This window comes from Eurytemora carolleeae, unplaced genomic scaffold, assembly GCF_000591075.1.
Source record: "Eurytemora carolleeae unplaced genomic scaffold, Eaff_2.0 scaffold316, whole genome shotgun sequence".
Classification (NCBI taxonomy): domain Eukaryota; kingdom Metazoa; phylum Arthropoda; class Copepoda; order Calanoida; family Temoridae; genus Eurytemora; species Eurytemora carolleeae.
Window position 1 is genome coordinate 56,567 of NW_019396350.1, and position 144,179 is coordinate 200,745.

A 144,179-nucleotide genomic window follows, 5' to 3' on the forward strand; every position below is an offset into this window, starting at 1 on the left:
CAATCATTTTTGTCCTTTTTTAAATTTTCAATACAACTGTTCTCTAGAATACTGCACTGTCAGCTCAACTACTATGTCTAGCCGGTCTATCCCTTTACTATTTGAACAAGTCTAAATCTCCCCTCCCTCCCATCCTCCCCCTTTCCTCCTTTTTATGCCTACGCTAAGACAAAGAAAACTCCATTAATTCATCAAAAGTGCAACTGCAGAGGATACACATGTATTCCAAAAAAATCCAAACCAAAAATGCTTTTTTATTCAAAATATCAAGAAAAGATTAAAAAATTGTCTAGAACAAGATAATACAGATAATAAGTGTTTGCAAATTGCAGAGCAGATTATGTCTCTACCCAATCCTTTAAATGTTCAACATTCTAGACATTTTTTGTTTCTCGTCAAAAGAAAGTTTTCTTTTATAAAATGTTTTGGAAAACAAGACAAAACATGATTACTCCAAAAATTGTCAGAAATTTATAAAGTTATTTTCTAATTGGAAATTACTAAATTCTCCTCCTACCCCCTCCCCCTTCATCTAATAATTTTAAACATTATAACATACCAGCCATATGTTTGCAATCATAAGGGTGTTATCCTTAGATATTTTAAACTTTAACTATTTGAAATATCAACATATACAACATAAGGTTTCAAATTTATAAGTGTTCAGAGCTGGAAACTTAAATTAAATACTCAATTCCGATTGCTTAATCGGAATATCCATAATTAGTTTTCTCTTTTTTTTGGATATTCCTACCAGAATTGGACCAATGAGAGTTTTCTCATTAAAAAGCGCGCAAAATCTTTTATCTCCTGGCTTCTGATTGGCTGTTTGGGATTCTGCATACCTCACTCTGCAGCGTTGAATTTTATCCCCTTTTCTGAATACAAACTAAAGATCAAATTAATCTTCAGATTAATCATTTGTGAGTAACCCTGTATCTAAAGTAAAACATAATTTTACGAACAATATATATTTCTTACATACATAAATATATTAGATTTCGGATTGTGAACAATACATTGATTTTTTTTTGAAGATTTTTAATAAAAAAAATTTGTAGGAATTAATGAATAAGCGTAATAAATTACTAATAACATATTCAATAACTTTTTCACTTTCACCCTGTAAGTTAAACACTGAATATAAACAACAGTAGTTAAACATTTAAATAGTTTTCTGACAACATTCGTTTATAAATTCTTGAAGAAAAGCAATTCTTATGTATTAAGTTATGTTTTTTTCCTCTGAAAAATCGAGAAAAAATTTGTAACTTTTTTATATCTTTTGGCATTCAATATATTTAAAGTATTTTAAGTAAAGGAAATGAAAAATTTCTTATTTTTTTCTCAATAATTTTTAAATTTTTTTTTGAAGTTTAACGTTTATAAATAAACATCGATTAAACATTGATCAGATTTGATGATCAGCAAAAAGTGGGTAAACCGATTAGGTTAAACCACGTCTCTTGTTCACCGGGTCAAGTTGAAGAGAAGTGGTTCAGCTTAGTCTTCGCAGTTCAACTATGTTTCGCTATTCATTAAATTTGGTCTCAACATATGTGACATTTTATAAACAACTGGTTAATTTTTTATATAAATAACATTAACGTAAATGTATCTTTTCAACAATAAGCAATATATATATAGACATAAAAGTACAATCATGAGACAATCTGCTTATATATGTATATCAAATAGGTTATAAAGTACAATAGGTGGCAACGGAGAAATTGACTAATCATACACGACGTCACAAGTGTCATATATAACAAGGAAAACGAAATTTTCTTATATTAGTTGACAGGTTTTCAAAGATTAAATAAAAAAGTGTAAAAACAGAAAATAAAGAATACATAAAATTGCACTTATTTTACTGCAAGATAAACAATTTTTTTCTAAATTTATCACTATTATTAATAATTTTGTTGGACACAAAAACTGAATTGACACTTGTGACGTCAGAATACAGCTGTACTGAGAAAGATCTCAAGCTTCTAAATGATCCAGGATAATATCTCACTTACACATGTACAACAAAATAATCAAACATTCGATTTTACATACAATTTTAAAGATTCGGTTTATGAAAATAATATTCATAATTGTCAATACTATGATGAAGATGAGATTAACAAAAAATTTAATAGTATTTCATCAGAGCAGTTTAGTATTTTGTCTTTGAATATCCAATCTCTCCCTGGAAAATTTAATGAGTTTCAAACATTTTTAGCCTCAACCCTGGGAAAATTTAAACCAAATCTATTGTACAAGAACCTATTTGATATATATAATAGTTTTCAGTTCACGTGTATAGGATTATAGACGAGCATATTTCAAACAAATATTTTGCTGAAAACAAAATATTTTCTGGAAAAGTTTAATTCTGGCAAACATGAAACAACAACAATGATCCAATTTTCATTATTGGCCGGATGAAAAAAATGCAATAGTAAATTTAATTTTGTGATTGTGAGGAAAATAATTTCTGAAGCTCAACATCAAACAACTTCATAGTATACGCCATTAAATATTAAAGGTTTTTTGTTACAAATATAATCAAATTTCTTCAAAAGAAAAAAGATACAAACTCTTAACCCCAAAAGACTGGGCGGTTTTAATCCTTTAACCTATACATAAAACCTGGGAAGAGGGCTGTGGATTTGGAGGGGCAAAACAGTTTAATGTTTATAGCCAACAGAAACCCCACCTCCGGGTTTCCAGGCCAGCAGGTTTACTGAATGACATGAAAATTTTATTGTCGAAATTGAATTCATAATTATGATTTTAACATTAAGCGCCTAAACTAGAAGAAGCGGGCACATTAGTTATAATATTAACAGATTCTCCTAAAAATAAGCGAAATAACCGGCCGAGATCAATCTTGAGGACGAGGTTCAGCAATTATTTGTGTCTGATAGGAAAGAAAACGGTTACTATCGTGAATACTCAAATTTTCTTTATCCTTTAATCTTTACACTGATGTCGTAAACCTTGGTTTGTATTTAAGCTATTAAGCCTACTAGATCAAAGAGCCAAAGTTTGAATTATTAAGGGTTTAAACCATCAGGTTGCAAAAGTTTTAAGTGAGATTGGAATGTTACTGATTAATCAGGAAAGAATTTAAAATATTTTAGTCGCGTAGAGGGAAGCTGGGGAGAATTTAGAACTTTGTAGTTACGTGAAGGGTAGCAGGGTTGAATTTAGAACTTTGTAGTCGTGTGAAGGGTAGCGGGGGAGAATTAAGAACTTTGCAGTCAAGTGAAGTGTAGCGGGGAAGAATTTAGAACAATTTTGCAGTCGCGTGAAGGGTAGCGGGGGAGAATTAAGAACTTTGCAGTCAAGTGAAGTGTAGCGGGGAAGAATTTAGAACAACTTTGCAGTCGCGTGAAGGGTAGCAGGGGAAAATTAAGAACTTTGCAGTCGCGTAGAGGGTAGCGGGGGAGAATTTAGAACAACTTTGTAGTCGCGTAAAGGGTAGAAGGGGAGAATTTAGAACTTTGTAGTCGCGTGGAGGGTAGCGGGGGAGAATTTAGAACTTTGTAGTCGCAAAGAGGGTAGCGGGGGAGACTTTATAATTTTGTAGTCACATAGATGGTAGCAGAGGAGAATTAAGAACTTTGTAGTTGCGTAGAGGGTAGCGGGGGAGAATTCAGAATTTTGTAGTCACGTAGAGGGTAGCGGGGGAGAATTAAGAACTTTGTAGTTGCGTAGAGGGTAGTAGGGGAGAATTTAGAACTTTGTAGTTGCGTAGAGGGTAGCAGGGGAGAATTTAGAACTTTGTAGTCGCGTATAGGGTATCAGGGGAGAATTTAGAACTTTGTAGTTGCGTAGAGGGTAGTAGGGGAGAATTTAGAACTTTGTAGTTGCGTAGAGGGTAGCAGGGGAGAATTTAAAACTTTGTAGACGCGTATAGGGTAGCAGGGGAGAATTTAGAACTTTGTAGTCGCGTATAGGGTAGCGGGGTAGAAGTTAGAACTTTGTAGTTGCGTAGAGGGTAGTAGGGGAGAATTTAGAACTTTGTAGTCGCGTATAGGGTAGCGGGGGAGAATTTAGAACTTTGTTAGTGCGTAGAGGGTAGCAGGGGAGAATTTATAACTTTGTAGTCGCGTATAGGGTAGCAGGGGAGAATTTAGAACTTTGTAGTCGCGTATAGGGTAGCGGGGGAGAATTTAGAAATTTGTAGTTGCGTAGAGGGTAGTAGGGGAGACTTTAGAACTTTGTAGTCGCGTATAGGGTAGCGGGGGAGAACTTAGAACTTTGTAGTTGCGTAGAGGGTAGCGGGGGAGAGTTTAGAACTTTGTAGTTGCGTAGAGGGTAGCGGGGGAGAATTTAGAACTTTGTAGTCGCGTAGAGGGTAGCGGGGGAGAATTGAGGAGTTTTTCTGCAGGGGAGAATAATCTTCCAGAACTCTTCACGGAATCCCTAAAAATAAATAAATTAAGGTAGTTTCAAAGTAACAACAATTAAATCTTAATTAAACAAAATACCCGGTAAATTATTATTATGATCTACGAGACTAACGTCCGTAATTTTCTCGTTATTTTAATTGAGGAATTGCCACAAACTCTTATTTTCAAATCACTTTATCTTTGCAACCAAATGATGAAGACCTGAAGTATTTTAAACTATGAATTCTTTTATATTAATTAATCTTAGTTTTAAATGTTATCGGTTTACACCGTCCGGTTGCAAAGATATAGGGGAAAAGATAATTTGAGTTTGTGGCAGAGACTCAATTTCTTTGATCAAATCTTGCTGCCTAGAAAGGTCGAGGTCTAAAACCATTTCACACACATAAATTAAGTTTGAAGGCTACTGTTGACAATCTTTTTTGGTCGCTTTAATTACGCTGACTTTCCCTTTTATATAATCTATCAAGTCCTATTTATAACGCTTTTCTATTTATTGATATTCCAGCCAATAATATGGTGCTAAATTTAATTTTTTTAATGTTTTTAAATGTTTGTGTTGATGCAATGGTTATTTCTAGTTAAAATAAAGCTTTATAACCAAGCAGAAATAAAAAGTTAGTTTCAGTTTTATTTTCATTTAAATTGGAAATGATATTCTGGAATAATTCTAAAGGAGTTGAGTCTTGGTCACAATCTCTGATTTTCTCATCCCCTATATCTTTGCAACACAAAGTCGTAAACCTTAGATATTTCAAACTAAAAATGTTTTAGACAAAACAATCTTAGTTTGAAATATCAAAGGTTTACACCATTAGGTTGCTAAAATATTGGCATTAGAACATTTGATTTTGTGGCAAAGACTCAATTCCTTTATCATTATAACACGATGATTATACTTCATAATTAAACTTATCATAAAGTTAGCATGAATGATAATGTACACAATGGTTTCACAAAACTAGTTTTATCTGAAGCAATCAAGATTGAAACTAATAATATCAAACCAATAACCTAGGGGAGTAAATTTTTTAGAATATTTTAGGAAATCCCGAAAATTAAAGTTCTTTTAAACAAAATGGTCCAGATAGCAGAAAACTCTAATTAAACTGCAGCAAACGATATATTAGTATTCTAGCAAAATGTTAGATTTCTCTTATCATTTTAAATTAACTTTTTGCGCAGAAATTGTTTAATAAAGCTCAATGATTGTTTTTTCTGCAGCTTGCTACTTGAGACATCACTGTCATAATTGTCCAGCTCTGACTATTTAAAGAGACTGTTAACGTATTTACACGTGATCCTACGATAGCTGCCAGATTCACAACGCTACCCTTTATCAGAAGTTTGTATGATGTGCCTGTAACATCTCTAGAAGATGAATAGTGTTTATACACAGGATATCTCATCTTACCAAGTACAACAGTATGCATTCAAAACAAATTTTTATCAAATTTTAGAAGACGAAAACTCTACGAGTTACAGCTTTCCTATGCATACTACGGGGTATTTAACAACATCATATTGGATCGTTTATATCTCTTATATTCGGGACTTATCAACAAATTATAAACGAATGAATCATTTTAAAAAGTTGTATGTTTTTCTAGAACTATGTGTGTTTGGTGTTAAAGCTTGGATATACTACAATATTTTATGGGACGCTCTGTATGTAAATCAAAAAATCATTTACAAAGACGATATCAAAATCTACACTAAACTATATCCATATTATTGGGACACCCTGTACACCTTGATGCAGAAAACAATTTCAGAGAGCAGTACAATATATTAGAGAACAGTACAGTATATCAGAGAGCAGTACAGTATAACAGAGAGCAGTACAGTATATCAGAGAGCAGTACAGTATATCAAAGAGCAGTACAGTATATCAGAGAGCAGTTTAGTATATCAGAGAGCAGTACAGTATACCAGTGGGCAGTACAGTATATCAGAGTGCAGTACAGTATATCAGTGGGCAGTACGTTATAACAAAAGGCCGGATTGCGTGTAGATTGCAAATATTTGATGTTTTGTTATAATAAATCCTAAATGTCAATATTGTCTTGATAGAGTAGGTTTAAATCCTAGCGACTTACAGTATGAATATCCCATTCCAGACTCAGTATACCGTAGAAAAACTCTATATTCAGGATATAAACATATATTCCAGACTCAGTATACCGTAGAATAACTCGATATTAAGGATATAATCATAGATTCCAGACTCAGTATACCGTAGAATACCTCGATATTCAGGATATACACATATGATCCAGACTCTGTATACAGTAAAATACCTCGATATTCAGGATATAAACATATATTCCAGACTCAGTATACCGTAGAATACCTCGATATTCAAGATATAAACATATATTCCAGACTCAGTATACAGTAGAATACCATGATATTCAGGATATAAACATATATTCCAGACTCAGTATACCGTAGAATACCTGTATATTCAGGATATAAACATATATTCCAGACTCTGTATACAGTAGAATATCTCTATATTCAGGATATAGACATATATTACAGACTCTGTCTGTATACCGTAGAATAACTCGATATTCAGGATATAAACATATATTCCAGACTCAGTATACCGTAGAATACCTCGATATTCAGGATATAAACATATATTCCAGGCTCTGTATACCGTAGAATAACACGATATTCAGGATATAAACATATATTCCAGACTCTGTATACCGTAGAATAACACGATATTCAGGATATAAACATACATTCCAGGCTCTGTATACCGTAGAATACCTCGATATTCAGGAGATATAAACATATATTCCTGGCTCTGTATACCGTAGAATAACACGATATTCAGGATATAAACATTTATTCCAGACTCTGTATACCGTAGAATAACTCTATATTCAGGATATAAACATATATTCCAGCCAGCGTGGATGCTATGTTTCTACCCGTTACCGGCCGGTCTAGTGTACCCAGTGTGCGTGGACCAAGTACGTTTTGTGCATTGGATGAGTGTAAGCCAGGGAATTATAGGTCGTCACTTAAGTCTCATCCTTTTTGGGTAACACTGTATGTTTTCACAGGTGTTAGGTACTTTCCCAAAGGCATTTTCCCAAGGGCGACTTCTCAAGTGACAATTTCCCAATCGGCAACTTCACAAAGGTTTGGTTAGGCCCTCTGAGGCGCCGCAAGTTAGGTTGGGATAGGGGGCCGAGCGCTGCGGCTTGAATATGCCGGGGGCCGAGCTCTGCGGCTAAGAAAGACTTGGGAAGTTGCTGCTTGGGAAATTGACATTTGGGAAGTTGCAACTTGGGAAAAATCCTTTGGGAAAGTACCTACATTTTGTCACATTATTGACTGCATTACAACTCGATATGTATTGGTCTAATGGTTCCATGGGAGGGAGTGTGGCTAGAACTTAGTAATCATGGAATAGCAAATATTTTCTTTCTTTAAGTCCATTGTGCATTTTTGCATTTTTGCATGAACGTTGCGGCTGTGAACTTCTTCAAACGTAATTGTTGACGCCAGGTACGCGACAAAACTACATGTAGCTTATCTATGGTCAAATTTCAAATTTGTTAAATAGATCATTAAGTTTATCAGTGTTTTTCAATCGTCAGTATATTTTTTGGGATTTCGTGTTGTGTTTTTTGAATTGGTATTTTCAATATATTTAATTTTTTACTCAATTTTCAATGAATTTGAATTTTTAATAGGAAAGATATTTCAATATTTTCCTTTGTAGATTTTGTGTTTTACATTTTGGATTCCCTTTGGAATCTAAACCAGAATTGCAGAATAGTAAACCCCTCTTTTTTTAATGTGAAATTAAGTCAAAAATTTACATTTGGCCGAAATTAAAAATGAAAGTTGATCCCAGCAAATACATGCACAAAACAAATACAAGGATAGTGTAAAGTTAAATAGTTTTAATTACATCTAATTTTTTTTTGTCCCAATTAGAAAATATTTCTTTAAATGGCTCATTTGCAAAAACAGTTCCATCCACAAAAGATAAGACTTTAGGAACGACTGCAACAAAATAAGTCTCTTCTTATTCTTATATTTGTGGGTCTCTTTAGCTGTATACTTGTTGTTTAGTTTAATAAAAACAATGAGAGTAGTATGACATTTATAATATTTTCAAAGCAGAATTTGCCTTTTTCAAAGATTTCAGATCGTCATTAAAATCTCATCCTTTTTAGGTAATTTATTTAATTTGCGTGGTTATTATATCTTGAAGAAATCATTCTAATTAAGTGATCAATTTATCCTCAGATTTAAAAGTGCCCACATGGGATATCGGCGAGTTGAAGGGGTTCAAGATTAACAATACTCCACTCAAAATTCAAACGTAATAGATTATTCACTTACGCAATATTACGTGATACAGTTACGCAAAATAATTTTCATTTCGTGTAATTTCGCAGGATTACGCGTAATTGGCGAAACCTCAATTTCGCGAAATTATGTCATAATTTCGCGTAATTTCTACAATGTAATTTCGCGAAATTTTGTAATTATTCCGCGTAATTAGCGAAACCTCCAGACAAACCAGCCTACAGGGGAACATTTTAACCTTCTTGCAGAACATAAACTCCACCATCTAAGCGTACTAGAGAAGGTTTAGGACCTTGGGAGGGAGAGGTTTGCTTAAAGAACGAGAATCTAAATAAATCAGAGATTTTATGACTGAACTTTCAGGAATGAACAGAAAAAAAATAGTTTTTATTTAATTGTAAACTGTAATTCAGTATTTAAAAAAGAGTATTGTTTATTTTATGCCCTGGGTGGCCTGTTTTTAATCTATGGTAAACATATCCTGAAACCCATATATTCCCAGCTGAGCTGGGGTAAAATTTTCACTATTTTCTTATGGGTTTAAAAGTTAAATATCACCCCAGCTGAGTACACCTTTCAATATTAGCGCATTTTTAGCTATGAAGTTCCCGCATTCTTTTGAATGATCATCTTCCAGCATTTATATTTGGGATTTTCTTTAATATGCAATTTTTAAAAGTTTAAACTTTGTATTAGATGTTATATAATTGGCGTGCCATTTTTGTGTATTTATTTATTTTGATACTGTTAACATTTGAATTCATACTTCTTTCTTTCCAGGGCATAAAATTATCTAAAACCCTACTGATTGAAGGGGGCTCGTAAGGTATTTTCGCCAAAAACATTTCTTTTTCTAGAGGGTTCTCGACTTTTTTGATGGGATTTTGAACACTCCCTGCGCTCTGGTTAAAAATATCATCAAAAAAGTCCCTAACCCTCTCGAAAAAGAATTTATTTTTTTGGCTCAAATACTTTATTCCTCGCCTCCCTTCAACCAGTAGGGTTATAAATATAGTTATCCCTTCTTAGAAAAGTCGCCCCCCCCCCCTCATTTACGTAAAAGTTTGTTAATTATAGATCGACCCCCACCACCACTTACTATACATATAAACTGAGCAGTTAGTTTTTAATCTTCATTCGACAGATACAATCTCAAGGAATAATAATTTTCTTAAAACATTCTTTAATAATTGAATATTTGCAAATTATCTTTTTTTCATCTCATGATCTGAGTTCATTTCCCTTTTGTCCATTTTATAGCCCATTTTAAAATTCTTTTAAATAATCTTTTTTGTTGGTTTATTTTCTTGTGGTTTTTAACATCGATATTGATGGTTATAATATCGTTAGAACTAACGAGGGTCAACCTAGACCGAAATGTATTTTCAATAAAATGTGGAACTACCATCTACTTTTTTTTCTTTACAGAGGTGTGGTCCATCACAATCACCGAATTTCAAATCAATTTGAAAGTATTTAAATTATCCAATCAGATTGGACATGGTTGTAGCGCGCATATTCTTACACATATTTTCCCGCTATATTCATTTCTGACAATTAATATTTACTTTACTAATTACGGAATGGTTTCGTATTATGTTTCGCGTAATTACGCCTTAATTACGCGAAAGTAGACTTTCTTTCGGATACGTAATTAACACGTAATTTCGCGTCATGCTCCTCCGTAAGTGAAAGAAAGTGTTACGCATAATTACGACTGGAAACCCTATCTGAGATGGGAACTTTTGAATGGGATATCCTTAATCCTGATCGGATAATTAATCTGGAGATTAAAAATGAGTGGAGAACAAGCAATATTTAATCTGCAGATTAAGAAAAAGAGTGGATTAAGCCTTAATCCCGATATCCACCATTCTAAAGTTTTCAGCTCTGGTCTCCCAGAAATATTAGATGAATGAAAAACTTTATATATCGCAGAATTTTTTCAATATTGGAATTTCGAATTTTATCCTATTTATAGACGTTTTCTGTAGAATCATGTATTGCTAGAAGATCTTAGGAAAAGTCATTAAAAGAAGTGAATTTTGAAATCATGGAACTCCAGGCACATTCAAATTGGTTTAGAAAACGAAAAAGTCAAGATTCTAAATAAACTCTTTTATGAAACTATAGTGTACTTTATCATTACTACTCACTTGATCGTGAATTTCATAATATACCTGCTATAAAGTAATCATCGTGCTATAATAGTAAATTGGTAAAAAATATCATAAAACCAAGGCTAATTCTGAAACACCCTAGGGAATTCAATAAATTTAATTTTGCATTAGAGAGAGAAATTGCAACAGTTGATGTAAACACGTGTATCAGATGCATCTTCAAAAAAGGAATATTTGTAAAAAAAAATATCTCAAATCCAATGATCATACAGAAACCTCCGGAGGGAAATCAATGGATACAAATTTTGAATACAAATATATACGATTAAAGTTACAACAAAGACGATTGAAAATGTTATCAATATTTTATTCATTTTTTGTATATCTGGTATCTGTTATTTTATAAAAAAAAATATATATATAATTGCACAGTTTAAGTTTTTCTTTGACTTTTTATTCTCTCTCGATATCTAATTTCAATTTCAAACTTTCATAACTTGCATTTTTTCTTGCTATAGACCTATAATTGATGATGAGATCAAGATAAAGACACTCCTAGGGAGCCTGTGGGTGATATAGGATAAGAAAAATATTTTTTTTTAAACTTCATTTTAAGTGAGAATGTTGTATGTATTGAAACAGTATCTCAGCAGGGTGACATTTGAAAACTAGTTCTCTATCTATTAATTATTCAATGCTGCGTGACAAGTTGAGGATACTTCAGAAGCTAAATATTTTTTTCAGCGTCGATAAAAATATCTTTCTTTTTTCCTGCAGATATTTGAGCTTGAAGCATTAAACACTAGTTATTTTTTCTTTTTTTAAATGCAATTTTTAAAATGAAATAATGACATAATCAAATTTAAAAAGTTTAAAGCTCATCCCTTTTCACGACGATTCCATTTAAACCTATGTTTAATTTAGATTAAAAAGTTTTAATTGCGGTTTCTTTATGAAATTGAAGCAGTGTTACTGCAGAACAAGATGATATCTTTACTCGGATAAAAGTTTAAAGAGTACATTTAACTCTGTAAAGGTATGTTCACTTGAAAATCGTCAACAGTCCCTTTAAAAAGAGAAGTTTTCTAACCTGGTTGAAGTATCCGTAGATGAGAGGATTAGATATAGCCGAGGACATCCCTAGCAGATGACAGACAGAGAAGGCTGACCTAAACTTGACTTCAGCTGGACCTTGATCATCCCTGAAATAATAATATCAATCAGGGGAATATATTTTAAGAATAGTCCATCCCTTTTCAGAGGAAAGGATTGCTGATTCTCTAAGAGATCGGTTCAGCCGTTTTGACGTTTATTGGATACAAACAGACAGACAGACAAACAAACAAACAGACAGACAGACAAGCCAAATTTATATATAGATTATTATTTACCTGGCGTGGGCCATAATCAGTATAGCAGAGGGTAGAAGAAGCTGGATACTCAATATTACAATACTGTACAGCAACCTAGATAATAGATACTGTACATCAACCTAGATAATAGATACTGTACAGCAACCTAGATAAGAGATACTGTACAGAAACCTAGATAGGGGGGCGGAGGGGGGATAACAAGTATGTATTAATATTATAATGTAATCGTATTGGATCACTACAAACAATACAGAACAAGAAGGTAAAATTTAAGTAACACCACCAGTCTTCTAGTTACTGATTGTGTTACAAATTAGAAATTCAAAACATTTTTGTTTTTCTCAATATCTTTTCAAGTAAACATGCCATCATTGAAAACATATAAAATTTTAATCTTACGTCAATTTATGTTAGCTTGACGTGTGATATTTAGACCTGTTTTATGTACACAAGATGGTTGGATGTAAAAATGTCTTTTGTGTTAAATAATAAGACAGCCCTCTATGTATATACTTGTTGTTTTGTTCCCAAGAAAAGGTCACAAAGGGTGAACTGATCGGGCCCAAAATCTGCGAAATTCAATTTTCAAAGAAAAATGGTTGCCTGAAGAGTAAGAGTGAAAAACTAAAATGGTTTCTAGTAAGATGACGCGAAGCTCCCGGAAAGCCTAGAAGTTACAAGTAATTGTTAAAATAATAAGGGAGGTAAATAAACTGTCCTAAAATGTAAAAATGTCTTTATTTCTTACAGTCAGACATATTTCCATATAAATGATGTTGAAAGACATTTTGTTTCACATTCTATTTGTTTAATAATGCACAGAGCTTCCATTATCATAATTGGATTGTCTCAAACCTTTAATACCAAAATATGTATGAATACTTTAATACCTTTTCAACAACAAAAACACTTCAACTTTTGCAATCATCTAGATTTATTTTGTAATATGTTGTACATTTTGTTTTGCTGATTTTATTTTAAAAAGGTTGATATTGCAAAACATGACAATTAATACTTAAATTGTAAATTAAATTGTAATTTTTAGTTACTTCCAATCTAATAGAGACTTTTTAAACGTTATCTAAGCAAAATATGGATGATATTGTCTTTTTTTCTATAAGTTTAACTCTAAAATTCTCTCCATGTGTTTGTGAAACAGATTACATAAGTCCCTTTACAGATGAGCCACGATTTAACATAAACAATTTTTAAAGAGAAGGTTATTGATAACTCATGAATTCTGATTCAGACAAAGGTTTTAAGGATATGATTTTATGTCAGAGATAAAATAGAAATTACGACTACAGTTCCTTTCATTCATTTTCCCATCCTAACATTCTTAGAACTTTATACTACTGTGAGAAATACAAACCTCAATAAACTAAAACATGGTATTGCCTTACAATATTAATTCTTTGTTTCTATATAGTGTTCTAATAAATTCACTTTCACTCTATCCCCGTAGTAAATTTGAATTCGAACAGAACCTGCCCAGTTTGTACTGGCCTGCCAGATAACAGCTTGTACTGACCCGATCCTATGGTACATTACGCCACCCTAACCAGACTAACATACGACAGGGGTCAATTTTCTTGACACAGTCCCGTGAGAGGGCTAACTATGACAACTCCCATGGCGCGTTCAGACTTTTATTTGTTGTGTGATCCAAGAAATTTAATTCACAAAGTTTTTGATGCAAGTATTTTTGATGTAAAAGTAATTTTGGAATATTTAAAGTGTTTTTAAAACTTTTTTTAATTCTTGATATAATTATCTGTTAATGTTTTTGTTATTGTTATTGTTATATTAGTATTGTGAATATTTTATTATTATTGTTATTATTATTATTATTATTATTTTTGTTGTGATTATTCATTTATTGTTAAAGCTTTTTGTTTGTGTTATTGATATTGTTATTGTTGATATAACTTTGATTTTACAAAAATGTCTCCTTGAATTTGAAATAAATTTACCCAAATAAAGTCTCCTTGAAGCCGAGATCTAGGAGTAGGTTCAAGGTGTTCAAGGGCAACCAGGAGATCACGAACACGACCACGACACAGATGAGGAGATAAAGCGTCCTGCTCCCCCTCCTCCGTCCTTGGGTTCTGGTTCCCCTGGTACCCTGAGATCTATCTCCAAGTTCTATTTCCATTCGAACCTGCTGGTTCCAGAAGGGTAGAGAGGACAGTTTTCTGTAGATCCTGACAAATAGTTTAAACTTTTAAAAAACATTACATTCTTAATTACGAAATAAAAAATGTCTTATTTTGGAGCAAAAGTTGGATGGCTGCCAAATAAAAGACAAAAAAAATCGTTTATTTTCAACAAAAAATAGTTCATTTGCAGTCATTTAACTTATTCTGCCAAATAAGCGATTTTTTGTTGATTATTATTGCGTAATTTAGAGTGTAGAAAAAGAAACATGTTTCATTGATTACTCTACTCTTAAACTGTCATTTTCTGATCCATATTTCTTTACAATCTGATGGTTTTTATTAACAATAATTCTGTTTAATTGAGATAGTCAAACTTTAAATATGAAAGGTTAACACCATCAGGTTGGAGATAAATTACGGATTAGAGTTTTAGACGGTTGCTTAATCCGATATGACCTAACTCAAACTCTGATTTTCTAATCCCCATATTTTTGCAACCCAATGCAGTAGACCTTTGGATTCTGTTAGATAAAATAATCTAAGTTTGGAATATTAAAGATTTACATTACCAGGTTGTAAAGATACAGGGATTAGAGCGTTTGAGTTTGTGGCAAAGGCTCAACTCATTTGTCTTAAAAACTCGATTTTTAAGTGACCCTCCATTTTTAGAGTGGCGCAATACAGAAAATTTTGAGAATTGAGCACTTTTCAAGATAGAAAATTGACGATATCTCATTCATTGGTTGTCAGATTTAAAGGGTACGTACCGTTGGTGGGATACTTAAAAATAAAGTCTATATATTATTAAAGTCCCTTTAATAATTTAAAATCATTATAATTTATAATCACTAGAAATTCAGGGCGCTTCACGCCCTTCTTTTTAGCCTTAGAGGGCGAACTGTACAGCAACCTAGATAACAGATACTGCACAGCAACCTAGATAATAGATACTGTACAGCAACCTAGATAAGAGATACTGTACAGCAACCTAGATAATAGATACTGTACAGCAACCTAGATAATAGATACTGTACAGCAACTTAGATAAGAGATACTGTACAGCAACTTAGATAATAGATACTGTACAGCAACCTAGATAATAGATACTGTACAGTAACCTAGATAATAGATACTGTACAGCAATCTAGATAAGAGATGCTGTACAGCAACCTAGATAATAGATATTGTACTTCAACCTAGATAATATGTACTGTACTGCAACCTAGATAATAGATACTGTGCAGCAACCTAGATAATAGATACTGTACAGCAACCTAGATAAGAGATGCTGTACATCAACCTAGATAATAGATACTGTAGAGCAACCTAGATAGGATACTGTACAGCAACCTAGATAATATATACTGTACAGCAACCTAGATAATAGATACTGTAGAGCAACCTAGATAAGAGATACTGTACAGCAACCTAGATAATATATACTGTACAGTAACCTAGATAATATATACTGTACAGCAACCTAGATAATATATACTGTAGAGCAACCTAGATAAGAGATGCTGTACAGCAACTTAGATAATATATACTGTAGATCAACCTAGATATAATATACTGTACAGCAACCTAGATATTAGATACTGCACAGCCACCTAGAGATAGATACTGTACAGTAACCTAGATAATAGGTACTGTACAGAAACCTAGATATTAGATACTGTACAGTAACCTCGATAATATATACTGTACAGAAACCTAGATATTAGATACTGTACAGAAACCTAGATAATGGATAATGTACAATAACCTAGATTATAGATACTGTACTTAAACCTAGATAATAGATACTGTACTGCAACCTAGATAAGAGAAACTGTACAGTAACCTAGATAATAGATACTGTACAGTAACTTAGATAATATATACTGTGCAGCAACCTAAATAATACTTTACAGCAACCTAAATAATACTATACAGTAACCTAAATAATATTATTCAGCAACCTAAATAATACTGTACTGCAACCTATATAATTGATAATGTACAGCAGCTTAAATTTTAAATTTTCTAAGGAATGTAAAACAAAGTTGTAAAAATGTTAATATGAACCAAATCTGCCGCAAAATGTGCATAGAAGTTCATGAGCCTAAACCAGTGGTTTTTAGTTTATCCTTTTGCAAACATAAAAAGAAAATATTACAGAAAAACGGAAGGAATAAAAATTTATAGAAATAATTTCTTTCTCTGAAATTTTGGAAAGAACAAGTTTCTTAATAAAAAAAAATTACCAATAAAATTGTAAATTAAATAAACATAATTTTAACAATTCTAACACTTAACTTACAATTTTTAACAAGATCCCTTAAATACTTTTCTGATAACTCTAAATGTAATTAAGCAATTGTTAAGAATTTTTAAAAAAAAAACGAAAATAACGATGAATATGTTTTTCCAATTATACGTATCATTAAAAATATAAATATAAAAATATAATGAATTCTTTAATGGATCCAATCAATAATATTTCTCTCAAGAGGGGTAAAAATGTTTGAATATCGGCTTTAATTAATTTCTTATTCCTTCATTTTTTATCCTGTATCCTGTATCCTTTATCATGCATCCTGTATCCTTTATTCTTTATCATTTATTTTTTATCCCATATTGTTTATTCAGCATCTCTTATCCTGTAGCCTTTACCCTGTATCCTTGATACTGCATCCTTTATCCTGTATCATTTATCCTGTATCCTTTATCCTGTATCCTGTATCCTTTACCCTGTATCCTTTATCCTTTACCCTGTATCCTGTATCTTTACCCTGTATCCTTTATTCTATATCCTGTATCCTTTATCCTGTATCCTGTATCCTGTATCCTGTATCCTGTATCCTGTATCACGTATCCTGTATTCTGTATCCTTTCTACTGTATCCTGTATCCTTTATCCTGTATCCTTTATCCTGTATCCTGTATCCTGTATCCTGTATCCCGTATCCTGTGTCCTGTATCTTTTTACTGTTTCATTTATACTGTATCCTTTATCCTGTATCCTGTATACTTTATCCTGTATTCTGTATCCTTTATCCTGTATCCGTTATCCTGTATCCGTTATCCTGTATCCTGTATCCTGTATCCTTTATCCTGTATCCTGTATCCTTTATCCTGTATCCTTTCTACTGTTTCCTTTATACTGTATCCTTTATCCTGTATCCTGTATATTTTATTCTTTATCCTTTATCCTTTATCCTGTATCCTTTATCCTGTATCCTTATCCTGTATCCTTTATTCTGTATCATTTATTTTTTATCATATATCGTTTATTCAGTATCCGTTATCCTGTTTCCTTTATACTGTATCCTTTATCCTGTTTCCTGTATACTTTTTTCTTTATCATTTATACTTTATCATATATCCTTTATCCTGTATCCTGTATCCTTTATTCTGTATCCTGTATACTTTTTTCTTTATCATTTATTCTTTATCATATATCCTGTATCCTGTATCCTTTATCCTGTTTCCTGTATCCTGTTTTCTTTATCATTTATTCTTTATCATATATCCTTTATACTTTATTCTTTATCATTTATTCTTTATCATATATCCTGTATCCTGTATCCTTTATCCTGTTTCTTGTATCCTTTATCCTGTATCCTGTATACTTTTTTCTTTATCATTTATTCTTTATCATATATCCTTTATACTTTATTCTTTATCATTTATTCTTTATCATATATCCTGTATCCTGTATCCTTTATCCTGTTTCTTGTATCCTTTATCCTGTATCCTGTATACTTTTTTCTTTATCATTTATTCTTCATCATATATCCATGTTTCCATTACCATGTATTCTTTACCATGTATCCTTTACCATGTATCCTTTATCATGTATCCTTTACCATGTATCCATTATCTTTTAAAATTCAGTTTGCAAACCTCCAATGACAGTTAGAATCTGTAGAACATAGAGGAGAAATTTAAACCCTCCCAGGGGGAGTGGAAACCCTTTTCCAGTATACGCTCTAGAAATACCAATTATTTATGTTTATTGCTTTCCTTATTATTTCTAGAAACTAGATATTGTAGAACAGATTATATGGACAGTTAGGATTTGTATTAGCTCTGTTAATGTTGTGTTTATCTTTTGTTTGTTACTTCTTACATTTAAATTTGGAGACTTATTAAATCACTAAACACAATAGCCTCAGTTATAAACCCTATATTCAGGCAACCTGATATCCTAGACCTTAAATATTTCAAACTAGGAATTGATATCTTTTCTTACAAACAAAATTGGAAATATCAAAGGTTTACAACATTAGGTTGCAAAGATACGGATTAGTACATTTTGAGGAAGAGTTCTTTTCTATTCGGGGACTTATTACATTATTGACTTGTAGGACCTGTTACATTACTTCATGTTTTGGTGACCTATTTTTGAAATTTCTCCCCCCCCCCCTCTTCCTCTTCATGTTTGATTTTGTTGCATTTAATGTTTAAATTTCACCGAGTACAGGTGAACATAATGGGGGAAATAAATTCAACTTTTTTACATTTTTCAGTTAATCGAGATTTTATGTGTCAATAGGGGAGAGAAAATTGGAAGAAGTTCCAAACTTGGAAGATTTTATATAGAAGCACTATATTCACAGAATTAGTGTTAGTGTAGGATAGGATTTTATATAGAAGCACTATATTCACTGAATTACTGTTAGTGTAGGATAGGATCTTCATTAGTAATAAAGCTCTTCGATTAAATTTATATACTTAGATACAGGTATGCATAACAATCTAGCTAAATAAACGATAGAAAATGTTCTAGAATTATATTAAGAAAATATAGTTATTTATATGTTTGGCTAGATTGCTGACAAAAGGCTATTTTTGAAATTTCACTGGCAACGAGGGCAATTAAAGGGTGTTTTCGCGAAAAATGAAAGGGGGAAAGGCTTAATGCGATAAAAAAGCACTTTTGATCGCTAATAATCTTACATCTATCTTTTGCGTCTTTAAGGAGAAAATTGTTAAAGACGTCTCATACCGAATAACTTAGCGTCCATACAAATTGAGAAAATTGCAACATACGACTTAGACCGTAAAAAAAATGTTCTCCTTATAGACGCAACAGATAGAAGTAAGATTAGTAGCGATCCAAAGCGCTTTTTATCGCATTAAGCCTATACCCCCTTTCATTTTTCGCGAACACTCCCTTTAAGTACAATCATGATTTAAGACCAAGCTTGAAAAATTGGCTGGAGTAACTTTTACTATAAAATATGAACCGAAGCAGTTAGCTTTATACTTTAAAAAACAATTCTTGATAATACAGTGGTAGGCGATTATATCAATAATATGAAGACGACTTCTTTACTAAATATTTACAAGCTTTTTTTCAATTACATGTTTACAAGTAATCAAAGAGAAGCTTTTTTAATTGACAGCTTCTCTTGACATCTATGTTAATGTGTCTCCATGATGTTTAACAGCTTGATTTAAATCAAAATTAAAATTGAAAGCTGTCTTTATTGTATTGATATAAACGCTTACCACTGTATGTCTTTTTCGATACCTTCCTCATAAAGTTTATCAAGAAAGCAAAACGGAAACGATATAGAGCTGTAGAAAATAAACATATTATGCTTTAGTCCCTATCCATATTTATTTTTTAGTCTTTTTGAGCTTTAAACGGATTTATAATTATTTACGTTACTTCTTTAAAGGGAAATCAAAATTTTTTCACAAAAACTTCGCAAAGCGGGATGTTATTTTACTTAATTGTCCCAAGATACTGCAATGTAACTTAACATCCTTCTCCGGGAATATCATGGAAAGTGTACATTTCATATGTAAATGTTCAACAAATTGTAAAAATTTGGCAATCCAAAATTTTCGTTTTAAAAATCAAAAAGAATATAATATATCAAATTTGTATTATTTAATTTCGTTCTAGCATTTTTTTTCTCCTGAAACCACTAAAATATGTATGAGTTTGAATTTGGTGTTGGAAACAAAGCACGTATCATAGCAATTCATTATAGTTTTAAATTAAAGAAAAACAAAAACATCTTCTGTTTACTCAAACTTTCTAGAAACCTTTCAACTTAGATAATTTAATTCCCGCATTTGAAGGTAAGAAATACGAAGATTTTCATTATATTAGTCAAATTTTGGAGAAACTATTTGAATAGTGGGGGGGGGGGGGAAATTAGTTCCAAAACTAACACTTGGCCCATTTTTGGGATGGCCCGGCCCATATCCAGAGTAAAAGTCGATAATAAAAACTATAATCCAATTAAAAACAAAACTCACTTTCATAACTTACAAAATAAATCAATGAAAACAAAAATTATCTTATAAAGACTAAATTAATTAACTTCTGAATGTTTTCTAGAATCTAAGTTTCCACATTTTATCTGTTAAATTAGAGAATATCGATGATTTATTTTCAAACATTTAAAAAACATTTTCCCGCATTTCTAGTTAATTCTATATTGAAGTACAAATGATATTAATATTTTGATTTCTAAATGCTGTGATGATTTTTAAATTATAAAAGAGCAGTTTGTTTTTAATTTCTATTTTGTTTATATTTTATCTTATAAAAAAATCTTGTTTTGTTTTATAAGCGCGTAAATGCTTGAAAATTGACATTGATATAAATTTCGGTAATTGTCTCAAAACCAGGATATGTTTCGAAAACGCGACTGCATGAGCTGAAATCCAGTAATTGTCTCAAAACCAGGACATGTTTCGAAAACGCGACATGAGCTGAAATACGGTAATTGTTTCAAAATAGGGATATGTTCGAAAATGAAATCAAGAATCATCAAAAGCTAATTCTCACACCTTCTTATTAGTTTAAAATTAACATTCATTGTTAGAATATATAATTTAAGCCATTTTTTATAAATATTTGGTGTAATTTTGTTCTACTCGACTTGGATTTAAAGATGCATACTCTTGAAAAAGATAACTTTGCAGATTTGGCCTATTTCTAACACTCAGTGTTAGAAATGGGCCAAGAGTTAGTTTTGGAACTAATATCCCCTGTAGTGAAAAATGAAGGAAATCCGATATAACATGCATTATAGTTACGTAACTGCAACCTATCCTAATATTATATTCTTTAGATATATATTTTATTCTTTATATCAAACTATCCGATATACCATTATAGTTACATAACTGCAACTTATTCTAATATCATATTCTTTAGATATATATTTTATTCGTTATATCAAACTATCGAAAGCGTTTCTAAATTTCGAACATTCAGAAATATCTCCATGAATTTCTATATCCGTAACATTCTGCTGGTTATTTCTAACAGAATTTTTATAATTTTTTAATGCTTTTTACATGTTTAAAATTCACGGTCTTGGTTGGATGTTAGCGAGGGCATTTCTTGTATTACAATTTTAATATTTTAATTTATTATGTTTTGCTTTATTTGTAATATCAATTCTAGTACTTTTTATTATTTTGATGAATTTTAACTTGTATTTATCTGGTTAGTCTGCAGTGACTGAACAACAAAACAATTAAATATTTGTTTAGGTATCTTGATTACTCAAAACCAAAGAGAATAGAATATATATTAGAGTGGAATTTAAACAATCCCTCAGTATGAATCTTTCAGCATGAAAGGGAGTTCAAAGTGTACAAATAATGTAAATGTTCACAAATTATATGCAGTAGAGTACATTGATACAGTTTGTACCCTTGACTATCCATTTCAATTTCGAATTTTTTAAACTTTATAATGAATTAGGTAAATAAAAACCATCATTTGATTTATAGTTATAACGGAAAATCATCGTTTGTAAAGTGAAAGGCAAAGAGTCTATATAAAATGATCATTGGTCAATTATGAAACCAGTCTATTTCGTAATTTGGTTTTCTTTTAATATTAATTTTAGATTTTCCATAAAATGATATTCCAGGGCCCAAAAGGTTATATAGCGCAAATATGTGAAGTATGGAAACAGTACAACAAAATGGTCGTTTTACACTTTTTTCTAGTAAATTCCACTCTAATATGTATTCTATTTTCTTTGCTCAAAAATTTTCCTGTTATCCTAAGTTTCTTTTTCATTAGAAGAGTGAGGCGGGTTTTATCATAAATATACTTTTCATTCACGAATGTAATATATTTTAAGCTTCTATTAAATAAATAAGCAAGTGCGCTGGGTGTCAATAAGATTTTTAAAAAATTATGCATGACGTCATTGGTGTCAAATATTGTACAGTTCCAACCTGTATTTTGGTAGAAGGGACAATAAATAAAACAGAATGTAAAAAGAAAAAAAGAACAGATAAAACTGCACCAATATTACTGGAAATTTAAACACTTAATTTTACATTTATCACTTACATGCTAGAAAAAAAAAATTTTAAAAATTTAATTTCGAATTTTTTCAGCTTATAACACCCCCCAGCCCCCCATGAGTGTCCACAAAAAATGTCAGCCCAATCGGTCCAGATGTTTGGCCGGCTATACGCAACATATATACGAATGTCTTGTGTTATTATATAGATATCTGATTTACAAGGGAACCTTAACAAGCTAAGTCTGATCACGTATTAGATCCCAGGTTTATTATTTGAAGAAAATGGATTATATTTTCAATTGTGGTTTCTCTGCAAAAAGTGACTTGTGCAATTCTACCGTTACAAAACATATAGGAATTATCAGAATTCAACAATTTTAAACTTTTAAAAAACAGGACAATTTTTTCCATATTTTTGATCAGATAAAGGTTCAAGGTTACGGTTGTGAACCTGGCATTGCCTTTTTTGCATTGTGGGCCAGGAACTTGAAATTACGCTTACAGTCCCGTTAATGTTGTTTGTTTACAGTAAAACTAGTTCTTTCGTTGTCTTGTTACGTCACAAAACAAGATAAACAAACTTTCTTCTGAGTTTCATTGTTCTTTATCTACTTCACTGAAAATTCAGGTGCAATAAAGCAACAAATCGACTTTTAAGCAGCATAGTGAAAATTGCAACAGTGTACATAGTATACATAAGAGTAAGACTGGAGAGTCCGAAACTTGATACAGTTTATGAAACCCAGTATCGGAAACTTGATACAGTTTATGAAACCCAGTATCGGAAACTTGATACAGATTATGAAACCCAGTATTGGAAACTTGATACAGATTATGAAACCCAGTATTGGAAACTTGATAGAGTTTATGAAACCCAGTATCGGAAACTTGATACAGTTTATGAAACCCAGTATCGGAAACCCAGTTTTATGAATGGGGTTAGACATTTTTGTAGATACCGTAATAATAATTTATTTGGTTTCTTCATATTATCTTGTGTTTCTAGGTCATTAAATCAAAATCTACACAAATGATCAGACCCAATAAAGGAAACTCTTTCAAGGATACTTTCTTTAATTTTCGGCTCAGTGCAGACGGTAAAACAGGACAGTACACAAAATGAATCATCCCCTTCAAGTAGGATTGATCTGCCTTCCTACCTTCCTTTAGGATACCCCCAATCCTCTCTGCAGTACGCTCTCTCAGATATTCCTAGAACCTCGCTCACTGCTGGAGGTAGAGTGTGTATATCCAACCTAAAATTAAATGATGCACTTTACACCCAAAAGTTCTGACTTTACGTCAATACCAGAAAACATCTTTGCAACCTAATTTTTCACCCTATTCAGAATATTTATCCCAACAAAAAACTTATTCGAAAAATCTACATTTGAAGGGTTCTAAAGTTAAGACACACAGGACGTTAAACCAGGTCGAATTTTAGACTTTATAGAGGCATGATACATAGTAATTTAATGTCGTCTTCCTATTCCACAATTTTCTGGTTCTCACTGTATAGACAGTTGTGATACTTGTTTAAAATATCAAATGCGAGATGTACAAATGCAATTACAGTTAAGTCGGGTGTTTTGTATATAATGGTAATATTGCAAGCTATAAATGCCTATACACTACACTATATATCTGCACAGTTTTGCAATATTTACTTCAAGTTTATTTTTCTTCCAGCTTGGGGACCCAGCTTTCTCTGGAGATCTAAACTTTCTTTATTTAAGTTAACTTTAAAACCAAACTAAAAACATTACCTTAATATTCTACCGAGTTTTCAAATCAAAATATCAGGCAAATCTGCTTCCAACCATACAGATATATCAGGCAAATATACAGATATATCAGGCTAAATCTGCTTCCAACAGATATTACTCACTACTTTAGAAAAAGAGAGATTTCTCTCACTATACAGCTATAAAAGTATTTAACTCGGGGCAAATTTGAAAAATTCAATCAGGCGCGTAAAAAGAGGGCGGAGGCAAGATTTAAAAAAAATACCCCCCCCCCCCCCCCCCCATTAAAAATAAAAATAACAGAATAATAGTTAATAATTAGTAGGATAATGCTCTTTTTTTAGTTTATTTATCCCCTTGATATGGTCCACTGTTTATAGTCCCACACAGTTTTCACCTTTGCCCATGAGTCCATGCAGCGGGGCAGAGCCTCCCCTGGATTCCTAAGGGGGGAGGGGAAGTAATTTTACCCCCCCCCCCCCTTGAATCTGCCGCTGTCCAAATAGCCCAACCTTTGCAGTCTCTTGGCTGTGATGAGGATTTTTAAACTAGGAAAATCAAGAAGAGTAGAAAAATGTACAGTTTTTTGAAAAATTAACATGATTTAGCATAATTTAAGAAAATATCAAAATTCCCCCTAATCCGTGCAGATTTTTTAATCATTTAGGGAATATTAAGATTAACATGAGATTTAGATTGTCTTAAATTATAATCTATGACCATCACGGTAAACTAGAAGTCCTAATTAAAAGTTAAACAAACGAATCTTAACTGTAGAACCAATTTTCACCCATCAAATGTTTAGTTTCGAATCTTCGTTTATACTAGTTTTTGGTGGGCCATATGTATATTGTATAATGTATATGAAAAATATATGTAAAGTTTCTTACACAATTTTTGAGGGATTTTTAACTATTCCGATAGAGAATAAAAATAAAATATAAGAAATATCTAGTTTTTTGTGTAGATATTACTAATGGTGTGTATCACGTGACCATTATACTGCACTACAATTGGTCGAGTTCTGGACTTATAAATAATATTATTGATTATATCTATCAAAAATAAAAAATAAAATATAAAATTTTAAGTGGAGCAAACCTAAGTTACAAAGAGGTTTCTCTGGGATATCTTCGTTTTCAGAGTGGTTGCGTATTTGCTGAATATGTTATGTTTAAACCTACAATTTCTACACAAAATTGTACATATTTGAATTTATGCGTATAAATTTGACACAGTTTTATATCAATTTCTCGAGACAGGAAAATCAAATATAACCTTCATGGGTCGCGATCCATCCAAGACTATAGTGATTAACTTTTAGCCTATACCCCCTTTCATTTTTCCTTTACATTCCCTTTAAATGTTCACTTAGGGGGAACATAAAAAAATTTTGCGCGCTACGCCCAAAAAAATGTTCCCCCCTTAAAAATTCCATGGTAGAAAGAATTTCATTTGATCCACTTTTATAAAGAAAGGCACATCCAATTTACAACGTTTTTTGAGAAACAATGAAAATGTCATATTTTTTCTATGTTAAAATTTGAATTTTGTTAGTTTATCAATTTTCCGGCAAAAAAATACGAATACATCATTCAACTCTGACCAGAGAAGAGGTATATTTCTTTAAGAACTTGATAAGACAACTTGGATAGGATCCTTATTTTCCTTCTAACCAACTTTGTACAAAGAACTGACATTCAAACTCATTAAAACTTAAATAAATTAAAATTCAATGAAAGTATGTAAATTGCAGATGCAAAGCATTCTTGCAAGGACTTTCAGTAAAAATGTAAAATATCTCAGCATTTTAGAAGATTTACTTGCAAATTCAACACAGAACACAAAACTGGTTCTAAAATGACCACGTGGTTTAATTTTACCTGGTGTTAGGGAGGATAGGGGCAGAGCAGAGAAGCGCTCCAACCCAAACCCCGGCAAGTGTCAGTCCAGTTATTCTAGCTCTGAATACAAATAATATATGAGACAACATTTATCGCATTAGAATTTAAACTAAACCAAACCAGGGAGGGGGGGGGGGGCGTGCCGCCATGAGTCCAGCAATATCCTGTTCGAACCCAGGTAGTTAGCAGAACCCTGCCCGAAACCAACGGAATCCCAGCAAAAACCAAAAAAAAAGAATTTAACATTTCAGACAGAATAAGTGTTTCTAGATCTTAAATTCAATGCAGTATACTTAATTCTAACATATTACTGTCTGAACGACTGCACACTACTTTTAGAGTGTGCCAGCATATTGAAAACCATTTTTAAGGAAATATTTTGAGAAGTTCTTAAGAATTAATTTGTCAAATGTATTTTAATCAGACAGTGTTTGAAAGGGAAAAAACGTTAAACAATAATAAAACTTTTTATGCTTCCCGTAAATACCTAGGAACAGTTAAACATTTTATTATAAAATCCCGCCCCTCTCTACGGTTTTATAATTGAAAAGGTAGGAATTTCCCAAGGGGGCAGAAATTTCTTACATAGAAATATTTGCGAAGGCATGCGCATCGTAGGGTAAAATGTTTTTGATCTGAAAACCTTAAAAAAGTTTGATATCAACGAATCATTAAAAAATGGTTTTTTCAACTTATTACACATTATACTTCATAGATCAGTTTTGATAGATATTTTGCCTGTTTCAAGACAAGTGTTGCGGCCCAATATATTTAATGAGAAGTTTTTACATCAAATTTTTATTAAATTTGTCCATGCCAAAACCTTTTAGCTGGATTCTGATTTTAACTTTTTTTGTGTTGATCAAAACATTGATGTTAGAGGCGGGAAAAAAATAATTACTGAATAAGTTTTAACTTTTTCATTTTTTTCTGAAATGAACGTTCCTTCTTATTTAATATTTTATAGTTTTTAGCTTGTGCAAAAAGGATTCGACATTTTGGTAAAAGAGTTTCACCCTTAATAGTATGTCGATAAAAAGCCAGAAACAATAAATAAACCAGCTGAAAATCATTTTAACGTCAGGGATAGTGGCAACAAAAGAAATATAAACGCCGGTTAAAAAATCAAGATAAAGCATACAAATCTATTTTTTGTGCCCTCCCCCCCCCCCCTTTTAGGAAAAAGAGCACATTTCCTTGTGCCCCCTAGCTACTGACCTGCTTGAATGCCCCATATCTGTAGTGTTATTGGCTGGAATGAATTGAATGCAGGTATTGTAGTGGGGTTAGCTGGAATGAATTGAATACCGCGTACCTATAGAGTGGTTGGCTGGAATGAATTGAATGCTGCATACCTGTAGTGTGGTTAGCTGGAATGGATTGAATACCGCTTACCTAAAGAGTGGTTGGCTGGAATGAATTGAATGCCTCATACCTGTAGTAGGGTTGGCTGGAATGGATTGAATGCCGCATACCTCTAGTGTGGTTAGCTGGAATAGATTGAATGCCGCATACCTCTAGTGTGGTTAGCTGGAATGGACTGAATCCCGCATACCCGTAGTTTGGTTGGCTGGAATGAATTGAATGCCGCATACCTGTAATGTGGTTGGCTGGAATGAATTGAATGCCGCATACCTGTAGTGTGGTTGGCTGGAATGAATTGAATGCCGGATACCTGTAATGTGGTTAGCTGGAATGGATTGAATTCCGCATACCTGTAATGTGGTTGGCTGGAGTGAACTATCAGCTGATGTCTGTCTAAAGCTATGACCGTGATGGTGAAGGTAGAAGCGAAGGAGAAGAAGAGAGGAAGGAAGGAGGATAAAGAGCAGAGAGCAGGATGGAGAGGAAGCTGCCAACTCTGAAATTAAAAAGTTATAATATGTTGTCCTGAGTTAAGACAACAGCATTCTGATTAAATAATCTATGCATGTGGGTATGATATTAGAATGTCAATTCTTTTTATAAAAATGTTTTCCTTATTTTGTAAACAATCCTTTTATCATTCATGAAAATGTCTGCTTACAGTACTTTTGATAAATTATTTAGAATTAAAATTTTTTTCATCGATCAATGGTATTCACAAAACTACAAAAACCATGGGAACAACAGAGTGCGATGAAAAAAGTTTTTATTCTAAATACAGATATCATTTTAATTCTAAATTTTTATCGCAAGGGCATATAGGGGTGTATGAGGGGAAATAGCATCCCCCTTCCGCCAAAAAATTGTTCTCATGTTTTGTAAATTTACGAAGTATCTATTAAGATAAAAATATGAATTCTTAAACAAGAACTTTTGGAAGAAATTTTTGTTAAACATTTTTTTAAGAACGCAGTAATTTGCAGAGTTTCTCTGAAACAATCAAGAAAAGTTATCAAAGAAAACTTAAAATTAATATATTTTCTCCAAGTAAACAACAAAAAAACTCATTTCCTTCCAGAATTTTTTTTTGAAGTAATAACGTCCGCTAAACAACATCAATACCAAAATCAAATTGTTTCTCAATTTTAATGATTTTAATGACTTTTGTTGTTCTTCAGTTCATTAATCCAAAAAATTTTTAAAATCTTTTTTTAAATGGTTGAATTATGGTTAGATTTTTTTAGTCTCATCGTTTTTCTGTTTAACTATTTTTAAATAAGTTTTTAGAAATTTACTCGCATTTTGCACTTTTTTACTGTTTACTGTTTGTTTTTTATTTGAACTTTACTAATTAGTGCAGCAGCATCTTTTTCTATGATTTTAGTCGATTTTCCACTTTATGTCCGACTGTCATTTCCGTTTTATGTCCGACTGTCATTTCCGCTTTAGGTACGACTGTCATTTTCGCTTTAAGTTTGACTGTCATTTCCGCTTTATGTCCGAATGTCATTTCCGCTTTATTTCCAACTGTCATTACCATTTTAGGTAGACTTTCATTTACACTTTAGGTACGACTGTCATTTCCGCTTTATGTCTGACTGTCATTTCCGCTTTATGTCCGACTGTCATTTCCGCTTTATGTCCGACTGTCATTTCCGGTTCATGTCCGACTTTCATTTCCGCCTTATGTCCGACTGTCATTTTCGCTTTATGTCCGACTCTCATTTCTGATTTATGTCCGACTGCCATTTCCGCTTTATGTCCGACTTTCATTTCCGCCTTATATATCCCACTGTCATTTCCGCTTTATGTCCAAATGTCTTTTCCGCTTTATTTCTGACTATCATTTTCACTTTATGTTTGACTGTCCTTTCCGCTTTATGTCCAACCGTCATTGCCGTTTTAAATACGACTTTCATTTACGCTTTAAGTCCGATTGTCATTTCCGCTTTGTGTCCTACTGTCATTTCCGCTTTATGTCCAAATGTCATTTCTGCTTTAGGTCCGACTGTCATTTCCGCTTTAGGCACGACTGTGATTTCCGCTTTATGTCCGACTGTCATTTCCGCTTTATGTCCGTCTGTCATTTACGCTTTATGTCCAACTGTCATTTCCGCTTTAGGTACAACTGCCTTTTCCGCTTTAGGTATGACTGTCATTTCCGATTTATGTCTGAATGGCATTGCCACTTTAGGACCGACTGTCTTCTCCGTTTTATGTCTGACTGTTTTTTCCGCTTTATGTCTGACTGTCATTTCCACTTTATGTTTGACTGTCTTTTCCACTTTATGTCTGATTGTCTTTTCCCCGCTTTATGACCGACTGTCATTTCCGTTTTATGTCAGACTGCCATTTCCGCTTTATGTCCAACAGTAATTTCCGCTTTATGTCCGACTGTCATTTCCGCTTTATGTCCGACTGTCATTTCTGCTTTATGTCCGACTGTCATTGCTGCTTCATGTCCAATTGTAATTTCCGCTTTTTGTTTGACTGTCATTTCCGCTTCATGTCTGACTGTCTTTTTCGCTTTATGTCTGACTGTCTTTTCTGGTTTATGTCCGACTGTCATTTCCGCTTTATGACCGACTGTCATTTCCGCTTTATGTCAGACTGTCATTTCCGCTTTATGTCCAACTGTCTTTTCCGCTTTATGTCTGACTGTCATTTGTGCTTTATGTCCGACTGTCATTGCTGCTTTATGTCCTACTGTCATTTCCGCTTTATGTCTGATTGTCATTATCTATTTATGTCCAACTGTCATTTCCGCTTTATGTCTGACTGTCATTTCCGCTTTATGTCTGACTGTCTTTCCGGCTTTATGTCTGACTGTCTTTTCGGGTTTATGTCCGATTGTCATTTCCGCTTTATGTCAGACTGTCACTTCCGCTTTATGTCCGACTGTAATTTCCGCTTTATGTCCGACTGTCATTTCCGCTTTAGGTCCGACTGTCATTACTGATTTAGGTCCGATTGTCATTTCCGCTTTATGTCCAACTGTCATTTCCGCTTTATGTCCAACTGCCATTGCCGCTTTATGTTTGACTGTCATTTCCGCTTTATGTCTGACTGTCATTTCCGCTTTATGTCCGACTGTCATTGCCGTTTTAGGTACGACTTTCATTTACTCTTTAGGTATGACTTTCTTTTCTGCTTTTTGTCCGACTGTCATTTCCGCTTTCTGTCTGACTGTCATTTCCGCTTTATGTCCGACTGTCATTTCCACTTTATGTTGACTGTCATTTCTGCTTTAGGTCCAACTGTCGTTTCTGCTTTAGGTCCGACTGTCATTTCCACTTTATGTCCGACTGTCATTTCCGCTTTAGGTCCGACTTTCATTTCCGCTTTATGTCCGACTGTCATTTCCGCTTTAAGTCCGACTGGCATTGTTCAATTCAGATTTGAACTAAGTAAGAAAATCTGGTATTAAAGTGGTGACCCCGGACTAACCATAGCGAGATGCATTTGGTTTCTTAAATTTGAGTTCAATCTTGTTTTGGATTCATAAATTAAATATATATAAATTTACAGAAGGGACTTTTAATACTTTTATATTTAGAAGTATAAAAGAGAAAAAGCCAAACATTTATGGATTAATAATAGGTCAAATTTTGATCGAAAGTCACAGCTAGCTGGAAATGGATCGAACTGTAAAATCCGCGTGTGGTCCTAGTTGATAACACCCTTTCCGAAAGCTTAATGCTTTTAACAGGGTTCTTGGACAAGAAAAAACAATGTTTCTATGCAAAACAGATCTCGAATTTTACATTTTCTTAAATTTCTTAAGAAAATTGAGTCCTTGCCTCAAACTCTATTATTCTTTTCCCACATCATTGCAACCTGAAACTTTAAACCTTAGATATTCAAACTTAAATTATTTTTTAAATGGTCAAATTCTTTGTTTGAAAAATTTAAGGTTTAACAATTGTGTTGCAAAGATATAAAGATTAGAAAATTAGTGGCAAAGACTCCTTTATGCTTTGGTTTTTTTAATACATTAAAGACATTTAGGTGTTTCATTGTCTTTGTGTAAAATCCAAAACCCTATCCTATCTTGGTCTTGGAAATCCCCTTTGAATGTAAATTAGCGAAGGAAACGGCCCTGTGTATATGTTATACCATACATTAGCGTATATAGGAGCGGATTCTTGGGCAGAGGTTAAAATCAGGTGGAATTGGTAAACCATGAAGGGGTCAATGTTATTCCACCTAAAAAATGTTTTTTTTACGGACCACTTTTCTCAAGTTTTTTAACAAAGGAATTGAGTCTTTGCCATTGTAACAGACTCTGATTTTCTAATCCCTAAATCTTTTCAACCTAATGTCATAGACCTTAGATATTGCAAACTTGAATTATATTTTGAATCAAATTATTTAAGTTTAAGATATCAAATCTTTACACTATTAGGTTCCAAAGATATATGGATTAGAAAATTTGAGTTTGCGTAAAAGACTAAATTCCTTTAACCCTTATATTTTCTCTTTTTTCAATAAATTACTCCCCTAGCGTCTCTCTCAACCAGTTACTCTGTATTTGATATATTAGCTATATCATGTATTCTGCAGGCGATGGAACAAGTCTTCTTGGCAACATGAGACTGCATTAGGGGGGGAAGGGGGTACTTTGTATTTGATATATTAGCTATATCATGTATTCTGCAGGCGGTGGAACAAGTATTTGATATATTAGCTATATCAAGTATTCTGCAGGCGGTGGAACAAGTCTTCTTGGCAACATGAGACTATTATGAATGATCAAAATTTCAAATATTTGTCTCCATCAAAATTTGATCTTCATTAAATTTTTGAAAATTTTGAAAATCCACGAAATTTTTTGTGAAAATCCGCGAATTATTTTTGTTTTGTTTTACGATGTACACAAAGAGAACATGTTCTCAATTAATTTAGAAGATGGGCGAGAAGCGCCCTCTAAGGCTAGTTATATATATTTATAAAGTTGTAATTTCTGTTTTCTGTTTGTTCGGATATCAGTTCATCACTTTGAAGGATTGATACTTAATTTAAAGGGATCCTACATTAATAGAGTTACAATCTCGATTCACAACGGTGCCCTAGTACTCAGTTTCTGAGCAAAAATGTGGCTTGTGATAAGGGAAGAAAATTGACTTCGAAGGGTACCCTTTTGAATCGGACATGGAACTATTTTATTGGAGTTTCTCTTAAAATTGGATCGATGATCCCTTTTAAAATAATTGTAAAACTTTCTACCTTAAAAGTGAGTTGAACGAGCGTGATGGGGCACGCGAGTGCTGCGAGTAGAAGGTCGGAGAGGGCTAGATTCACCAAGTAGGAGTTACTACAAGTTCTCAGGCTCGGAGATCTAACAATCATATTTTTTACAAAATGTCTAAAAACTATAGTGTAACCAGTGTGAGCTCAATAGCTCATAATAGGGATAGTTCCCTTGATGTAACCCCTTCAGTCCTCCGGAGCTAAGCTCGGATTGCAAGTAGTTTGGCCTACAAACAGGACAACGTAGTAGCTCTGTTGTATATAGCTATAGGTTGGATGGAAAGTGGGGCGGATGATAAGTCACCCCGTGTATAGTGTATTCAGATTCTGTCTGTTAAAGAGAACATGCTTTTAACGCATGATTTGAAAGCATGAAAAAAAAAAACCACCAATGACCCAGGGTTCTTTTTCAAATTCAAGCCAATAGGCAAACACGGCTTGACACGAGGGAGGAGGACGAAATATTATCGGCCTGAGCTAAAACTGAAATGGAACTTAGTTATTACAAAGGGTTGGAAGACGGAAGATTATCACGTCCTACAAGGCGAATTTAAAGGCAGAGAGTCTGCCAGAGAGCTCCGGCTTTCAATGATTAAATTAGTATCAATTTATTTGTTATTACTTTACTTGTAAATACATTTTTTCCTATACTCTGTAGATTTGCTCAAATCAGTTTCAGGCTTCAGATTTCCTTTATTTCATACCATCTTTATATGGTAACAATAATTTAGAATTGATCATTGTATTTTGTGTATGAAATTTTAATATTTTCTTTGTAATTGTTGTCTTATTAAACAATTATTTTTTATGATGCAGAGATTAAACGTTTACAACCCATTGCAACTTTGCAACTTTTTTTAATAAAACTGTGCAACGAGGTTTTGTCAAACAATGATTCTTAGATGAAAAACCTGACAAGCAAAAGAATGTTTTTCAAAGCAATAAAGACAACCTTTGATGCTCAGATTGAAAATAAGAGAATTTTAAATTGTAAACAGCAGCAATGCAAAAAAGAGATTTTCGCAATGCAAGATGCAGCTTTTAACCAAGTACAGTGTTAGTCTTTACAGGTTTTCAGAAACTTAGAATTTTCTATTGTTTCTTTTGTTTGCCAACATTTGCTTCTCGTTCAATTTTAAAAACTAACTTAAATTCGCGGATTTTTGTCTTTTCATTGGCGGGGAAAATTTTTTAATTTATACAGTCAATTAACCGCTCCTTGTATAATATGAGGTATCACAAAAAAATAAATGTAATACCTAATCACGCTGAGCATGACAAGTAGAGAGCCTAGAACAGCAAGTAGAATGACCGGGATATATAGAGCTAGCAGCAGGGTCAGCATAGGTCCAGGTAGAGCTAGAGATAGGTTCGGGGGTCGGAGAAGGTTTGGAGGAGAGAGTAGATCCGTTCTAGATACGTTAAACATACTCGGAGAGGAGTTGGAGTAGAAGTGATCATCTACTAAGAATTCCATGGTTTTGGTTCCAATCCTGATTATTTAGAATTGTGCATTCATCAGGTTTCAGGGTTTCATCATCGTCATTCAGAGCAGAGCAAGGTTTAATCTATAATTAAAAGTATTAAAGGATTTACGGAAAATTTATAAATCATTCATCATTAATATTTCTCCTCAGCAACACATAGTTTAAATATATCGTGCTATACGAACGTATTTTAGTTAAATTTTGTGCAAATCTTAACTTTATTTTGTAGTTGGTAATTAAAATATCGAAGTTCTGTATTTGAAGTGGTTTTATTTAATTCACTTATCTTACTACCTCAATCAAACAATCCCTTAATCCAAAATTTGACAAATTAGAAAACGGAAAACAAGTTTTAGTTTTTTACCTTAATTGAATTTTTTTTACATTAAATGAATAATTCAAAGATTTTTAAGATTGTGAGAAAAACAGTTTAATTACATTATTAATTAATCTAAAATTTACGGCTAACTATTCGAACATTTGTACTGTCTATATTGTCTAAATAAAATTGTTCGTTGAAAAAAAACGTAATTCTAATTCGAGCAATGCATTAATTAAATTTACTTATTTTTCGCTAAATCGTAATTAAGATTCTATTTTTATTTTTTGTTTCTCTTAAATTAGTTGGTGTACCGTTTACTTATAGATAAAGAGATAAAATTATGTACATGATCCGTTTATTTATATATAAACAGATAAAATACTGTACATGTTCCGTTTACTTATATATAAACAGATAAAATTATGTACATGTTCCGTTTACTTATATATAAACAGATAAAATTATGTACATATTCCGTTTACTTATATATAAACAGATAAAATTATGTACATATTCCGTTTACTTATATATAAACAGATAAAATTATATACATATTCCGTTTCTTTATATAGAAACAGATAAAATTATGTACATGTTCCGTTTCTTTATATATAAACAAATAAGATTATGTACATGTTCCGTTTGCCTGCATTAAAAAAAGTTCGGCAAAATATTGAATTATTTTCATTTTTTTATATCTTTTTACTTAATTTTACTTAATTTCACTTTTGTTTATGATTATTATTAGAAATTGTAGAAAATTGAGAAACGTTCAATTGGTTGACAAGCTATTGTTCCTAGCATTGAAATTTTATCTTTTTTATCATTTTCATGCATTTGTTATAATTTAAAAGTTAGCCATCAATGTATTGTTTTTATTTATTACTAGCTGTCCAGTAACTATGATGTTGCACAGGTTTGGGAGAGAAAATCATTTTTTAATTTGTTTTTTTATTACGCTTACAGTCTCTTTAAACCTTTACTGGGTTTATTTCTAATCATTCCGGGCATATCTTGCGGTAAATTAGTTTAGCGTGACAACAGTTATCAACTCCAAAATACAAAATTGGTATTGATACACCTAAGACGAGATCATAAAAGGTTAAACACGAGTGAAACTCAGGGCACCAGTACAAATGTCGGACCCACAAACATCGGACGTTACAAAGGTCGGACAGTTCAAACGTCGGACTTACAAAGGTCGGACTGGTACAAACGTCGGACTGGTACAAAAGTCGGACTGGTACAAACGTTGGACTAGTACAAACGTTGAACTGAGACAAACGTCGGACTAGTACAAACGTCGGACCAGTACGAACGTCAGACAGGTACATTTATAAGGAAAAACGTTGGACTTTGATAAAAAGACCCTTGCTATAAGAAATAAGTTAAAAATCACTCAATTATTGTGATAAAAATTAAGTGAATAAAGTCTCAATCCTTAGAAGGTAGCACTGTATATAAAACAACAGACCAAAAAGGAGTTGAGTTCAATTGTCACAAACTCGGATGTTTCTACATGCCTATATCTTTGCAACCCGATATATCAAAACCTTTAATAGTTCAACCTATGAAATCTATAAGATCAAACAGTTTAAGTTTGAAAGTATCAAAGGTTATTACCATAACCAGGTTGCAAAGATTTTGGGATAAAAATATTTAAGTTAGTGACAAGAACTCAGTAACTTTTGGTAGATTTTTATTTACCAGCGACGTTTGTACTGGTCTGACGTTTGTACTGGTCTGTCGTTTGTACTGTCCTACGTTTTTACCAGTCCAACGTTTGTACTAGTCCGACGTTTGTCTTGGTCCGACGTTTTTACTGTCCGACGTTTGTAGGTCTTAGGTTTGTATCGTCCAACGTTTGTACTGGTACCAAACTCAGAGTTGGGCTCAATAAGAACCCAAGTCAGGATTGGTTCTGATTTGACCAATTAGAGACTGCTTGGAAAGCTTTCTTTCTATAGCAGACAGATTACTAGCAGATCAGCTGTGACAAGGAGATGTAAAATTCGAAAATTTGAACTTTACGGAGATACATTATTTGTATTGTATGTTTATTTCATACCTTTGATCAAATTTGACACTACAAATAATTCCCGAGATTTAAAATAGATATTAAAGTTTTTTCGAAATTTACTATCATCCGCTGTTGAAGACCAGAGACTTGAAAAGAGAAAACCCCAAGGTGGTTGGTTTTTACTAAACTCAAGACCGTCCAAAACCAGGGTCTTCACTTGAGCTTTACTTGGGTCTAAACAGACGCAAAGACTGGGGTTACTCGGGTTTAAGCTTTTAAAATCTCATCTCAGGGTTTTATTAATAATAACTAACCTGTTTTCGCTCAAATTCGTAATTTAAATACTTTTTTAATGAAAGTTCTTACTTTAAATACTTTTATTACGGAAATTCGTACTTCAAATACTTTTATTACGGAAATTCGTACTTCAAATACTTTTATTACGGAAATTCGTACTTCAAATACTTTATCATGGAAATTTGTATTTCAAATACTTTTATTATGATTGAAATCATAATATTTTGACTAATATTGTTAACAACACCTGGATTAGAAATAGATAACTTAGAATGGTTTTCTATTGAAAGATGTTTTTAAAAACAAATTCTTTGAAATTGATTTTCTGAAAAATATTGCAGTTTTTCGAAACCTGTGAGCCAATCCCAATTTAAAAAAAAAATAAAAATAAATATAGAAAATATAGAAAATGTAGAAATTATAGAAAATGTAGAAAATATAGAAAATGTAGAAAATATAGAAAATGTAGAAAACATAGAAAATATGTAGAAAACATAGAAAATGTTGTAAATATAGAAAATGTAGAAAATATAGAAAACATAGAAAATGTAGAAAATGTAGAAAATGTAGAAAATATAGAAAATGTAGAAAATATAGAAAATATAGAAAATGTAGAAAATGTAGAAAATATAGAAAATATAGAAAATGTAGAAAATATAGAAAATGTAGAAAATGTAGAAAATATATGAAAATATAGAAAATGTAGAAAACATAGAAAATGTAGATAATATAGAAAATATAGAAAATGTAGAAATAATATAAAATATAGAAAATGTAGAAAATATAGAAAATATAGAAACTGTAGAAATAATATAAAATATAGAAAATGTAGAAAATGTAGAAAATATATGAAAATATAGAAAATGTAGAAAACATAGAAAATGTAGATAATATAGAAAAAATAGAAAATGTAGAAATAATATAAAATATAGAAAATGTAGAAAATATGGAAAATAACGGTCAAACCACAAAGACTTTGTTTCTTTTAAGCAGACTTTCTAAGAAAAGGAACCTTATGGGAATTAACCAATCCTAACATTTTGTTTGTGGTATTAATACAGAAAACTTTTTCATAAACTTATTAAATTCAAATATTGAAAAGAACAACAAATATTACTTTTAAGATTCTGAATTAGTTTTCAAACTTAATAAAGAAATTTGAAAGAACCTGTTTTGGTGGGGAAAATGGTAAGATTTTGTGTCTAAAAAAATATCATATAAATGTTTTTTTCATATCTAATCATTATAATACACTTTATATATCGACAAAATTTTAGATAGCCAGATTTATGCCAAAAAATCCCAACCCCTCCCCTATAAAAAATTAAGGCTACATTGTTTGTATAACACCTTTTTAAAGTCAACTATCAAAACTTGAGGAGTTCATGAGTTATGATCAAAAAAACAAAATTCTAAATAGAGATTACCAACTTGTTTATTTAAAAGACTTTTTTTTCTAAATCTAAATTTTCTTTCGAGTGTTGAGGGTCCTTAATCCTTATGGAATAAAACTGCCAGGAAGTATCTTTACAATACATATAATTACTTTTTTTGCACCACCATAATTGCACTTTACCTTTCTATGCTCAATAATCCAATTTTGTAAGCAATCTATATTATACACCGAAACAGAGACCATTATATTTAAATAAGTTTTGTAGAATGCAATACAATGTAGATATCAACACAATGATAGAAATTTAAAAGAAGATCCACTCAGAAGTCCCAATTTAAACCATTAGTATTTCAAACGTTGACTTTCTGATTTAACAGAATTCGTAGTTTGAAATTCAAAACTCTTTAAGGTCAGGTTTCGAATATTAAAGAATTAGAAATTAGAGTTTGAGTCTAGTGTTAATTTCTTTTTTCCTCAAAATCTTAAAAATAAGAAAAGATTTATTTAACCTTGAAGATAATCATCCATATTAATATCCGTAATATTGGTGAAACCTTTAGAAAGTACTAATTGGTATCTTTATAGTTGGATAAAGCTAGTTAATTCCCTTTTATAGTTGGATAAAGCTAGTTAATTCCCTTTTATAGTTGGATAAAGCTAGTTAATTCTATTTTGATATCTCTGTACAGGTCTGACCTATCAGAAGCCACAAAAACTGTTCTTATGATCAACGTAAAAGATATTTTTCGCAAAAAAAATAACGTTTTTCCTGCAAAGAAGGTGTCAGAACTTTCCCTGTGATATTTAAAAAGATGAAAATGTCCCCTGATGATTGCAGTGTGATATTGGTGTATTAAATTTTAGTGCCAAAAATTTCTTAACCAAAGTCACTTTTTGACATTTCCATAATGTTTAAACTTCTTAATTAAGGCATTCCAACATTTTTGCCGTTTTTTGGTTATTTTCTATATGTTTACTCGAAATAAAGTAATTTTTATAAATAACTATAATTCCTCAAACTCTGGACTAAACTATTCAGAAGAAATATGTCGGTTTAAGAAAGTTAAGATGAACATTTCCATTAAATTCAAACAAAAGGTTTTGTGAAAAAAAATTTACATTTTAAGGTGAAAGATATTATGGAAAAAAAATTATTTTTGACACTCGTAGGCAAAGTTTTACGCTACAATTCACCAAAATCATACTGAAATCCTTCGTAATCATTGAGAGAAATTTTCATCTTTCTAAATATCCCAGGGAAAGTTCTAAATATCCCTGGGAAAGTTCTAAATATCCCAGGGAAAGTTCTAAATATCCCAGGGAAAATTCTAAATATCCTAGGGAAAGTTCTAAATATCCCAGGAAAAGTTCTAAATATCCCAGGGAAAGTTCTAAATATCCTAGGGAAAGTTCAAAATATCCTAGGGAAAGTTCAAAATATCCTAGGGAAAGTTCTAGATATCCCATGGGAAAGTTCTAAATATCCTAGGGAAAGTTCAAAATATCCCAGGGAAAGTTCTAAATATCCTAGGGAAAGTTCTAAATATCCCTGGGAAAAGTTCTAAATATCCCTGGGAAAGTTCTAAATATCCCTGGGAAAGTTCTAAATATCTCGGGAAAAGTTCTAACACCTTTTGTTTTAAGAAATCGCTATGATCGAATAGATTATTGTTTTATAAAAAAATCCAACCTCTGGTTTTTAAGGCTTCAATTGAAGTGAAAACCAAACTCAAACTTTATGAAAAAAAAAACTGCGTTGCTGAGGAACAAAGATAAATTCAGCGGACAGAAATAATTCTGTGATAAAAAAGTCATAAATTCCTGTTTCCCCCTATTCTATCCTATCCGAACTAAAGGTTTTTACAGCATACGTTGCATTAACTTTCTTTTATCTATTTTTTTTTGCTTAAAGGGATAATCGAGGATTTTGAAAGGAGGGTTAGAAAGTTTTGTGATCTATTTTAGACATTTTTCCATCGCGTGATTTCTGAGCTTGAGAAATCTAATCCACATTGTTTGCAACCCAATGTTGTAGATTTGTCAAACTATGAATTCTTTTAGATCAAGTTGTGGTAAGGACTAAGTTCCTTTATTGAATGCCGATTTAAAAAATGTACCCCTTGAAATCAAACATATATAAATATTAAAAGCTTTAGGTAATGAAAGCACTATAGTTATGAAAGCACTATTATAGTTAACAAAATTTCCTCTACGAATTTTTAGTCGAAATTGCAAAAATCCCCGAATGGGGAAAATGTTGGGAAAATATTGTTTGCAGCCTAATAATTCCATTTATTAGGAGAAAGCATTATTTTACAGAAAAATGCTAACGTTGTTTTCCCCGAGCTTTGTTTACGAGGAAATCTATAGGGCGTATATTAGCTTGCCTCTAGGCCATGATTTTCACTTTTAGACTTTTAGTTTTTTAATGTTTATTTGTTTTCAAATATAAACGTATTTTCAAAACAGGGAGTTTTTCTTGTTCATCGGAAAAAACAAGCTCTAGGTCATGAAGAATTATTTTCAAGTTATTTAATTATTTTTTAAATCAAACAATTATCAAATTATTGTTAAAATTGGAGTTTAGAAGGATAGATGGGGGGGGGGGGGCGGTCTAGAAGAGCTGTGAGAGCACTCTTATACTTCTTTTTTCCAGAAGAAATTCAGTAATTTTTTATTTTTTTTAAAAAACAATTTAGAGAGAGTTCGAAAGGAATGAAATAATTAATCTATTAATTGATCGGGATTAAACAGGTTCGAGAAAAAAACTTCTCACAATAAATGCAGTATTCCAAAATGTATCTTTATAGGAAATCTTTTTGTGAGAGATATAATGAGAGAGAAGAATATGAAAATTATTTAAGAGTCAAAAAAAAATTTTGTTGAAAAATTTTGAATTTAGAATATCTGTTCCTTACAAACCAAACAATTCTACGAGAGGGAGAAAAAGGTTTTATAAATCTCTTTTTGTGCAAGAAAACAATTTGATGAGAGTATCAGAGAAAGTATAAAGAATAAGTATAAAAGTTCAAAAAGCTGTTTTTGCTCAAGAAATTTTAAAATTTGCACTGAATCTTTTCATTAGAAAAAAAGAGAGGAAGAGAATATAAAGCTGTTTTGGCGCAAGAAATGCAAATTTTAAAGTCAATCTTTTTAGGAAAACAATTTCGAGAGAGGAAAGGATAGAATAAATAGTGTTTAGCTCGTGAAACAAACAAATAAAGCAGGTAGAGGTGAACACAAATTAGTGCAAACAAAAAAATCATTAGACAAGGTTTACAGAACTAAATTTTGTCTTTAAAAATATCGTTAATACTCTCTCCTTTTCCTTTCAATATATTGTCGGGACAACTTTAAAGGGACCGTTCACTTATTTGAATAATTTCATGATAATTAGCTGTTAATTGGTATTAGTCTCAGTTTTCAAAGACAACTGTGGCCGGAGAAATTTTTCGTTCAGAATTCGAGCGGAAAGGAACGGTCTCTTTGACTAGACACTATTTGATGTTTTTTGTCTATGTCATAGATTAAAAAAAATTTCGAATATAAAATTAAACTGTAGCATCTGATAGTTAATTGTAAATGTCTTACTTTTTTTTCTTCAAAATTTGTTTTTAACTTTCTATTTCCAAGTTATTTCAGAGGTGTACACATGTTTTGTACTGCAATGTACTGTCTTTGGGTGAAAAGTAAACACAAGACATGGATGTCACATTCTGAAATGGAATCCATTTTCACACAAATAATCTATGAAATATTCTGGTCATGCGAATTTTCAAAATTATTAAAATTAAATGCTTTTAACCTCCTCGGCTACTGAACGAACACTGATGGAGCTATTCTTGTTTACAAAGTCCGCCCAGAGAGAACTGGTTTCAATATGTAGGCAGAGTATACGCGGCCACAATTAACTTTCCTTGCATTATAACCTTGGTTGTGCGCATATATTGATATAATAAAGCATAATTGGGTTACGGGTTTGAAAATGAATTATAGACAACTATAAATCCTAGAAATTACAAACTTTATAATTTTTTTAAAACTCCGTGTATTTTACAAGTTTACCCCCCCCCCCCCCCCCCCCCCCAAAAATTTTTCCTAATACCCCCCCGGCCCCGCAGGGAAATAGCTGCCCCGGGGGGGGGGGGGGGGGTTGGAGGTGGATTATTCACAAATTGTGAAACAGTATATTTTATTTATATCGTACACGGAGTTGCATTTGCAAACCGAAATTGCGTAATGATTAATTGATTGTCGTTGGGAACGTCGTCTTTGTATATACATCTTAAACGTTTAAATACGAAAAGCGTAAATTGCTTTCAAACTCAAATATCAAAAGTTTTTATATTTAGTTTATACAGGCTAATACAAAATGGCATTGAAACAGGATAAATTTAATTTTTTTTTTGGCTGTTGTTGCTGAAAAACGTCTAGTAAAGTGTCCAGACAAGACCGTACCTTTGCGCTCGAATTCTGAACGAAAATTCGGCTTTTTCTCCGGCCACAGTTGTCTTTGAAAAGTAAGACTAATACAAATTAACAGCTAATAGGCTGTTTAGTTTATCATGAAATTACCCAAATAAGTGAACGGTCCCTCGAAACAACCTCTAACGATATAAGATTAATCGGCCTTTGGAAAGGTCAAATAAACATGTACTCAATGCACATAACACATTGTATTTCCATAGGCGCAACTTTGGATGTTGTGAAGGGGGGGGGATTTGGAATATTGAAAAATATATATTTCTTTTTCAAGGGTTTTCAGGATTAAAAGTTCTGATAGAGGTCACATTTCTGTCTTTCATCCATTTATTATTGAGAAATATTGGAAGCAAAAAATTCATCTTCTACAATTAAACCAAATTTTCTCTTTTTCTCTTAAATATTAAAAAGATCCATTTTCCGAGGGGAAAACAAAATTAAAAATTTATAAAAAAAAAACTACAGTTAAGTTGGTAGAAGTTAATTTGCCACAAACTATGATTTTCTGGTAATATATCCTAGAGAATGGTTTTTGGACACCCCCTCCACCACCCCCCACCCATACATCTAAAAAATGTACATCAAATGTTAAACATGTGACCGCAACGCCATACCCCCTGGTCTGTCCTAGCCGCGGCGCTCGGTCCCCTAGCCTGAAATACAGGCGCGGGGGGGGGGGGGGTTCTAATCATTTTTCTCCATGGCTAATCCGATTTTCTAATCCATATATCTTTGAAATCCAATGTTGTAGATCTTAGATATGAATTCTGTTCAATTAATCTATGTCAATAAAAAGCCTGACATTTCAGATAAAGGCTATTTGTTGTGAATGGCCTGGTATAGCCTCAATTTTTGACATTTACACAACTTAATAGCTCAGTTCTAAATTAACTTATAATTCATTTATTATATTTATTCATGTATTATGCTATAGTTTTGAGACTTTAAGTCGCCTCTTATTTGTCCTGTTTAGTGACACACCCTGTATTGACTTCTATATCATAAAATACATAAATTGTGAATTTGATCAAGAACCGGAAATTAAACGGATACAAAAAATGGAAAAATATACAAAACTGAAAAACTTTTCGGTTTTTATTTTCTTTATAAATCGTGTGATTAAAGAATGATGAGGGACAGTAATTTTAATTAACTCTTCAGTAATAAAGTGGCATGTACAATTCTCAATGGTACCCTTTAAACCTTTTTCTGATCATTGACGACGAATATGTCCATATTTTTTAGCTTAAAACAAGAAAACCCAGTGGCCAAATAACTTAACAATTCATGGCACTCTATTTTTGTCTAGAAAAGTAAGGATTTCTCAGTCTTCCTGAATTTGACATGACCCTGTACAAATGGAGGATCATTGAAATACGTGTACAGTCCCTTTAAACATTGAAACTACGTGTACAGTCCCTTTAAACATTGAAAATACGTGTACCAGTCCCTTTAAACATTGAAACTACGTGTACAGTCCCTTTAAACATTGAAACTACGTGTACAGTCCCTTTAAACACTGAAACTACGTGTACAGTCCCTTTAAACATTGCAACTACATATACAGTCCCTTTAAACATTGTAACTATGTGTACAGTCCTTTAAAACATTGAAACTACGTATACAGTCTCTTTAAACACTGAAACTACGTATTAAACGTATTAAACGTATTAAACATTGTAAAACTGCGTATACAGTTTCTTTAAACATTGAAACTACGTGTACAGTCCCTCTAAACATTGAAACTACGTGTACAGTCCCTTTAAACACTGAAACTACGTATACAGTCCCTCTAAACATTGAAACTACGTGTGTACAGTCCTTCTAAACATTGAAACTACGTGTACAGTCCCTTTAAATATAGAAACTACATGTACACTTCCTTTAAACATTGAAACTACATATACAGCCCCTTTAAACATAATTTAAATCTCCTAAGTATTAAATATTTAAAAATATTTTTTTTCAGTAGAGATGATTCTCAAATTTATTTGAGCTTTTTCTTTACTTTGCTACAATTTGGATTTATGGTGCAGTAATAAATAATGTGAAAATCTATTACACAGTTGTTTAGTTGCAAAGATAAGGTCTATTAAATAAAGAGCCGAAACTGTTATCTAAAGTGTATACTGAAGGGTTCTCCTGTAGTGGTGAATAATAATAATAATTATGGAATAACAAAATTTATATATCTTTATTTATAAAAATGATAACTATACAAGTATGCAGTATTGTAAATAGCGATGGGCAATAGCTTTTACAGAAACTTTTAAAATTGTATTCTGTGGAAGTTTGCCTTTATAAAACATGCAAATTTGTTATCCTAGGTGAAAATATCAGGCATAAACAAACCCAAAAACTATCGTTTTGAAAACCCAAAAATGATCGTTTTCAAACGATCGTTTTTGCTCTACATTTTCTGCTAGGGTAACCAATTTGCATGTTTGATAAAAGCAAACTTCTACAGAATAAAAATTTAAAATGTTGGAACCTTATCATATTGTCGTAAAACACTTAAAAGTCTAACAATTTAAAACGTTTCTGTAAAACTAAGCTTGCTATCGCCCATCTTTAGTTGTAAAATTAAATTTGATATTTATTGATATTATGTGTAATGTATCTCTAAACTGTAGAGCTGTATATTTTTTTATATTTATATTCATTTAAAACCACCAGTATTTTCTGGATTTTTTGATTAAATTTGTTTTTATATTTTTAAAACAATATTTATTTTAATTTTCTTCTGATCGGAAAATTTGGTAATGGTGGGGAAGAACACAGGAAACTACTAGTAAACAACAGATTCTTGGAAAAGAAGAGAAGGGAAAGCGTGTAGGAAAAATAAGAGAAAGGAAAGCGTGTAGGAAAAATAAGAGAAGTGAAAGCTTGTGGGAAAAATAAGAGAAGGGAAAGCGTGTAGGAAAAAGAAGAGAAGGGAAAGTGTGTAGGAAAAAGAAGAGAAGGGAAAGCGTGTAGGAAAAAGAAGAGAAGGGAAAGAGTGTAGGAAAAAGAAGAGAAGGGAAAGTGTGTAGGAAAAAGAAGAGAAGGGAAAGCGTGTAGGAAAAAGAAGAAAAGGGAAAGAGTGTACGAAAAATTGGAGAAGGGAAAGCCTGTAGGAAAAATAAGAGAAGGGAAAGCGTGTAGGAAAAATAAGAGAAGGGAAAGCGTTTAGGAAAAAAAGAGAAGGGAAAGAGTGTAGGGAAAAAAAAGAGAAGGGAAAGCGTGTAGGAAAAATAAGAGAAGGGAAAGCGTGTAGGAAAAATAAGAGAAGGGAAAGCGTTTAGGAAAAATAAGAGAAGGAAGGCGTGCAGGAAAAATAAGAGAACGGAAAGCGTTTAGGAAAAATAAGAGAAGGAAAAGAGTGTAGGAAAAATAAAAGAAGGGAAAGCGTGTAGGAAAAATAAGAGAAGCGAAAGACTGAAGGAAAAAGAAGAGAAGCGAAAGAGTGAAGGAAAAATAAGAGAAGGGAAAGAGTGTAGGAAAAATAAGAGAAGGGAAAGCGTGCAGGAAAAATAAGAAAAGGGAACGCGTGTAGGAAAAATAAGAGAAGGGAAAGCGTGTAGGAAAAATAAGAGAAGGGAAAGCGGGTAGGAAAAATGAAAAATTACGAAGAAGAAAAACCAATTCTAAAAAAAATAAGAAAAGGAAAATCAAGAAACACGCCGGGGAAAATTGAAAATAATGAAAGTTAGGATAAAAAAATTGGAAATCAGGAAAAGCGTGAATGGATGAAGAGAAATCAGGAAAAGTCTGAAGGGAAAAAGGGAAATCAGGAATGTCATAAGAAAAGAAGAGCAATCAGGAAAAGTCTGTAGAAAAAAGAGAATATTCGGAAAAGGCTGAAGGAAAAAGAGAAAATCAGGAAAAGTGTGAAGGGAAGAAAAGAAATCAGGAAAAGTTTAGTTAAATCAGTAAAATTTTGTCACATAAAAAAATACATAAATCATAAAATTGTTTTGCGAAATTGTTTTGCTTATGGCAGAGAAAAAATAACACAATAAATGTTTAAGTAAAATTCATCCAAAAAAACATTATAAACATAAAGGAAGGAGAAAACAATAAAATGCGAAAATAAAATCGACTAAAACCAAACCAAAGAATATTTCTTAAATAAAAGTGTAGTTTATGTCCAGGTTGAAGTACACCACAGGAATTCACAGAAATAAATTTTAGAAGAGAATTATTTCATTTGATCTTAAAAAGATCTTGAAACATTAAAAACTCTGAGTAAAGTAATTTACAAGAAAGGGTTTTTTCTCCAACAAACAGACAGGAATGTTTCATTGAATCAATTTCAAAAGATCAAATTAAATTAAAAGATTTAAAAGAATTGCATTTTTCTTTCAGAAAAAAAATCCCTTTATATTTGCAACCTGATGGTTCAAACTTAGATTATCCTAAACTATCCTAACCTATACTAAACTATCCTAAACTATTCTAAACTATCCTGAACTATCCTAAACTATTCTGAACTATCCTAAACTATTCTAAACAATCCTTAACAATTCTAAACTATCCTAAACTATCCTAGACTATCCTAGACTATCCTAAACTATCCTAAACTATTCTAAACTATTCTAAACTATCCTGAACTATTCTAAACTATCCTAGACTATCCTAAACTATCCTAAACTATACTAAACTATCCTAAACTATTCTAAACTATCCTGAACTATCCTAAACTATCCTGAACTATCCTAAACTATCCTAAACTATCCTTAACTATTCTAAACAACCCTTAACTATTCTAAACTATCCTAAACTATCCTAAACTATTCTAAACTATCCTAAACTATTCTAAACTATCCTAAACTATCCTAAACTATCCTAAACTATCCTAAACTATCCTAAACTACCCTAAACTATCCTAATATGTTCAAAGCTATCTTAAATTACGATTCAACTATTGTCTAAAGAAGCCAATTTTCCGTTTTTGTATATGGATGCCTGAATTCAAATTGATGAAACCATAACAATTAGCCCTAAATAGTCCTGAAGGAGAACATATATTGCTTTATATTAAGTAAAAAAGTAAATATCAAAGTTTGCGTGAAATCTGTGCATACCTGGAGACTGTAATCTAGAGAGATGATTCCTTCCCGAGACTAACTGTTGAATTGAGGCCGCTACAATATATTCTTCACGCGCTCTTAACCCACTCCTAGCCCTTCATCCTCCCTTCATCCTCCCTTCTTCCTTCCTTCATACTTTCATTCATCCTCCCATTCTTCCTTCATCCTTCCTTTATTCTCCCTATATACTTGCCTTCATACTTTACCTGGTCCTTCTTTCGTCCTCCCTTTATACTTTTCTTCCTTCATCTTCTCTTACCTGAACCTGTCCTATCAATCCCTTTCTTCTCTCTAACCTGAACACCTGTCCTATTCTTCTTTCATCCTTTCTTACCTGAACCTATCCTATACATCCTTCTCTTCTCTCTAACCTGAACCTGTCCTATCCATCTTTCTTTTCTCTCTAATCTGAACACCTGTCCTATCCTTCCTTCATCCTCTCAAAACTGAACCTGTCCTATCCATCCTTCTCTTCTCTCTAACCTAAACCTGTCCTATAGATCCTTCTCTTCTCTCTAACCTCCACATCTGTCCTACAAATCATTCTCTTCTCTCTAACCGGAACCTGTCCTTTCTTCATCCTCCCTTCATACTTTCCTTCCTTCATCCTTCATTCATCCTCCCTTCTACCTTCCTTCGTCCTTCATTTATCCTCCCTTCTCCCTTCCTTCTCTCTCCTCTTTTACTTTCTCCACCTTTTTATCACTTCACCTTCTCCTCCTTCTTCTCCTTCTCGTCCGTTTCCTTCGCCGTCGCCCTCTCCTCCTCCTTCTCCTTCTCATTTATTTTAATACCTCTCTTTCTAATAATCCTTCTCCTCCATCTCCTTGTTACCATGCAGAAAACAATTTTGTTTAAGGAAAAGACGGGGTGGCATTGCCCCCCTCCTCCTTCTCATTAAAGGGTGTGCAACTACGAATTCCCCCCCCCCGCTTTCCATTTCAATTGATTATTGAAATAATCTTCTTTTCAATGAATCAAGATATAATTGTATTTAATATCTGTTAAATATAGAATTCGCTGATCATGAATGATCATCTTTTTTATTACTGTGTGCGACGGGAGACTAAAACTACGTTTAAACATTTACTCAAGAAATAATCGTATAAATACATTTATGCTATTGAATGTAAGCGTTGCAAGAACGGATTATCTCTTCTTTCAAAAATTTTTGCTTTATCATAATGTTAAACTTAAATCAGGGGTTTTAAAAGGAATGGGAGCGTAATAATTTTACGTGACCCTTCATCCAAAAATGGCAATGCCCGAAACACAATTGTATCCTTAAAACCTTTACCTAGTCAATAATTTGTAAGATATTGTCAATTTTCTAGTTTAAAAAGTGTTTAATTCTGACCATTTCTCTATGTTTTCCTGCACAAAAAATGCGAAAGTCATCTTTGTAAAGAAACCACAATTGAAAATAATCAGTTTTAAAAAATGCAAACATTGAAGTTTAATTCATACTTGATCAGGGATACCGTTGTAAATAGAACATTGACATCTTTGCATCGAGCGTCACGAGAAATTTTTCTTTATAGTTCCTTTAAAGGGACCTTTCACTTATTTTGGTAATTTGAGGGTAAACTAAAAAGCCTATTAGTTATTCGATAGTATTAGTATTAGTTTTCAAAGACAACAGTGGCTTGAGAAAAAGCCGATTTATCAAGCATAGACACTATTTGATGCTTTTTGTCATAGTCAGGGATTTTTTTAAATTTTCAAATATTAAATTAAATTGTAGTATCTAATAGTTTACTGTAGATATCTTAAGTTATCTTTTTTCAAAATATAACTTATTTAAACATTTAACCGTTTTTTTCTACTTCCCTGGAAATCCCTGAGCCCGAAATTTAAAAGAGTATCGTTGAATGAAACTCCCGAGTTTCCATTTCGGGGTCCTAACATTTGAGTAGATTTTAATTTAAGAGATTCAAAAAAAAGGAGAATATGAAGAAAACCAAATAATACAATATTTCATAACAAAAATATTGATATCCACAAAACTGCTTAACACCATTCGTGAAACCCGGGTTTCAGAACTGGTTTTTATAACGATACCCTGTCTTAAGTTATGGGCTCTGTGATTTATTGAAGAGTTAGAATCTGGGAACCGGTTTGTCTGAGAGAGAAAGTCGTCTTTGTATCAACTTGTTAATTTGTTAAATCATTTTTGAACACGAAAAACGTTAATTTCTTGCTAATTCTAAAATCCAAAGTTTATATATTTTATTATACATTGACTGACACATGATGTCATTGAAATATGATAATTTCCGCTGGAATTCTAAACGATAAATCGGCTTTTTCTCCGGTCATAGATATATTTGAAAAGTAAGACTAATACCAAAAAATAACTAATAGGCTAATTTGTTTTACCATGAAATTACACAACAAAGTGAAATGGGGGAGGAATCATGATTTATTTAAATAATAAGATAATTAAATATTATTTAATTGGTTTGTTTAAATGGAATTTAAAGTTTGTACTAGTAAACGTGCAAATTTGAACAGACTTATACAAATGTAACTTTTTCTTAGATTCAGATTACATTAAATTTTATCTGAAATGAATTGTTGGAAAGAAAAGGATATTGTTATCCATGGGAATTGTTTTAATTTTTTCATAAATCTCTTTTCTTGCTGTTTTTTTCTTTCTCCATCCTTAATCTTTTTATGCATGTTTCCTAGTAACATGAAAATATCCTACTTAAAAGTACTAAAAGTATTAAAACAAACCTAACAAATACCCAATTTTTAATCCAATTAATCTGTGCTTATTTACTTCTGAAATCCACGTGAGGGAAAAATGATAAAAATGATTGACTTTTTCTTGTTAGTAATTTTCATTATTACTTTTATATTCATTTATCGACAGAATTTCCCGATTCTGTAATCCTTCATCTTTATACAGGGTTTAAGTGACATTCAAATGGACTGTTCAATGTTTATCTAATCGAAATTCACATCTATATTAGATAAACAATAAGTCAGTCATATTTGATGTAGGATTAAGATAGTACAATTAACCCCTAAATAAGCCATACATAGAAAGAACTCATGAACTGTAGTATTCTTCACTTTCTGATAATGGAATATTGCAGATATTTAGTTTTTTAATTAAATGATTTTATGGAGCTCTTTAAAACTGTTCCCGCATATTCATGGCTATTTATTTATTTTCGAAAATACGAAGATTTATGTATAATAGTATAAAACCCATTGGAACATTGGATAAATTCTTTCGACGTATGTCTCATTTAGGTTTTAACTGTATGGTAATTCATACACGATGATGACTCTATTTTAGTAGTTTTTTGTAAACATTTTTAAATTAGTTTTGTTGAAAATTGCCTTTTTTTGAACTGTTCATTAATGGGTGTGACGACTTGATTATAAGTGACCCCAATTGGTAGTGCACATGTCCGATTCACACCTTTCTTTCAGCAAATTTGACGGAAATATTCTTTTTTTGGTTTTGTTAAATTGATTCTTTTCTGTGGCGGTTTCACAACATCTATATTGACTTGCAGATTTAGCATAAGGAACATGGAGGGGTAAATTAATAAGTTAATTTCCTTTTATATTTGAAAATGGTGATGTCTTCGAATCTACTCAGATAAAGGATTTAAGGGTATCATTGTGAATCGGGTATGACAATTGTTTTAAAAAAGGGTTAAATGAAATTACGTCACATGTCCCTTTTATAAATGATTTTACCAGCTTGAGGCTAAAATGAGTCTTCCATTGAATATTTAGTTTTCACCTTTTAAATGAAACCTTTCAATAAATAATCTTAATTAAAAACATTATTTTCATATGAAACCGTGTTTTGTTGCGGGGGCTTGGAAAATGAATGCTTCATATATTTTCAACATTAAATGGAACGGAATGTTTTTTAACTGTATAATCTCCATTGTTTTTCTCTGGCAGAAATAATCCAATTACTATTGTATACAGAAAGCCCAATTGAACATAAACAGTTTCCAAAATTATAAACACTAGCCTTGGAGGGCGCTTCGCGCCCATCTTCCAAATTAAGTGTGAACATGTTCTCTTTGTGTACATCGTAAAACAAAACAAAAATAATTCGCGGATTTTCACAAAAAATTTCGTGGATTTTCAAAATTTTAAAAAATTTAATGACGATCGAATTTTGATGGAGACAAATATTTGAAATTTTGATCATTCATAAACCTTCCCTAGATGTCCCACAAAAAATTTGGGCCCGATCGGTTCAGCCGTTTTGACGTTTATTGGATGCAAACAGACAGACAGACAGACAGACATAAAAACAGACAGACAAGCCAAATTTATATTTAGATTAATATTTAGACAAAGCTTTTAGGTTAACGTTACCTAGTTCAAAAGGTCCTCCTCCGGCTTAAATAAGTTCTTTGTTTAAAAGGGGATTCCATGATTATGAATTGAAAGCCGTGAATATAGACAGAACAGCAACTAATCTTTGTTTTACTCCTTTATAATATCCAAAATGTGGTCTGCCATGCTATCAAAATGACCAAAGATAATAAGAATTTTGCTTCAATTGCAATTCATTATAAAAAAAAAATTCTTATTCTGAACGAAATCATTTCCCAATAATCATCTAAGCACATATAAAAGGCAGTTACCACACTTTGGAAGGACCAGGAATTTTTTGGGATTATTGTTTGATGAAAAATATTTCTTTAATTAGGTTGACAAATAAATAGCACAAACTTTTTCAAAGGTCAAAGGCAACTGTTCATGGTCTCATATCTCAATTGTTAAGAAATTCCGTGCTTGAAATTAGCACTTTATACAAAGTAAAGAATGGAAAACGGAATAGTAAACAAAATTATTCCTACCCTTCAAGTAAGGAATGGAAAACGGAATAGTAAACAAAATTATTCCTACCCTTCAAGTAAGACGAACTGTGGTTTTTGGCCCAATGTGCAGCGTACACAATTCTTATACTAAATTATATTATAAAGATTTAGTCACACACAAAGATATAAATACGTATATAAATGTTGAAGTTAAAAAGAAAAATTTATATAAAGTTTTACAAAAAAATAAAGAAAAATATGCAAAATTATGCACAAATAGGCGACATTGATCATTACTCATTACATAACATATTTTTCATTTCAGTTATTATGTAATCATCAAATCCTTCAACATATAAATTATTCGTTCTTGTATTTAGAAGTTCTTGTAAAACTGGAACTTTCCATGCATGGTCCAATGGGATTATGGGACATCAAAATATTTTATTTGTTTCTTAACTAACATTTTACTAAGATCAGAAGGATTTACAGAATAATCATTTGCAATGGAAAATAAATTTCTGCCAAGAACTGTGTTAAGGTCATTTTTGCATAAATTAGAAAGAAATCTAATGCAAAGCTTAGAACTTGCTTCAATAGTATCATAGAAAAACACACATCTACTACCTAACATAGTTTTTACATGTAAACATTGTGAAATACTTTCAATCAAGTACCTATGCGTATCTCTAGGTACATTAAAAAGAATTCTAATAGCAGTTCCATGCTGAAGTATACAATTTTGAAACAAATTGGGAACTCAAGTCCCAAATACTAGATCCATAAAAACTACAACAATAAATATTATACAGTTTAAAAATAACATCAGGACTGTTAAAATAAAATTCTTGAATGATTTTAGAAAAGATACAACAAAACCTTTGTTTTAAGGGAAATTGTACTTAATTTTTTTAAAAAAAAGTAAATTTGATAATTATTAACTAATACGCAATAGAATTGTAACCTTTGTAAAGGTAACATTTCTAAATTAACGTCAGAAAGAAGAATGATACTTAAAACTCCATTCATTTAAAGTACCGGTCTGATATAGGCTCCTTGAGGAAGTTGTACAGACATATATAGACATCTATATATGTACAGACATATATAGATGGCAAAACGAGACAGTCACCACTCACCAGATGAATTATATCCTTTTAGTTAGACTTTTTTACAGCCAGAGTTGGGAACTTTAGAATTGTATAACCTATATCCTGATCACTTAATTTGAATATCCAATGTGGACACTTTTATTTTCCTCCCTGATCCGCCCTTTTTCTCTCTTTTTTAAATATCCATACCAGATTCCGACCAATGATAGGGTTCGTTCAATAAATGGCGCGCAAAGTTTCCAATTTACCGGTCCCATGCTTCTGATTTGCTGTTCGGGATTCTGCATACGCCACGCCACTCCATTGGTTGAATTTATACACTTTTCAAGATACAAACTAAAGATTAAATTAATCTTGAGATTAATAATAAAGAGGTGATCAAGTATTGATCTCGATATCCACAATTCTAAATTGTTCAGCTCTGAGTAGACGGAGACTCAGTATATTGATTTAACGTTGTGATATAAAATATAACTGTAAAGAATAATATTATCAAGAGATAAATAGAAGTTTCACTACACTTCAAGACAATAGATAATTAAAACACCTTGTAAACACAGTGTTTAACAATTAAAAGAGTTTTGGAAGAATAATGAGAATAGGTCCAACAAACTTGATCAGCCGAAGGTTTTAAGGGTACCGTTGTGAATCGGACATTGCCATCTTTGCATGAAGAGTTAGCTGAAATTACGCTCACGCTTCTCATGCTTTAACAAAACTTCAAAAATACAAGGTCTTCTATGTAGAAAAAATTAGTCTTCACTGACGACTGAACAAAGCATAACGATAATTTTAGTTGTTAAATTAAAATATTGGCTACAAAGAATGTTTCATTCACAAAACAGTCAGCATTTTGAGTTTAACTCTGTAAACTGTATACTTAGTATTTCAAGCCGAACTTTTTGTAAATACTAAAGTTTATTATGTTCTCTGGAAAGCAACATTTTTGCAGTCAACATTATTGTTTTTGTAAATTCGTTTAACTTAATCTACACCAAGTTCGCACCATTTAACATTTACAGAGCTGGGAACTTTTGAATGGTGAATAACGGGATTAATGCTTGATCCACTCTTTTTCTTAATCTCCAGATTAAATAATGCTTGTTCTCCTCTTTATATTAATCTCCAGATTAATTTACCGATCGGGATTCAGGATATTCCATTCTAAAGTTTTCAGCTCAGGCAATATTTACATTTACTGACTTACAAAGAAAACTGCAAATCGCCCCCACCACCACCTGTTCCCTTCTGTTTAGCAAAGAAAATTAAAAGAATGTATTTATTTTTAAGATTCAAGTCTCCGTATACTTTTTATTCAGAACTAGTTTAAACTGTATAATTCAGTACACGAGGATAGTGGGATGAAAGATCGAAAGTAATATAAAAAAAACTTTAGCGGGTGTCCAGAGAATAAACTAAATTAATTCATTATTTTGGGGCTATTTTAAAACATTTTTCAATTATTAAAATGTCATTGTTTGAAAATTCAAATTAATTGGTGCAAAATTTTCGATTTTACTGCTAAGCACTCACATTCTTAATGAACAGCATCTAAGCAATTTCTCTGAGATATGCTTATTTATTCACATATCTTCAAAAATGGCCTATCAGCATTTAAAAAAAAGTTTCAGTGAGTTGCAAATTATCAAATTCAATACCACCGTCCACCATACAATCAAACTTTAATGAACCCCGATTAGAACTTGGAAGATTAAAAAATTGTTTTTATTTTTATTTTATCTTTTGAATAATTGTCTTTAAAATCTGCAGTCTCTCTTTCAGTTCTTCAGAAAAGGTAAATCTTTTAACAAAGAAAAGTATTATTTCTTAAAATATTTTAGAATTTAAAATCCTTTGTACATGTAATGCAATTTTGCATATACAGTGAGAACCAGAAAACTCTGAAATATGAAGACGACATGTTAGCAATAGTTAACTGTATTTGATGTTGCTACAAAGCGGTTAAACTATTAACTTATTAAATCAATTATAAATTTAAATGGGTCTGTTTACACAGCCCATTTGCTGTGACTCTGTTCATTGCCACAATTTGAGCTTAAAACTCGTCTTCTTATTCCAGAGTTTTCTGGTTCTCACTGTAGTTTTCAATAAAATCATCAATTTTCAATACTTAGTAAAGATTGAAGAATATTTATAGGTCTGCCTTTTCTGAAGAGAAATGAAAAAATAAGCATTTATAGAAACTTTATATCATAAAAATACATAAAAATGAAAAAAAGCTATTCTTTAGTCGCCAAGGTGGTGTTTAAAGTTGTTTAAAGTTTTGAGCAGTTTTTGACATAAAATCTGGTTTTCTAATCTCTATTAGCTTTGCAACCCGATGTCGAAGACCTTTAATATTTTATACTATAAATATTGCCAAATACTTTAAGTGTAAAATTATCAATTGTTTACACTCGCGGGTTGCAAAGATATCGGCAATAGATTTCAGCTTGTGACAAAACTCAATTCCTCTACGATACAGTGGTTAAAACATAATAAAATGCTGGATTTATCTTATTTTCATATATATTTTCTTCCTGGGAAGATTTAGTTTTATACATTTGAAATTAACATGACTAAAAAAACCATGAGGATACTATTCGTGTTCAAGCAAGCAAACAAACATGAAAAATACAAAAATTTAAGACGACATTTCTTAAAATATCTCTAGGAAATCTGGAAATATTATTTTGAAGATGCTATATATTGATATTGATTTTGAGATGACTAAAGGCCAATTGGACTAATGTTCAATTTTACTTGAGCCGATCAGTACTGTCAGCTGATTTACCCAATAAATGTCGAAACAGCTAAACCGATCGAATCAAAAATATTTTGAGGCAATTCACATGATTCCAGAGGACGTTTATAGATGGTTATTATTCCATCTTTTTAAAACAAATTTTAGCTCACTTCTCATTTATTTAACCTTTGCTTATTATTGTTTAATATCTTTGAAAACGTTTGTCGAATCTGAATTCAACATAAAATGTCCAAGAAAATGAGGAAGGGGGCCACTCGGGCCATGAGGCCATGAGCCCATAATATCCTGTTCGAACCCAGCTAGGTAGTTAGCAGAACCCTGCGGAATCCCAGCAAAAGACTCCTAAAAGACGTTTATTGATAACTGACTTTAAAAGAAAAAAATTTAATAAAGGAAAAGGTGCGGGAATAGGTTACATTCTCCTTTAAGCTTTAAGATAAAAAATTAATGCTATAAAACTCTTTTTCAGTGTAAAAACCGTACGCCATTCATATGGCACAAGATCCAGACAGAACAAACACTAGGCTGAGAGAATATCAGAAATATGAAGACGACATTTAAAAAATTGAGTTTCTTTATTATTCCTGCGAAGTGGGGAAGCATTACAGTTTAACTATGCGTGGTGGGGAAACCAATTTTATTATGAGCCACTTTTCAGAAAATAATTGATTTAGAGAACATAAATAAACAACAAATATTTTAGAAAAAAATTTAGTTATAGTTTATAAATAATAACAATTTAGATGAGCTTAACTCCCTTAGATTTTTGAACTGAAGATTTCTTATATTATATATATATTATATAAAATTAAAAAAAAGGCCAAATATACACCTTGAGTAGTTTTTGTTGTACTGAAGATTTTATATCTCACAATTTCCTTACAAAATATGATGTGAACGTTACATAAATTATAGATTTTATAGATTTAAAAAAATAAAAATAAGAACTTTATCCTACTGTAAGAAAATAAACTTAATCTATATATAACTTTGCTTGTCTATCTGTCTGTCCTGGTGTTTGTGTGTATCCAATAAACGTCAAAACGGCTCAACCGATCGGGCCCAACTTTTGTGTGGGACCTCACGTGGTCCTAGGAAAGGTTTTTGAATGAACAAAATTTAAATATTTTGCCTTCATCAGAATTAATTTTTCATTCAATTTTTGAAAATTTTGAAAATCCACGAAAATTTTGTTGAAATCCGCGAACTTTTTTTATTTTCTAGTTACTTTAAATAGGGAAAGTGTGAACTATTTTCTGCTCACTTTTACACAAATTTTATGAATGATCAAAATTGCCCAAATTTGCCTCCAACAAAATTCGATTTTCAATATTTTTTTTAATGAAACCCGAACTTTTTTTATTTTGTTTTACAATGTACACAAAGAGAACATGTTTACAATTGAAATAGAAGATGGGCGTTCCGAAAGCCTTGTATATATATTTTTTATAATTTTTTAAATCTGTTAAATAAACTTTATAATGAATTAGGTGAATAAAAGACATCATTTGATTTATAGTTATAACGGAAAATCATCGTTTGTAAAGTGAAAGACATAGAGTCTAAGTGAAATGATCATTGGTCAATTATGAAACCAGCCTATTTCATAATTTGGGTTTCTTTTAATATTAATTTTAGATTTTCTATAAAATGATGTTCCAGGTTATATAGGTTTGTTAACATAAATTCGAAAATATAAGGAAGACGATTTTACCGGCCCAAAATGCCTCTGTTAATTCTCTAAATGCGTGTGTACACAGGAACCACGAAATGAAGCAAGCACGCCCCACATGTCAAATCCCCGCTCAGCCTAGCTCCCACTTCATCCAGCGTCAGTTAGCTTTAGAATGTCGAGATGCGAACACCTCTAATCTGGAACTACTAACTCCTTCATCCCGCCGCCGATGTCTACTCTAGCAACAAATGCTGCTAATGTCTAAGCCTCAAAACCCTCCAGGACCGTCGCCTAGATGCGAACAAAACCCTCCAGGACCGTCGCCTAGATGCGAACAAAACCCTCCAGGACCGTCGCCTAGATGCGATCAAAACCCTCCAGGACCGTCGCTTAGATGTGAACCCTTTGCTGCCAAGATGCTGACACCTGTGAGCTGACCATCATGAAGCTCCAACTGTTCCAATCCTTTCAACACTATTATTCAACATGAAGTTGCTGCTGATGTTTGTCTTTCCTTTATTAATTTCAATCAACCAATTTTAACTTAGCAATATGTGCAAATATTTCAAAACAAATCTTATTTTTCATAAATAAATGTTATAGAATATTTGGGTTTTCCTGATTTCTTTATTAGAATATTTTTTGACCTTTTTAAAGGTCAACAAGGTTATATAGCATAAGTATTTGAAGTACACCTGCAGTATGTAAACAGTACAGCAAAATGGCCGTTTTTACACTTTTTTTTAGTAAATTCCCCTCTAATATATATTCTATTCTCTTTGATTGCATGTTAAATGTACATAGTACAACTATACTGATGGTAAAAGTAGACAAAACAGAATTTTTTAAACATTTACTTTATTAAATGACACAAATTTGTATTGCAAGGGGTACTAATGTATCTTAATTGTACAAATATGTATCCTCTATGCTTCAATGGACTTATAGAATGTCATCTTCTAAATACATTCGGGCCTGGTGTTTATCCAGTCTGCAGATGATGTGACGATTTGAATGATAAATAATATTTTGCAATATACAGGGTGTCCCAAAAAACATGGGAATTCAGTGACGAATTCGATATCGTCTTTTTAACTAATTCTTTGATTTAGTTTAGTGATACCTACTGAGAAAGCTGTAATCTGTAAGACTTTCGTCTGCTATGTTCACATTTTGTTTGTTTATGTTTTGACTGCAATAGGTTGTACTTAGTAAAACAAGAAAATTACAGTATACAAACAGAGTAAACTTGTCCGTCCTCACTGTTCATCTTGCGGAGACATTATAAACACATCTTTACAGTCTTTTACCCTTTTCATTAAATAAACTCTAGCAGACATAATAATATTATGGCTCTTGAAAAAGGTATTACTATGCTAATTCATAACAAAGACGATATCGAATTCGTCACTGAATTCCCATGTTTTTTGGGACACCCTGTAATCCCTCGATGCGTATAAATTTAAAATAAGAATTTTTCAGATATTGAATGGTTTAAATTTCATCGAAGATTTAGATATTTTTTTCACGACGCAAGACCTGAAAACACAAGTTGGACGTTTGGCTTATTTCCGATATTAATAATGCCTAAATTTTGTGGATAAAAGCTGTCGATTATGTCAGATAGCACACCTAATTTAAAAAAAAGAATTAATAGTGAAAAATATTGGAGTAGGAAGACGACATATTAGGAATACTTTAGCATACTTGATGTTGGTGCAAATAGTTTTATTAGACACATATTGAAAATTAATTTAGTTAAATCGGTCTGTTTATACTGCACAATTGCTGTGTCTCACTCTCATGCTCATCGACATTTTATAATTATAACTTGATTCTAAGTTTCCTATTTCAGAGTTTTCTGGTTATCGATAATCGCTGTAAGAGATTCAATGTTAACGATAAAAGTCTGTTTTATTTTTCTGCAGAAATCTATGTAAGTAATATTTTGCCAAGATGAAGAGCAAAAAGAGGGAGACTACCATGTAACTAGTGAACTATTGGTTTTCACAGTGAGAACCAGAGAACTGCTGAATAGGTATACATCAAAGCACTGCTTCAGGAGGGGGGAGGAAGGCCAACCACATCAATCTCTAGTCCGAACCACATTCTCCTTATTTTCTCGTATGAACCACCTCGAAATCCTCGTCCTTTCAATATTATTTTTTTAAGTGTCTAATCCATAGATAAATAAATAAACATAGATAGCTTATGTACGCAAAATCACCAAGAATTGTACAGTCCGCGAGCTCATACTTCCAGGGGTCAAAGTGTACTTCATTGATAAGCGGGGTGGTTTGGTGTTTTAATGGATTTAATAATAGAGTGTAAAATAACTCCGGGAATGGAACTATTTGAACAACAATATTTCACTGAGCAAGCTATCATATTGACGAGAGCTGAAGAAGGACATGAGAAGGACTAAACTAACTTTAATGTCTCTCTACAGAACTCATGTACACCACAAGTACTTAATGATATAAGAACAGCCAATGTTCACAACCGACCTACGTAATCTATATAATAGGAATATTTTTAAAACATCTCTGTTTAGCTACGCTCAATTTAACAAACGCCTGGTTAAATAATTACTTTATTACTAAATTTATATACTTTAAATTCTAAAAATGTAAAAGATTTAAATAGGTAGATAGGTGACGTGGCCGGAAATTGCTCTTCTTGCCGCGTCTAGATCTTAGGTTCAAAACTCCTCAGAAGTCTCGTCTTCCGCCACTACGCCGCCACATCTGTATATTTATATCTTTCAAGATGAAAAATGTCGTCTTATGCGCAATCTATATTTATCTATGGTCTAATCCTTCCATATAAAACTATTTTTTAAGAATCAAGCCACGTTAGGGCATAAATGAAATTTCAAATTTTTGTAAATCAAAGTAAAAAATTTCAATTGAATTAAAGATTTCAAGTTTAATGTCCTTAAAAATGTACACCTTTTTTACGCGCATTTTCAGATATTCCTGGTGAAGAATGCCGCAAATAATTCCAAGTTTATAGATCTTTAATCTTTTTTGTTAAGTATAGTGAAAACCATAGAATTTTTCCGGGTGGTTCCATGGGGAAAATTATAGGCAGAGATATGCCGAATATTTTCTATTTATTTTATATCACGAAGGTTAGCCATTATGGAGGCAGAAGAGATTTAAGTTTTACCTAAATAATGTTTGACATCATTCTCGTGGATTTGAAGATTCCAATATCTCAAAATCCTTGGAAAACTTTATTCTAGTCATGTGTTATGCCCTAACGTCGCCATATTTTTAAAAAATGTATTTATTTTCAAGGATCGAAAGGACGAGGATTTCGAGGTGGTTCGGACGAGAAAATGAGGAGAATGTGATTCGGACTGGAGATTGATGTGGTTGGCCTTCCTCCCCTCGCTTCAGTGTACTTGATATGTAGTTATTACTTATTACAAATAGTTTCTCTGATAACTTATTAAATTTCTTATTTAGTGAAATTGGTCTGTCAACACTAAAAATACTAAACTTGTGCCTAAAAGTCGTCTTCCTATTCCACAGTTTTCTGGTTTTTACTGCATAATAGATTTTTTTGGATCACTAAAAACATTTGTTTGCAAGCAAATCATAAACAAATTATAATGGATGAACTCTAGCAGACGAAAATACATAAAAAATAAAATAAAATATTTACAAAGACGATCTTAATACCCATGTCTATCAGACATTATGTACAGGGTGTCCCAATAAGCATGATAATTCAGTGAAGACTTTTATATCGTATTCGATCCATGCAAATTTTTTTCATAAACACAATTATTGAAATATTCCAGCTTAAAATCTAACATCAAAAACGCCTGGTCTTGAGATTTTCATAAAAGTGGACTACCATTTTGTAAGAAAGGTATAGTCCATATTATGTAGAGCACGGCAGACGTTCAGCTTCGTTTTTCTTTCTTTCTACGTCAAGCAATAAATATCAGAAATCAAAGACGACTTTCAAATCGTCTCTCACTTCCCATGTTTATTGGGACACCCTGTAGCATAACATTTTGAGAGAGCTATGACAGACGATCCAAGTATTCTCTCAATGGTCAACATTAGATAAAATAATTAAACGACACATAAAATTATTTCAAATATAAATATATTTCAATCTTTTTTTAATCAAAAGAATAGAATATTATGATGACAGTAACAATTACATGATTATAGGGTTCAACTGGCAAAATAAACTAATCGTCAAAAAACACAAAATGTCCACTCTCGGAAATATGGAATGTTTTGATTGGGAATAATGAATATGGGTTTACTTCTAAAAATATATTATGCTGCTAAAACTGGAATTCTTCACTTCTTAAACTAAGCAATCAGGGAAGTTGCGCATTTTTTGCTATCAATAATTAAACCCATATCTGATTAAGTATACGTGTATATCACATAAGATAGGTAGATAAAATACTAGGCTATCCTTTAAGGGATAAGTCACGTTACCGAAAGTTACGTGATCACCAAGTGGAGTCTCAGGAAAGTAGTGTTGAGAGCATAACAATTCAAATAACGTTCCTGTGTGAATTATTCCCGATTTTTATCCTTTTTACACTGATTAAACATCTAATACAATACATATATATTGAATACGTATTCTCTGGAAGAAAACAATCTAACCCCCGTATGCAAAATAATTACATCGTGAAAACAGTTTTGATCACGTGACAACATGGATGCACAAGGTGATACTGCCACATAACATAGTCATGTAAAAATGGAAAATTTTACGTTACATTGTATGGTCATGTAACAAATAATAGCATTACGTTACATTACATTGTCACGTATCATTGAATCCAATGCATCTTTGTGTAACAAGTTACACTACAATGGTATGCATCATTTTACATGGTTTTGTTACAGTACATTGTTACGTAACATTGAATAGAATTATGTTACACTACATTGTCACGTAACAATACAGAGTATCATGTTACACAACATTGTTACGTAACATTAAACAGTATTAAGTTACGCTACTTTGTCACATAAAAATAAATAGAATCACTTTACACGACATAGTCACGTAACAATAATTAGTTTTACGTTACACTAAATTGTAACGTAACATTTAATAGTATAAATTTACACTACATTGTCACGTATCAATCAATAGTATTACGTCATTACATTTTCAGTTAACAATAAATACTACAACGTTACACTAAATTGTCACGTAACTTTGAATTTTATCACGTTACATTGTGTTGTCACGTAACTATCTTGAAAGATTTTCCAGAGCATGATGGACCCTGGAATCGGAGAGGGATGGTTGAAGTTTACGAAGAATATCCTCAACAAACCTAAAACAAACAAAAAACCATGAATTTTAAAATAGATTTACCTGCTAAAAAGAAATATCTCATCAATCAATTCATTCCATAAATAATGAATAAAATCTGTCCGCATAGCAATGTCAGTTAGTTTATTTAGAAAAAAATATGTAAATTAGATTATTTAAACAAAAATTTGATTTGAAAGAAAAAATTGTAAGATACAGAAATCTGCTTACCTATTAGTAATCCCTGGTGAACTCCTCTCGGCAATTTCAAATGCATTTTTTAATTCGTCTACAGCGTCGCTGTGTCGACTTTCACGACCCAACCCGTGACGTCGCTGCAACTGAAATAGATAATATTTATTTTAATAATTTACTAATAATAATTTTTAAACGATTGATAACAGGTTTGAACTGCTTCTTTTTGTTGGACCAATCTTTCTACTTTCTTGATTGATTGCGCTTAAAGGGACTGTAAGCGTAATTTTAAGTGACCTGCCTTGCAAATATAGCAACGCCCAGTTTACAACAACACCCTTGAAACCTTAATTTAATCAAAAATTTGGAAGATTAGGTAGTAATTATGACTAGAAACTGTTTATTTCTGTGAAGTTCTCCATTGTTTCTTAAAAGCAAGAAATTGTTAGTCTTCCAGAGAACGAAAGTTAACAGTTTAAATTAAAAAAAAATGGATATCTTATTCATACTTGATCAGACATAGCTTTTAAGCGTACTGATGTAAATCGGGCATTGCCATCTTTTTAAATAGGGTCACTTCAAATTACGCTTTCCGTCCCTTTAAGAAATTACACGAAAAATTAAAAAATCTAAGATCGGTGCTTAGATTAAGGTTTAAAGGAAACCAATATGAATCGTTAATGGTATTAGAAATACAAAGATCTTTAATATAACTTAAAAGACTGTTTTACCTCTGATAACAAAGGATTGACTGTATTATGAAGAATGCTAAGACTAGTGCGTCGGTCATCTCTTCTTCCTTCATCACTTTTCCGTCCTCGTTCCGCCTTATCCTTCCGCTTCTCCTCCTTGTTCTCCTTCTCTTTTAAATGTTTATTCGGGGATTTTTCTCTATATCCAGACCCACTCTTTCTTCGCTCCTCCTTCCTCTTTCTCTCCTCATCCAACCTTCTCCTCTCCTTCTCATCCTCCCTTCTTCTCTCCTTCTCATCCTCCCTTCTTCTTTCCTTCTCATCCTCTCTCCTTCTCTCTTTCTCATCCTCCCTCCTTCTCTCGTTCTCTATTTCCCTCCTTCTCTCGTTCTCTGCGTTTCTTCTAGCTTCCTCCTCCCTGGCTCTGTTCTCTACTGCAACGTTTAATTGCTCCAGGCTCCTTGACTCTCTCTTCTTCTCTACAGAGTTCACCTAAACAAAAATTCTTAGTAATAAAAAAATGTGACTTAATTCGGATTAAGTTTGTTTAAAAGAAAACGAAGTAACAAAAGAATGAGAATAAAAATTAGAAGGGAAAATGAGGACAAATATTTATATGTAAAACTTTTCCCAGAAAATTATGGCTAAAATGTTTGTCAAAAAAAACCGTGTGTCTAATAAACGCAACAAACCACTACCAAGGCTAAATTCGCTACTATTTTTAGATGAAAACTAATGAAAATGATTAAAGATAAGGCATTAACTTTTTAAATGTATTAAATGAACTAAAAGATATTGTTTACCTACTGGTTAATATATAAATATATTGACCAAAATTACATTTGAATCATTAAAAAAATATTGAGAAGAAGAATAACCTTCTTGAAGATAAGTGGATCTAGTTTCTCAGAATTAGTAGTTACAATAACGATGCAACTTCGGTTGTTGCTGCAATTCTAAGTAAATCTAATAAATTTATCGAAATATAGATGTATCACCAAACAAGGATAGTCCAAACAAGAAAGTCCAAACAAGGATAGTCCAAACAAGGATAGTCCAAACAATGATAATAGTCCGATGGTAATCCGGTGGATTATTACAACTTCAAGAAGGATGGAAAAAGGCTTGACAGAGATTATCAAAAACAGGATTTTTTCTCATTAACTCAACCAATAACTCCTTTAGATGGAAACTGTATGTTTCACAGTTTAGCTGATCAGCTTGTTCGGCTAGATCCAAGTACACCTTAGTACTGTTATAATTCTGTTAGATCTGCTTTGTCCTCAACCTTCTAGAACAACTTGAAATAGAGAGAATAATCTGGATAAATGAAGATGAACCCATTGAAGAAACATGTGGTTTGAAGAAACATTTTTTCAAGCTGGACATTATCAGTCCATTACTCCAGTTGATGACAGCATCATAATGAAACATTATAATAAAATTAATAACTCAATATATAGGTTGTTTGAGTCTCAGATTACCAGGATGACACTGAGATCTGTTAACTCAGATGTTGAGCAAATTCAACAGCCTGAGATTCATAGTTTTGCAATTATGCAAGAAACTCCAACCTTGCTCCAGGAGAGATTAGCTCTGAACACACAGTCGACCCAGTGCAGAACAAAAAGAAAGTCCACAACAATTTTAGGTAATATGATGAAAAATATATTAATGCTTATAATCAACATTTGTTACCTATAATCATAAGGCAAGATAATATAATATAATATAATATAATATGAATGAAAAATTCCTTTAAATATTTCCTAAATATTTCAATTTTTAGATAAAAGGACTAAACTGTCGGATACAACACCAGACAATCACCAGAATTTGTCATCTATGTAATTTAAATTTTAAACGTAAGAGAGGCGGAAAGACTCAAAGAGGTGTGTTTGTGGCCGTTATATACATTTAAAATGTCATAAAAATAGAAGTAATTGCTCATTCAAGAAATAGATGAAATATTTTGTGATACACTTGTTTATTTTTCAATTTACGACTATGAGAATTTTTAAATATATATCTATTGAAATTATGAACTTTTGAATTATTCAAATCGTTAAATCATTATGAAAATAAAATTAATTGCTCATTCAAGAAATATATGTAATAATTTGTGATACACTTGTAATTTTTCAAATTTACAACTATTGGAATATTTAAATATATATAAATTAAAAACTTTCATATTGTTCAAATCGTATTCACTAACAAAAACAGGCGATAAACTTGTAGCGAATATAGCCTATGTAGCGTTTTTATAGGGTAGAGTTTTTGTAGGGTAGCGTTTTTGTAAGGTAGTGTTTTTGTAGGGTAGCGTTTTTGTAGGATTGCATTTTTGTAGGGTAGCGTTTTTGTAGGGTAGCGTTTTTGTAGGATAGCGTTTTTGTAGGATAGCGTTTTTGTAGGATAGCGTTTTTGTAGGATAGTGTTTTTTGTAGGGTAGCGTTTTTGTAGGGTAGCGTTTTTGTAGGATAGCGTTTTTGTAGAGTAGCGTTTTTATAGCATGACCAAAATACTTCCCCAAATGGAAAATTTTCCACAATATTTAGAAGAATACTATTTTTGAAAATAAATAAATAACCGACATATCCGTCAACGGAGTACGTGGGCATTATGCAAATATAAATTTCAAATTAAAATATAAAAATAATAATGATAAACTTACAATGGAAGAATCACTTTTGGATGGAGATATACTGGAACTGATGATTTCCTTCTGCGGACTCCGACCTCGCACTTCTTTCGGAGGACTCCGACCTCGAACCTCTTTGGATGGACTTCCTCCTCGTCCTTCCTTAGTGGGACTTCCAACCCAGGGATCGGAGTTAGGACTTTTGGACCTATCTTCTTTCACAGCCAATCCATTTGATACCTGGAATTTTCATAATTGAAAATGAAATTTTAAATTAAAACAGAATATTTAATATTCCTCGCACATATGTGAAACACTAAACCTTTTTAAACAACAAATTGTATTTAATAAACAAATATACTGTTTTTTAAAATAATCAAAGACAAGAAAGGTCAAAAATATAAGAAATACTTTTTGAAATAAAGAAATAAATTTTGTTAACCTTATTATTGACACTATTTACAGGTTCTGAATATCCAAGGCTGTCGTAGCTGGGCGGAGAAATAGGATCTGATCCAACCCCCTCCATCCCCCGCATCATCTCCAGAGGGTTCCCCTTCACCGTCATTATCCAGTCCGTGTCACTGTCCTCCGTAGCCTCGCTCCCGGACTCTCCTCCAGAGTCAGATTCACTCTCGTCCCCGCGGGTCAACTTCCACTTCCGGTGTCGGTCAATTAGGTCCATCAGGTAGGAGTTCTTCTTTGCCTTCTTGATAAACGGATGCCGCATCAACTCTTTAGCTGACGGTCGCTGCAAAATAAAAAGAATTAGTTTAATAAGTTGATGGTAAAATATGTATAGAGGTAGAAAGGATGGAAGGACTAAAATTATCGAAATAGTTTCAATTTTAAGGCTTGAAAGGATTAAAAAAGGGATTAAAAGTTTAGAAAAGGTTTGAAGGACTGAAGGGGTTAAAAAACTAAAAGCTTTAAAAAGGTTGAAAGACTTGAAAGGATTAAAATGATTATAGAGTTGCAAGAGAGGACTAAAAGTCAGGCCAAAGGAGTTTTAAGGAATTTAAAATTTAAAAATGCGAAAATCATTTTATTATTCTAATAGCGTCATTTAAGGTTTGAGCAACATTGTTATGGAGGACAACAAAATACTTACATTCTCTGGGTCCTTATTTAAACAGGTTTCTACAAACTCCTTGAACTGTTTGGAGAAATTCCCAGTCAACTGGGGCGGATTGTTCTTCGGGATAAGGAAGAGGACCCTCATGGGGTGGAGGTCGGAGTTGGGGGGTTCTCCCTTAGCTAACTCAATTGCTGTTATCCCTAAACTCCACACATCGGCCTTTGCGTCATACGCTGAAATAAAAGGTTTACTTAAATTAAAAAATTCAATATAATAACTTTTAATAAAAATAATGTATTCTTGATTAGACAACTCTTGTAAGGGTACCCTAGTGAATCGGACAGCCAAATTTGAGTCAGAGGAAATCACGTAATCAGTCTCTTTACTATCATAAAATTTCTATTTTTTTCCCCCTCGGTCATACCATTCAATAGATATGAGATTAGCATTAAATTGGATCCCTCGTTTGGTTTTATGTGTCATAAAGATCAAGGTTTAAGAAAATATGAGATTCTACAGGATGGGGATTAAGATTTGTACAATTTTATAAAAAATGCTCAGCTCACCTTTTATTTTCAATATCTGAACAAAAACTTTAAAAAAATTAGTTGATTTTTTAGGATGAAAATGAGATAAATGTAAATATCAGAGAGTCCCAATAAACATGGGAACTGAATGACGACATAAAAAGTCTTTGCTTTTTAAAATTAATAAAGGATAAAGTTTGAATCAATAAAAAATTTTAACGACGCCTTTACCTGACTGTTTTATAACTTCCGGAGCCATCCAGAATGGTGTTCCTACAAATGTATTTCGTTTACTAGTTGTATTAGTAAGCTGACCGGCGACACCAAAATCCGCCAGCTTGACATCACCCATATCACTCAACAGCACGTTAGCAGCCTAAATATATCAACAATCAAATATTCAACAATCAAAAATTTACAAAAATAAACAAAAGCATCAAAACCCTATTTCTTGCCTTTAACTTTAAAATTCTAATCTTAAAATCTTTGCAACCTGATTCTTTTGTTTAATATTTCGATTTTTGAACCATGGAGTCTGGTAGATCAATAGGTCAAAGTTGTAATATCAAAAGTTGACATCATTAGGTAGCAAAGTTATAAGACTTAGAAAATTTGAGGTTAAGACGATCAGTTTAAAAAATAAGTAAAAAAAACTGATAAAATTGGATATAGCAGCGCTCGGCCCCATTGCAACCTGAGCGCCTTAGAAGGCCTAATCTAACCGTTACCGCTAAGGAAATTGAATATTGGGGAAGTCGCCCAGGGAAAATGCCTTTGGGAAAACACCAAAATAAAGGAAGAAAACTCAGAAGCATCTATGAGTTTGTTGACAAAAAAAGCGTACTGCTATTCGAGGCGGAATGTAAACGAACCAAGGCAAAGGTTCTTTTATATTTCCCCCCAAAAACTGCAGTACATTGTGTTTACAAACAGATAAGGGTGTTCTTGCTGTATCTTTCTTGGTATAAAGTTTGATGAAGATTGAAGATAAAAAACTATACCTTTATATCTCTATGCAATTTTCTTTCCATATGAAGGTATTCTAATCCTTTAAGAACCTCGCGTAGGATTATAGAGATGTGCATCTAAATATTAATATTATTGTAACAAGAAAAAAGTGTAAAAATTGTCGTCTTCTGTCTTTTAATAAAACAATTTGTATGTGAACATTTCTAGAAATACACCAACAATTAAAAATTACAAGCTCCTATTGCAACATTTCTTGGTTAAAAGTAAGAAGAAGACGACAATCACTCTACAAATTTCTATAAACAGGTTTCTAAATACAAATATAAGAATATTTAAAGTATAACATATATGCACATGTACATTCATAAACCATGAACGTTTCAATGAAAACTAACAAATGAATTAAAATAGAAAATCAATTAATCAACCAACCAACCAACCAACCAATGACTCGATTAGAAACCTATTAGTAGTTTATCTTAATGTGCTGAATGATAAATAAACAATTACCAAACCAAATAAGGAACTCCATTATACCATGTTAGAGAAATCACTTTCTTCAAGCATTCATTTATTATTTTACCAGCACTCCGACATCAAATTTAGAAATTTATCTATTTTTATATTTCTTCGAGCAGATGAATGAAAAGCAAACAAAATTTTGAATGGTTCTCTTTTTAACGCAAAACTGATTCAGAAAACATAATGTTTGCATTGAGTAATAGTATTGACATTCATAAGTAATTACGTCATTACCACCATCTCAAATTTTCTATATATTTGTAACCTTGATGGTGTAAACTTTTGATATTTCAAACTTAGATTATTTGATCTAACAGAATTCATAGTTTGAAATATCCAAGGTCTACGACATCTGGTTGCAAAGATAAAGAGATTAAAAAGCAGAGCTTGTGAGTAATTGAATGTAAATTCAAAATTTGTTTTTTTTAATTAAGAGTTTAAAAATACAGACCTCTTCTAGGCTTCCAGCTTTCATTAGATCTAGGGCTGAACCACCTCCCAAATATTCCATTATTATCCATAACTTCGTCCCCTGCAAATAATAAATACGATAAACTAATTAATAAATGTTAGATTACCTTGAAAACTTACTTAATTAAAATTCAAACAAATATTTGTAAAAAAATTAAAAGTAAAAGATAAAAGTTTTAACGAACTAACTCTAAGGAAGTGAATTCCTAACAGCGCGGTTCCTGAAAGTTAACCTGTACAAGTATACTATAGACTCCCACCCCACCCCTGCAGTAAAAACATTAGCGAAAAAGTGTTTTTCACATTTTTACTTTATTGTTTTTCTTGATAATAAAATAAAAAAAAGGAGAAAAACAAAAAATATTTCAAAAAAATGGATTTGACTTGTAATGCGCTCAACATTGCTGATAAAATAATTATGAACGCACTATGTGGTTGAAGGGAGAAAGCTAGTGGAAACTAATGAATTAATTTAACCCGGGCAGAATAGATAAAAAAGCTGCCTTCATTAGAATACGGGTTAAGCAAGTTCAATGGAACAAGGGGTCAAATGTTATGCATAGAATGATAGACCAAGGAAAATATTTAAGAATATCTTCAAAATTCATGTTCGGGGCTCACTCTGATGTTCCCCGATGATAATTTATCAAAAATATGAGTGAAGCCTATGTGCAGGGTTTTCCTAATGCATATTGCATAGAGATGCATTAATATGGAGAAGCACGCGGCCTAACATGCGCTGGAAAAAGATGAGCTGCACCCTGACCCCCAAACCAAACTTATCCTTCAAACATGGTTAAAACACTAAACCATCTTTCATATAGAAACTTAAATATTTGAAATTATAATCAGGTAAACCAGAGGTTAAAACTTTTGAAAGGATAATCAACAACGGCAACTTTCCATGTTCATGCTTAAACTGCTTAATCATAATTGTATTTCCGATTTCTAATTTGTCGGACTAAAAAAAAGGATAATCGAATTCTGAAGAAAAATATCAATTCAAACGGGTCTAACCTCAGGTTGCAATTCCTACAACTAAAAGAACATTCAATTGAAAAATGCCAAGCACGATTCACAACTCTTGTCCTTAAAGACTTGTTTAAAGGTGGTTTTGTTAACGGTACTTTTTAGTGAAGGATTCATTTAATATTTACCTTTAGAAAGGATCCGAAATATTTGGTAACAAAGGGTGAATCACATTGTGATAGAACCATAATCTCCTGTTGGATATCTTCAATCTCATCTTCAGCCTCCTCAAGGTCTATTATCTTGATCGCAACAACCTAAAAATCAATCAAATATATTTTTGTCTACGTCTATAGTCTGTGATCAATCAAAATCACCTTTTCTTGATCATAACACAAACATCAACAAAATAAATCAATCAAAATCATATATTTTTTCCTCTAAGTCTATGATCAATTATCGATCAAGATCAAATACATTTTCCTATACTCCTATAATCTTGATCATAAAAATATTAAAATCAACAAAATCAATCTATCGAAATCAAATGCATTTTTTTCTCTAGGTCTGTGATCAATCAAGATCAATGTTTCTAGTACTTCTATTACCTTTATCAAAACACAATCATCAACAAATTCAATCAATCGAAATCATAATTTTTACCCTAAGTCTATGATTAATGAATAATCAAGATCAAATACATTTTTCTTGTACTTCTATAATCTTGATCATAACAACCATTAAAATCAATCAAATATAATATGTTTCCCTCTAGGTCGATGATCTATGATCAGTTCAGATCCAATATTATTTCAAGGTGGGTATTCGCGGAACTATTATCAGTAGCCCTGGGTTTTAATAACCAACTATAACGGGAAAGGTCAGCGATCATGAATCTTTTGACTTGAAGCCGAACCTTGAGGCAGATTCGAAACTAAGCTTTTTATACTGTGTAGTAATAAATTAGAAATCTAAACCAAGTTCACAACATGGAGATAAAATCTGTACTAGGTTGGGTAGGAGGGATTGTACTATTCTGTTCAATATAGTTCACTCAGATCTGACTAATATTATGTTCATTTTAGTTTACACACATATATCTTAAATCTGACTAATATTATGTTCATTATAGTTCACTCAGATATGTTAGATCTGACTAATATTATGTTCATTATAGTTCACAAATATGATAGATGTGATAGATTCTGTTAGATTCAGTAACATATCCTTGAAATTTACACACCTACGCACAACCCGCCTCTCTTTACGCATTTTTGCGTATAATGGTCGTTTTGCATGTTTTGCACTGGAGGGCTATAGAGCTAGAGGATTATTATCGCCTAAAGGTTGTTTGTATGTATATTTGGATACAGATTTATGTATATATAATATATAGACATAATTGTTCACCAAATATATATAAATATGTATATAGTTGTCTGTTTATATTTTGGATCTAGCTGAAAATATTTTACCAAGCATTCTGTATCCATGTATTCCTGTAGCCATGAGTTCCTAAATTTTGCTTTAGTTGATTTTCTTGTATCCTGTTCATAATTTATTCCTGTATCAATGTATTGATGTATTTTTGCATCCAAGTAATGATGTATTCTTCTATTGAATAATCATGTATTCCTGTATCCCTGTATTCTGTGTCCTGTACCCTGTATCCTATATCCAATATCCCTGTATTCTGTATTCTGTATCCATGTATTCTTCATTCCAATATCCTGCAAAATGAACCAATTCTCCGTTTTCCTGTTTTTCTTCCTGCTCCAGTCTGTAGATTAGAATGATGAAAATGATCCAAGACGAATTGAGAAAACATGAACCTTTTAAGGTGAAGTTTTTCTACTAACATTATTGCAGACTATTGAGGAACCCAGAGCAAGGTTAGAATAAGGAATCAGATCCAGGATGAGGGATTTATATTTTCAACCCTCATTTCCCTTCAAGTTGTCATCTCAGCTCTGCTCTCTGAGGGATACAGACCAGACCAATTTATGTTCGGCCAATTATAGTTTACGTTCAATTGGGTTCAAACTCTTTTTCATTAAGCTGTTTTATTATTGATAAACTAAAATTTATAATGAAGGTATTTTGCTAATATAATATATGACGAAGCAATACAATTTTACAAAGAAAAGGCAAATCTACTCGAAAACTAGGTGAGAAACACCAATTCGCTATTGTAAACTCGTAGAACTAGTTAAGAGGTGGTTGTTATTACCCCCCCCCCCCTCCTCTTCCTCCTTCCTGTTTATAACCTAGAATGCTTGTCCTTGTATTTTTATTTAATGAGATACCTAACCCTTACATACTCTGCAGTTTACAACTATAAACTCTGTTATACATTTATATTATTGATATATTATTGACTAATGTACATTTTACATACATTCATACATCCATATTTGTGAATAACAACAAAATAATAACGGTATGCTTTGATAAGAAAATGGTTATTGAAAACAGAAAACGGATACTGATTAACAGACAAATAATTGAAAACGAAAAAATTACAACTTTCTGGTGATAAACGATAATAGAAAATTATGGAAATAATAAAATTACTGCTGATAAAAAATACTCCCAAATTTGAAAATGAAATGGCTGCTTCCATAATGGAAATAAAACAGCCGACGAATAAAACAATATGGCTGCTGAACAACATTAAAACGGCAGCTAATGAAAAAAAAAACGAGTGATGAATAAAACAATATGGCCGCTGAAGACAAAAATGGCTACATAACAAATTCAAAATGGCTGCTGCTACAAAAAATAAGATGTCTACCTGTTGAGTTCTATTGTCTATTCCTTTAAAAACTTCTCCGAAAGATCCTTTACCAATCCTCTCTTGTTTTGTAAATACTATCTCAGGATCCACACGCTGAAACAAAAATATTTTGTTAATTAAATTAATTAAAATCTAGAGATTTAATATATATTAAATGAAATGCAAAATATTTATGAGTTTTTCTTTGTTTATGATACTGTCGTTGTGATTGAAAGGTACCTCCAATTTAAAAAGACGGACATGCCCGACAACAATACCCTTTCAAACAGAAAATTTAGGATGTCTCATACATTCTTGAGCAGGGCAAAGGTTTTAAGGTACTTATGTGAATCGATAATGACACTTCAAAAAAAATGTAATCACTTGAAACTACTTCTACTGCCCCTTTAAGAATTCTCCATGCATAGTTTGAAAGAGAATAATTGGTTTAAATTGAAAATAGCTAAAACCGTGGTACTTAGTTAGTACCCATCCGTCAACCTTAGGCCGTAGGGTTATTCATGTGAAAACAGCAATTTTAACCTGGACTGGGGGCTACCCCCCCCCCCTTCTACTCATCTTAGTTTCTACCCATCAATATACCTATTCATACATTTTTATATTCATTTTTACTGATTATCTTTTGATGTACACTGAAATATTTTTTTTGTTTTTCTGTTCCAAATAAACGTAATGCGTCTAAATTTTTCTAGATCATTACCAAAATAATTTAGCTATTATCTAAAAACAATAAATAAAACAGAAAAAGACAGCAGATGGGAAAAAATTCTTAAAATTATGCACACTTTTAATACGAAAAAACAAAATCAAAACGAATACGGCCGATTTTGTGTGTGTGACTGTGGTTTTATTAATTTGATGATCCAACAACACTTATTTATATAACCCAGTAACTTTAGTTATAAAACTGTATCCAATCCGCTATTCACCAAGAAAAACTTGAAAGATTATACAACATTTAACTAAACCTGTCAAACCTGTTGATTATTTACAATATGTACTTTCGTCGCCAATGAAGAGTAATTTGAAAAAAGTATCAATTTTGTCAATTAGTTTTTTAAAAAAGAAAAAAAAATTTACAAGCATTTCTTTTTCAAAAACCTTCGATTATTTCAAAAATTTCGTTTGTATTGTAAATTTATGTTGAAATGAGTTTATAAAATGCATTCTCATTGAGAATCAAAACTGAAGTATGGACTGAAAAGACTGTTTATTTATATTATACATTTTAGGAGAAAAGTGTTTTACTGTAACCTTTATCTAAAACATGAAGTATGACATAAACTATATTGACATTTTTGATCCGGGCTCAAGGATATCAGGGTTCAGGTCTTACCAGGATACAGGGATACAGGAATATCAGGCTACAGGTCTTACAAGGATACAGGGATACAGGAATATCAGGGTTCAGGTCTTACAAGGATACAGGGATACAGGAATATCAGGCTACAGGTCTTACAAGGATACAGGGATACAGGAATATCAGGCTACAGGTCTTACAAGGATACAGGGATACAAGTATATCAGGCTACAAGGATATCAGGATAAGGGATATTTAGAAAAAGGATAACGGATACAGGATACAAGGATAAAGGATAACGGATACAGGATACAAGGATAACGGATACAGGATACAAGGATAAAGAGACACAAAAGCACACAGAAGAAAAAAAAGGCTAAAAAAACGAGTAAGTTAGAGGATATGTCTGAATGACATGATCGAAAGGTGGCAGAAAATTTATGAAAAAAGAATTTGTTCTAACTAACTCTTGTATAAATATAACAAAACATGACTCTGCTAAAATAAACTGAAAACTCAACAGAAACGTTAATTAATGATTTATCTTTAGTTCGCAGCCCTCAACTTCCGCTAAACCTAGCTACAACTGATACAGGGTAAGCCAAAAAAATGCAGAAAAATAAGGTTCTCAATTTCTCAAACATTTATTGGTAAATTTTTAAAACAAACAAATTTCTCAATAAAAAATAGATAATTATTACGCCTAAATTTTGTCAGTAAAAAAAGATAATTATTACTTCAAATTGTTTCTCGACAAAAATACTTTTTACTGTTAATTTTGAACATGGCTTGGATTTTAACGATTGTTTGGCTTGTTAAAAACTTTTTAACATTCTTAAATATTTTTTGATACACCTATTAAAATGTAACCTTGACTTTGGTTTGGATATAGAAAGATATGCAAAGATTTTTATCAATTTTCAATTCACTGATTTTCTTCCGTCTCCGTGCACAATTAAAAATAATAATAAAATAATAATAAAAAAATAAAAATCTAGAAAAATATGATTGTTTGTATGATGATTGTATGTGATTAGCACAATCGTGAGTTCAGTTCTAATAGTTTTGAAAATGAGACGCTCAAGGGTATTAAACACATTTGTAATTCCCCCCCCCCCTTTTATGAAAAAGTATGAGTGTATGTTTTAATCATCAAGGGGGGGGGGGGAATTTTGATGCTCTGAAAAATTTTTTTTTAAAAATTGGACATTAAAAGGCATTTTTTTTCTTTTTTAATACTTTTCTTCCAAAAATTCTCATAAATATCAATAATTTCCCACAATTCAGCAAATAAAACCCTTAAAAATACCTTACAAAACTTTCGATTTTCAAAAGGGCGGGGGGGGGGAGATTTTTCGAGAAAATAAACACCGCTGGAAAAAAACATTTGTATTTAATAGCTGTGTGTACTTCGTATATTTTACATGATTCATTTAGATATCTTAAAATCCATATTATGCTTTGAAAAGGACAAAAAGTTTTTTAAAGGGTTTAACCTATTCAGGTTGACGTCTGGTTTACCCAAAATAGTCTGGGAGGGGGGGGGGAGGGGTCCCAGGGACCCCCCCCCTTATTTCGATACAAATCTATAACATTTAATACACCTTTGGAAAGCCCTTTTGGGCTCCACGTTAAAATATGCAAAAAAATTGCAAATTTACAAAATTTCAAATATTTATTGCAATATCAAGTGCGCGAAATATGATAAATTTTACATTTTTACAAGGCCTTTCGACAGCGAATTCAAAAATGTAAAAATGTTTGCAAAATTTTCAAAAACTAGATTTTTATCCAAGGAAAACTGAAAATTTGTAAAATCTCTTTGAAGGCATCTGTGCAAAAATCTATGCAAAATTTCTTTGCAAAAACTTTGCAATCTGCTTCCTTTTCTTCAAGGCTTTCCAAAGAGCTATAAAAAATCAAAATCATATGACCGTAAGCAGGTCTAAATTAGGTTGGGTTAGACAAAGGTAGAATAAGGCATTAAGGCAGTATGCCTGAGGAATCAGGCAATATGTATAAAAGCCCAGCTTTGAGCCTAAAGTAAGGGGCATGTGTTAGTTAGAAAAGTAAAAAAAATTGAAAGGCTGCAGATCAATACTTCATAAAACGTCCTGAATAGGGTTAATGTTGGTACAACCCACAATAGAGTAGAGAAAACTTTCATGAGATTTATTTCTATCATTGTGTTGAGAATTCGGTTGATATCCATGCCTGGTATCTAGTATGTATCCGGAGTGATGTATTATCTATGTATATTGATGATGGGTGGATTGTATGCATATATAACTAGGAGTAGAGAGGAGTATATTCAATATAGTGAACACTCCACCCCCCGTGTATATTCCATACCCGGAGCTGGGTTGGATTTATAGGTTTGTAGGAGAAATGAAACCTGAGGAAATCACACATGGGTGGCCATACTAGCACCTGGATAACCTAGTTAACCTTGCACATGGAGAACTTAAATCAAACCACGCTCCCCAAAATTTGATACCCCAAAAAATCCAGAATTTGGTTAAAAAATAATCTCATTTATTATTTTAAAGCCAACACTAGGAAAATTCTAAGGTTGATGAGTATTTTTCTTTTCAATGTAAACTACAATTTGATATTAATAAAGCAAAAAAATCGTTCTCTTCCAGTTTTTTAAATCTTATGAATTCTAACAAGGTTTAATGAGACCTTAATGTTTCCCCTCTCCAAGAAGAAAACTAAGTTTCCTGTAAGAGCTGTCCACAAATTAAATATTTACCACAAAGAACAATTAATTATTGAAACTTTCCCCCTGTACTTTGAAAGCAAGTGCATTAGGAATTTCTTCTTCTGTAGTTAGCAAATTATTGAGAGATTATAATAGTTTCTATCCCTCCAGTTGCTCCATTCCGTTCAAAATTAATTATCACAATTTTTTTCTCCAGATTCACAAAATACGTATCTTCTAAATATCACTTCATATCATTGACTTCGTTTCTTTATGAAAATACACTGTACGACAATTAGAAGATTTCTCTAAATAACAAAAAAAGAAAAAGAAACATCCCTGGATAGTGGATATAGATGCTATGTTTTTATCTGTGGTTAAAAACATTGTTCTAGAAAAGAAAAATAATTGTTTATTTCCAGAGAGTACTCTGCTCTAGGAGAGGATTAACATAAGGAAATTAAATCAAGGTTTGCTCCGGGGAGAGTATAGAAAGGGGAGAAGAACGGATTTCTCTTTGGAAGAACAGGAAGGGGAGAAGGACAGATTTCTCTTTGGAATAACAGGAAGGGGAGAAAGACGGGTTAACTCTTTGGAATAACAGGAAGGGGAGAAGGACGGATTTCTCTTTGGAATAAAAGTAAGGGGAGAAGGACGGATTTCTCTGAGGAAAGGATAGTAAGGGGAGAAGTTTGAATTGCTCCGGGGGAGAACCGGAAGGAAAGAAGGACGGGTTGCTTTTAGGGAGAACAGGAAGGAAGAAGAATGATTACTCCACACGGAAAACAAGAAGGAGAGAAAAATGGATTGCTCTAGGGGAAAACAGGAATGGAGAAGGACGAATTGCTCCGGGGGATGTAAGGGATATATTCTTCCGCGGGAAGATCATGAAAGGGGAAGGACTGATTGCTCGGGGGGTAATAGAAATAGGGGAGGGACAGATTGCTCCAGGTGGAGACAAACGGATTGTTTCGGTTGTTTCGGTGGAAAGCAGGAAGGGGGCAAAGACTGATTGCTCCAGGGGAAGAACATAAAGAAGAGAAGGACGGATTGCTCTAGGGAAGACCATGGAAGTGAGAAGGACGGATTGCTCCAGGGGGAAAACAGGATAGAGAGAAGGACAGATTTCTTCAGGGAAGAGCAGGAAGGGGGGAAGGACGTATTTGTCCATGAGAATAATGGAATGGGGAGAACTTAGAAAGATGGAGGGAGAGTGGAAGTGTGCAGGAAAGAATGGAAGGTTGCAGGAGAGAGTGGAAGATTGCAGGAGAGAGTGGAAGGTTGCAGGAAGAGTAGAAGGTTGCAGGAAAGAATGGAAGGTTGCAGGAGAGAGTGGAAGGTTGCAGGTAGAGTAGAAGGTTACAGGTAGAGTAGAAGGTTGCAGGTAGAGCAGAAGATTGCAGGAAAGAATGGAAGGTTGCAGGTAGAGTGGAAGGTTGCAGGTAGAGTAGAAGGTTGCAGGAAAGAATGGAAGGTTGCAGGAGAGAGTGGAAGGTTGCAGGAGAGAGTGGAAGGTTGCAGGAGAGAGTGGAAGGTTGCAAGAGAGTACAAGGTTGCAGGAGAGAGTGGAAGGTTGAAGGAGAGAGTGGAAGGTTACAGGAGAGTGGAAGGTTGCAGAAGAGTGTAAGGTTGCAGGAGAGAATGGGAGGTGTATTAGATTGAAATCAAGACAACGTATACTTAAACATCACATAATCTTGGCTTAACACAAGTGTAACCAGCTCGAGGGATGAGGAGAGAGATTATATGTATTTAAATCTACCACAGACCCTACTGCCACATTTATGGGGGGAAATAGAGAAGGGTTAAAGTGGTGGGGTAGGGTTGAAGTTAAAAGGGTAGAGACAGAAAGCAGAAAAAAGTAAAGCTAAAAATAAAGAATTTGAAAAAATGAAATGGGTGGAGGGCTTCCTGTGAGAAAGGAAGCTAAGAGGAGAAAACGGGGGAGGGGGGAGATGAAGCATTATTTTGTTTCTCTGACTCTTTGTCAGCATGAAGCGTAACCAGGTTCTAAATTATTGATAAATCTGGAGTCTCTACAACAGAAATATAGATTTTAAACGGGAATTCACATTTATCATGAACTTTGAAAGATGGAAACATTTTCTCCCTGTAAATCAAACTTTAAAACTTCCAAAATAATAAAAGTATATAATTAAAAAAAAATGATTTTATGATGGAGGAGCCGGTTTAGAGTGATTATATGATTTTACATCAAAATTTCTAGAATTTTATTTATCTAAAATATTAAAACTTGGATTACAAATTCAAAATAATAGTTAAATTAAATAAATAAAAACCGAATTTCCAAATTTGAGACTAAATAATGAATAGAAACCACAGAAGCTGTATTATCCGGGGAACAAAGCTGATTGTTGTGTTTATCCGAAAGGGACGCAATCAGCGGGGGGGGGCTGCTAGGGGTTAGTGCCCCCTAGAATAAATTCTGTATACGTCCCTGTCTCCAAACCAACCCATTCCGTTTCTACTCCTAATAAGATATTAAGATAAGCATGAAGAATATCTTAAAAAATAGTTCTGACTACAGTGATAACCAGAAAACTCTGAAATAAGAATACTTAAGAGTATTGATGTTGTTGTTACAAAGCAAATAGTTTTACTAGATTCTTATTAAATCACTGATTAAGTGAAATGGGTCTGTTTACACTGCACAACTGCTGTGTCCCATGCTCATTGGAATATTTAAAGTCAGAACTTGAGTCTAAAGACTCAGTAGATGTAGAAAATATATTGTTATATCCATACCTACAAGTTAGATATTTATAACAAATTTATTATCCGTTTTCAAAAGACCTAAATTCCATTATATTTATCTTATATCCATTATCATACAAATAGGTTGTATATTTACTCCTATACTCCGATAAACCTAAATCTAACCAATACTGTAGATCCTAATCTTCACTAATCTATCCCACTTATCCGTATATCATGCTAACCCTACATCCACCCATTCTTAACTTAACAATCGATTATCATAATACATTCATAATTCAAAACCTATTCTTAATGCCCCCCCCCCTTCCTCATCTATTCCGCTTCTGGCGAATTTTATGGAAATTTCTTTCTCATCCGTTCCTGGTCCAAGGATGGGTATGTTTAACATTGTTGAATAATATTATCTTGTAAGATATTGTCTTCACGAACCCAGAGTATAGGTTCGTCTATCTCAATGTTTATGAGATTATCATGAAACCTGGTCTCAGGAGATCATGACATCAGGACCTCTTGTCCTTCCATCCGTCCCTATTCAAGCCGGGACCCTGAGCTAGACTCAAACCATTCTCTCACGCCTATACATCTCCAGACTGGAGTTAGAATGGAGAAACTACAGGATATTTACATACACTGAAATATGTTTAGAATAAGATCATGAGAAGGATTTTTGGGCCATTCAATCAACTCAACCAAGGACAGATATCAACAATGGTCAAATGAACATAAACAACCACATATATAGACAAGCAGACATGCGACATTTAGATAACACAAAATTAGACAAGCAGACATGCGACATTTAGATAACACAAAAATAGACAAGCAGACCTGCGACAAATAGATAAATAGACGACGAAAAAAATAAGCAGATAAGCGGGACAATAAAGAAAGCAAAAGAAGATGACAAACCATACAGAAGCATAGACAGTAAAGAAGAAAATAAATAAACACACAGACAAGTAGAAAAGCAGACAAGCAGACATGTAGACATGCAAATCTGCATTAATCAGACTTGGCTTGAAAATCAGGCTTGATTCGCAGCTCTGCAGAGAAATTAGGAAATGAAAGTTGCGGTATTTGTTACCCCCTTCTACACACAAACATAAAATGTTGAAGTGTTTTTACAGATTTTCATTTCCTGAAACTCTGTAGTAGAATGGGAGGGTAGAGAAGAGAGTATAATGTAGGCCAAGGGAACAAAATAAATATAATTCTTACAAAGCTTAACGAATAAGTTTTGATGGGTTTAGTCTGAGTGTGCCATTGTTCGAAATCAACCATCTTCCCACTCTTTCTACTTCACTAGATACATGTATAGATAGCTAGGCTAGATATTATTTCAGTTTGCAAGTAAATATGTCTCCAGGGGTAAATATTATCTAGAAAACAATTTTGCCCACACCCCTGTCTTGAAAGATCATTACTATCTTGTTAAGATCATCACTACTATTTACTCCTGCAAGCTATCTGGGTAAATTATCAAGCTATTTTAACTAGACGCTTTTTATATCAGTACATTATCTCAGTATTTTATTCTCTAATGTTAGATGAGCTTTCAAATTAAAATTAATCTATATATAAATTTGGCTTGTCTGTTTGTCTGTTTGTCTGTCTGTTTGTATCCAATAAACGTCAAAACGGCTGAACCGATCGGGCCCAAATTTTTTGTGGGACATCTAGGGACCCCAGGGAAGGTTTATGAATGATTGAAATTTTAAAAATTTGTGTTTAAGAGGTTTTTAATTTTGTAAAAAAATTTTAATTTTTGAAAATCCGCGAATTTTTTTTTAAAAATCCGCAAAACTTTTTTCATCTTTGTTTTGAAATGTAAACAAAAAGAACATGCTCACAATTTAAATAGAAGATGGGCGCGAAGCGCCCTAAAAGCCTAGAAAGAAGGGCGCGAAGCGCCTTGAATTTCTAGTATGTTTAAAATTCAATACTTTTTTGTTTTTAATCTTAAAACTTTTCGCGCCTCAAACTATAATTTTCAAAATCGTAAATCTCTGCAACCTATTTAATATAAACCTTTGATATTTCAAACTATGATTTCTACTGAATCAAATGCCAAAGGTTTACAATATAGGAATTAAAAAAATAGAGTTTGTTGCGAATGATCAATTCCTTTGTTTAACTGTCTCTAAACAAATCTTTAAAATTGACATATTAGTTTAAAAAAATAAAAAAAACTATCTTTAATCAAGCTCTGCCTTTATGCTTGAAATCTATCCAAACCGCTAGAATATGCATAACCGTGTATGCATATATATATTAGGATGTAAACACCTGACCTCCCCCCCATCACCCCTCTCAATAAGTTAAAGTACCCCCTTTAGTTTTAGAGTGGAATGTTCGATTGACAATGGTATCCTTTAAACCTTTGTGTGATGAATGAATGAGATATCCCGTGACACCTGATAAATTCTAATTGTGGTTTCTTGGTAAAAGTGGATGATTTCGGATTTATAGCAGTCATAAATATTAAAGGAAATTGCCAGAATTGAACACTTATCCTGCTCAAAAAACTAGGATAATTTCTGATTTGTTCCTCAGATAAAGGTATCGTACAGTTGTGAATCAAACAAATGGAGGTCAATTCCTTTAATAGAAATTAATATGTTTCCAATATAAATGTTTTTGTTCTTTAATATTCTTCGGTTTAATATTTTTTTCACAAAGAACAAAGAGTTTGTTTATTTATTATTCTGAACATAACAACTTGGAACTTATTAATCCATTGAAATGAAAGTATATCCTTGTACGGACGGACAGAAAACTAAAAAGTCCCAGCCGAAAATTAAAAAATCTCCGAAACTTTTCTCTTGTCATAAAATAAACTAATTTGATCAGCTTCTTCTTAGAATTGTGAAGGGTTTGGTGGAAAGATTATTCCAAATATTCGATTGGTTACAAACTTACCTAAAAATAAAAAATAAATTAAAAACCAAAAAGAAAAAGAAGAAAAAATTCAATGAAAGAATAATAAAGATTTTAGAATGTTTCTAATAAAGGGAGGAATGAACTTGAATGGTTTATAAATATAAAAACAGAAACAAAAGAAGAACAAATTCCAATTTAATGTTATTATTCTGAAAATATTTTGCACAAAAAATTGCAGGTTAATATGTAAACGCTTAGCAACGCTTGTGGAATTTTGCACTATTAGCTGTGGGCAAATTACAATTGCAGTTCATTAACATAAGTAGGCGTAAGTAAAATCCTAAATAGACAGAAATGCATTGTCAGTTTAAATAGAAATAATATTATAAAAAGACCCATTGCAGAACAAGGATAGAATTAAATAAATTTAACATGGCTACAAATTGCAATCACTAGCTAATAGTATCATGTATCATGTTTATCAATGTACTCCATTCATCATGCAGTTCGTTTACATAATAAAAGTATATATATTATACACATAGATAGACATTTTTTACAGTGGTAAAATAGGGGTTCAGAAACGACCCCCTCTTTTTATGCTTTTTTTTACTATTTTTGTTAAAATTTTCCTACAAACTAATTTCATTACCTTTTTTCTCAAATAAACTGTGAAATCATGCTACCATAAAAGTCGATGTATATAAAAATAAACTATTTTAAATAAGTTTTGAAAAATTAACAAAAAAACCGTCATTACATTAGAAGTCTTTAACTAAAATTTTTTTTTACATTCTTAAAAAACTGAAAAACATATCATCACTCTTACATTAAATAATAAAAAACAGTTCTTGTTCGGGGCATCTAAAAAGTGTGTCAAATGAAACTTTTTTTTTGTAAATTTTCAATCTCTCAAATTGTTACGGGAATGAATCATAAATCGATCTGATGATAAATCTGACAAAAAGAGTTTTTAGTTTTGCTCCGGATAATGTATTGCCCACATACCTATATGACCTACTATTACAATGCAATTAAGGTTTTTGCCCATAGGGAAAATGATTCATGTTAAAAGTACACGCGTATGCGTCCCTTTTTTAATCAAAGCTAGATATTTAGATCATAGTTTTAAACTGAAATTTAGCTATTTTAGTGTTATTAAAAAGTGATAGAAAAAAGTTTTAAAAATTACTAAAATAGATCCCNCCCCGATCTTAAAGTCGACATCATTTCTAATGGTCCTCTTTTTATAGTAATTGCACGCTAGATTCCCAATGGTACCTTTTAAACGATACCATTGTACATCCTGATTCTGAACATAAGTACTATCACATAATAGTACTTTCAAAGCATACTGTTATTATAAATATTTAGTTATTAGTATGGGACAGCATGCATAAAATGGATAGATAGAATATGTATTTTTAGAGTTCATGTTTACTGAGTCAAGTAGTTTTATCTATATATATTTAACTTGTCCGTTTGTTGGGTTGTATCCAATAAACATCAAAACGGCTGAAACGGTCGCGCCCGATTTTTGAAGAATCTAACATGACCCTACAGTGAAGTTTGTGACCGGTTCGGATTCATAAGTATCACTTTAAGAAAATTTTCCATAAAAAGAGGGAGATCTGAGAATTTTTTGATTGGCAAAAAAAATGAGTGACAAAAAGCCTAATTTTTTAAATTTAAATACTTGACAGTTTGCAAAAATATGAAACTATTGAATAGCGGGGGCTAAAAACAAGGACACATTTTGGATACAGACCATATTTGGAGACTCCAGGAGAACATGGAGAACCTGTATATGGAAAGAGAAGGAGGAATTGCAAGGGTAAAAATAAGATTCTATGAAAATGTATCCAGCATCTGTTACGAAGAATATATGAAGAAATGATACAAGAGAACAGTTCAGTTTTCAGAAAATATTAAGAATGTACCGGTTAGACGCATACATACATAATAATGAAAATAATTTACACAGACACACAAACTCAAATTTTCTAATCCCTATATTTTTGCAACCTGATGGTATAAAAATTGTTGCAAAATAAAGGGATGAGATCAGTGCTTGTGGCTTCCTTTTGAAGTTAAATATAATTTTGAAAATTAAATAGTTCTTATCTATACATAATAAACCAAATTATTAGTTTATTTTTGTTTTAAAATTGTTTTAATAGAGAGAAAAATTATGGAAAAAATAGAAACATTGCTAAAACCTCTTTGCAAAGAAAAAATCTGTTATAAAGAAAAAACATCGTTTGTTAGTTGATAAATGTTAATATTTAATTAAGGGTTTCTAGCTTTGATTTACATCTTGAATGGATGGAGGGTTTAAAGAAGAAATAATGAATATATTGGATAAAACTTACCAGTTGATTAAGATGAGGCTGTTTTCTTGGGGCAACCCATGTTTGATATCTAGGGTTAAGGTTTGCCTGTTGTTTAGGTTGACCAGGGTGGGCATGATGGGCCCAGGAGGAGTGGGGGGCAGGGGTGGTGTAGTACCCTGCAGGGTACCTCATCATACCCCCCACAGGGGCAACAAGGCCTTTCTTTAGGGGCGATTTTGATTTATTTTGAGAAATTTTTAACTTTTCAATCTCCTTTTCCTTCTCCTTCTGTTTTTTACTTTTCCTGTCCCCTATGAGTCCCATGGTGGTTTGAATTGACGATGTCACTCCTATCTTGGTGATCTAGGAGCACTTTAGTAACTCAACTCCAGGTCTCCCTTATAACAGGGAGATTCGAAACCAAGATCTACTTCACTTTAGAAATCCTGATCCCATTTCTTCATGGTTTCAAGTACTTGCACATTCCCGGAGAAAGAGAGAGAGAGGTTTAAACTATCACATTTTAAACAATCCTTCAGTAATCCATCTTCTGTTGACAGCTTCCAACCATACTCTGCCTATTCCATGGTTTAAATATTATTCAAAAATGCAAATTCTTCTTTCGTACTTCTTACAAAGTAGGATAGTTTACCAACAATTCTTGTCTTGTACTAGGAATTTAATCTGAATTTAATACAAACTAAATCAAACAAATGTTTAGAATAATTCAATTGAAAGAATTTAATTTTAAATATCCGAACCCCAAAATATTTTATCATTATATTACAAGAATCTGAAAGGTGAATACTGTGCTGTTAACCCAAAACAGTTGGATTGTATTGCACGGAAGTGGTTTATATAAAAAAGTTCTATCCCGTCAAAATTGACAGTTTGTTTACGTTGAAATCTAAACGGTTAAACTTTCCCTTCTGATGGTTCTTATTTGTTCTCAAGGTGGGTTAAAGAACTGTACACACAGATTCTAATTCAAGTTACGAATAATATCACCGGAACCTGATAATTAATATATTCTAGAACGAGTTTTCATTCACCGAGGTTGTATTCAACAGGTTTACTCTTGCTCAATCCATCCCAACCCGGAGTTACAGTGAAACTGGCTCTTGGAGCTTCCCTTCTCTCTCTCTCTCCTCCATTCTCTGTCTTTCCCTCTCTCTCACTCTGAAAACCTGGTTCCTACCTGTGGAACCGCGCCGAACCCAACCATGGTTTATCCTACCCGGAGAAACTCCATATTAGGTCTAAACTTCTGAACCACAATGCGTCAAGATCAGTAAAAAATGCGTAATCCTATCTTATGAACCATCAACATTAGTCCATCATCTTTCTATTATTCCTTGACAAAGGTTGAGATAAACCCTGGATTAACTGACCTTGGTTTGAGAGTAGGGCGGGTTAGAGTTGAATCCTGCTCAATTGGTGTATTAAAGATGGGGGGGGGGGGGGTGATTAGCAGGTCTAAACCCACCCTTTAACTAAACCAAGTTCTAATGGTCCTTGATTAGTCAGGGATAATGAATGATTATTACATTTATCATCCTTTTCTTCATCCAAGATGAGCCTCATTGTTATACAGGGTTACCCACAACGGATGAGACTGAAGAGACGACTGTACGGAATACAGGTTGGTTTCCTCATATTTACGATTTCTTACGACTGCAAACTTGTTTCATTCATTAAAAGGCCATGCAATACTATATTTTAAGCTAAGGACTTAGATTAACCTTGAAATTGTATATTTAAAGAGTTTTAGGTCGTCTTTCCCGTATCATCCTTTATGGGTAACCCTGTATCAAATCAAATCCTAGTTTTGATATGTTTTGGATTAAAACCCCAGGTCGTTAGCTTTAATAAATATGGTCTTATTTATCATAAACCAGTTGTTCCTGTTTTCATTGCGTTTGCGCCAATTGCGTCATGTCCAACCTGACAGGTGGTGATTGCGTACAGGAGCAATTGAAAACAAATCTTCTTTACAACAGAACGGGCTTAACTGACTCAGTTCTGGATTGCGTCATTGAGTTGAAAAAGTGCGTACTTTTGGTAGATTTTAAGAGGTTAATCACCTGAGCCCGAAATTTAAGAGTATCGTTGAACGAAACTCCCGAGTTTCCTTTTTGTGTAGATTTTGATTTAAGAGATTAAAAAAATTTGAGGATATAAACAAACTAAAATAAATAATATTTCAATATTTCAATATAATATATCAAAAATATTGATATCCACAAAACTGCCTAACCCCATTCGTGAAACCCGGGTTTTAAAATTGCTTTTCATAACGATACCCTGTCTCAAGTTTTGGGCTCTGTAGTGATATCATAATCAAGGAATATGGTACAAAATGTGTAATTTGAGCTTACAGACAAAAATAAATGTAATTTTCAAGGTACAACCTTAGGAGAAATATAGAATACAAAAAAACTAAAAAAGAAAAAATGTAAGGAAAAAAGAGATTGAGGGAAATATATTTAGCATTGCACAGTTGGACACAAATCTTGTTAACAATATGTATTCTTTCACACAGAACACAAAACATCCAACTTTTATAACTTAAACAACTTTTTCCATAAATTTAAAAGAGTTGCATGTGCAATTCATAAGGGTACCTTTAAAAAACATTGTCTGATCAAATAAAAATGATATATGCACGATTTTAAAAAAAATTTTAATTGTTATTACTCTATAAAATTGAAATGCGGTTTTTTTCCCAACCAATGAATGATATCGTGAGAATTAAACACATTAAAAAATGACAATATATTCAAGAACATTGATCAGATAGAGGGTACCGTTGTGTTGTGTTGGGTAAAATATCAACCAAAAACTGAAAAAAACTTTTTTACTCCTAAAACCCAAATCTGAACTTTTGAAAAAAAGAGACAATAAAATTTCTTATTTCTGAATGGTTCATTAAGTTGGGATAAGAATAAACGAAAATTATCTTTAAAGAAATGACATTGATCCGGATCCGGATGCATTTTTTCCCAGTGCGGATCCGCATCAAAATTAAATGGATCCTAAGCACTAGTCCCAATTGAAGCTAAAATTTCATCCAAATTCTAAATAAATGAATTTTAAAACGTAATACTCACCCGCCCCCTTAACACAAGGATTAGTATTTACGTAGTTTTTATTTAGATGAATATAATTGGAAGTAAGAGAAGAGAAGTCTTCTGAAAACTGTTTATTTAGACAGATATCATACAATATGAATATTTACATTTAGTAATTAGGATAAAAGAAAATACAAAATCCAGAAAAATTTAAAACACAAGGGGTTCCAGAAGTTAATAGTAAAACATGGAATTATCTATAAAATAAAATAAGATATTCATAAATATGTTGCGTATAGCTGGCTAAACGGCTGGACCGAATGGGCTGACATTTTTTGTGTGGACACTCATGGGTGGCCGGGAAGTGTTATAGGCTAAAAACATTCGAAACTATTTTTTTTCAAATTTTTTTTATTTAAAAAATAAATTCCACGGGCAACGGCGGGCCCTTCATCTAGTATTTTATATTTCACCCTGGCAGCTGAGCCCTTTAATGGCATGCATGATTATGGTTCATTCTTTATCAACTGCATTTTATAAAAACACTTTTTTTAACTCTGAATTTTCGCTAAAATAGTGATCATGCGAAATCTTAAGGATATATCATTTTCTGTTAATTTTCTAAAATAAAACAAAGCAAACAAAATTTCCACTTCCCCCAAACCAATTGAATAGAAATAGAAAAGGAGAGTTGAGAAGATAAGTTTAGACAAGAGAAGAGTTTATAAATCTTCGGTTGAGAAAACTTTTAAATATGTTTAGAATCAAGTTGGAATCCTTCAACACAATTTTATAAAACAAAATGGTGGAATAAATAAATTGTATATTTGAATTACATGGATGAAAAACTTTAAATTTAAACAATTGTAAATATATAAAATAAAATAAAAACCTTTTTATAGCTTTTAGTTCAGTTGGTGTTCAATTAAGTGTTAAAACTGTTGTTAACAAAATGAAAATGAATAAATGAAGAAAAAGGGTGAATTAGAAAGGAATGCTTAATTATTAAATCAGCGTAAATGCATAAGATGAAAGCTAACCAAATATGCTTGTCCCTAATATACAATAATATAATTTGTTTTGTTTATAATAATGGTTGAATAAAAATCTAAACAAATGATATATTTTCATATTAGGGAAATACAGATTTCGGTGGTTTAGACCATAAACTATTTATTGTATTATGCTTTTAGCTCAAACAGAGTGAGCAAGATCATATTTGATTTGATTTCGGCTTATCACTTAGCTAATTCTCACATCTTGATAGGGAAACCGTGAAACCAGATCTTAGTGTTCGATAGTTCGAACTCGTCCATTTGTAAAGGTTAAACATTATTCGTTTATTCGTGTGGCTCTGTATTCATGACAAAGTATGAGACGACAGTACGGAATTCATAAAGACAGTTTCCATATATTTAAGATTCCATGCAATTGTAAACTTAATTCTTTTCTTTACCAAATAATAAAAAAGCTATTAAAAGAACCTATTTTAGACAGAACATTTAATTGCGCTTTGCAATTGTTATATATCTATAGTGTCAGGTCGTCTTAAAATTCTCATACTTTGTGGGTAACCCTAGCTATATATTGAGTATGTTATGTAAGGGTATTCAAGCCGTTACATCCAAATCTTAATTTGTGACGCAGAAACCAACTATTTACATTTTACAACCTACCATTGCGCAGTACGCAAGCTGCGGAAGAGGGGGGTATGCTTGAGAGGTTCCTCCATATTGTACGCATTTCTGGACGGGTGACCTCCCACTATCTAAGATTAGTTTGGTTTGTTTAATCTAAAAAGTTCAGAAAATGCTGATTCAAGAATTGACCATATATATAGATCCAGTGACCAGGATTCAGTCTCTTTCTATCTTGTAAAGTTCTTAAAATTTTACATACACTGAATTTATTGAAAACTAGCTATAGTTCCCGGCGTTGCCCCTGGAATTTTTAAATAATCGAATTTTGAAAAAAAAATCCACTTGACAAAAATTTTTCATTTTTGAAAAAAATGTCGAATTTTTTATAGCCTTTGTTACCCCCCGGGGTACTTAAGGGTTCTCTCAAAAAATGTTAGCCCATTCGGTCCAGCCGTTTGGCCAGCTATAGCTGACATATAAATATACAAATATATATTTAAGCGAAGAGCTTTATTATATAGATAAATACAATTTTATCCATAGAATTTATTAAAATTAATGATAAATGTTTTTCTAAATAAAAATTAATGTTTCTATTAATCAAAGTTATAAAATTGATAGAAACAAATTAAAATGTTATTAAAATTAATATTTTTCATCTTAGCATGAAGTGTCTGGGTCTAGATAGGGATGGACACGTTAGTTTATGAAAGGTTTGTTAAATTAACTTTCGGTTTGAAATAATTAAAGGTTCTCACCGATGTTAATTTTAGCAAAACTTCCGTTTGTTAATATAACGTTGCCCAGCCCTTGGTGTAGCACGAGGGGGGTTAAATGCACTTTTTTATATCCTGGATTAAATTTCTGAACAAATCATGCCTCTGCATAATTTTATCTGTTCTATATAAGGTTGAGAACAACCTTGAGACGAATCCCAAACTACTCCTCATAACTTCTCTAAAATGCATTTTATACTTGTCTAATAGTTTGATAACTACCATAGCATGGAATAGCTGATAAATCCATCATTGAACACCTAGCTAGTAGCTAATACAAATCATTCCCAATTGATCTTTTGAGTTTCTAACTGCTCTATATAAATTCCAACTAGTAACAAAGATTGATCTTATATGAACTCTCAACTGCTCCAAATACCTCCATTTATTGGTAATGATTCACAAATACTATTATGAGCTCCCAAATGCCCAAAAGCTGTAAATTTTACTCAACTCTGCTCCCAATTACTAATATCAACTACTCCCAACTACACTAAAGCTTTCTCAAATGGTCCTAGTTTCTACCAACCGCTCCTGCCGCATATCTATATAAAGAGTTGTGGTGCGTGCTGAAAGTTCTCAGTGGTTTAGTTTACAAGAATACAAATGGTTTGAACGGTTTAAAGGTCTGTAACTCTGGTTCCAATGGAGCGTGTAACAAGCATGAAAGATTTCAACATTCCCTCCTTTAGGATCAATCCTTCTCCGTACTTAACACTAGACACAGCACTCTAGAAAATACTTTAAAAGCGTGGGGGGGGGTAATAAAACCACCTAGTCCCCTTTTATCACAAAATCTATCTTTCAATATAAAAAAATCTTAATACACTGTTAGAAGAAGGATAATATACTTGCGCTATTTTCTAAGAGTGTAATTTTTTTTTAAATTCTGAAACTGAAATTTTGATGAAAAATTTAGAAATAGAATTTATTTCTCAGAAATGTCAGCAATTTATTAAGCTTATTCAAACTTTATCGAGTACTATCGAGTAAACACTTATCTTTACAAAACCTTTAGAGTTTTTATATTTCTCAGTCTGTATTCTTCTATAATTTGTTGAAAACAACCACCGTCGATCCAAAACCCTATTTTTTAATCCATCTGAATTTTAAGGCCCAATTCTAGCAATAAAATCCCCCCACGATTAAAATATGTACATTTTACACCTATAGTATCTAAAGTTAGGTTCGGTTGAAGACAATGACTATGCCGAGTGCCGCAAATGGGACAGGTTAGGTGGCCGAGCAATGCGGCAGGACACTGAACATCTTTTAATGTTTTTTTTTTTTTTGGCGCCCCCCTCTCCAGTACACTTCGTATACAAATATTTCAACCCCGCATAAATGACACTTACAAATAATTCTGAAAAATACCACCTCCCCCCTGATTAGAAGTTTATTAAAACCTATCCATTCAAACCAACTGTTCCGTTTCAGTGCCTTGATTTAATCATACTGAACAGTCGTCCCAAAAAAATTAATTTTAATTTTAAAAATTAATTTTAATATTTCATATGAACCTTTTTTTGAAAAATTTAGCTTTTTAATTAATCAAGTTTTTTGTTCAGACGTCATTTTGAACACTGTGACACTCTGTAGTAGTGCTTTCAATGCATTTTACTTGTTGCCATTTAACGAGGGGAGTCGTGAGCTATTATAGGAAGGATTGACTCATGAACTAATGATGAAAATGGATGGATAGGAAGGATAGATGGATATACTCATGAATTAAAGATGAAAATGGAAGGATATGAAGGATAGATGAATAAACTCATGAATTAATGATGAAAATGGATGGATAGGAAGGATGGATGAATAAACTTATGAATTAATGATGAAAATAGATAGATAGGAAGGATAGATGGATAAACTTATGAATTAATGATGTAAATGGATGCACAGGAAGGATAGATGAATGAACTTAGGAATTAATGGTGAAAATGAATGGATAGGAAGGATGAACTCATGAATTAATGATGAAAATAGATGGATAGGAAGGATAATTGGATAAACTCATGAATTAATAATGTAAATGGATGGATAGGAAGGATAGATGGATAAACTCTTGAATTAATGATGAAAATGGATGGATAGGAAGGATAGATGGATTAACTCATGAATTAAAGATGAAAATGGATGGATAGGAATGAAGGATAGATGGATAAACTCATGAATTAATGATGAAAATAGAAGGTAATGAAAGATAGATGGATAAACTCATGAATTAATGATGTAAATGGATGCACAGGAGCGATAGATGGATAAACTTAGGAATTAATGGTGAAAATGAATGGATAAGAAGGATAAACTCATGAATTAATGATGAAAATAGAAGGAAAGGAAGGATAGATGGATAAACTAATAAATTAATAAATTAATAATGTAAATGGATGCACAGGCATGGATAGATGGATAAACTTATGAATTAATGATGAAAATGAATGGATAGGAAGGATAAACTCATGAATTAATGATGAAAAAGATGGATAGGATGGATAGATGGATAAACTTATGAATTAATGATGAAAATGAATGGATAGGAAGGAAAAACTCATGTATTTATCATGAAAATGAATGGATAGAATGGATGGATGAACTCAAGAGTTGATGATGAAAATGAATGGATAGAATGGATGGATGAACTCAAGAGTTTATGATGAAAATGAATGGATAGAATGGATGGATGAACTCTAGAGTTGATGATGAAAATGGAAATATAGAAAGGATAAATAGATAAACTGATGTATTAAAATTAATAATTATAATTATTTACAACTATTGAGAGGGTGGTAAATGGATCAATAAACAAATAGAAAAAGATAAATAATTGGAAAGATTGCATGTTTGTAAGATTGTAGGATATGTATAAAAAAATGGTGATGTAAAAAAGGTAAAAAATACTGAAGATGCCCTGAAAAATTATCATTATCATTATCATTATCATTATCATTATCATTATCATTATCATTATCATTATCATTATCATTATCATTATCATTATCATTATCATTATCATTATCATTATCATTATCATTATCATTATCATTATCATTATCATTATCATTATCATTATCATTATCATTATCATTATCATTATCATTATCATTATCATTATCATTATCATTATCATTATCATTATCATTATCATTATCATTATCATTATCATTATCATTATCATTATCATTATCATTATCATTATCATTATCATTATCATTATCATTATCATTATNTTATTATTATTATTATCATTATCATCATTATTATTATTATTAATATGATTAATTAGAATGTACCGGGCCAAGGATTAAAATGAGGGATGCATGGGTTGGGTTAGATCCGTATCAGGAGCTCTGTATAGAAACACCCATCACGGAGCAACATGCAAATTGTAAATAATAGACTTTAATCTTCTTATCTTTAAACATCATGAGCAACCCCCCCCCTTCATCCTTTATAACAAGTTTATGAGCTCCATTCCCCGTTTTCTTCTCAAAACCCTTCATCCTTCATAACAAGTTTATGAGAAAACCCTCCCTCTTCTCTTTTGATATTCCCTCTATTTTTAACTAATTATCAGCTGTAGACTTTTCCCCATTTAAATCAATTCACATCTGTAGTTTCGTATTTTTCTAAATTTTCTTAAAAACAATCTTAAATACAGCTAGTTAGTGAGAGTAAGATACAAATCTGAGTTTAGAAGATTGAATCAGGCATAAACCAGGCAGTGGAACACAGATAACAAGGCCTAACTCACTTAACAAAGTTTGCATACCTATCATAACAGTACATTCCAGGGGTGTAACAAGTAGGTAAACAAATGTAGAAAAACAAAAGGTTGACCTAAAAGAAATTTTTATTTAAAAAAGGTACAGGAAGGAACCGTTATAAACGAAAAATCAAAGGGACTTTAAAAAAAATGTAGACCCTTTATAAAATTCAACTCTGAATTCATTAGCAGTCTTTAAATAAGATATTTAACAGTAGGTCTACAAATAAGCAGTAGGAGCCACTCTTTACATGCCTCTTATTTCTTTACATACTTTAACATACTATGAACAATTTAACAGGCTATGTACGCACTTTCTTTAGGGCTTCTACTTCTATAGTAACGCACTCAAGTCGAAATATTAAAGTGGACACACTATCTAATCTAACATAGGCCTTTATGCATCCAATAGGCAGCACTTAACAACTTTACAATTAGATTTAAAAGTCATTGCTCCCAAATAACTATTCCTGAACAAGTGCAGTCATTTTCCGCGTCAGTCTACAGCCGATCTTAATGTCCGATTCACAACGGTACCCTTAAAAAGCTTGTGCTGATCACTTATGAATTAGAAATCAATATTTATAATTTTAAAAACTGACAATTTTTGTTTTTTGTTCTCTACCAAGTGACTTGCGCATTTTTACTGCAGGATATCCTAGATGAATTTATCAGATTTAGACACTTTTTAACTAGAAAAACGACAAGCTAAGACATGATAAAGGTTTCAAGGGTCTTCTTGTGAATCGACCATCGACCTCGTTGCACGGAGAGAGTCACTCGAAATCACACTTACAGTCCCTTTAAAGGGACTGTAAAGGAAAAATGAAAGGGGGTATAGGCTGAAAGCTTATCACTTTAGCTCTTGATCGCGACCCATGAAAGTTTGACCTGATGTTCCTTTCTCGAGAAATTGATATACAACTGTGTTAAAATTATACGAACACCTACGTTACAATTAGCTTTCTCTGGGATATTATCGTTTTCAGATTGGTTGCATATTTGCTGAATTTGATCTATTTAAACCCACTACATTTATACAAAATTGTATATATATTAATTTTCGTATAAATTTGACAAAGTTGTATATCAATTTCTAGAGATAGGAACATCAGATATAACTTTCATGGGTCGTGATCGAGAGCTAAAGTGATTAGCTTTCAGCCTATACCCCCTTTAATTTTTCCTTTTCAGTCCCTTTAAAGAGTTTGAATTTGCATTTGCATAGGAGAAAATATTCAAGATGCCTTGATATTATGAACAAGCCAAGAGGTTAAATCTGATACTAGATCCAGGACTATTTTTAACCCTGTGGAAAGTTGAGGCATAGCAGAAGTCAAATTATATATTTTTCTGTCTCAAGATAATACTAAGCCTATTTTCTAAAATATGTTCGTCTATAAAATTATGTAAATATACAATATACACAAATATAGGTAAAAAAGATTTTTTAGGCAAACTTTGAAATGGGGCTTGATTTTCGGACCAAAATAAATCCACTGTCTGATGCTGGGTACAAAAACTGAAGATATTTTGTCTAGCAAGTAGCACCCTCACATAGACTCGGACAGGTATGAAAAAAACGTTAACAATTTTATTACTGGGTGGATTTTAAAGTGCCATAGCGCCTTGACTTTTGATTTTACCCGCACTGACTTACTTATACTATTTTGTAGCCTTAAATATGCATATTTCATAACTTTATGCACGTGTTTTTTAACTTTAGTTTTGTAGAAATAATTGAAAAAAATCTCATCGTTTTTGCGTGAAAGACTTTAGGATCACTCAGAAATAAATTTCTTTTGGCTTTAAAAATTTTGAGATATTGTAGATTTTGAAAAAAAATCTTATTTATCTGGTGGTGAGGGGGAGGGGTGGTGTTACTCTTGAAATAACTCTTCGTGTAATATTTATAGAAGAGAATATTGTATAATAGCAAGGTTTACATTAAGCAGTAGTGCCAATATTAAAGATTATACGGGTTGTATCTTAGATATCTGCATATAAACCTAGATTCAAGTTTAGATACAGTTGTGCATAGATTACTTCAGGGTTCAGAGTTATTCTTTTGTTTAAATCACAGAGTGGGTTCTACACATTTGTCTTTAGTTTTTAAGGGTCTGTTCCTGTAATTTTACATTCAATTTAAAAAAGGGGCTTCGCTTACAATGGTAGCTAAGGATTAGAATTGAAATCTAGGATTTTAAATAAATTCTAGGATTAGAATTAAAATCTAGGGTTAGAATTAAAATCTAGGATTTGAATTTAAATTACGGATTAGAATCTAGGATGGGAAAGTAAATCCCGGATTAGAATTAAAATCTAGGATTAAAATCTATATCTAGGGTTAAAAATATGATTTAAATTAAAATATCCGACTATGATTGAAATCTTGAAATAAGGATTTGAGGTTAAAATGATGATTATAGGTTAGAACCAGAATGAAAGTTAAGATAGAAAAGTAAATAGAAAAATATCTTTCTTAGATGAGGTCGTGCAGTGTACAGATCTTCCCCAGGTTCAGGATTAATCATTTTCAGAAATCACGAACCAAATTTGAGAAAATCCGCGTAAACATATTATCTCTTTTAGTTTTGGTAGAAACTACATTTTTTAAAACTTTATGAGGGACGAGGGAAATTAAAATGGGACGGGGAGATTAAGTTTGCGGTAAGTTTATTATATTAACTAACATTACTAATATTTTAATATTTTGATCTATCTTGTACTAAACCATTAAGTACTGAATTAAATATCTTTTTATAACCAGTTTTCTCATAAGCCAACATCAAACAGTAAGAAAAAACTTACCTAAAGAATATTAATATAATTAATAATAAAAATAATAAATATTATCAAATCTTTGTTCGATGTTAGAAAATGTTAAAACAAAAAAAAATTAATTGAAATGTATAATCTTAGTGATGTATTTGTTTCGATCATCCACGAAAATTAGAGCAAAAATAAAGTTAAGGTTATTTTTGTTCGATCCAGAATAAAATGGTTTTTTTTTTCATTTCTTGCATGTTGCAGTTGTTGCAGTTGTTATAGTTGTTATAGTTGTTGTTGTAGTTGTTGTAGTTGTTGCAGTTGTTGTAGCTGTTGTAGTTGTTGTAGTTGTTGTAGTTGTTGTAGTTGTTGTAGTTGTTGTAGTTGTTGTAGTTGTTGTAGTTGTTGTAGTTGTTGTAGTTGTAGTTCTTGTAGTTCTTGTAGTTCTTGTAGTTCTTGTAGTTCTTGTAGTTCTTGTAGTTCTTGTAGTTCTTGTAGTTCTTGTAGTTAGGGGCTATAATCAAAGCAAGAAGAGAAATGATTGATTCCACGCACATAAAATAAATGTTGTAATGAGGGCAACCATCAAACCACGGGGTCAGGGTTGAATACGACCCAGAGTCACCTAGAACCTGGATTCTCCTACCTAGGTTACAACCCGGAGCAAAGAGGGGGTTTAACTCTAGATCGGTTTGATCAACAAATCAAAATTTATAATATCAAAGACAAACACAATCAGGTTGCAAAGATATGAGGATTAGAGTACTAGAGTGTGGCGAGTGTTCAATTCATTACGGAAAATTAAGAATAAGACCCGGAAATCAAGAAATATATTTGTTAATAGAAAGAGAAACTGGGGATTAATAATGAACGGAACCAGGAAAATCTAGGAAATAAGACATCTCTGTTTCTTAACAGATAAATGTAAAGAATAAAAATACAGAAAATCAGGAAAACCAAAGGTACTAATAAAAGGAGGAAAATTGATTGCGGTCGCGTATACTCTGAGTACATTTTGAAACCTGTTCTCTCTGGGCGGACTTTGTAAACAAGAATAAATGCATCAGTGTTCGTCTAGTATCCGAGGAGGATGAAAACATTTTATTTGATAAATTTGAAAATTCACATAATAGTTTCCTTAGATCAGAATATTTCATAGATTATTTTTGTGAAAATGGATTCCATGTCAGGCTTCGACATCCGTCTTGTGTTTACTTTTCCGCCCAAAGACAGTACACTGCAGTACAAAATATGCGTACACCTCTGAAAAAACTTTCCTTGAATAACTACCTTGGGAAAACCTAAAAAATCAAGAATCAGAAAAGGGTTTAAAAGCAACAATTAATAATGCTTGTTTCAGACATAAGACAGGATTTCAGGAAACCTGTTAATATGAATGAAATAATTATAATTAAGATAAAAATCTAGTTCTACCTGAAACGAGCTTCTTACATAACAAAAACCCCAGAAAACCAAAATAAAGAATCAAGATTTTAAAGGGATTGTTCGCCTATTCTAGAGACATGTCTATGTGTGAAGAAAATAGTAGATGTATTATTAATACAACAAGGTTGTAACTAGAAAAGATTTACGAAGAAATACTTTGCATTTGGAAAGTTTAATTGATACATTGTTCGGTACAATATCCATTATAAATCAGGTTGGTTGGAAGCAAGAACAGATCTAACGGAAATAATAAGATTTATTTCTCTGGTTTATGCAACCCAAGGATAAGGGTTGAAACAGGGGTCTTAAAAATTATAAAATTTTCTTATCTTATATTCGTTTGTTACAGGTACGCTTTTAGAATTGTTTGAAAAATGTTTTAAACTCCCGAAATTGGGGGTTTAAGTTATAACCTATAACTTCTAGAGCTGAAATTAATGAATTTAAGAGATAGCTGAACTACCCAACGCCGGTTCAAATACTCAAGAATCTGTGACTCAGGATTTGAACCGGCGGTAGTTTGTTCAGCGACCTTTATTAAATTCGGTCCATAGCATCGAAGGAGATGTGTAGTAGGGGTTTTGAGAAATTTCGATTTCACACTGAATAAACTTTTATCAAAAAGTCAAGGCAATTTTGTGGTTGGACTCCACCTAATAGAAAACCAATGTTTTGGAAAGGATTTCTTCATAACAACCAAGGATATGTTTAAACAGAAGTTATGAAGAACGAAAATTTAAACACATTTAACTTTAGGTTTCAGCGCACAGTGATCCTAAGGTTGCAAGCTCGCAAAATCTATCAAAATTTTGCCAATAACTTTAAAGGTAAACATAGAAAAAAGTGCTTTATGGTTTTAGGTCTACGAAAGAGTACAATAGAGTTTGTGAAACTCAAATAGCAGTCTGGATCTATGTGAGCGGTATTCTCATAATATTAATATTGCTTCCATTATGAAATATAGCATTATATGATTTCTGACATTGGTCTTTGTCGACAATTTGAAAAGACGACATTCCAATCACAGTTTGTTTGGTTATACCGTATTTATGCAAGCCACGAGACTTCATATGAAAAAAAAGGTTTTTAGAAATTTTGAAATTGACCCCGACAAGCCGATTATTCGATTGTAAAATGATACATTTTGAAAAGTGGGGTTGAGAGTGAACTCCCTCCCTTCCTCTATTCTATAATTAACAGTCTTAAAAAACAAATACATGGATATCTAATTCATATTTGATCAGACAAAGCTTTTAAGGGTTCAATGTAAATCTGACAGTTCATGGAGGATCATTTGTAATTACGCTTCCAGTCCCTTTAAAGTAGATAATTTATAATAAAAGCGTAAATTCTCCTTCCTTCTGCCTTGCTTGCATCCTAGGTTAGGCCTGAGATCGTGGATATTTCCGCGGTATTAAGATTTAACCAATTTAACACTCGTTCACGACTTTAGCATAGATGTAGTGAAAACATATTTCTATTCTTATAATCCCCCCCCCNCCCCCCCCCCCCCCTAAACTGCGGGTGGAAGACTCATTATTCAACCGCTGTCACGAAGTCAGTTTATTTAAAAACAATAACATGTCCGCGTTTATCTTTTTATCCCGTTATTCTGTATATTTGTTAAATATCCTAAATTTAATATTTCTATTTAATAATGTTGTTTGCAGCGTGAAATGTTAAGTTCACGAAACAAACTTTATTGTTAGTGTTGTTTGTGTTCTAAAGGTTAGACCTATACAGTGTATACTTCCTTAATCTTAGAAAATTCTTATTAACCCTTGAAGTCAGGGCGAAGTCTCCTAAAGAAACTAGGGGGGTGGAGGGCTGCCTAAAAATCTAATTTTGCATTCATAAAAAGTCGTGCTTCCACTTCATTAATACATGTTTAAACAATTTTGCACGGGGGGGGGGGCAGAATTTTTGACACCCCTTAACATAAAATCCTGAATAAGCCCCTGCCCTGAAGAACCCTGGAGGGAGGTCTGCTAAAAAGTGGAATTTAATCTAAAAGTTGTTTAATCAAAACTAGTTTCCTAAACTCGAACTAAATACTTCAAATCAAAATAAAACATAAAAATAGATAAAACTTTGTTAAAATCTGTATATTTTACTAAATAAATATATTTTATATTATTCAAAATTCCGTTTTCCCCGCTGGCTTTATCGCTTCAATGAATTTGATGATTTAGATTTTAAATTCAGCAAAATTGAGTCTCTTACAAAATTGATTGCTTATGTAGAATCTTTGTGAGATAACATGCAATACCTTGACAGATCTAGAATTTGAAACAAAAATTATTACGTCAAAAAATGATATTTACAAATGCAAGATAGAGCTAAAGAACATAGAAAATAGAACTACAAAGCAGATCTTATAAAATAGAAAGAAGCTAGAAGACGTGTGGCCAGAGTAATGAATAATAAGAAATAAAAATAATTGCGTCTTTTTCATTGAAAAAAAAATCTTTTAAAAAATGCTGAAAATTTTAATAAAATGATTAGGATGGTTTTACATAAGAAAAGTGAAAAGGGAAGTTAAATGCAGAAGAAAAACAAGCGAAGATCTAGTTAGACCTGGTTTTGTTTATCTATATCCGGGTTATAATGACGAATACAAAAAATGCCGATTAAGCAGCAGCTGAAGGAGCTGGAGCATCAAACCTTATCCAATTAAACATTAACACTTCCACGGTACATTCATCACACCCTGAGTAGGTTCAAGGCACCCTGGGTAGGTTCAAGACACCCTGGGTAGGTTCAAGACACCCTGGGTAGGTTCAAGACACCCTGGGTAGGTTCAAGACATCCTGGGTAGGTTAAAATCACTCTGAAAAGGTGCAAGACACCCTGAAAAGTTTTAAGACACCCACTTTATTCAATGAGGAGTATTAATAAAGTTCTAAACAGTATTTTGTTTCATTAAACTCCAGGTACTCCTAAAGTTTGTGTGTTTCTAGGTTTCAAAACACGATGACAGTTACCCCAGAAGTCAAAGTAAGATACGCTCCTGCACATATAAAACACACAGATGCTGGACAGTGAACAAACAATATGAGACAGCGGAATATTTTCAAGATGCAGAGCAGAAGAAGGTCACAGATAGTAACAGATGGATCGAAGGATAAATCAGGAATGATCAGTAGGAATCTATTTATCTTAATAACACGATAAATAGCTTCTCAATAAAAAAATTTGTCGCTTTAAGATGTTTTATATCATAAGAAACTGCTCTACTCAAGTTTTCAAATTGTTTTTTCTTTAAACAGAGCCCTTTGATATTCTTATAATAATAATTCTGCTGATCAAATATAAAATAGTCACAGTTGAAAAAGTTCCAAACGGTTAAAAGAGTAAACTTTTTCTTTAGACATTTGTGTATAACTTTTAATGATTCTGTAAAACTTGGACAATTTTCTAAATTTAAAAAATAAAAGTTTTTATGATAGATACATCTAAATAGAAACTAGAAAATAAATAAATAATAAAACTACGATGTAGGGAGAATTAATCTAAAAATAAAGCATTATTGAGAGCAGTTAATCCTCTCAGTTTACTCACAGTAATAGGATAATATAACTAATACAAGAACTATTGTCAGATTCAAGATTTGATTAAAGGGAAGGTGGCAGGTACGTGGATGATAATAATTTTCTAAACAAATTTTCAAGGTGCAGTTCAGTTGACGAATGTAAAGTCAATGCATGACAACTAAAGATAGCAAATCATGCATACCAACTTCAAGCCTATGTAGCTAGACCCCCGTTTAGCGCAAATTATGATCCTCCTCCCCTCTCCCACCTCCTCCCACCTTCTAAATCTTATTTTTCAGAGTTGTTAGTAAACTTTTCTGAGAAATTTAAACATAAAAATATTTTAAATCTTACCTAAACTGCAAAGCTACAGGTTTCTTAATCTGCTCTCCACTGGATTGGGAAAAATTACTCATCATTTTGCAACTCCTAGAACCCCCCCGGTGTATGGTGATTAAAAAAATTACATTTTTTTACATTTTGAAAGCAGGATATTTTAAAATGCTTTAGTGTTCAGACGTATAAATGTTTTAAAAATCACGGCAATTGGTAAAAAGAACGAAATTTTGTTCTAAAACGTTAGCGAAATTTCATGATTATTTTTTAAAAAAACGTCTGAGACTTTCTCCATTTATACAGATTTTCAGTCAAATATAAATCCTCTCAGACGTTAATGGAAACTTAGATATCATTATCTCAGGTATAGGTTTTATTTATTTAGTTTAACAATATATAAGAGAGAAGATATTAATGGAAACTTGGATATCTTTATCTCAGGATATAGGTTTAATTCTTCTAGTTTAACAATATATAGGAGAGCAGATATTAATGGAAACTTGGATACCTTTATCTCAGGATAGTCGTCATTTCTATTCATAATCATTTAGTTTAACAATATACGGTTTATTTGTGCTTTAATGTTATTTATACTTACCCCCCCCCCCCAGCGCAAGGGGGTGAAGGATTTTTAGTGCACTTGGCAAGTTTTCTACCTAATCTTATACTTTTAACACGAATAGTTATTTATTTTCCTAAATTTAGCAAATAAAACCCTAAAAAATTCCGGGGAAAAGATGATTTTCCAAAAGGGAGGGGAAAACATTTTTTTTACGAGAAAATATACATTACCCTTTGCAATATATTGTACAATAGAACATAAAGAGGAGAATGGGGGGGTCTTTGGAAGCTGGGGGAGGGGGATGGTGGATTCTATTTCTCTCACTATATAGAGATATCTGTAGAATCTCCAGGAGAAATATGTGGCAAGGAGAGACATGTTGACATTGATTCATCTCAGATAAGGAAATAGTTCATTCAGACAGAATCAGGATGAAGAAAATCCAAGATCCAAACTTAATATTTTACAAGGACGGAGAAACCCGCGAAACCTGATATTTTTCAAGGACGGAGACACCCTAGGAATTTTTTTTCTGGGAAACGGAGAGGTCCTGGAAACCTCTTTTTTTAGGACTTGGAAACCTGTGAAAAAAGGGAAGAGCAAAGAAAGGACAAGAACTTCTTAAAGTAGCATAAAACCAACTATACTTATTTACCAAAACCATGAGTAATTAAAATAAAAAAACAGCCCGAAGGTATACCCCCAAAATCTGATACATCTGAGCTTTTTCTAATAACTGTTGAATTCCTGAAATGTTGAAATCATTTTCCTTGTTTTCTCGATTATTAACCATTCTCAAGTTAATGGTGGATTTGAAGAATAAATAATGAATCCAAGATATAGATGGTTCTGGAATGCTGATAGCTCGCCAATAGTTCTATTAGTTCTATGATATATCACTTACATTTACTATTGGATTCAATATATAAACTCAGAAATTAAAGGGACTGTTGACGGTATTTTACATGGTGTTAAGTACTTTCCCAAGGGCGACTTCCCAAGTGACAATTTCCCAAGAGGCAACTTCCCAAAGGTTAGGTTGGCCCTCTGAGGCGCCGTAGGCTGCAATGTGGGGGCAAAGCGCTGCGGCTAGGATGGGTTAGGGGGCCGAGCGCCGCGGCTAGAAAAGGCCGGGGGCCGACCGCTGCGGCAAGGACAGACTTGGGAAGTTGTCACTTGAGAAAAATCCTTTGGGAAGTACCTAACATCATTTTACCTATGCCTCCATTTTACGTATACCTTCATCAATAAATTATAATCATGTCATTCAAATTTTTTTTTTATGTTGGAAAAAGTTTCATCCTTCTAATATATTTTTTAAAAAAATTCAAATTAAAAAAAAACGAAAAGAGATTTTTGGTCTTTTTCTTAGAAAGCTAAGTGATAAAAAAATCGCTAATAGCGGTGGAAAGCGCCTGCAATTTTGTGTTTACTTTAACCAGACAAAAAGCGACCCAGCTGATAAATGATAAAAAAGAATGTTAAAACAAAGCTGCAGAAACTGGGTCATCACCATTTTCTAGTAGAGCACACCAACCAGTAATCCTTTTTCCCATACCCCTCGATAACAGGATTAAATAAGAGAACAAAGAAGGAAAGGGGGTGGGCAGGGCCGTAACAATGTGTTTGAGGGGGGGGGCTTATGTTAATTGTGTGCCCCTTAAACCAACCAAGTGAAGCAACAACCACTTTTCCAAAAGGCCGCAACAACCACTTTTCCAAAAGGCCGGAGGAGCTAGGGGAAGCGAGCCCCCGAGTATTCTGTGTCTTCCAAGATAAGTGTTTTCTTTATAATTTGAAGTAAAAAACATAGATATTTCAATAGTTTTAGGTTTGACTATACCATCAACATTTCCTTTTTCTATATCAAATCAAATCAGACTTATAGGAATGTCCTACTACCACAAGGAAACTCTCGAACTGACGTTACTAATTCTCAAGTTTAATGTGGGCTTATGATTCGTAAAGACTTTCCGCGAATAATGTAAAGCGTGACAATTTACAAAAATGAAACTGCTAGCGTAAGGATCAAATTCAATGGACTAAGATTCTTGTCATTACGTCGGACATCACATATTAACACATCCTTAATAAGTTAAAAGGTGCACGGAAGTATTAGAACCTTTTGCAGTATCAAATTGGAGAAAATTGGGAAGAAAAATGGGTTTAAGAGAAAAAAATGTATTTATTGGTGAAAAGTATCATAAAAAGAGGAGAGAAAACTTTATCGATCTTTAAAAATGATTATCCTCCCCGGGGGGAGGGAGAGAAAGGGGGGGGGGTAAGATTATAAAACCCCAAGGTTTCTATTGTTCTGCAGTGTCTAGAGCTTACACTATAATTGTAATGTTTGTCTCCACTCTTCTTCAGCTGTTTACACCTCATTATCTTGGAACATCAAACAAAACAAAAACATCAGACATTTAATTTTTTAGATTACAATAAGCTTTATAAAACATTGTGGGACTAATAAAACTGTGGAATAGGAAGACGACAATGAAATAATTGTCGATGTATTTTAACAAAATATTTTTACAAGCACCTTGAACATCAACTTTGAAATTTAAAGGGGTCTGTGTACACTGCACAGATTATTTAAAATCATAACTTGAGTCAAACAACCGTCAATTCCTATTCCACAGTTTTATGGGATACACTTCTTACGTATTGTATGCTTTTGATCTAGAGAAAGTTTAATAATAATTATATACAGATTTCATTTAATACGCGAGTCAAGTGTAATACATAAACATTCAAGAGAAGAGATAGTGTCCATATCAAACCGAATTAGCAGGTCATATAGTATACAATTTCACGCTCTCATACCTTTATGGCATACCGGAGGGGCGGGGGGGGGATATTCTCTATACACTTCAATAATGTAATTACAGAGGCTGAAATGATATTTCAATGTTAAAAATTTTCTGGCAGACAGCATCCATCAAGAATTCAACTCGAGGTTTCGTGAAAAAATGTTTTCCAAATGTTTTATTGTTTTAGAAAATCTTAGGTCGAAACTTTTGTGTGATCACGATATCAAATGTGGGTACTTAGATCCCTTAATTAAATTAACCATGTAGGGATACAGGAGAGGAATAAAGTTAATGTAAACGTAAAGATAGAGATCAATGCTTGATCCCGACTGATGATATTTTTTTAAATTTTATTTAACTGCACAGAATAAAAGGTGACATGACGAACAATTAATGAATTAAGATGCATTTATGATTTATATATTTGCAATATCTTCAGAAGTAAAGCATCTTCTGCCGACTGCATTCATGAGAATTGTTCGAGGTTTCGTGAGAAAAAAAATCATTCTAAGGTTTCATTTATATTTTCTGTTTGACTAACATATATCTTATAACCCGAGTATTATATAACTGCAATCAATATATAAATTAATATGATATTATTTATAATATCTATAGTATAAAGAATCTTATTATACCGTATAGTTTCTTCTATTTAAGGAATAATAGTCATGTAATATGCATGAATATGTGTTAATTTTATGAATATAATAACTGTTTATTACATAAATGTACTATGAATATGCATTATTTGTATGTATTATGTATATTACTGAACTATTACGATTTCTAATAATGAGAAAGTCAGCTGACCAAAACTTTCTCTGGTGTGAGAGGTTGCGCGAATTTATATGGAAAAAGGTTGCGAGATTTTAACGCCTATGATGAGAAACAAAAAGAAGACGACATTTAAACCAGTCAGAAATTTTATGGTGATAATCAAGCCGTAGGACTTACCTAAAATAAAAATATACATTATATAAAAGAATAAAAAAGATCATAATATAGTCTTTTCTTCCATGCTCTATAATCTGTGTAGAAAAATTCATATTTCTTTGCATGTCATGCAAGAAAAATTTAAATATATGTGAAACTTTTTTGGTGATTTTTAAACTGGCTTTTTACAACTTCATTTTTATACATAAATAATACAACTTAAAAACTAGAAGCAGAACTATTTTGAAAAAAGAAGAATCCAAATCACATTCTTGGAAAAAAAAATTGAAGTCAAAATAAAGCTTTTTACTTGACATCTGAATTCATGTTTTCATTTTTTGGTGCACACAAATGACGATAAGGGATGGATGAGTAATTAAGTTTGCCATTATTTCCATTCACCAGACTTATTTGATAAATTTCTAAGAACTTAATTAAAATCGATCCTGTTTAATATCTACCTACGTAAACCAAAGATAAGGATGAAAGATATTTTTTTATTCAAAAATTTACACGTAATTACAAAACAACAGTCAAGGAACTAGAAATTCTTAATGAAATAAGTTGACTAAAGTTTAAACCTGAGTTCCTACAAACACAAACGAATTATTCATGCAGAATGTGATCTAATATCAACTGTGCTGTGTAAAGACAAATAAAATACAAGTGATTTTTTTTCTTTTTTTTTGGGGGGGGGGTGTTCATAATTATAAAAACGTTACATTTAAGGACAAATCCCACCCCCTTCAAAAAAATAAACTCCGATAATGTATTTCCCTACTTGATATATTTATTGCACATTGTAACAAATAGTAATGCAAAATCATAAGAAATTACTTTTAACTTTTGGTCAAGTTATTAAAAAACTTTGTTTGTTTACGATGCATCTTGTGTTTGCCAATTTATAGATTGTATTGTTTAAACTTACTTATCAAGGATACATTATTTTTAAACATCATATTAAAATCATATTAAAATCATATTAAAATCATATCTTTAAAATGTTGCCGCACAAATTTTTCGTAAAGGTTTTCATCTTTTTATTTGGAAAAAATAAATGATAATACACAAATTTTTGAAAACATTCTCCTCTGCTAGGAGGGGGTCTCTAAAAATATATATTATATATTCTCTTTGTTTGATTTATTAAATGTATAAAAAGAAAATATATTGAATATCTGGAAGCTGAAAGGTGAAAAGGTGAACTGAATTGTTCCTGTATTGATAAATACGATAATAAAATAGGAAAAAGGAATCATTTGGAAATGTCAAGAAGCAAAACATTTCGATATTGTTTTAGCCTCTAAGTTGGGCCAATTTGCAGGGTCTCTGAATCTGATATAATTAGAAAAATACTTAATTTTGAGTATAGTATCGTTAATAATTGACAAGCTATAAATGTTACTAGCTTGGGAACCCAGCTTTGCATGGAAACTAAGTTTTCCATATAATAGTCAACCTACTTAACTTAGATATTCAAACAAAGCCAAGAAAAATCATTGTTTCACCGGAGTTCTCCAATACAAATTTGAAGCAAATTGATCCCCTTAGGCAAATTTAAAGAATTTAAGCCGCGGCTCAAATATGGTTGGTTCTTCTTAAAATTATATTTAATTTTTCAAGATTTAATCCGGCGCTCAATTGAAACAGGTTTTTTGGGGATTTGAGACGTGGCTTAAATTCATTGAATTCGGACACTGGTTCCTGAGTCATACTCTAAGTTCAAACAGACATATATATTATATATAGATATCTATATATATATCGAAAATATATATTTATCTTAATTTTGAATATATTTCCTTCATTATTTCCGAATATATTTCATTCATTATTTTCTGGTATCGTTTCACGAATGAAGCTCTAGAAGGAATTGTTGTAAATCCTCAATAGCAATGGTTAAAACTAATTTCGTTGACAATCTTTTAAAAGTAAATTTCTCTAGAACCTTATTTTTTTGTTGTAAAGGAATTGAGTTTTTTCGACAAACTCAAACTTTAAAATCCCTGTATCTTAGCAAACCAATGGTTTAGACCTCTAATATTAAAAACTATGGATGCTATTAGATTAAGTAATCTAAGTAAGAAATATCCAAGACTTACACTATCAGATTGTAAAGATTTAGGGATTAGAAAATTTGAGTCTGTGGCAAAAACTCAATTCCTTTGTCGAATTTCCCCAGCTGAAACGAATTCAATGTAATTATGACAGTGCTTAATATTCTCTTTATAAAGAGTCCTTGATTTATTTGCATCATGTTTGTGAGAGTTTGTATCCAGAGCTACGACCGGAAATGATGGGGACTAATTTTCCACTTCCGGTCCCGCTTTTTATATTCACTTTTTACGCAATAAAGGCCTGGAGTTTACTACCCAATTGATGGTAATTATTAATATTTTTGCACATGTTTTAATAATAGCGCTGGACAGTTAGTACGATTAATCAGACTATGCAGGGTATAAGAGGGGGACACAGCAAATTATATACAACTAAGCGGCATGAACTCAATATTTATATAAATATAACTTCTTTACTCACTAATCTTCCGATTTTGATTAATTGATTTAGGGAACTCGGTCATTTTTTTAAATAACCGAAATTTTCGCATAAGTACAAATATTTATACCCAAAGTTTATCTTTTACCTGTGGGGGGGGGGGCCACACACACAAAAGCAATAATAATAAAATCAATTTTTTTTCTTGTTTCAGTGTTCAAAATTAGTTAAAATCAGTTAACAAATTTAATAAATAGCAATAAGCAGCTGAACTACATTGATGAATTTAAACCACTTCTCTTGTGAGCCAATTCATGTTAAAGAGTAAGGTTGGTTTCAACTCAATCTACGTAGATAAAATACTAATTGCTTTTCAGAAAATTTGGTCTCGGATGTATGGTATTCCTAAATACATTTTTGGTAACGAGAGAAACTTGAATACCGTGTTCAGTATATACAGAGTGTCCCATATCATATTAGATTATCTCCAAGCTTTAACGCCAAATTACGCAAATAATACTCGAAAAACCTAGTATTTTCTACAAGCAAAATTTTTTATATTGGCCTTTTACAATTTTTTTAATTATTAATTTTTTAAAAAATTTTCTGATAAGTCCAAAAAATCTCAATTTAGAGCTATTATCTATCCTATATAATGTGGGACACCCTGTACAATCAAATCCTGAACCCTGAGAATATTAATTCCACGCTTCTCACTCCGAACAGAAATCTGACAGAAATCTTCATAAACATCAAAATGGTTTTCAACGTGTTCCAGTAATTAAAATTTTTCTCACAAAACAGAATAGTTTCACTGAGAATTCTTAATATTAATATTAGTTTCCAATATTACTGTGGTGTGTTAAATATAAACATGTTTACACGAATTCTAAACATAGATTTTCTCTTATAAATATGTCGTCATGAAGTATAGATGGTTATGTTTAGGGTTGGGCACGTTTTAACTTTTTCTAACTGTTTCGTTAACGGTTAGTTCAAACCGTTAGACAAAATTTCAACAATCGTTAACGGCTCCAGTCGTTAATGGACTAATACATAATTAATGGCGCAGTTAACGGTTAAAACATCGTGAACGGTGAAAAGTTGTTAATGGTGCAGCCGTTACCGGTATTTCGTAGTATTAACCGCGTTTTCGGTTTGTCAAATCGTTAACGGCACTAGCTGGACAAAATTCAGAAAATTTTTTAAAAATCCGTTCCGTTCTCGTTCTCAACCGTTATTTTTTTTAAACGGCTAATCTGTTTCGATAACGGTTTAAAATTTGTTTACCGTTCGTTAATGGACTCTTCCGTTAATTTTCGATCACCTCCGTTCCGTAAACAGAACTTTTCCCAGCCCTAGTTATGTTTCTGTTTTCTTGTACTTCCTTTATGAATCGTATTTTACAATCAATATTTCATAGAACCCTCAGCATCCATTAATAGGGAATAATGGTTGGTTAGCTATTATCATTATTATTTTTGTTATTATCAAACTGTTATAAGACCCTGACAGTTGGAAAGGATTTCTTAACAATGAACATACTGTTAAATATTACGAATTAAGCGTTAGGAATATAAAAAAGGATCCTTAACAATGTTGAACAATATATTTTGAACTTACGATCAAAACGTTAGGATTTCTTGTAACAATTTAGTTTTCTCGGACACTTCAGAAAATCTAGAACAGGTTTGTGTTAAACCACAAAAAACGTCATATTTTGTTCTTACAAATTTAGTCCCCCCCCCTCTCTATTACTATCAACACCCATGCGTGATAACAGGGGAAAGTTAATTTACAACAAACTAAAGAAAGAATTTAAATTTTTCTTTTCTTACAAAATTTAAGCTTGGCATAAGAACTGTAGGGCTTAAAGCATGAAGTACAACGTCATTGTACTATTTATATTCTCGCAAATGTTCCCCCTCGATCAACAACAAACATACCAAATAATAAAAGAGGAGGAAAACAGGAAAAATTCACTCTGAGTTTACTTGATCTAACTCTCCTTAATTGAAAAAAATATATCCTTAATTCTACTGTTCTTGATTTCAATATTCTGAACTCTCCTTGACATTTCTGTCCTTAACTACTATCTTCTTGATTTAATTCTTCTTTATAGTAGAACTAGGTAAGACTACTTGAACTACTTCTCTGGTAAACTCATGTCCCCACTAGTGAAGTAGTACAACTATTCATACCCGGTTAAACTGTACTTCTCAATATTCATAAATCCTTGATTTTAAACTAGCTTGGGAGCCCTTGGAGGGAGTGGAATTCCATCAAAGAGTTGAAGAAGGAGCTGAAACTAGGGAGGAGATGATTTGCTAGGAAATTAAAATGTTCACTAAAAATTCAAACTTCTTAACTTCAAAGTTTTAAACAAAACAAAGAATTTGAGATTTGAGGCAAATCAATCAAGGGGTTTATGAGTTATGTTTGAACATACAAACAGACAAATTAATTACTATTTTATAAATACAGAACCTTGATTTAATTCCGTTAACTTCTATATTGTCCATCACTTAAAGTCCAGGACATGAATCCACGAATTAATTGTTCCATGAATGACTCTGCAAAGGCTAAATAAACTTAAAGCATTGTAAAGACAAAATCACAATTTAACGGAACTAAATCTGGAATCCTTTAAGTCTACTTTGTTTACTGTACTCTTTCTTAAAGGAATTGAGTCATTGCCACATACTCTGATTTCGCAAACCAATGTCGTAGACTTTAGATATGTCGAACTATGATTTCTGTTAGATAAATAATCTACGTTTTAAATATCCAAGGTTTACATCATCAGGTTGCAAAGATAAAGGGATTAGAAAATTTGAGATTGTGGCAAATGCGCTGGGTCAACTAAATACTGGGTATATTTGTCAGGCTGGTACAAGACCTGTACCCTTGTACCGATTCGGATAATGAAACGATTGATCTCAAGTGTACAACAGAACAGTCTATCTGTTTACTGTAATCAACCCTAAACTTACTGTACAGTACAACTGTCTACTAGTTCATTGGACTACACCTTCAGTACATAAACATAATTAATAAGTACATCAACAATAAACAAACGGTCACTATTTTATCCTTTCATCTTGTTTTCTACTTTTAAATAAAGAGTAAAATTTTAGATAAAAGATTGCAGTGTTCACTGTACAGTGTCCATTTTACAGAATACAATTACAGAGTCCATTGAATAACAATAGATGTATACATTGTACACTATATACACCAACGGTCCTAAACAGCATATCCTTTTCATGTGGTCTACATACTAATTGAAATAAAATAAATAGGATTCTAACCCCAGCCCTTGGCAAAGCGCTGAACAACAAACTATTAATCTAAACTTGTACTATTGGCACTGCAAATAATACAATGACACGCCTAATTCATTTTCCTTGGCTTACATCTTTTCTATTTTTTTTAATGTTTTCTTGTATATTTATTCAACTTAAAAGGACTTTAGGCGTAACTTCAAGTGACTCTCCCTGTATATAGTTTTTAAAAAAGTTACTGATGTGAATCGGAAATGTCACCCAATAAATAGAAGGTCCCTTAAATCATATCTTCAGCCTCTTAAAGTGATTTAACTCTGTTTGATGTATAATAGTTTCAAACCAATTTATTAAAGATTTTAAAATATTTTTTTTCTTTGAAAATCCGAGATAATTAAATACATACTATACAACTAAATAAATGAATGCAGATTTAAAGGTTTTAAATAATAAAAAAATCAAGAACAAAATAACAGTAAATTATCTTTAGATTGAAAATGTGTAAAAATAACATGGAAAGCAGTACTTTTAAAATGACTATTATAATACAGAAGAAAAACTTAAAAAGTTAAAATATGAACATAACTATGTAATTTCCTATGAAAATATGAGAAGGAAAAGTGGGCTATTAAAACAAGGATATGGGGGTATGAAACCTACAGTTATGACTCACGACCATGTATTTAAAACTTGCCTAAATTAGCGATAAATGAAAAAAAGAAAGTCATATATATAAAATAACGCTGGTTTTACCATTTTTAGAAAAGAAGCTAATGAACCAGTTATTTTAAATGCAAAGGGAGAGGGAGAGCGGAAACGACATTGATAACATAGAAATCAACTTAAATTTTTAAGAAAAGAGGGAAATGAAGTGTAGAATAAATAAAAATAAGATGAGAAATTAAATTTTTTAAAAGACAATTCATTTTAATTTTATTTTTGCCCTCTTTTTAACTAAACAATTAAATTCTCTAAATCTATATTTTTCAACCAGATGTCGTAGACCAAATCCTATTTGAAACCTTAAATCTTGGTAGATTAAATAGTATAAATCAAATAGATTGTCAAGTAAAATAGATGTACACTCTCCTTAGAGCTGTATTCTTACGTCACAGGTGTCAACTCAGTTTTTGTGTTAGACAAAATTATTAATACAAGTGATAATTTTAGAATGAAATGCTTATCTTACAATGAAATAAGTGCAATTTTAAGTTTATTTTATTTTCTTTTTTATTTAATCTTGGAAAACATGTCAACTAATATGAGAAAATTTCGTTTTCCTTGTTATAGTTGACATTTGATATTTGTCGTGTATAATTGGTCCATTTCTCTGTTTCTATTGTACTTGATAATCTATTTAGTGTAAATGAGATTTAAAACCTAGTAATATTCGTCAAATTGGGGATAGTACTCAAAACACTAAAATCCAATCTATAATACGTATATAGTAAACAATCTGTAAATAGTTGCACTTTTTTGCCCGTAACATTCAAATTTTTATGTGTATTTTTAGCAATAAACTATATCTTATCTTAACTAATCGATGGTACTGCTATCTAAGATTTCTTATTTTCTTTACTATATTATATTCATGTTCAATTCAAAACTTAAAAATTCTGTAAAGTCCTCTTCTAAATGAGATTACAGATATTTCTTGAACTGATATGTTTAATATCTAGAAATCATAGAACAGTTTTATTTTTATTTTGGCACTTTATTAGCACACCCCAGCATGACCTGGAAATATAAACTTCCCTAATTAATCTTCTCAGAACATTTCCGTATGTCTACCAAGTTCCCCAATCAAAATTTGAGGCAAATCGGTCCAGGAGTTTATTAGCTGTGCTTGAACATCCAAACCAACAGAAAAAAAAACAAATTACAACTTTATAGATCTAGATACTATACTAGTTAAAACCGTACCAAGTTACCAGTCTATAAACTGTTTTATCTAGGTAATAAAATATACCCCCGCATGGTTGAACTAATGCTTAAATGGACTGTGATCGTAAATTTATGTGATCCTCCCTCCAAAGCTGACAATGCCCGATTTACAACGGTACCCTTTAAGCTTTGTCTTAACAAGTATCAATTAAATAAATATGTATGTTTTTGTTTTCATTTGTGGTTTCTCTGCAAACGTGAATTGTGCATTTCTTGCTTATGAGAAACAACGAATATATTATCAGAGTTTGACACTTTTCGACTCTTATCTTACACATTTTGATCAGACTAAGGTTTCAACGGTACCGTTGTAAATCGGGCATTGGTATCTTTGTATGCAGGGTCACAGGAATTACACTTACTGACCCTTTAATGCTAGATCTCTTATTTTCTCCATCTGTTGGACTGTTGACCCGGAGATATTAAATCCCAATCTTCCATCTGTTCTAATCTATACTATGATACTTAGATCCAAGGTATACTAAAGATAGGGGGATAGAGGTTGTGTACATATTTGCAGGTACCGTATTTCGCCATTTAAATCTAGGAACTGGTTTTGGTCAAAGCATAATAAAGATAGAACCCACATGAACTGCAGAGGTCGCTGACCTACATACCACCGCACTGGTTCAAATCTTGAATCACCGGTTCATGAATCTTCAAAATTGAACCGGCACTAGAAATGTCAGCAACATAGCTCAAAATCATTAAATTCGGTCTCAGACTTATTTACAACCTGTTAAGCCTAATAACCAGTTCCGAAACGTTGGTATTTAGATAAAGTGTTAACCACAAAGGATGAGACTGAAAAGACGACCTGAAACTTTTGAAATATGACGCTATCATGGTTGAATTAAACCTGCCTTAGATATAGTCTTTTAATGGATTATTTAATGATTGGACAAGAAACAAACAAGTTTCAGAAATCATAAATATAAGGAAACAGACAATACAAATTCAGTACAGTCGTCTCTGAAGTCTCATCCTGTATGGCTAACCCTGTATAAAGACATTTATTTTATTAGTCTTAATTTAGATAATTTATAATAAAACTGCTACATTAGTGTATAAAAAGAACTGGAAAGTAATGCATTTTGTAAAGCGAAAGAAAAAAATTTAGAATCCGTGTTCTGTATCAATTCCATTTTGATGCAAATCCAGAACTCGATCAGTCATGTAAAAATGTTTCTATTTTTCAAGAAAAAATATCAAATAATTTCCCCTTTTTCCGTTTTTTTTTTGGCCGAAACTTGATGGATTTTTGAGAGATTGAAAAGGGATTTTTAAACATCTAATTTGCCACAAAATCGAGATGATGTTTTTTGTTTGTTTTATTTTTACATATTTTTGGCAGATATATAAGCCTCTTGGATCAAAATCCGTGGATCCTCATATTTTTGCTGATCCGGATCCTTGGAGCCAAAAAGTTGCGGATCCAGATCCTAAGAATTGCAAGGAACGTTTGAAGCCTCCAATTGTAAATATTTCTAGGAATGAACTCTGTTTGGTTTCAAGATTCTCAGCAGTAGATAGTTAACATTTTCATCTAATGGTTTCACGTTTACAGTTGGTCCACTATACTTTCCTTTTAAACTCTTTATACCAAAATATGCATCACTTATTAGACGACCGGAAACTCTTGAAATTTTGATTTTTAAAAATAGAAAAGACAACAGATATCCTGGTTACTCCTTTAAATTTGAGCCTAATGTAATATCAGTAATTATATTGCTTTTATAAATAAATATTATTTGAAGAATCTTACATTTTTTTATCTCGTCGAATTCCTAGTTTGATAAGTGTTTAATTCTGATAATTCTTATATTGGTTTCCTGCAGCAGAGTTGTCACAAACCTCTTCATCATAAAAAAATTTAAACCCATGTCTTCAAAAGTCTTAAATAATAAGTTATTTTCCTTTTCTCTGTTTTGAATATTTTTTAGATTCTCAGAAATCTCATTTTCTTAATATGATTGGTTAAACACGTTTTATCTTGTATCTTAATATATTATTAGAAGGGGAAGTGTAGTTTATAGCTCCCCCCCCCCTAGAGTCTAAACTCCACCAGGTTTGTTTTACCTTATTCTCCATATGACTGGTCCGAGTTGATTTTCTATTTGCATTGTTAAAGAAACCATCTTTCTCAGTGATCAACATCACTCAATCAATCAATCACTTAATTTATTTACAATCACTTCTAAACAATGGATCCCACTTCTATCACTCATTTGATAATTTACTGTAAAAATATTATTCTTTTGACTGCACTGAATCCAAATAATATAAAGAATAACACAGAAATCCACCAAACGTCAAAGAGATAAAAGATTGCTCGGGTTAAATGACGTTTTTCTGATTCAAATGAAAATGTGAGAGTTAGTGACAGATTATAGAATACTGTTAGATACAAAGAAAAAAATATAGTTTTCTTTTAGAAAAACTTAATCTTTATCAAAAAAAATTTTCTTGTTTATTTTTGTCACTTAAATTTTGATTTATTAATATTTAAATTTTTTTAAGATAAAGTTTTATAAAAATTGACACGATGGCATTTATCCACGTCAACTATTATGTATAGATGTATACAGTGTGAGTATGATTGAACAACTGTATATATATCCAGGTAGAGGACTGGGAGACTGCTACGCCCGGAGAATTCAACGCCAGCTGTGAAACTATACTTCTCATCTTCTATCATATTGTTTTATAATAATCAGGGGAAAGGTAAAGAGAGAAGATAGGTGGTATGTATAAAGTGACAGAAGAAGGAGTTTAGTAGAAGGATTAATAGGAATGCAAAGTAAGGGAAGGTGTGAGTATAGAAAAAAAGAAGGGATGAGATGTAATAATATAAAAGAAGGAGAATATAAGTAAGAATAAAGAATGGTACTTGAAAAAAAGAAATAAGGGGAAGAAAGGACGGAAACAAAAAGAGAAAAGTTTGAGCCAGGGCATACTTTGCTTCAGCTACTTTTACTTTGTTAAAGAGAATCTATATATAAAGTAGTAATCTCAGTTTGTTTTTACGTCCGATCATAACAAATGAACCCCCGGACCAATTTGCCTCAAATTTTGTTTGAGGAACTCGGGAGAACCGCGGAAATATTTTAAGCTTGGTTTTAAGTTAAATTGGTTGACTTTTATAGGGAAAAAAGCTAAAATCGTATTTTAAGACCAATCGCGGGTAAACGGCGGGAGTAACTATGAGTAACCTGGGGAACGCTGATTCCAAAGCTAGTATTGGATTAAGATATTGCAAAGGAAAAGTTCAGATTAAGGGGAGGGGAGGAGACAGAATTATTATCAAGCGGAACAAAGAATACTAAACCGGAAAGAAGGAGGGGGAGGGGTGGAAGTAGAACACGGAGATTGATATCATTAAAAATACGAAGGGGATAAGTGCAAAACAACATTATTGAACACATTAATCGAAATTGAACAAACTGGGTTTAAAAAAGAAGAATCGATAAACATATTATAATAATGATAAGAACACACACAGAGTTTTTGATTTGATTTGATTCTTTTGTTTCCTATAACTCACGACTATTGTCTTTAAGCCTCCCCCCCCCTTCCCCTTTTTCTTCCACGAAGCCAACTCTTATCAATGTGTCTAGATTATTCATTCTTTCATTCATTCTTTTTTAGCCCCGTCATCTATATTCCTGGAGTCATTCATCTTTTCTCCAGTTTTTCTCCTAGTCCGGAGCTTCTGTGCTACCCTCAGCTCAATTCTAGCATGCACTTCTTCCCTCAACCCAACCTGCAGTGTTTAACCAGTACCCTGAGCAACATGCATCCTAATCTTACACTATACTCTATCATCAACCTACTGTGAATAAAAACCCCCGAGCAAGTTTAATCTCTAATCCACCCTTTCTCTGTATCAACTAAATCTAGACCTGGCTCATTGTGAAGTAAATTAACTCATTCTTCAATACATTACATACGCTACAGTCTAATGCAACCTTGCAAAACGGACTGTAGGCCTAATTCAAAGTAAGCTTTCATTTAAAACGGCATTGACAAAAAGAATAAAATAGATATCCACGTTTTAAGCTTTGAGAATTGACTTTCGGATTTCCGCTACAGAGACAGTGGACGAATTTGTCAGAAGTCAACACCTTCTTAGTTTCAAAGTACCAGTGAGCTAAATTTGGGCTGATATGAGCTAGAAATAAACAAGATATGAGCTAGATATGAGCTAGATTTGGGCTGATATGAGCTAGAAATAAACAAGATATGAGCTAGATATGAGCTAGATTTGGGCTGATATGAGCTAGAAATAAACAAGACATGAGCTAGATATAAGCTAAATTTGGGCTGATATGAACTAGATATGAGCAAGGTATGAGCTAGATATGAGCTACATATGAGCTACATATGAGCTAGAATTGGGCTGATATCTTCTAGATATAAGCTACATATGAGCTAGATATGAGCCAAGATAAGCGGACTCCTGGTGTGTATAGAAAAGTGTGAAATTGTTGAGTTTAAGATTAGAAATACCTATATAAGGAGAGTATACTCTGACTAATGGGTTTAGATGCCAGGCATCAATCAAACTATAATCAGTACAGGACACCAGACAATATAATTAAAGGGATCAGAGAGCGACATTTAACCCTAATACTTCAGTGCATAAACGGTTCCTGTACTACTCGAGGGTTCAAACGTTTGATCTCTCTCTTAATTTCTTCCAGAGGTCTATATCGTCCTACACAGATTTAATGATAGGTTATTGTCCCAGCAAACTGTGACTTTCAATCCCAAGTTGACCCACACATTATTTTCACATTTCTCTTTTATCTTTTTTTGTCTGCAGATGCGTTTTAGGCTGAAAAGCATAGTAAAAAGTAGGCTTAGTAAATCTAAAGATTATTGAATTATAGACCAAAGCGCGTTTGAATTAAAATTGAAGAAAATAGCAGTGGTTGGTCCAGGGTGGTCCTCTCTTTTGTGCCAGGGATGGAGAGCTTCCCGGTTCCCTCAATTTAAAAGTTTACACAGTAAATATCAATATCAGTCGACGAAGCATCTTTGGCATACGGGAATTAAAAGTTTCGCCATTAAGACTTCCTAAAGAAATTTTGTATATTAACTTAAGTAATAATTCTCATTTTAATAAATTGATTTTTTATCAGATTATTTCATATGAAAAGTCAGCTTTAAAACAAACAATTTTTCTTTTAAAGACGGTTTTAAGGGGGGGGGGTAATGCAATACTTAAATACACCCCCGAGCATATTGGTATGATGACTGTAAATAATATGTGTGAAACATTATGATTTGTAGCCTAGAGCGGGCTTAGGACTGATATTTGATTGAAATTATACTTGATGCCTTTAAACATTTCTACTTGAAACTTTACAGTTATCTAGCACTTGGACTTAACACACTTACTTGGTTTCCAGGGAAAGCTCGGTAGAACCACGTAAATGTTCTTTTGGCCAGCTTAAGCTTACATATAAATATGAGCGAAGAATGTTATTTTATAGATAGGCTAAAAACTCTTGAAACAAAACTTCTGGATGGATAATGTAATAGATGAATATTTGGATGATTATAAGGATGAATATTTGAATGAATAGATAGATGAATAGCCTCAAACTTTAATATGCAATAAATTCTTTTTATTTTGGAGCTGATTACTCGCCTCTAGCTTTAATATGCAATAAATTCTTATATTTTGGAGCTGATTACTCGCCTCTAACTTTAATATGCAATAAATTCTTATATTTTGGAGCTAAATACTCGCCTCTAACTTTAATATACAATAAATTCTTATATTTTGAAGCTGATTACTCGCCTCTAACTTTAATATGCAATAAATTCTTATATTTTGAAGCTGATTAAAATATAAAAGATTTACGACATAATATCGATTTTATCAATTTTATTGCATTTGATCATTCTATTAATCATTTGTAACTATGTGCACAAGGATTGACACATCTTTATGAATTGACTAAAATCTGTTCTTGAGAAATTTAGGATGATAAACTATCTCTTTATAGAATATTAATGATGCAAAAAGTTGAAACATCTTAATTTCGACATATTGCATGTTCTCTCACATTCATAGTTCAGCGTCATTTATCAAGTTTTTCTTTTAATTATTATTAAATGTCGAAGGAATTAGCTTAATAATTTTACCCGGATTTTATAATTCCTTTATCCGGGTATAAATCTGGGGTTTTATTAAACCTGGAATCAGATTCGGCTCTTTAATATCTGTTTCCGGATCTGTTAATTCCTTAAATACGGATCTGGATTATTCTATTTCTGAATCCGTATCCTAGGTTTTCTTTTCCTGGATCCGGATTTTGAGTTATCTATTTTTGGATCCGGAGCCGGGGTTTTCTACTCCTGGATCCGGATCCTTAGCTATCTATTTCTGGATCCGAATCATGAGTTCTCTAGTTTTGGATCCGGAGCCGGTTTTTTACTTCTAGATCCGGATCCTGAGTTATCTATTCCTGGATCCGGATCCTGAATTATCTATTCCAAGATCCGGATCCTGAGTTATCTATTCCTGGATCCGGCTCCGGGGTTTTCTATTCCTGGATCCGAATCATGAGAACTGAATAAATTAATTAAGGCTAACATACAAGGAAAACTATCTCGAGATTGTAAATTGTAACCATGTGCAGATAATAATAAAAACAATGAATAACGATGAAAATAAACATTAATTATAACAAAGAGCAGATTTTCGTGGTTCAATGATTGGATATCTAACATTAAAATGTCAATAAAAAATTAATTTCAAAAGAAAAAATCATTAACATTATACTTTTCTCATTGGAAATGTAATCAAATTAAATTAAATCAAATACTTCAAGAACTTCAACGTAATTCTTAGTGACTTGGAACCAAGGAGTAAGGAATAGAAGGGAAGATATAACTGACGGGGCCCGCCCTACCATATGATTATAAATGCTTTGCAGACGGTACTCCATTTGTATAAGAAAAATTTGTCTGACGTACAATTACCGCGTATACAATAACCTATACTGAATATTTCTTATACAAATGGAGTACCCGTCTGCAAAGCATGTATAATCATATGGTAGGGCGGGCCGCTTCGGTTGTATCTCCCTTTTATTTCATACTCCTTGTTTGCACGGAACTTCATTTGAATAAGAAATATTTGTCTGACGTACAATTACCGCGTATACAATAACCATAGAGAATAGAATATATAGAGAGGAATTTAATGGAAAAAAGTGTAAAACGGCCATTTTGTTGTACTGTTTCCATCCTGCAGGTGTACTTCAGATATTTATGCTATATAACCTGTTGGGCCCAGGAATATCGTTATATAGAAAATCTAAAATTATTGTTAAAAGAAACCCAAATTATGAAATAGGCTGGTTTCATAATTGACCAATGATCATTTCACATAGACTCTATGCCTTCCACTTTACAAACGATGATTTTCCGTTATAACTATAAATCAAATGATGTTTTTTTTTCAACTAATTCATTATAAAGTTTATTTAACAGTTTAAAAAAATTCAAAATTGAAATGAATAGTCTAGGGAACATACTGTATTAATGTACTCTACTGCATATAATTTGTGAACATTTACATGATTTGTACACTTTGAACTCCCTTTCAGGCTGAAAAGGACTGAAAAAATTCATACCGAGAGATTCTTTTAATTCCTCTCTATATATTCTATTCTCTATGACAATAACCTATACTGAATATTTCTTATACAAATGAAGTACCGTTTGCAAAGCATGTATAATCATATGGTAGGGCGGGCCGCGTCAGTTGTATCTCCCTTCTATTTCATACTCCTTGCTTGGAACCCTATTTCAATAGCATGACCGATTCACAGCGGTGCCACTGAAACCTTTATCTGAGCAACAATGACGAATATATCCATGTTTTCTCATTATTTATAAGATGAAGGCTTAATGGGTGCCTGGAAAGTCGCTGGAAAACAGTCCCTTTAATTTTAAAATTCCAATGTAAAGATGACTTTTCAAAACCCTTTTACTTATGTAGATTAAGCAATTCCATCTTTATGTAGATTTAAACAATATAGTCCTGAAACTTGTGTAAGATCTTGTGATTTGCATTTAGATTATTTGACTAAGTGTAATTTAAAAACATATAAACCTGGAGGTTTAAGGAATTCAGGGATATCAGGGATAACATAATTCGTTGATAAATCAAATAAGGGGGGGGGGCATGAAACGTATTACTCTCCGGAAAATTTAAACAATGTTTAAACATTTAGAATTTTCGTAGGAGGCTGATTTTTTGGTTTTGAAGGAATCTGAGCAAAATCTGAGCGCTTTTTGTGAAAAAATGTGAAACAAATATGCGCTAAAAAAATAAGGCTTAAATGTCCGCGCGCGCACGCGATATAAGAAAATATCTTTGAATACTTATGTGCTAAGTTTGGCCTAAGTTAGAATAACAGTTGCATGAGATACATCAAACTATAGCAAAATTGGGACAAGGAATTTATTTCCGAGGTCAAGATAGACATTGGATCATTCTGACCGGCGCGATAGTAGCCAACCATTACATTATGGGTCATCTTAAAACATTTTTTACATGTTGTATGTCGATTTGTAGGTAATTTGGTATTCTGACCGGCGCGCTAGAAGCCAGCAGTTACATTATGGGTCATCTTTCCACATATTAACATGTTGGATGTCGATTTAAAGGTAATTTGGCATGAGAAATTCATTTCCGAGGTCAAATTTAACATTAGAGCATTTTGACCGGCGCGCGCGCGCGCACTTTTGCTGAGATTCCTTCAAACCCAAAACATGCTTGTAATATACATAATTCTGAGTTTGCATGCAAAAAATCAGCCTCCAACGACAATTCTAAGTTATGTTTAAACACTGTTTAAATTTTCCTGAGAGTAATACGGTTCATGCCCCCCCCCACCCCCTTTAATTAGATGAATAAATGAAAAAAAAAATAAGTATGAATGATAAAAGGTTTCAAAGATGAATGGATGAAAGAAAGGATGAATGAAAGGATGAAGTAAGAATAGTCGAATGAATGAAAGGATGAAAGGATGAAAGGAAGGATGAATGAATGGATGACTGAATGAACTAAAGAATGAGAATAGTGTTAAGTTGCTGAGAAGGATAAAGATCTATACTTGTCAAAACTCAAGCTGGGAGTAGGCAACATCATGATCTATCTATCTATCTATCTATCTATCTATCTATCTATCTATCTATCTATCTATCTATCTATCTATCTATCTATCTATCTATCTATCTATCTACCTATCTATCTATCTATCTATCTATTTAAATTTTGTCTTCAATCCCCCCTTATCTATGTTTAACTAAGTTTAGCATAAGGTCTAGAGATAAGAATAAATTTGTGATAAATATTTTCACCTTTAATCCCCCCCCCCACATCCCTTTTAATCCTTATATTCAGAAACTAACCAGTGTATCTAAGAAAACATATTTGAATTCTGAGAGCAACAGTTTGCGACATTTATAATATTTGTTGACCATAAATATACTGACTCTATGAGAACCAACGACATGCTGGCATTTTTAAAACAACATAGTTTGTAAAAATTTTAGAAATGGATTAATAAAATTCCATCCTTGGAACTCCTGAATGCCATCCTTGGAACTTTTAAATTCCTTCTTTGGAACTTCTAAATTCCATTCTTGGAAATTCTTAATTCCATACTTGAAACTTTTTAATTCCATACTTGGAACTTCGAAATTCCATTCTTGGAAATCCTAAATTCCATCCTTGGAACTTCTAAATTCCATCCTTGGAACTTCGAAATTCCATATTTAAAACTCCTGAATTCCATTCTTGATACTTCTGAATTTCATTCTTGGACTTCCTGAAGTACAACTTTAGAATTCCTAAATTCCAAATTATTATTCTTTCTCTGCCCCCCCCCCCCCCTTTGATAAATAATTTATCTCGGAATATTGAGTACTTTTATTGAGTGTGCATTAATACTGCTGATATATCATTAATTATTCTTTATAATATATTATATTAATATAATACTATATATTCAACCCATAGCTTCTAAATAATAAAACTTGAGTAAAAAGTATGATTACGGGACTGATGACATAATAGAGGTATGTGTCCGATTCACAACAGAACTCGTTCAATATTTTTTTGTTCAGGGACAAACGAGATAACTGATGAAAACTGGCCATTTAAAAGTGACATGTAGATTTAATTTCAGAAACAATATAGGGAATTAACAGAATTCAACACTTTTTTCAGATAGAAGAAAAGGATGAGTATTAAAGGATGAGGGATGAGAAATGAAGGATGAGGGTTGAGCAAGGTGCCAGACAAACCCTGGTTGGCATTAATGACTGGGTTTGTTTTGTAACTGTCACGACCAAACCCAGTACAAAAATATTACAGAGAAACCAGGGAGTTAAAAAAGACAGACCCATTATCCAGGTCCAGGATTAAACAGGACAATAAAGTAGTTGAAGTGACGGGACAAATAGTTGGAATGCTCTAGGTCAGAGATTAACAAGACAAATATCCGGGGTAAGGATTAATTAGGACAAGTATCTAGGTATAGGATTAAACAGGAGAAGTATCTATGTATGGGACTAAACAGGACAAGTATCTAGGTATGGGACTAAACAGGACAAGTATCTAGGTATGGGACTAAACAGGACAAGTATCTAGGTATGGGACTAAACAGGACAAGTATCTAGGTCTAAGATTAAACAGGACAAGTATTTAGGTTTAGGATTAAAAAAGGTTTAGAATTAAACAGGACAACTATCTACGTATGGGACTAAACATCTTGGTATAGGATTAAATAGGACAAATATCAAGGTCTATAATTAAACAGGACAAATGTCTTGGTATAGGCTTAAACAGGACAAATATCTACGTCTGGGACTAAACAGGACGAGTATCTAGGTAAAGAATTAAACAGGACAAGTATCTAGGTATAGGTTTAAACAGGACAAGTATCTAAGTAAAGGATTAAACAGGACAAGTATCTAGGTATAGGATTAAATAGGACAAGCATCTAAGTAAAGGATTAAACAGGACAAGCATCTAGGTATAGGATTAAATAGGACAAGTATCAAGGTCTATAATTAAAAAGGACAAATGTCTTGGTATAGGATTAAAACAGGACAAATATCTACGTATGGGACTAAACAGGACAAGTATCTAGGTAAAGAATTAAACAGGACAAGTATCTAGGTACAGGATTAAACAGGACAAGTATCTAAGTAAAGGATTAAACAGGACAAGTATCTAAGTTAAGGATTAAACAGGACAAGTATCTAAGTAAAGGATTAAACAGGACAAGCATCTAGGTATAGGATTAAACAGGACAAGTATCTAGGTAAAGGATTAACAGGACAAGTGTCTAGGTAAAGGATTAAACAGGACAAGTATCTAAGTATAGGACTAAACAGGACAAGTATCTAGGTCTAAGATTAAACAGGACAAATATCTAGGTTTAGGAATAACAGGACAACTATCTTGGTCCTGTATTAAACAAGACAAGTATCTATGTATAGGATTAAACAGGAGAAATATCCGGGTTAAGGACGGAACAGGACAAGTATCTTGGTTTAGGAATAACAGGACAAATATCTTGGTCCAGTATTAAACAAGACACGTATCAATGTATAGGATTAAACAGGAGAAATATCCGGGTTAAGGACGGAACAGGACAAGTATCTAGGTTTAGGAGTAACAGGACAAATATATTGATCCTGTATTAAACAGGACAAGTATTTAGGTATAGGATTTAACAGGACAAATATCTAGATATAAAATCAAACAGGAAACGTATCTAGGTCTAGGATTAAACAGGACAAGTATTTAGGTATAGGATTTAACAGGACAAATATCTAGATATAAAATTAAACAGGACACCTATCTAGGTCTAAGATTGAACAGGACAAGTATCTAGGTCTATAATTAAGCAGGACAAATGTCTAGGTATAGGATTAAACAAGGCAAGTATCTAGTTATAGGATTAAACAGGACAAGTATCTTGGTATAGGACTAAACAGGACAAGTATCTTGGTATAGGATTAAATAGGACAAATATCAAGGTCTAGAATAACAAGACAAATATCCGGGTCATGGAAAAGTTTCCAGTCTATCCTAGATCTAACCTATATGAGAAGAAGAAATGGTTTGTAAACTCTCAAATTGAAAAGTCACGACAAGGTTCCCGGTTTCCATTACTAGAAAATATGCCGACTATTCTACAATTATTTACACTAACATCAGTGTGTGTCTGTCTAGTCTGTCTGTTAAATTGTTCAGTATCCCCCCCCCCACATTTTAATTGTTTTTTTTTCTAAGAAATAAAAGAAAGTAAGTTCGGAAGAGGATATTTGTTGGAATGGGTTGGAAAGTCAAAAATACCCATTTCTACCCCATCTTCTTCATTATCTTGAAAACTATGAAACCTATGAACCTCACCGGAAAGTCTGTCTATTAATTAAACCAAACATGCGACGCAATTACAGGTTACGCAAACAACAAATTAGTTTAAATCCTTTGTAAAATCACGACACATCTACACTAATATTTTTTCAATTTTGTATTTCTTCATTTGTGTTTGAATAATTAATCTTAAAAAGGTAAAATAAATTAAACTTCCGAAATTTGACACTTCCAGGTTAAATGATTTACATCATCTCCGCACAATATAATTAGGTCAAAGAAATTCACAAAAATACGGGAAACAAAAAGGGATTCAAATGAAAAAGGCATCAATAGGGGAAAAAAGGATTAAGAGGGAAAAGGGATTAAGAAGGAAAAAGGATTATGAGAACAAAGGGATTCACAGCAAAAGGTATATTGGAGAAAAATACGAGTAAAGAAATATTTTCACCAATTAAGAATTGAAAAATATCTGATAGTTTAATAGCAAGGATGAAAAGAGTAAAGAAAGAAATTGATATTTGAAGTTCAGTTTTTTCTAGAGATCGATATGAAGATTGAAGAACTGCTCGTCCTATTGGAATGAGTAGTAACCATGGGTTAGAAGAAGGCTAAACCAGGTTTGATTAGAGTTGATAAAGGGTGAAGAAGAAACCTGGATCAGGGTTAAGGTTAGAGCTATATAGTCAGGGTAGAGTTAAAATAAAAACCCTCTGCAATAACCCCGACTAAAACCTTGTATTACAAGCTGTGAGTGTAGATTGATCAAATTATCACGTTTTCCTAATAATCGTTAAATGACAAGGTTTGGCAGGACGTGAGTGTCCACCCCTCCTGGTTATATAGATAAGTAACGAGACTAAGCTGGTTTCTCAGAAATAAAAAACAAACAAAAAACATTTTTAACAACTATATAAGGTCAGCTTTCAAAACACATGATTAATACAAGCGTATTGTAGATAAATGCTTTTAAGAGCGCTTCTCACCATCTTTTATATAAAAGTTGCTTACCAGACTACCAACTTTTCTTTGCTCTTAAAAAACTTAAAAAATTTCGTAGATTTTCCCGTTTTTATTAGTGTTTTTTTTTAAATGCAGCCGTTGTCCCTAGAAAGAGTAAAATGAACCCCTGAAAAATGATGAAACCTGTAATATAGTTTGATAAAGTTGGATGGTATTAGGATAGGATTGTACGGATTCCAATATCCTGTTCCTGGCATACAGGAATACAGGGATACAGGGATATAGGGATACTGGGATACAGGGATACAGGGATACAGGGATACAGTTCCAGCCTTGCAGGATACAGGGATACAGGGGTAACAGGGATACAGGGATACAGGGATACAGGGATACAGGGATACAGGGATACAGGGGTACAGGGGTACAGGGATACAGGGATACAGGGATACAGAGAGAACTTGTAAAAATAGTTTCAATTAAAAAAATTGCACAGGGGCGCGGGATGAATCATAAGTAATTTGTTATAAACCAACTCATCATTACCTATATACAACTATGTAAAACCTATGAGTTAAAGTTTGCCAAGTTACTTGATTTTAACTATTACTTCAACTATTAGAGCTACACAAAAAAACTTTTTGGTAGGCCAAATTTTAAATAGAAAAAACAATACTCTAAAAATAAGTTGAATTGTTTTTAAGGCTAAGCCATTATCGCATATTCTTAATGAAAACGCGTTTTAACTATTTTTGTTTGCCTTTTCTTTCTGTAAAGTTTACGAGCAGTGTACTGCACAGTCCTCAACATTCCTGGTCTGTATTAAATATTGTCTAACAAAGTAAGGTGAATATTAACTTCTGTTAGATATAATGTCTGTTTCTTACGTTCTTTTGTCTTTCTATGTCTCATAAAGCAAACCAAGATAAGTATTCACATATCTTTGAGTTTGAAATCTTAAACGGTATAAAGGTTGGTTTGATAGCTACCTAAGCAGCAAAACAAGTTTAACTAGCTGTAACAAGTTCAACTACATCTAGCTCTTCAGTAAAACAAAATACTTAATTATAAAAAACAATATTCTGCCTAATGTTACATTATCCCAAACATTATTGATATGATATGATATGAATAAAATAAAGAATATTATTGAGAATGTTTTCAGGGAGAATATGATATTTTGAAGAAATGATCTATCCCTGGTATACTTATCTTTATTCTAATCATTATCCTCATATTTATTATTGTTTTCTGGCACCTTTATTCCATATACATGATTCACAGATAGCTAGCTAGTAGCTAACCAGAAATATCAAGGGTGTAGCAAACTATAGGGATAGATAGTAGCTAACCAGAAATATCAAGGGGGCAGCAAACTATAGGGATTGATAGTAGCTAACCAGAAATATCTAGGGGGCAGCAAACTATAGGGATAGATAGTAGCTAACCAGAAATATCAAGGGGGCAGCAAACTATAGGGATAGATAGTAGCTAACCAGAAATATCAAGGGGGTAGCAAACTATAGGGATAGATAGTAGCTAACCAGAACTATCAAGGGGGCAGCAAACTATAGGGATAGATAGTAGCTAGCCAGAAATATCAAGGGGGCAGCAAACTATAGGGATTGATAGTAGCTAACCAGAAATATCAAGGAAGTAGAATACTATAGGGAATGATAGTAGCTAACCAGAAATATCAAGGAAGTAGAAAACACTACAGGGATATATAGTAGCTAACCAGAAATATAATAGCTAACCAGAAATATCAAGGAAGTAGAAAACACTACAGGGATATATAGTAGCTAACCAGAAATATAATAGCTAACCAGAAATATCAAGGGGGCAGCAAACTATAGGGATATATAGTAGCTAACCAGAAATATCAAGGGTGTAGCAAACTATAGGGATATATAGTAGCTAACCAGAAATATCAAGGGGGTAGCAAACTATAGGGATAAATAGTAGCAACCAGAAATATTTAAGTATAGGGGTATAGGGATGATTTTCGGATGATGATGGTCGAAAATTTAATTAGACATGCGACTATAAGGCTGTCGATCTTTTTTTCTCAAACTCTATACTCCGCAAAGCATTTCTATTAGTATCAGCATTATTTGCAAGCGATAAAGAAAATATAAAAAATTATGATAATAAATAGCAAATATTATCACGAGTCATTGGAGTCATGCAGATAAGATTGATCCCAAGATTTACAATACAAAAGTTCTGACTTCAGAGTAGGTTCAGCTTATCATAAAAACAATTTTAAATTTCTTTATTTACTTAATTACAAGAATTTTCTCGTGATTTCTCTAGACTAAAAGAACTCTAGAAATGACCCTCCATAAAAACGTGACATGTTTAATTCACAACGGTACCCGTTAAATCTCTATCAAAGTAATAATAAGGAAAATATTATTCGAAAAACCATTGAATTTGAGGACGTAAAAAAGACTTTTCGAGTCAGAATACGACGTTATCTTCGATATTTTTGATCAGATTAAGGTTTCAAGGGTACCGTAGTAAATCGGACATTATCATCTGTGCATGGAGGGTCAGTGAAAATCACACTTTTAGTGAATATATAATGATTACATCGAGAATTCGATAAAAGATTCAATTTGAGGATGAATGTAAATATCCTGGCTGAAAAGGAAGGTTTAAACTAGGATCTAATCAGACCTTTCAACATCAATCTTATTCGTCTTTCACCCACGCAGCAGAGAAATCTATGAATAGACGGGAGGAGGGTTTCTATGAATTGATGGGGGAGGGGGGGGGCATTTAATCTTAAAGGAAAGAAGAAAAGGGGGGAAGAAGGACTCTTTGATTATAAGAAAAGAAGGAGGTGGGCATTTAATTATAGGTTAGGATGAAACCTGTGGAATGAGTTGATGAAACCTGTGGAAGGAGTTGAGGAAACCTGTGGAATGAGTTGATGAAACCTGTGGAAGGATGAAACCTGCGGAAGGAATTGATGAAACCTTTGATGAGGAGTTGATTAAACCTATGATGAGGAGTTGATTAAACCTATGATGAGGAGTTGATTAAAACCTATGATGAGGAGTTGATAAAACCTATGATGAACTCAACAAGGGAGGTGCAAAAGATTAAATCTAGGAAGGGAGTGGCTAAAAGGTAGAAAGTTGAAAGAAACTAAAATGAAGAAAAAGGATTAAATAAATGCCTAGGATTCCTCAAAATATCCTAAATGAAGGGGGAAGGGGTATATAATAGAANGAGGGTGTAGGAAGGGAGGGGAGAATGTGAAAAATTTCACTATGTCAGATTGACATAATTTGCTTGTTTTGTCCGCTTAAAGTATTTAAGGGAGTGGGGAGAGAGAAGGAAGAAATCACTTAAATCCTCAAAACTTCTTGCAATCATTAATCATCATGAAACACGAGGTAAAAGGGCAAAAATACTAAACCTCTATCTTTAGCACATCGTTTATCAAAATTAACCAAATTAGGGAAGTGTGTGTGCAGTTTTCAAGTTTAAAGATGTGCAAACTAATTTTAGCAAGATAAATATTAGCCTTCCCATCAATTTCAAGACTTTCAAAATAAAAAATAAATAAAAAAAATACGTTAATGGCTGAAGTAGAAAATTCCATAAGTTTAACAAATATGCCTAAAATTACAAAGTTAATGGGGTGGGGTCAATTTGAATTATAAAAAAAGAGTAGAGGAAAAAGTAATTTAACAGCCAATGACAGAAAACAATTATTTAATTGATGAATTAATTTTTAACAATTTAAAAATCTAACAATTTAGGGGAAAAAATTCTTTAACCCAATCCAAATAATGTTTCCACTAAAAGATATGAATAATCCAATAATTGAATTCTAAAGTTTAATACCATTTAATGAAATTTTCGATGTAGAACTTATCAGATTTGAGAGATGAAAAAAGTTTTGATATTAGCACACAGAACCATTTGGCAGAAACCCTTTCTACAAATTTGCACATATTTGCCATAAATTAAAGATGTTAAAGATATGTGAAAACGTATGCAAATAAACCTTGCATAAATTTTCAAAGCATTACTAGCAACAAAATCAGGGGTATTTATTAAACCCAACATTTACATTTTACAAGTTAACAGAGTTTTTGTGGAAAATATTCAATGCTCAGAAATAGAATTAAATGAAATGGAATTAAATGTAATTTGAATATGGGCCTGATGGTCCTTTGGGGGTAGAGGGAAACTTTGTTAAGAAGATGAAATTAAAGGGACTATCTACGTTATTTAAACAAAAGGTTATTAATTATGAACCAAAGTAGTGCCTAGGATTCATTCCATTTGGATGTGGATCCTAGACCCTTTAACTAACAAAATCTAATCAATTTCTTTTGCTGAAAAAAAATTAGGAGTAAGTTTTCAAAAAAAAAACATTGTTTAAAACTAAAGAATTCTGTTGTAAGAGCAAAATTTTGAATTTTAAAAAAAATAATATGATTATTGAAGAAAAAATTTCGAATTTTTTTAGCCTGTAACTCCACGGGTACCCATGGGTTCCCTAATAAAAATGTCAGCCCATTCGGTCCAATCGTTGGCCAGCTATAGCTAAGATATAAATATATATACATACATATAAATATATTATGTTTTGTTACTTGGAAACCAAAATGATGCGGCTCCAGTGGATCCGTATCCTAAGGATGAATCATGATTAAACCATGAGTCCATGTGTTGTGATAGTAAAGAAATTGATGGTTTAAATGNAACAGTACAAGTAGGGGGATGTTGAACCATTTAGCTACTAAGATAATTTAGAGAACGTTAGAAGAAGGACTATATCATAATAAAGAAAAGAAAATCAAACTATGGTTTAAAAGTTTAAGTTTAAGAGAAGTGGATCAACCTAAACGTGGTTTAACTTCTTCTCACTATTCATTAAATTTGGTCTCTGGTTGCTTTGAAAGATATTAGAAAATCATAGTTTGAGGCAAGTAATCAGCTTTTAAATATTTTGGAACGAAAACTGTAAGGTTGAGAAAAATCTTGAAAAAAGTTGCGAGTAAACCCCTTTATTGTGTTGTGAGGGTGAGAAGATCGTTGATATAGATATGAAAGATGGATTGATAAACATTCAACAAGGTTAGGTTTGGCTTGTCTGTTGGGGTGTTTGTATAAAAAAAAGTCATAACGGCTGAACCGATCATTTTTCGTGGAAACTCACATGACCACAGGGAAGGTTTATAAACGGTCCGAAAAAAAGTTGCCTAAAAATAATTAAATATTTTTGGAAATGCGCCAATGAAAATGTGAAATCGGCGACATTTTTTTATATTAATAATAAACTAAAAATCTGCAACGAAAAGCATAATTAACATGAAGAATTATCAAGATATCTTGGTATTTAATAAGTAATGGGTAAAGTACATACACAGAGGAGTTAGATAAACTGATTTTAAAGTTAGTTTTAAGTTTTAATTAGAATTTGAAATTATATACCAATCCTTTAAGATTGTAGAGTATAGAAGGTAAAATGGAGTCTAAAGAATAAAAATGAATGGAAATTAGAGAGTAAGGATGAATGTATTATAAAGAGTAAGTATGGATGGAAAATAGAGAGTAAGGACGAATGTAGTATAAAGAGTATGCATGGAGTAAAAAGAGTAGGTATGGATGGAGTATGAAAGGTAAAGTATGGAGTAAAAAGCGTAAGTATGGAGTAAAAAGAGTAAGTATGGAGAGTATGGATGGAGATGGATGGAGTATACAGAGTATGAAATATAAAGGAAAAGCTGGATGGAAAATAAAGAGTAAGTATGAATGTAGTATAAAGAGAAAGTATGAATGTAGTATAAAGAGAAAGTATAAATGTAGTATAAAGGGTAAGTATGAATGAAGTATAAAGGGTAAGTATGGAGTATAAAGGGTAAGTATGAATGTAGTATAAAGGGTAAGTATGAATGTAGTATAAAGAGTAAGTAAGTATCGAGTATAAAGGGTAAGTATAGATTATAAAGAGTAAGCATGGAAGGAATAAAAAGGGTAAGTATGGAGCAGGGTTGAAGGGTAAGAGGATATCCTTGTGCTTCATGAGCCTATAGGAAGTGGATATCCGATTCCAGGAAACTACTGTGCCAAGTTCAAGGAGAAACTAATCGGTTTATCAAAACCTTGATACGTAACTACTTAGATCTCTACTACCTAGTGTTAAAGAGACTGTGGAAGTTATTTAAAGTGACCTCCAATATAAAGCGATTTTCTGAAAAGAAAATCCAAAAAAACTCCATCTCTTTGCTAAGAAGAAGGTTTAAAGTGTAACATTGTTAATCAGAGATGTAGCTCTTTGACTGGAGAAGATTCCCATGAACAATATATCGTAGAAAGTGGCATGTATTACTGTACAATTTATAAAACGTATAAAATTAAGTGTACTACACTTTTTATTTTAAAATATTTTAAAAAGATGCAAACTTGATGTTAATTATGTTTTTTGTGCTGTCGTTTGGATATATGAAATTTAAACCAGCTTAGGAACCTTGATGGACCCCTAGCCCAGTTAATTTCTTATAAAAAAAAACATTAAAGTAAACTTACTAATTCTTAAGTAAAAAGTACCAAAAAAAGGCGCAAAACTTTGTCGGTTGATTTCCGAATAATCATTTTACTTTCCAAAAACTTCAAAAATTATGTATAATTTCAAGTTTAACCGAGACTAAATCCATCCGATTATGAACACAAACTTACCTAAAATTAAAATAAAAATCATTAATTTTAATCACAACATTCTAGATAAATCCTGACAGAATAAACCTTAATCCTTTTTACCCGAACAACACTTTATCTAATTAAATAATAATAATTATATCGTAAATTCAACTATTTTATGTAAATTTTATTATTTACACATTAATAACCATAGTTTCACTTGTGAAAAAATCTAAATATTTTTAAAATTTTGTCTGATTTTTAAACTTTTCTGTCCGCTTTTCTCACAAACTGTCAATATTTATCCTTTCAAACAGATCCATTTGTTTAAATCATATCTAACTCTTATTAGTTAAAATATCCCTTCTAAAATTTCCTATACTTCCTTTACTTATTTTTCATGATCTGAAAGTTACTTTTGAAAGCGTTTATTCCTTTTTCGAGGATTTTTGATAATGAAGACGACATTTTCATATTTTCCAGGAATTTTCGAAAATCCAGTGCCAGCGAAATATTATTTTAAAAAACAAAATCAAAAATTTTATAAAATATGAACTATATACGAATGCGTCGAAAAATAATCGATGACTACTGTTTGCAATATCTGAATGATTTGTTTGGAATTAAATTAATTTGTTTACGATCCGAGTTGAATGTTGTATCTTTCCGAATTTGTATGGACGCTGCGTTATTCGGTGTGAGTCGTTTTTAACAATTTTCTACTTATTTATCGCATTAAGCCTATACCCCCTTTCATTTTTCGCGAACACTCCATTTAAAGGGACTGTTATGGAAACTTCAAGTGAGCCTCCAAACAAAGAGTTACAAACTCGAATCACAACTTTCCTTGTCTCTCCAGCATAACTCCGCAAGACACTATTATAAATGTTAAGTTTGAAAAAGAAGGATATTTCAATAATTTTTGCTTAGAAAATAGAAAAATGTTTAAAGGGAACCATTATGAACCGAATGTGTGATTCTTTAAATTATGGATTAAATGAAATTAGGACAGTCCCTTTAAACTCAACGTAAACCAGTGCTTAGGATCCGGATCCGTTGGATCCGCAAGATTTTGGCTTCCTGGAAACGGATCCGGATCAGTAAAAATATGCGCATCCACGGATCCGGATCCAAGGGGTAAAATATCAACCAAAAACTGCAAAAAAAAACTTTTTGACTCCTAAACCCCTAATCTGAACTTTTGAAAAAAGAGAGATTATAAAAATTTCCTCATTTCCGAATGGTTTATCAAGTTTTAGGATAAAAACAAGCGAAAGAAATAAAACAAAAAATTTGAAAATAATTTTTTTGTTAAAAAAATTCATTAAATCTTAAAGAAATGACCTGGATTCGCATCAAAATTAAATGGATCCTAAGCACTGCCGTAAACATTATGGAATCTGTAGTATGGATCATGTTTAGATAACGTCGGAAGTAATTTAGATATTTATAATTTTATTACATCCGTTATATCCAGTAATCAATCAAGACAACACTTTTTTAACAATTTATATTTTAAACCTTATATAGATGATTAATACAAAGTTGTAAAGTATAGTTTTAACACAATTGTATGATTTAACAGTATTCCCTTATTAGTTATTTAACACTTGCACCCCTCCGCCCGCAAGCCGACACGAGAACCTCCCCCCTCCACACTTTTAATTCCTTTTACTGCGACAATTTCAGTATTGAATAATTGAAGCTAAAAGAAAGGTGATTTAAAAAAATAAATTTAAAACACAGATTTGAAATGAGGGAGCTACACCAACCACCATGAGCCGCATTTGTTTGCCAGAGGCTTAATTTAAACAGTAATTGACGACTTTTGTCAATAAGTTTTTTAAGTATCAGTATTAGTACAAGTTGAAAATGTAGTATTTAAAGAAATCAAATGGAAATATAAGTTTTTTTAAATTGCAATAGAATTCTATTAAGCTTAAAGTTCTTTAGAAATGACAGAATATTTCACTGGGCTAAAACTGTACAGTAAAATATTTACTTGAAAGCATTTAACGTAAAACATGCGATTAAAACTTTTTAAATATTAAAATTTAAAGAAAAAAACTATAAACTCCGGAATTAAAATAATCGCCTAATAGCAAGGTTCTCTAAAATAAAATAAAATCTGAAATTTGCTCTTTCAAGTGTAAAGAATTTAAAAAGAATACAGTTATTTCAAATCTAAAAATATTGTCAGATTTCTTCTACTTTTCGTGATCAGACTCAGACCATAATTTTATTTCTCATCTGGGAAATTTCAAAACAAATTTATGGCTCTAGTTTAAACCCAGATCGTGATACACAGTTCCATTTTAGCTGAGGGCGGATATTAAATAAAATTTTAAGGAATGAATCAATGAATAAAGTTTATCTATCTGAAAATATGGGATCCGGTTAAATTTTTCCTAGACTGAAAAGTGTTTAATATAACAATTTCCTCATTGTTTCTGTAGCAGGGAAACTTTAATTTAAAAAAATGACTATCTCAGTCAATTTTGATCATACCAATCTTGAAAGGGAGCGTTCGCGGAACTAACTAAAAAAACCGTGCTGTCAATAAGTTAAAAAAAAAACTTTCCAACTCTTGGAGTTTACCAAATCGTATTTCAATATTCTACCATTTACATTTTCGTTATTAAACTCGCCAACCCCCCCCCCCTGTCCCGTTCCCCTACGCACGCACATAGAAAAATGAAAAGTCTTTCATTTGTTTAGTTGTTAGTTTGTTAAATGATGAGATCCCCCGAAATTCCCACGCTCGATCAAATTATTGTAACTATAAAAATAAATGTTTGAAAAAATAATATTTCTTTCTAACTTTGTGCAATGAGGCACATGTACCATCATACTAAATTCAACTATAAACCCATAAAATGGGGGNGGGGGGTCTCTTCTGTTTATGTTAAAACTCAAAAAAAGATTTAGAGTTTACAGGCGCAGGCATTAATTTTACTTCCCATTTTCTAAATAAATAATAAAAAATAAATATGCAGTTAACAGGAAAAAATATATCGGAAGTATTGAAAAAAATGTTATTTTTTTAAACCGTATTAATTGAAAAATAAGGTTTAAATCATGTTAACCTTCTTTAAAAAATAAAACTACAAATTTAAAGGGACTGTAAGCGTAATTTCATGTGTCCCTCTGTCAAAAGATGGCAATGCCCGATTCACAATGATACCCTTTATCTGATCAAAACTAAGATATTGTCTTTTTTCTAGGTTTAAAGGGTCGTAATTCTGATAATTCCTACATTTTTTCTGCATTAGAACAGTACAAGTAACTTTAGTACAGAACCCACAGTTGAAAACAATCAGTTTTTAAAATTATTAACATAGATAAATAATTCGTTATTGATCACACAAAACTGTTAAGGGTACCGTTGTGAATCAAGCATTGCCATCTTTACATGATAGTTCACTTGAAATTACGCGTACAGTCCCTTTAAAGCATTTTTATATGATAATGTTTGATCACTTAATTACAAGAGAAGTATTTACCCCGGAGGAATTATAAAATTAAATTAGTTTTGGTGAAATTATTTCTGAGTAAGGATTGCAAATGCAACTAAAAAGTTAATAAGCTTTTATTATTCAGAAGTTGAAAAATAACTCATTTTTTCGGTGAACTGTCTGTAGGATTAATTACTCTATATCTATAAATATTTGTATGTCTGTTTGTCTGTTGGTTTGTTTATTTCTATTCAATAAGCACTGAAACAGCTACACCGATTAAGCCAAACTTACATAACCCCAGGGAAGGTTTATGTCTGGTCAAAATTGAAAATTTCACTAATTTCACTAATAAAAAAATACGCAATATTTGACATGTATATTTTTTCTTAAAGAGAAAATTTTGTAATTTAAGTAACATTTAAAACCAAAAATATTACAAGAAAGGGTTACCCAGAGAACAGATACAATGAATAGCGAGTTGAACTACGTTGACCTAGTTGAACCACTTCTCTAGTACACCGGTTCTAGTTGAGAAGTGGTTCCAATACGTCTACGGGATCAAACTTTTTACCGATATTCATTACTTCTGGCCCCTGGAAGCTTAATAAGTTCCGAACTTATCTTAAAAACTATTTAATTCTAATCAAAACATTTATTTTAATTGAGGCAATAATTTTAAAGTGAAATATAACCAGCTCACTCACGGACAATTATGAAAGTTCATTAAATAACTATTTAAACGTTGAGCAAAGACGTTTAGCAAATGGGTTTGTCAGATGATATAAATGGGTTAGGAGGAAAACCAGAGCTCAGGCCTAAGACAAAAACTAGTATCTAGTTCAATAGTAATTAGGGACACCCGCATGGTGTACAGGGTGTCCCAAAATTATGCAAAACATTATTTTATTCTATCCACTTCCGGGTGCCCCAAAATCAAGGGATACTTGCATTTCCTTTATATTATTAAGTACAGGGTGCGTCAAAATTCAGTTGAAATTAGTCATTCTACCTTTTTCATTAAAGAGTGTCCCATAAATATGTGTCTAACTATATTTATTACGAGCCTAGTTAAAATTATAAAACTGAGCCTCTTTATAACTATATTTATTACGAGCCTAGTTAAAATTATAAAACTGAGCCTCTTTATAACGATATTTATTACGAGCCTAGTTAAAATTATAAAACTGAGCCTCTTTATAACGATAATTTTAATTTCAAAGATTGCTTTACCTGCAACAAACCAACGAGATATATAAATATATACTTTGTTTGTTTGTCCTAACCAATGAGATATATATTTTGTTTGTCTGTTTGTATCCAATAAACGTCAAAACGGCTGAACCGATCGGGCCAAAATTGGTTGTTGCATCTCACAAGACCCCAGGGAAGTTTATAGATGGTCATAATTCAAAAAATTTGCAACAAAAACGTTTCAATTTTCGTCTAATTTGGAAACTTAAAGGGAGTGTTCGCGAAAAATGAAAGGGGGTATAGGCTTAATGCGATAAAAAAGCGCTTTTGATCGCTACTAATCTTACTTCTATCTGTTGCGTCTATATGGAGAAAATTGTTAAAAACGACTCACACCGAAGAACGTAGTGTTCATACAAATTCAGAAAGATGCAACATTCAACTCGGATCGTAAAAAAATCTATTTAATTCCCAACAAATTATCCAGATATTACAAACAATAGTCATCGATTATTTTTCGACGCATTCGTAAATAGTTGATATTTCAAAACATTTTGTATTTTTCATGATTTGAGAGTTACATTTTTTCCTGTTTCGAGGATTTTTGATAATGAAGACGACATTTTCATATTTTCCAGGAATGTTCGAAAATCCAGCGCCAGCGAAAATTAATCTAAAAAAACAAAATCAAAAATATTATGAAATATTAACTATATATGAATGCGTCGAAAAATAACCGATTACTATTGTTTGTAATATCTGAATGATTTGTTTGGAATTAAATTGATTTGTTTACGATCCGAGTTGAATATTGCATCTTTCCGAATTTGTATGGGCGCTGCGTTCTTCCGTGTGAGTCGTTTCTAACAATTTTCTCCTTATAGACGCAACAGATGGAAGTAAGATTAGTATCGATCAAAAGCGCTTTTTTATCGCATTAAGCCTATACCCCCTTTCATTTTTCGCGAACACTCCCTTTAACGAAAAATTTTTAGTAATCTGAGAAATTTTTTCGGGTGTTAACACGAACGTAGGAACTGAAAGTTCTCACTCACTCAACAAATAAAAGTTATAATAAAAGATATAAAGATATAAAGATATAAATGATGAAAACTTAAACCAACTAAAAACTAATTGTTTTCGTTATGTAAAAAGCCAAGAGAGCAATTACAGATATATGTTTAAAAAATTCAGATTTAATTTCGCATAAAACTAGATATTTCTCAACTTCTCAAATTACTAAGTTTAACAACATCAGGAGATAAATGAGTTAATTAAACCTTTGAATTTGCAAATAGAGTTTTTGCATGGATTCGAGAAAGTTGCAAAATTAAACAAATTCGAAATAAAATAACATTAAGTCAAATTTTGCGATTTAATAATTGGAGTAAAATGATATCTTTTAATATTTGAAAAATATACTTTTTTTTTTAAATGTTGTCAGTAAAACTATATAAGACCCCATTTCAAACATTACAGATTTAGCTTTTTAAAAGCTTGCGTCAAAATATCATTTTTACGTCAATATATTTGGAGATTGAGTAGGGGCGTATACAGTATAACAAGTTGGGGATTATATTTAATACTAACTTGGAAACCCAGCTTAGCTTGAAAACTAAACTTTCTCTAAAATATTCAATCCACTCAACTTAGACAATTGAAAGCACGATTACAAATTCCTCAATCAGAATTTGAGGCAAATCAGTTAACATGCAAGGCGGACATACAAACAATCAAAGACTACTACTTTCTATATTAATTACCCTTTGCTCAGCTCTCATGTTCCGATTCTGTTTCTGATAATAATTATCACTGGGACTTGAATCTGTGATCAACATTTTAAAAAACTTTGTTTTATCACTGAAAAAGATGCACTTGTAGAATTCTTTCTTATGGTCTGATACCATGAGAGACTTTAATACCAAAACAAACGTTTAACAACCAAAAATCATTTATTATTTTTACATTTCTTTTAACTCCAAATACAAATAAAAATAATTATGTAAAAATTTTTGCAAGTGACTTAAAGATTATCGTAAATGCTGAATAGCGGGTATTTCTAAGAGAAACTACGGCGTATGAGTCACTGCGCCAGTATCTAGTGTTTGTGAAGAACTGAGATGTGTTCCATCCCACCGGGTTTCATCCCAGGATCAAGTTTACTGATATAAATATATATTACGAAATCAAATCTTCAATTCATGCACACTGCAAGATTGCCAGGGCAATTCTGCCTTGGAATTATATGGAATTAGAGTTGGAGGCAAGTGTTAAACTTTTTATTTCTTGCCTATTCGGCAATAACATTTCAAAACTATTTGACTTAACCTCCTTCGTGAATTGAAGGATTTAAAAAAAAAATTACTAACATTGAACCTTTGAATCACCTTTCAATAATCCTTTAACCTCAACCCTGGGTCAGGGGGTTGAATTGCCTGAGCAATAAAGAAAGATGAAACCAAGAAAACATTAAACGAATGAAATCTCAACGCTGGCTGAACCCGTGTTCAAAATAAAATATTTAAGGTTTAGGTCAGATACGCCTTGGCACATGGTGTCCCAAACCTTTTCCAGTGTCCCATACCTCCTCTGATTCAACAACTTGGTGTCCCAAACCAACTATAGGTTCACCTATATGGTGTTCCAACGCGACTCTAGGTTCAACTATATCTTGTCCCAAACAAACTCTAAGATTCACTATATGGTATCCCAAACCAACTCTAGGTTCAACTATATGGTGTCCCAAACAAACTCGAAGTTCAAATATATGGTGTCCCAAACCTACTCCTAGTTCAAATACATGGTGTCCCAAACCAGCTCTAAATTCAACTATATGGTGTCCCAAACCAACTAAAGGTTCAACCATATGGTGTCCCAAACCAACTCTAAGTTTCACTGTATGGTGTCCCAAACCAACTATAGATTTAAAAAAATGGCCTCCCAAACCAAATATAGTTTCAACTACATGGTGTCCCAAACCTATCACCAAATAGTGTCCAAACTTACTCCAGGTTTATCTTTGTTATCCCAAACCTTCTCCTGGTTCAACTACATAAAGTCCATAACCTACTCCTGGTTCAACTACATAGTGTCCCAAACCAACTCTTATGTTCATCTATTTAGTGTAAACAAGATGGTGTTCAAGAAAAATTCTAAAATTAACAAAAACTAATAAATAATTTTAGAGACCCTATAAAGTGACTATAACTTAAAAAGAAATAAAAAGGTTACATAAAATATATTTTAATTTTACACATAACAATAAACTTGAACTGTAGTTCTAAGGGTGGGGAGAGGGGAGGGGGGGTAACTAAGGGTGGAACCGCACCAAGAAAACGCAAAGGGTTGTATATCAGAGGGTCATATAGGGGATAACCTTCATCTCATAAATATAATATGATAGAAATAGGACTACATATATTACACACAGATCCATATATTCTTCTACCTCTAGTTCAAGTATATTATACACATATCCATATATTCTTCTACCTCTAGTTCAAGTATATTACACACAGATCCATATATTCTTCTACCTCTAGTTCAAGTATATTACACACAGTTCCATATATTCTTCTACCTCTAGTTCAAGTATATTTAAC

The 144,179-nt window shown here is 32.3% G+C and overlaps 2 protein-coding genes and 1 long non-coding RNA gene across 3 annotated transcripts; 1 reads left to right on the top strand and 2 right to left on the bottom strand.

Annotated features, from left to right (window-relative positions):
- Nucleotides 1-4,329: 4,329 nt before the first annotated feature.
- Nucleotides 4,330-48,063, bottom strand: LOC111701489 (neuropeptide F receptor). Its single transcript, XM_023472795.1, has 9 exons — nt 48,018-48,063; nt 34,207-34,515; nt 32,924-33,035; nt 28,048-28,193; nt 26,312-26,392; nt 23,844-23,939; nt 12,262-12,336; nt 11,961-12,072; nt 4,330-4,422 (listed from the first exon to the last, which is right to left on the bottom strand). Exons 2-9 carry the CDS (start codon nt 34,422-34,424, stop codon nt 4,330-4,332), a joined length of 933 nt encoding a protein of 310 aa, XP_023328563.1. The 5' UTR covers nt 34,425-34,515; nt 48,018-48,063.
- A 14,429-nt stretch (nt 48,064-62,492) lies between these two features.
- Nucleotides 62,493-87,811, bottom strand: LOC111701493 (germinal center kinase 1). Its single transcript, XM_023472799.1, has 13 exons — nt 87,527-87,811; nt 86,552-87,090; nt 74,554-74,649; nt 71,948-72,076; nt 70,771-70,851; nt 69,830-69,913; nt 69,060-69,204; nt 68,335-68,534; nt 67,666-67,974; nt 67,257-67,463; nt 64,622-65,074; nt 63,927-64,036; nt 62,493-63,717 (listed from the first exon to the last, which is right to left on the bottom strand). The coding sequence occupies exons 2-13, from the start codon at nt 86,834-86,836 to the stop codon at nt 63,633-63,635; spliced, it is 2,184 nt and encodes a 727-aa protein (XP_023328567.1). The 5' UTR covers nt 86,837-87,090; nt 87,527-87,811; the 3' UTR covers nt 62,493-63,632.
- Nucleotides 87,812-96,957: 9,146 nt separating this feature from the next.
- Nucleotides 96,958-103,409, top strand: LOC111701494 (uncharacterized). The gene is made up of 3 exons (XR_002765206.1): nt 96,958-98,435; nt 100,737-100,807; nt 102,941-103,409. It is a non-coding gene; the product is annotated as an uncharacterized LOC111701494 (long non-coding RNA).
- Nucleotides 103,410-144,179: the final 40,770 nt, after the last annotated feature.

What these genes read in the sequence shown, in the direction of transcription:
- LOC111701489 (XM_023472795.1), bottom strand. Translation starts at nt 34,424, where the DNA reads ATGGAATTCTTAGTAGATGATCACTTCTACTCCAACTCCTCTCCGAGT. An exon ending in CTGATTATGGCCCACGCCAG is followed by an intron (nt 12,073 to 12,261) that starts GTAAATAATAAT and finishes TTATTATTTCAG; the next exon opens with GGATGATCAAGGTCCAGCTG. An exon ending in TCTACGGATACTTCAACCAG is followed by an intron (nt 4,423 to 11,960) that starts GTTAGAAAACTT and finishes ATTTATTTTTAG; the next exon opens with GGATTCCGTGAAGAGTTCTG.
- LOC111701493 (XM_023472799.1), bottom strand. Translation starts at nt 86,836, where the DNA reads ATGGGACTCATAGGGGACAGGAAAAGTAAAAAACAGAAGGAGAAGGAA. An exon ending in TAGACAATAGAACTCAACAG is followed by an intron (nt 72,077 to 74,553) that starts GTAGACATCTTA and finishes ATTGATTTTTAG; the next exon opens with GTTGTTGCGATCAAGATAAT. An exon ending in TCACCAGGGATTACTAATAG is followed by an intron (nt 63,718 to 63,926) that starts GTAAGCAGATTT and finishes TGTTTGTTTTAG; the next exon opens with GTTTGTTGAGGATATTCTTC.